This window comes from Pieris brassicae, chromosome 3, assembly GCF_905147105.1.
Source record: "Pieris brassicae chromosome 3, ilPieBrab1.1, whole genome shotgun sequence".
Lineage (NCBI taxonomy): Eukaryota > Metazoa > Arthropoda > Insecta > Lepidoptera > Pieridae > Pieris > Pieris brassicae.
Window position 1 is genome coordinate 14272341 of NC_059667.1, and position 105018 is coordinate 14377358.

Sequence of the window (105018 nt, forward strand, 5' to 3'; positions counted from 1 at the left end):
TGAACCTAAATAAAAATGTATGTAAATTTTTTATTAACAACCAGTTCTCAATTCAAAGATGTAAAACAGACGTACGTATACACTTATTTCATTTTCATCTTTGATCAGAGTTATCAATATCGTTTTGGAATCAAACCTAATGATATGAAAAACCAAACGCTTGGATATAGTGAGTAATGCGGTTACAATTGTTAATAGAATTTGATAAATAATGACATGCTATATAGTTTATGATATATAATTACTATTCTGCTTCTTTTTCTTCTGATACTATTGTAAGTTTCAAAAATTATTATGTTTAATGTAAATTAAAATGCAACAACAGTGTTTGTACGAATGTTCTAATAGCCTACATTTACTAATGAAGTAATAAAATGTGCACTTGGCACGTGTTTAGCTCGTCGGAGCATCTTAGACAACAGTAGTGCTCTTAGCCAGCCATAGAACGGAATGAAATTTGTGTAGAAATAGCCTCTAGTACAAGCTATTGGATTTAATTAATAGCCAGACTAAGATAGTATTAAAGTTTGCATCGGCTTTCTAAAATTTAGTTCATTGAAAGAATTTTTCGCTTTCAAGTGAAAGTGTGCTGCGGAATCCTTTAGGAATTGCAATGAATGTAGACTCGGTCCTGATTTTGACAAAAAGTTCTCTCTGATTTTAATAAAACCTTGTTGATTCCATGACAATTATTAGATTAGATTATGAGATGATTAGATGATGATTAGCTGATTAGATGAAGTAACATAGTGAAACAGCTTTTGAGAGTTATAAGATTTTTTTTATTATTACACCAACCTAAGTTAAAGGTTAAGATTTGTTTTTTTAATAAGACTCATTAACAAAGTGTTTTAATACGCATATAATCTATAAAACCTTTGTATGAAGCCTTCCAAATGCATCATAGGACGGGCGTAGGCTACGTTTTACAAAGATGGTATTCAAATCTATGTCTAATACTCATAGGCGATTATTTAAGTATAAGATATGTTTTTATGCGATATTTTGCTTCCCCGTACAAATGTTAATTTCGCATGATTTTAAAGTCAAAATTCATTTACTAGCTCGCTTTTAAACGAATTAATCCTAAAAATTCTCACTTTCTGCAATAATAACGATATGTCAGTATAAACAAGCCTCACCCTCATCAAACGGTATACAAATAGTACAATTATGCATCCCTTTACCGCAAAGGGCTATTTATTATTGACGTAAAAAGGTAAGCATAGGTTCGCACTCAACTGGAAGCTGTCTCAACTGTATTTTAGCCCAAACTGTCTGTGAAGTATACAGTTTCATTTTGGATTCTAGCCGATCGGGCTTTCATGAATATAGTATGAGTGCTCTCAAAAAAGTAAATATATTTGACTTAACGCAGTAGGCCGGCCTACATTTATTTTTAAATAAAAAATTGAGTTTGAGATGAAATGGAAGTTTTTAAATGTATGGAATGAAATATTTTTAACTTTATCTAACAATAGAAAGCTGAGCTTCGTCAGTGTAACATTCAAATGTAATGTTTGTAAAAATTGTCAAAAAATTAAACTTATATATGCGTTGATCTGAAACGGTTACAGGACAATGATATATTTGAAATTTAATATAACAATAAATTTAATAAAGATATCATAAAAAGGAGTGAAAAGTTACAGTTGCGGGAGTTAAAATATTTTCTAACGACTTTTGTACTTTATTAAATAATATTCGAACAATGTCAAACGTAAAATCTATTACAAACTTTTAAATACATATTTACAAAAAAATCTCCCGTGCTTGCGGGACATTGGCAAGTAGCCTAGTTAGCCATCTGTGCCTGAATAATATTTGAATGTATGACATGCTAGTTTACTAAAGATGCATTTCACAACAGTACGAGCAAGTTCTTTTTAATATAAAATGAGCCATTGGTGGCCGGGGTTTGAATGCACTACCTGACGCTTGAGAATTATACGATTAGGTAAGTTACACTGAGGCCAGTCATGTCATTCTGAAGCAAAGAAATGGATATAATAGGAAAAATGTATGTAAATGCGTAAGATGTATGTACATAATAAATATATCTGGTATTGGTAAGTATGCACAGACTGCATGTGCCTGCTTTCGGAATGGCTTAAACTGTATATGCCTGAAAAGTATTTCAGATCCGGGAAGCATGTCTACCACTCGCAGTCACCAAATGCGCTCATGATCTCGCTGGTTCACCGCTTCCTAAGTTCTACACCACATCCGGATATATTTGGAAGACTGAGAAAAAAGTGTAAGTCGTTTTTTTAAGTAGTTTTTTTTTGAGTAGTTAGCTATAATTGTTGTTTGGCTGTATATAAATAAATAAAAAATAACCACTACCGGCTATCTGTATTTAGGCCAACAGGAAGGCTTCCTTTGCTTAATAGTTGCACTATTATTGACAAGGTAATTGCAAAATAGTCTAGAGGAGTCCGAAAACACAATCGCAAGAGTGTAAGTCCGTCTCTTGGCGCCAGCGCCAGAAGTCCCACATTCGGTGGGCCGGGGCTGTCTTTTAAAAAATTGACTGATGCTAGTCAACAAGATTCAGGGTGATAATATTGATATAGCTCAAATGTTTAAAAATCATATTAACGTTTGACCTATGTGAAAATACAATAAAAACAAGATTTTTGTAATACACACATCTACGTGATGAAGGGCATATTTTCGTAATTTAGCGTTTACTCAAATGAAATGATAAAATTGCGTATTCAAATCAGGATTTGAGTACATTTATACATGTCTCAAATAACGTATCAGCTGTGACGGGTACAAAGTGGAGATTTTATCGTGGTGGTAACACGGAATGGGAATAGGAATAATCTACAGTCATATTGTATGAATTTTACGTCATAAGCTATTCTACAATACGTTATTTTTAAGTTACGAAAATAAAGAAAGTGCTGCACTTATTTATTTATATTTTTTAACTTTGTCTATTAGGAAGTAATACATTCACCAAGAAATACTTACATCTCATCTTATAGTACAAACATATATTATCAAATGTAATGAGTAAAAATATTTGAATTAACAAAAAAAATATTAATGTATCTATAGTTAACAGACATTCATCCTTAATCCCCCTATGATACATTTTCATACTTTTTATCATACGTAGATTATAATGTTAATAGTGTATTTGTTCCATGGTTACAATTTTTTTCAATAAAAATAATGGTAAGTGGAATTTATATAAGGCCACCTTTGTTACCTTTCTGCATAACGTACCTTTATCTGTTGCGTATTATGAAAGTCAGGTACAAGATTATTTAATAAAAGTCATATAAAATCTAAGCTATAAACCAATTAGATCACTTCAACATTCATCCGGCCGTTGTCAGTTTAACAATGAAACGGCTAAATCTTTTAATAAAAATTCCTTTGAAAATTCAAGTTCTTTGCTGGGTACATTGTGTTGAGAGACAGATATTTTTGTAGCTTCCCACAATATTATGTTAGTAGATAAAATTCAGTGTGCATTTATTTGCCTCAGGGTACAGTAGAGTGCAGTATTACTTTGTAGACTGGGTGTACTCTGTTTGTGTGGCGCGACAGGAATTTAATAAATACAAATTCTAGAGCAAATTTCAAGGCTGAAAATAATGTTTCTACGATATTCTTTTATTTTTTTAATAAATATGTACGAATATCTAAGAAATATAAATACGGTATTATGAATGGCCTATCTGTATAAAATACAAAAAATTGTCAAAGCGCTCCACGACAAGCACAAACTTTTCGATACTTTTGTCAAGTGTTTGTAAACTATTTTGTGTTACAACCAGTAAACTTCATTGAAAAAAATATCATTTAAAAACATGGAATCTCGATGTTCTCCTAAAGGAACTTGACAGATTATCCCGGGCTGTTTGGTGCTCTGTCTGAAGATAAAATCTACTAATCATCTCGTAAATAAATAGATTTAATAGATAAGTTTCATTGATTTGCGTAATTTGCGAATAATTCGTTTTACAAATAAAAATTAGTTTTTAAAGATTGCATGTTTAATGTTTGTTAGATTATCCATTTACATGGTCAGATAAATAGGAAAACGGCCGATTTGGGGCATGGTAAATAAATTAACATTTAAATTGTTTTCGTCCGCGTATTTGCATCACAAAGAGTGTCATCGGCATGAGCTGAACAATAAATAAGGTCTAAGGGTCACTTTCTTTAAACCCATGTCTCAAATTTACATTTATATAAGTTGTTGACATTGAATGAGTTTAGTTGCTATTAAATTATGTTAGAAATTATTTAGATGACAACGACGGCGATTTGCATAATAGAATAAAGTTGGGAGTTGAACAATAGCTTCTATTTTCATATTACTGAAATCGTTTCCGAGGAAATCTACGTTGTTTCCGTTTATATCACGCAACTTGGTAATGATAACACACTTATCGTGTTACTTGTGTAATTGAAACTAAGAATGTCTGATGAAATGATTAAGACATTTTGTCATTGCATTTTTAATTGCTGATTTTTGATATATTTGTCTGTCTATATCTAGGCTTTACATGAAACTCCTCTTTGTAAATTAAAAAAATCGCCCCTATGTGACCTTTACGTCATTTTCCTAATGATACCGATGTGTTAGCCTTATATATTAAATCCTCCCCCTGTTGTTAGAAAGAAGGGGACCCTTTCTTACCAGTTAAGTACCAATGCGATAGAGATAAAATGACGAAAAAATGTCCTTCTATACGTAGAAACACACACATCAGCACAAGCGTGTTGTTGCGTGGTACGCTGTGGTTTTCGCAGTAAGCATTTTGCAGCAAGGTACACAAGGCACCAAACGATTTATAATTAATATGAATGTCTTATATATTTCTTCTGACTTATTCATTTTAATTATTGTATTGTTTTACAACAATTGATATCATTATAATAAATTATCCTAATTCTACGCAAACAAATGTGCGTCTCCATGCATTCTATATTTTATTTGGCATCGCAATTTTAGATTACAATAGTGAAGCTGACAGCGGTTCATACAAAACATATAATACAATAATATACGGTTAGTTTGATAAGCTTTGACATGATGTTTGATATAGGCTCTGCGGCATTACAGCAAATATTAACAGTACATTAGCTTCGAAAATAATTACATTGCATACGGCCTCTTGTTTCATTGAATTAGGACAATTACAATTTATTTACTTTGTATCTATGAAATTGAATTTGGAATTCAGGCTTTATAGTAGAAAAGTTGAGTTAATTTTGGTAGAACTGTGCCTACGAATGAATCGAATGTTTTTATTGTTATTGTTATATCTGCAGTATAAAGAGTTTGTAAGTATATTATGTTAGAGAGTTATTTATGATTTTATTAACAGAAAAGATGTGTTTTAGATAGTTTGTGATATTATTTTAGTCTTTAGGTTAGCTAATTGTTATCGAAGCAATAACTTATACGTTTCTATACGATATCTTCAATTCGATATAAAAATGACCAATAAATGAACATTCTTCAGTTGTGACCCGTTCATTTGCCTGCATTTCAAATTTCTATTTAATCTTGTTTGAGTCGAACCAGAATAACTAAGCAGTTCATAACAAAATACACAATGGAAACATTAGTCTTATTATAATGAATTTAATAATACGATAAGTTAGACGATTGTGGTGGTGGTATACGCCAGGGTCTATTTTTAATAAATAAGTCAAGACTTTGGAAGTGAGAAGAGTGACGGCAGTTGGTTCATCGTGCGACTCACTGCCGAGGCAGTGCTTTTGAGATCCGGTTGTGAACGAATTGGTAATTCATTCTGTGCTCATTTAACACGTGCTAAATGTTAACAGCGTGATAAGGTTTCGACGCAAAAATGAAATGTCAGGCACAGAAGGTAAGGTTTTCTCAAATATATGATTAAAGTAACATGCAATCTAGATCCATATAGGCCATTTCCTCTTAATTATTGTCACTATTTTGTGTAATCTGTTATATTGTTCCTAGTAAACAATTTAAGTAAATTTGGATAATATCGAAATTTGATATAATCAGAAAATACAGTTGCGTGCACAACAAAAACATCGTTAATGGGATTTGTTTTTACTGTTTATTTCGGGCTCGTTAGTATAATAACGTGATTCGGATACTTTGTGTTTTGCTGGATACATCGAAATTATTATAACAATATGTTTTTATTACAGATGTTTTTTAATGTCATTTTTTTCAGTTCACAAAGATGCGTTCTATGCTTACTGTATATTTGTTAAGCATGTTTTAATATTAACACAAAGAATACAAATAATACTGTATTTTTGCTTGTACTGGGGAAATTGATATTTATAATACCGGTTTTACTTTTCGATTCTAGATTCATACTTAGAAGGTCTTTCTCTACGCGCAAGACTTGCTCTTGCTGATGTCTTAGACGGGAAATTATATGACGTGTCAGGCTCAGAAGGCCTTATGGGCAATAACAACGTTTAATGAAACATGTGTCTTCTATGCTCAGGGAATTGATGGACTTAAATAAAATAAATGTTATTAATAAACAATTTATTGATTTATGTACATTTTACGAGCTACCTATATAAGCTACCTTATAAACTAATTCTACAGAGAACAGGGTAATAAAATGGCTTAATTATATGTCATTATTTACATAACATCTTCTAAAACTAAATAACGCTTATTTTAAATAAATTTAGGCTATTTTTAAGAAGCAGTAAAAAAAATGTATGAAGTTTACTTTTCGTAGTAAGTAAAGAAAGGTTTTAAGTGAATCAATAGTTCTCGTGTTCTATTCTTGATTAGTCGTGTAAGCGCTTTTAGCTGTTAAACCAACTGTCTTATAGAACTTATTGATCTAGAATGGCTAGTATATGACCAGATTAAATTGGGTTTTTAATAAAATGATACTAGGAATGGTTGGCCGCATCATGAAAATCAACAAAAAAATTACCAATTCCGTGAAAAAATACAGATTGTAATTAATTTATATAGAAAACAATGGCAAACCACAGGCTACTTTTTTCCCTAATTCACTGAGATTATCTAGATTTAGGTACCGAAACAAGTTGAATATTAGACCTTAATTACCTTGTCAAACAGGTGATTATTGCCTGTGCGTAAGGTAAGGTAATAAAACAAACGCTGGATCAATCTTTAATATGGACAATTTTTGAAAAAATAAAATATTTTGCAAACAAAAAGATATTTCCAATACAATGTCCGTTAATGGTGATAGATATATCACCTAGTTATTGGTGACAATCTCGTTAGTTTGGCGTACCGTTAGTTCGGAACAATGAGTCTACATAATGGATATTGTTTTTCACGAAATTTCCAAAACGTATTAATTACATCTGGATTATATATTCAAAATAGTAATTGCCAAATATAGTAGTAGTAGTATCGCCTGTTTCTGTCTAACTGAGTTTACAATGTGGCGAAAAAAGATTTATAGTTATTCACTCATATATTAATTATTAGCAGTGTCGTAAACTAGACCTCTAGACCATGACTTGAGAGATTCGCCTCTCAGCCCTCAGAATTATTATATATTTCCGCAATTAATAGGAAAGCGTTCCTGTCATTAGAAAGAATAACCTACTTGCCTATTAAGTGAACATGAAACATACAGAAATCCATGACCTAGAGGTTGTGTCACTGTTTTTTTTTAATATTTAAAGTAGTCTTGTTTCACATAGACTAAACTGAGAAATATAATATTAATATCTCTGCTTTAGTCTGTAAAAATCTGTCTGTACGACTCATAGAAATTACTGGAGTAAGAAGATAGCAACCTAAAAGTATTATTAAGACTTCACTGTTCAATCAAAAAATTTAAAGAGTTATTCTTAAATTTATTACTGGTGTATAGCTAGTATCTATGTACAAGGTATTGATATGCTTCTTTAAGGTTAAACATCTTTGTACATATTACAGTTTCGTAGTGTTGGGGTATAATATTGGGTAAATATAATATTTAAAAAAAAACATATGTATTTTAAAATTACTGCCGCCAAAATAAAACATCCATTTCAACTTACAGCTGTACTGAGCCCTTCTTTAAGAGTTAACTGTTACGCCATAAACACAATTGAAGGTTAAATTTGACTTGTTCTTTTGTCCTTCAAAAGGGAATTTATTCCTTTGTTTCTTAATTAAATTAAGTTTACGTAAATTATGTACAAAAATATAGTAAGCTTAAACTTAATTTGAACTAACACAACAAAATTATAAAATTTACATATAAAACACTATATTACTTAACTTATCACCTTGAATATTGGATATCGTATTTATTTTCTAAAATTAAATATGTTTGTAGTCTATGTAGAAAGTGAAATAATGTTGGTAGTATCAAAATAGTTGTTGATGTTCGAAGTGAGTGCACGCTTGACTCCACAGTCGGCAACCAGTTGTTGTCGAGGACGGACTGCTCTATGACATTTTGCATTGTATCTGCGGATTATTTATAGTTATAGTTAATTTACTTCTTGATATCTGAAGAAAGCAGGATTTTTGATTTAGCAAATAATCAGTAGGTTTCAGGTTCGATTGACGTGGAAATAGTAATGTTTTGCATTAAGAAACTCAGAAGTTGATCCTACTTGGCTTAAATCGGCACTTAGTTTCACTTCGTGTCTGTATCAAAGAAATACTATTTTTTATTAAATGAATACTACTTCAATGTTATTAATTTGCACAATGATATATTTAAAGTATAGATTTTTTTAAATTTTAGAATAATTATTTATTATTATTATTTACTCACCAAAAGTGGTTACGTCTGGTGTATAGAATTTTTGCTCAGCGGGCTGCAACGCTACTATGTAATCTATAAAAAAGTTTTTTAGTTAAGCTTACATTTTACACATATTGCTATACACACACAAATAATTTAAATTTTTAAAAACGTATATGCATATTTTAAGTAAATGTGGATTTTTTCTCCTCATATATAAGAAATATTAAATATTAGCACTGCAAGCTAAATTTAACAAGGGTACGCATATACTATGTTAACTCTATTACTTGCGATTAATGGCATTTGCCGTTAGTAGTAAACTCACGTCAAATACACCGAATTGCTACATTACGTTCCATGTTCGTAACACATATAAGATCAACTTCTGCATAGAGGAAGCAAGACTGAACCTATTAACTTTAAAGAGCTTTTAAACCACTAGGTGTCACTTTAAAATATTATATTTAACTAATCTTAACTTAGATTAAGGTACACTATTATACTACACCCTACCCAAATTCCTAATTACTATACTTTTTTACTAAACTACTTTTATCCGTTTTCTCAAACTGTTTTTATTCGAGGATGAAGAAACACATGAGTACAATTAGATTTTTTACTAAAAGACAAAGGTAGGTAATACTCATACCAAATAACGTACTGATACCTATTATAAGTAATAACTTACGTGGCTGTGTAGTGAGTTCTGTCGTGGTGGGGGGCAGCGTTGTTGTCGTCGTCGTCGTTGTTGTTGTTGTTGTAGTAGTTGTCGTTGTGGTAGTGATTTTTATTTCTAGAATAAAGTAATAAAATTACTCAGTGTATGTTTTTCGTTATTTTATTTGCGAATATAACATTGTTTTTGATAAAAAATATATTACGTATCGTATTATCCTTAGTAAGCAAACTCTTCTACTTACAAACTTCTTTTATTTATTTATTTCTAGAATTTAGCGTCACTTCGTGTAACGACATGACTAGATTTTACCGTTTACACTTACCATACAACCTCAAAGTTCCTTCTGCTTTGCCAAAATTATTACTTGACACGCACGTATAGGTCCCAGTATCTTCCATAGAAAACTCCGATAATGTTAAAGTGACCTTAACTTGATATGCGGACGTCCTCATTTCTTTGATTTCATGTTTGTTACTGTTAACGAAAGAAGTATAAATAATGAATATTAGTTCAATACAGAAAAAAACAGCAACCAGTTCCAACTTTAAGACTTGGCCTTCAATAAATGTTTTTTGTGTGTATTAATAAAAAGTGGGCGATCAGCCTTTCTGGCAATAAGAGATTCGATGTTTCCCAACAACGTACGAGGTGTTGCGCACATAGTATGGTATATAGTATCCAATGTTACAGGCATGATTTGAATTTACGACCTAATAATTTGTAGTCATGAACCTAGCCAAAAGTGCAATACTACTTTAGAAACATTGAAAAAGCATTTCCAAACGAAAATGCTCAGTAACCGATAGGAAAAGAGATTTTCTGTGACTTATCGTTAGCTCTGATTGTAGATTTAGTACGTTCGGCAAATAGCGCACAGAACGGCTGTCAATCTCCACTTGTATTTCACAGTAAAGTGCCGGAAAATTCAGCTTCGACAAGTTTCCAAAGTGTAAAATAAAATCCAGCATGTAACGCTATCGCATTCTTAATGGTTGGTCGGTTAAATGGAACCGGATTTGATTTTAGAGCTTTCGGCAGAGCTTTGTAAATATTTCATTGTCTGCATGTTGGTCAATTAATGAGCAATTGTAACGTTTCAATTTTTATGACATATTTTTAACCTAAAAAATAACGTTTGTATTGCAATAAACTTGCACGGCGTATATCACGAGTGCCCCCGAGAGACCCTTAAAAAAGAAGGCACTCTCACGTTCCCTTTTATCATTATAACTTTTAATTGTTTTACAATTATTTTTAATTTGTATTAAGTTGTAAATGTATTTAATCTAACTTAACCTTACCTGGCCAGAATCATTGTTTTATCCCCACTCCTCAGCCAAAAGGTTATAGGGTGTGGATATGCTTCTACGATACATTCTAAAGTGGCTTGTGAACCCGTAGGAACTCCCATCACCTTCGTCGACGTCAAAATTGATGGACTAACTATAAAAAATAAAAATAGTATAAACCCGACGTAACGTCCCTCTATTTAACGACAAACGCCCTAAAGCGTCGAAATTACTCGGCTTTGGTGGGTTTAGCTTGATTTCCATACAATGATATTCTCTACATAGCATTACACCCATCCTCAATAACGACAATTAAATAATAAAAACTACTTAATAAGTTGCCGAAATTAGTTAAAACTGCGGAACGCTTTACGTTCTTTTGTCACTTAAATGTCCAAGCCCGTAATAAACTCGATTGTCAGAATCATACGTACCGAACTTTTGAAGAAATCAGTTCTTATGTTTACAAATTGGCATGGCGTGCACGTGCTGTAACACGTAGATGCCTCAATATCGCAAGATATTAATAAATTAAGAAACAAACACAACATAACTACTGGTTCAGCAAAAGACGTCAGGCGAAAATAACAGGCTATACGCTTTAGCGTTCAAATAAGTATTGTTTTTTATGTAAAACACTGGTATTAAATAAACTTTTTCTTTTTCTATTACAGATTTTTCTTATTTCCATTTAACGACAACTCTTTGTAACGTTAAAATATGCACAGTCCCTTGAGCGTCGTTATATAGAGTTTATACTGTAATAAATGTATAGTCAAAATTTAAAGTCTGCATTAATATGCACAAATATTAAGCAATTAGGTGTTATTTAGTAGAACATGGCATTTTCTTACTCTTGAGAACAAGATTTTTCAGTAACCATTTAAAAAGATAAATGGCGTGGCCCGAGCATTATTATATGTGGCCTATATATAGAATAGATAAGTAAATAATCAGTCATCATCTATACTAATATTAAAACATTATAGAAATATTACTATGCTTTTACTGATAACTCAAAAATTTCTGAACTGACTTCCAAGGCCATATTTACAGGGCCGAATTTAGGGGAGGCCAGTCAGGGCATCCACAAACACTTCTAAAAAACAAAGATTTAAATTTCGACTAGTAAACGACTTTCCTTATGATATACTTTTATATATTTGTTAAATACTAAAATATTCCTAAATCTAAATTTTAAAATAATTTGCGACCAGGGGGCGTCCCCTCATTTGTTGCTCCGAGGCCTCAAGACATATTAAACAGTGAAAAATTAATTTTCCTCTCGCGCCAATACGGGATACTTTCATAGCAGTCCAATGAATACTATAGTTTGTAGAGAGACATACTTTAAACACCATTGCAAATAGAACTCCAAAGGCAGTAACAATATTTATAAACTTTAACAAATAAACTTAGTTCGTATTTATTAGCTTAGCTGGCTAAATTGCCTATTTCAGATGCTATTTATGTAAGTATTTTAATAATTGATGTCTATACCTGACCATTATGTTTAATAGCCATTGCGGTAAGCCATAACGTGTACATTATGATTAAATTGCGACAATATGTTGACACTAATATCTTCTAAGGAACAGGAGGAAGGGATTTAGTCATGACTATTAATTGGACGAGATAGAGACGGTAGCTTGTAAAGAAGTATGTGTTGCTAATGCGTTCCTTTATATTTTTTAATTTAAATTACCTAGTAAAATAGCATATGCCAGCTATCAGGGAGACAGCTTGAGAGATTGTATCATGCGTTTTAAATACAAACCCTAATATCTAAATCATTCAACATTGGTGGTGGTATAATAATATCGTAGATATAGTAAAAAAATGCGCAATCGCATGTCGTCCAATTACACTGTTACTTACAATTAACACTTAGCATGATCCTCTTGCTAACGGAGGGTGGAACGTCATTGGAGGCTATGCAGAGATAGGCGCCCATTTGTCTTCGATCAACCTTCGTGAGATTCAGTGATGGCCCAGTGTACATGTCAACTATAACAAAGAATGCAAATAAATCTCTCAGTACATAGAATAGGAACAGGAAAAATGCACGTCGTATTGGAAAATACTTCCTTAGGGTGGAGAACTCGGTTTATAAGACCCTTATGCTCAGTTAATTTAGCATTTGCTTCTTTTCATCGTTAATTTTTTTTATAGAACAGGGGGCAATCGGGCAGGTGGCTCACCTGATGTTAAGTGATACCGCCCCCCATAGACACTCTCAATGACAGAGGGCTCGCGAGTGCGTTGCCGGCTTTTTAAGAATTGGTACGCTCTTTTCTTAAAATACCCTAAGTCGAATTGGTTCGGAAATTCAGCGGGCACCTGGTTCCACATAGGGGTTTTATTATTATTTATTATCTTCACTAACAACGCTATATTGTGGATGTGCGATAAATAAATAAGTACATAATATAAGGATAAGAATTTAACAAAGACTTTATGTATTAGTTTATATATAAAGTATATTTTGTATATTAGTGTACAGACAAAACAAAATCTGTAATGGTATAAATTAGCTAATATGTCCCAATATCTCATTAAGCGATCGGTTATGCAACGTTTCCGAATACTACAAAACAAAAGATGAAAATGCAATTTAAATAATAGCAATTTAATATTTTAATTATTCAATAAATTTAATTGTATATTGTAAAAAATTATGATAAATAATTATTCATCTTACTACAGTGAACACGATGCCCTATTAGCATTCTAGGCAAGTTCACACAGTTGTAAATCCGAATTAGTGCGTTATTATCATAGCTTATGAATTAATCTACATTTTATTATATACGAGAGGTCGTAACTATAACATTTCTAATTGCAAGACAATTTATATATTTGATGTTTAGTTATATCACTTTCACTAGGGGTTGGGTTTGGATCTATGCTTTTACGGTTTCCAGCACGACATGCTCGCTTTAGCATGGTAGCATAGGTGCAAACCCACCCTACCACATCCTTCTGATGGGTAGGGAGGCGTGGTCTTGGGGGTAGCGCAGGTCGCTGTGATCCCCAAGGCAAGTTTGGTGGACTAACCTTCCCGAGGTTGCCAACCCTGTTTTTGGTCTAATACCCTATGTATTAGACGTAACTAAAACCACCAAGCGAACTTTTGCAGGGATGTAGAGGTCATGTCCTTGCGAGTTCATCGTCCAAAATAAAAGGACGGTGGACAGTAAATGACCTCCCGCGTGTTTGTGCCGTGCGCGGGGACCCGTACGGGGGGATGAAGGAGTCCTGGAGGTTGAGTGGAGTAGTGCGCCGGTACAGTTGTGCGCTGCACACAACACACCTCTTTGGTCTGGATTTCCCCTCACACGGGAGGCCGTGGATTAGCTGACCACGGTCAACCGGCTGTGGTATCCCGTAAGAGGGCTACCAAGCGAGAGTCGGGGTGTGGGTGGGGGGGGCGTCGGCGTGGCACGGGACTCGGGGTGAGTTTGCGTCATCGTCTCGGGATGCGAACAGCTCCGTACTCTCTTGCGGCGTGCGGGCGCGCCTGCCCCTCTACACGCTGACTCTATACCGAAGGAGTAGCTCTGACGTCGCTTGCTGAGCAAGGGACGTCCCCGACTTGAGGGCTCCGTGGCGGGTGGAGAGCTCCGACGGTGAATCTTTTTCATACCACCACATGGATAGAGAGACAAAACACACAAACCAACAAAAGGCTGCATCCACAGATGCGCCTAAAACTAACATAAACAGGGTTGCGTCGCAGGACGTGTTGAGGTGCAAGTCACCAGTGACACGATACTCTGATGCCCCTATCTCGCAAACGGATGCACCCAATAGGGCAGCGTCCGAGGCACCAAAGGAGAGGGCAGCGGCTGAGGAAGCGCCAAACCGGGATGCACCCTTAACCGTGCCCACTCCAATGGTATCTCATACACCACCACACAAGGATGCGTCCACTGTTGCGGCCAGGCTGACTGCGTCGGTCGAGCAGAAGATAGCAACTCCGAAGGATGATACAGCAATGTCTGCGTCCATAGGGGGGGCATCCGAAGCAAGATCGATGCGGAAGACCGAGGCTGCGACGATGAGCACGTCCAGTGCACAAACCTCGACCATGGACATGTCGGCCCTGAAATCAGCGATTCAGGAATCGACTCCCAGGATGGTCCTAAGCTCCTCAAAAAGGCGACGGCTCAGGAAGGCCAAAAGAGCGACGGAACAGCAACAGCTGATTACCGGCTCTCAGAGGATACCTGAGAACCCTGGAACTGCCCCCGCGGTTACCACAACTGCAGGACGCGGGAAAAGGGCACCGAAGCCGACTGGGTCCTCTGCCGCGCTCAAGCCTATTGGCTCTAGGTGCGGTAAAGGACCTAGAGGGGGGTACCAAACCAAAAACCCAAACCAAACCAAACAACAAACAAAGGGCCAGAAACGCGATCGGCCAGAGGAAACCGTGACACCGACTGGGGAGAGTAAAAGGGTTAAACCTAACAAACTCCGGCTGGAGTCAGGGACCTCGGCCAGTTACGCGGAAGCGGCAGCATCCTACAAAGCCAACGAGCTTTGTGTTGCCGTGATGACTGAGCCCTTTATAGACATGACACAAGAACAGGCAGATAACATCCGCCTACAAATCGAGGGTAAAATCCAAGATGAGCTCATGGCGGATCTTGAAGCTACCCTAGCAACTGAACCCAACGACATCAGATTCCGGGGAAGAGCCCACTTCTCAGATGGTGTCCTCAAAACTTGGTGCGAGGATACCTACACGCTGGGATGGCTTACCGGAGCATGCGATGTCATCAATAATCCGATACCGGACACCAAACTGGTGGTACGGCCTCAGTCAGACATTCCGAAGAAGGTGCCGTGCTTACTGCATGTTCCAGGGTTCACTGGTAGCACGGAAACTTTACGGAAACTGATCACCAGGCAAAACCGCCACCTAAACATCAGATCTTGGACCCTGACTCACGAACGTAGAACACAGGACCCGACAGGCGTATCTTTGTTCCTTCGTGTTCCGGAATATGAGATCTCAAAGATCAAGGCTCACGAACGTCGCATCTACTATCTGATGGGGAACATCTATATCCGAATTCTGGAAAAGGATGAACCCTCAGTGGTAGCTGCCGCCACAGTAACTACTGCCAGTACATCGGGGACGGGATCCTCGGGGCCAAAGCCGCCCTCGTCAACGACGGAGATAGCCGCGGTTGCCGAGGTAAACGTCCCCATGGAGACAGCTCAACAACCACCCTCACCGGTGCAACTAACCTCGGATGACGAGTTCTTTCAGGAGACAGGGGGGAGTGAATTCAGCGACAGCTGTTTGCGCTCCTCCCCCTAACCGGACTGACCTTATCCAGACCAACCTCCAGCACAGCCAAACAGCGTCGGCTTCACTACGCAGACTGCTGGAGACCAACCCGAAGACCATTGCCGCGATCCAGGAGCCGTGGATCAGGAATGGCAAGGTATGCGGCCTGGGTAACACCGGTGGTAAACTTTTGCTGGATACCTCAGTAAGTAACCCAAGAACCTGCATTATCATACCTAAACATGTACCAGCATACCTAATTAACGAACTGTGTTCAAGGGACCTTACAACCATTAGGTTACCTAGGGACGCACATCCAGACATCGTCCTGGCGTCCGCCTACCTACCGGGTGACGAGGACGTGCCCACTCCAGAACTCGGCCTTCTGGCTGACTACTGTGAGAGGGAGAAACTGGAGCTTATAATCGCAGCAGACTCCAACGCGCACCACACGCTATGGGGTAATGCAAATACCAACGCTCGAGGTGAGAATATGCTTAACTTCATTCTTAGCAATAATCTTATCTTAGCAAACAGCGGCTCTGAACCAACCTTTATCAACGCACGCTCGCAAACCATAATCGATCTAACAATGGTGACCTCTGGTCTGTCAGATCACATACAGGATTGGCATGTCTCCAGAGAGCTATCATGCTCAGATCACAGGTGGATCCGCTTTACAATCAAAGGGGAGCTACCTAAACCACAACCACGACGCATACCTCGGAGAACTGATTCAGTAAAATTTTACAATATAATCGACTCAGAGGTAAGCAAACTAACAATACCAACCACCATTGATGTACAAGACATAGACAAACATGTAAATAACCTAACGTCCCTACTCCAGACCAGCTTTGAACGGTCGTGTCCCCTTACCATGCCTAGGTGGGGGAGTAGACATAACTGGTGGTGCCCCGAACTGGAGAGACACCGAAAGAAGGTCAGGAAGCTGTTCAATAGAGCAGGAAATACCCGTTTACCTGCCGACTGGGACAAGTACACAATCGCGAGAAGACGATTCAAAAAACTTTTACGCTCTAGGAAGCAAGAGTGCTGGAGACACTTCTGCACCAGCATTGAAAGCAACAACCAGGCAACCAGAGTGAAATCATGCCTCTCTAGTGAGCCTTATCACTCAATTGGTTGTCTTAAAAAACCTGATAAATCATTTACAAAAACCGATGCAGAAACATGTGAACTACTGATGGAAACACACTTTCCAGGCTGCATAATTGCCAACGACCAAGCATGGCAACCCTACTCAGAAAGTGCCACCACCGACTCAGACTGGAATGTAGCTCACAAAATAATCACAAATGAAAAAGTAACATGGGCAATCAACTCCTTCCTACCATTCAAAGCGGCTGGCCTGGATGGCATCTTCCCAGGCCTACTAAGATGGAGTAGAAACCTTTTGGTGGACTATCTTGTCTCAATCTTCCGAGCATGTATAGCCCACCGCTACATACCCTTGAAATGGAGGGAAGTGAAAATAATATTCATCCCAAAACCAGGCAGAGAGGACTATACCCAGGCAAAATCCTTCAGACCCATAAGCCTCACATCTTTCCTGTTAAAAACAATGGAGAGGCTTGGAGATCTGGAAATACGTAGCCAGGTATCGCTATCCAAATTCCTGCACCCAAATCAGCATGCCTACAGCCCAGGCAAGTCAACGGATTCATCACTCCACAACGTTGTGTCTCGCATTGGCGACTCCCTGAAGTTAAAACAGTCAACCCTTGGTGCATTTATTGACATCGAAGGCGCTTTTGACAAAACAAACTTCACGAGCATTACCAGAGCACTCGTTACATGTGGAGTATCATCAACCCTGATAGGGTGGATAAACAACATGCTAAAACAACGAGCTATACAGTTCACTGTTAATTCCACGACACGGGGCATTGTCAGCAGAGGCTGCCCGCAAGGTGGTGTCTTATCGCCGCTACTGTGGAACCTTGTAGTTAACGAGCTCATCACAGAACTCAACGCTGGCAACCTCTACACAGTGGGTTATGCGGACGACATAGCTATCTTGATATCGGGAAGCTTTGAAAGTACCCTATGCGATCTCATGGGAAGGGCTTTCAAAGTAATTGAGAGATGGTGCATCAAGCACGAGCTATCTGTCAACCCATCAAAAACAGAGCTAATACTCTTTACAAACCGGAGGGTTCTGGGACCACACAGGCTTCCAAAACTCTTCAACACACAACTCAAACTCAAAAATGAAATAAAGTACCTGGGTGTGATTCTGGACAGTAAACTGCTCTGGAACAAACACCTAGAACACAAACTGAGCAAAGCAACGATCGCCTTCTATCAATGCAAAAAGATGCTAGGCGTGAAATGGGGCTTATCGCCTAAAATAACATTATGGCTATACACTGCCATAATCAGGCCAATGCTGGCCTATGGAGCCCTGGTTTGGTGGCCAAGATCTGAACTTCAAATGGCGATCACGAAACTGGGACGCTTCCAAAGGCTTGCCTTGTCCGCTGCTAGCGGTTGTATGAGAACAACTCCGACCGCAGCAATGGAGATAGCCCTGCAAATCTTACCTCTAGACCTACACATACAGCAGGAGGCGGCACTTGCGGCCATCAGGCTTATGGTATTGGACCTATGGGGAAAAAACCACTATAGTTCACACACAGTGATTCTCAACAGGGCAATAGAGTACCAACCTCTTATAGCTGCGCCATGTGACAGAATCACAAATCAATTAATATTCAACAAGAAATATCTTATACAACTGAGAGAAGAGGAGCAAGATCAGTCGCCCCTGAATGAGCTACGTATATACACTGATGGCTCAAAAACAGGGTGTGGCTCAGGCGCTGGTATTTTCTCCTTTGATCTCAACATCAACATACACCTACCTCTGGGCACACAAAGCACTATCTTCCAATGTGAATGTGTCGCTCTAACCGAAGCAGCCAGAGCCGTACAGCGGATGGGAGTCAACGACTTTCACATTAAGCTCATATCGGACAGTGCATCCGTGCTGATGGCGCTCGGTAACGAAAACACAAACAGCAAACTAATACTGGAGTGTCACGAAGCACTGGAGGCAATAGCTCTAACAAATAGAGTTACCTTACAGTGGATTAAGGGACACAGTGGCTCTCTCGGCAACGACGCAGCCGACGAGCTTGCGAGAAGAGGCTCTGGTATGATACCTGCTGGCCCGCATCCGCTTCTCCCCTTGCCCTTCTCGCTAGTTCGAACCTGGATTCGCCAGAGATCCACTGTACTCCAGAATCAACGATGGTCGCGAAGTGTAGATTGCAAACAGTCCAAAATAGCTCTGCCGGCTGTGAACCCGCAACTTACTAAGCGACTTCTAAACCTGAACAGAACCAATCTCAAAACAATCATAGGGACAATCACGGGCCATTGTCTCCTTAACAAACATCTTTTCGTCCTAGGCGCAACAGACAGCCCCTTGTGCAGAGGCTGTTTCAGCGCAGAGGAATCAGTCACCCACGTAGTCCTGGAATGCGAGGCTGTGGCTAATCAACGTACAAAAATCCTCGGAACAGTGAGGTCGCTCCGCGAAGCCTGTGAAGTGCCCGGGAGACTTCTGTGCTTCTGGAAGGAGTTGGGCTGGCTAAATTAGCCAGGGCTTCTACGCACAACGGACCGACTACGTGTCTAAGTGCGGAAACTGAGTCCACCTACCTAAACCTAAACCTATATCACTTTCGTGTCCCTAAGGAAATTCATAATAGTTACAGAATACATAACAGTAGAAATTACATTACACAGTGTTTGTAAGCAGTAGATAATTAAACTACTTCTAGAAATTCGTATTGTACATACAATATTATAATAGCGGATTTATAAAGTGTTCTGTATAATTATATAGTATCTGTATAATATGAAGAATATCGTAATCGAAATAATAACAATCAATAACGACATCGATCCTAATTTCATAATGCGTAGATGAAGTTTGTATCACCAAGGAGTTTCCAAAAAATATTATTTGCGTCTTAACAATGACATTTTCTTCAATTTCATACAAATTTGTGGGTAAGCTTTGGTGCCATTCATACGTTTTATACGTGTTCGAAAAATGCCGAGCTTAATTGTGAGGTACTCGTCCCCTTAAAATAATATTCTTTTACATATACCAAGACCATAGATTTTAAAATCATCGGTTCTCGTAGTAAATAATTTTAAAATCAATTTGTTAAGTTTCAGCATGCATATTAATATTTAATTTTTGTTCTTGTACGAGTTCTTCTAAGTTTAACTTTTTTTCAATTCCCTATAGAATTGTGATAAAAATGCAAACCTCTTATTTACGATATTTAGGTTATTTATTTAAGATTTAGAACCAATTACTTTTTTAAGATTATATGGTCTGGTCTTCATTTTATATCAGTAGCATAGATTGAAAAGGTAGTGTATAAGAAGAAAGACTAGACTAAGAAAGCGATATTTTTGTTTGTTTATATTTATTAGCTATTACCGAACCGAATTACTACTTGAAAGACAACAACAGTTATTACACATAACTGTATATCACTGTACTGTATATAACACAAATCTATATACAATATACACCAATGGCAGTACAGGTAATAATTATGTGAGAATGTGTGTAGTGCATATGATCCCCAAATAGACGTGGCTCTAAGCTTTGTACTAGATAAACAGTACTCCATTTTTAAAGCAAAGGTATATGCAGTTTTAGAAGCTTTAAAATTGATTACTTTTATAAATAATTGTAAATATTTTAAGGTCTTATTAATAGTCTGTAGCATGTTAGTGTAATTTTTAAAACTAATCATATTATTAATTTTAGAAAAGATTTTATTTTATTACGATGTAAATAGCATCTTAAAAAATGCAAGAATAACCTTTTTAAAAAGGATCAAACATATAAAAGAAAATGGTAGGGAATCCAGGAGAATTTACCGAGAAGACGCTATTATGAGTTAGACATAGCTAGCCGTGACTTCACCATCACAATCAATAGATTGCGATTTCGCCACAACAGTACACTCGCACTCCTTACAAAAGAAACTTTTTCAATGACAAGATCACAGACATGATCCAATGATTCTTCTCTTCTGTTGTACGCCCTTCATTTGAGAACTGGCAGTAAATGTAAAATTAGAAGCATTTAAAGTATATTTCTTTTTTTTGACGTTCATAAGTGTACATTGTGTTACCTATATGAATATATCATTTTTGATTTTATTTGATTTACTTCAGCTTCAAATATGAAAATGAGTGCCCGAAAAAATAATTAGTAAGGACTCGTTGCGAATCTAGTCTATTGATTAGTTATTGTGCGTTTGCACTATATAAGGGATTCTCTCAACAATACGTGCGTATTATTTGGTAACTATATATCCTACAACTTTTATTTGCAAGTCTACCATCACTTTTCTGTATAGAAGTAATAATACAAATATAGGAATATGTGTTGATCCGTCACCAATAATAACAATTGCAAAGTAGAAATGTATTAAATTGCATGTTTGTATTTATTAATCTAGTTTATTGTCTTTTATTTTATTGTATAATTTCTTTTCTCTTTTTTCATTGTAGTGTTTCCCTTTAAATGTTGGGTATTGTGTTTTTGTATGTAAGGGTACAAATATATTTCGTTAGTCTGCCATTTTAACATTATTAAAAAATATGTTATTATAAATGCAGTAGATTTTATTAATATTAGCTGATCATACGTTTGCTTCATTCGATACCTAAACGTCAGAGTTCTCGGATTCGACATACGAAAATTTATAATTAAAAAAGTCTGGACACAAAATGTGTGTCTCATACCTTAATTGGAAGTTATGGAATCTACACAAATGTAATAAATATTTATGTTCGCTTTAAAATAATAATAGCATATGTTCAGGTTTCAGGTACACGTTTGTATTAAGTTCTTTGCCAAAGGAAAATCAATTACCGTAGTAAATCAAACTCAGAAAGGCAATTATACGAGAAACATCCGATAATTGTTTCGCTTCGCTTATCAGTATATCTTTCAGGCTAAGTGCTTTTATTATTTAAATTTATTAGATTTTTTTTGATATTGGTTGCCTCGATCGGTTTGATAAATATGATTGTAGCTTATTTTGATTTGAGTTTTCGCAGGAATAAAAACTTTTTGAGCAGTGATGGAATTGAAATTAAGCAGGAGACTCTCAACGTTGAGGTCGATGGTTCGAGCTCTAGTTATTTTTTCTTTCTATGAACAGAAGAAAACATCGTAAGGAAACGGCTGGTCCTAGCAGATATCTATGTAATGTATAGTATGTATGTCAAAGAAAGTACTTTATTTGAAAGGAACGACCACATAACGGTTGTCGAGCCGAAGTAATATTATTATGTACCTTTGTGCAACTGCCCATCTTCGTTTCTCAACATAATATTTGTACCGTCTTCTCTCCTCCATAGTATCCGTGGAAGTGGTCTACCCTCAGCCTTACAAGAGATGCTCACATCCATGCCTTCTCGGGCCACCAGGTCACCGCTTGTGCCTTCATCTATGATGTTTGGTGGTACTGTACAAAAGATTTTATTGAATACAGTAACCATAGAAGAGAAACCTGTTGAATATACTTTTAGTTAGAGTTATTAAATTTATATAATTATGATAATATTTGTATGTTCCATGTGTAATGGATTATATGGTACAACAATTGTCTGTGTCGTATTCATTAGTGTCTACCTACGTATATGATTCCCTTCCCAACATTTTGTGTATATTCTAGTTCATCAAAAAATATTTGGCAAAATATAAATAACATTAACGATATCCTATTTATTCTAAATTGCTAATTAAGTGATACCAAGAAGGAAGCCAGTCAATGGTTTATTTGATTAAAACCTCTTCAGTTTTATCTTTATATATAAATATTAGGAGATAGTAGAAACAGAAAATATACACAGAAAAAGCAAAATATGTAATTTAATATCGAGAGCTATAAAAATATTTGATTCAAAGCAAAAACTTTTACTACAAGAGTTTTATATACGAAAAAGGTAGAAATATTGAATTGGATCGTTAGTTACGAGTTGTGATCGTTGAGCTTAGAAATTACTTTGAACTTTTATTAAAATCAATTTTCGGCAAAGGCTCTATAACAACCTTAACGCTTTACGCCGACATTTTTTCTAGGCGAATAGACTTTCGTGGTTTATGGAGCGAACTTTCAGTCTATATCTTTTCAATAAACTTACACACGAGGCGAAACTTTTTCTTTCTGTATAATCAGCTTTTTACAGAAATGGCTGTTACAGACGTAAATCTTATAAATGTATAGTTTATTGTTTTGTAACTTTCTTAAAGTCTTAGAGTCTCCGAAAATATTCCTAGAGGTTATATACAATTTTATTAGGTATTGAATAAATAAAACATGATATAAAATAAAGTGAGATCCATGTTTTCTTACTTTATGAAACAAATAAAATCATAATAACCATTCTACGATTTCATATAACTTACTCTTATGTTCAATATAGACGAAACTATATTTATATACATAACTTTTGGAGGATTTGATTAAGGATGCTTATTCTATATAAATACACGCATTGTTGTATTGTAGTATGCATAGTGAATGTCCTGAAAGTGCATGAAGCGAGAGAGTGAGAGAGCATGTGAAAAACCATACTTTCTGCTTACACCTTCGGGGGAAAGGTGTGAGGGTATAGATGTATAGAATATTTATATTTTTTTATAGATTTATATAATTTTAATAAAGTTTAAAATTATAATTTCCTGTTGAGTAAGCCTACAACGAAAGTCATAATAAATAATTGAACGAAAATTTTGTCGCGTTAGGTTCATTTTCACGTCTAACAAGAGTTTGAGATTTGCCGCCAATTCATAAAAACAAATGACAAAGAATGCAATATACTACATAAGGTTACCAAAGAGTTCACCAAGAAATTTAAAAAGTTTTCTTTAGCAATGTTTCTAACTGGCCAGTTTTAAACATTTTCCGTGTACCACGTAGTAGTACTTGAATGGATCAGGTTTCCTTTCAGGCACAGTTCTACTTCTGGCTTGTTAGTAAATTTTTGATTACATATTATAATAAGACTTACAGGCCTAGTGAGATTAATTTAGTATTTTGATTAAAAAAGGATCTGAGAATACTTATACATTGATTATATGACCGATCAAATTATTTTCCAATTCAAAACCTAACTTAGTAAGCTCAAAAGTATTAAGCAGTATTTGTAATAAGTCAGTACGATATATTTACGCAAGCCTACTTAGACACCTGCTCGTAAATCTCTAAATATCGACAAATTCAATGCGATATTACCCGATAATAAATCTTTAGAAGAAATTCCCTCGTATTTTACAGCTGAATACTTTGGTAGCTTTCGGTTATTTTCATTCCAACTGTGGGCATTATAAAAAACAATGGAACTCGACGTGAATGAAGTAATTTATATATCATGGGATTGTTATGCCGGGGAGGTTTTTACGATTTTATTCGTTATGTTTACAGGAGGGAAATTGTTAGCGTACCTACGCCTTTATACACAAGTTATATAAACATTTGTATGATATCTATGTGCTATGTTATATTGTGTTTTATAAACAATGCGTGGATTTATTAGCATTAATAACTTAGACTTAAATTAAGACATGCACAAATGAAAAATTAACAAATGTACTTTAGAATGATAGTAATTATAATTAAGGAAAATAACTGACGCATTTAATCTATGCGCGGTGTAACTGCAATTCTAAAAACTGTACTTTCTCGTGTACAATAATATTTATTTATCACCGCAATTACCTAAATTCAATTAACGACTTTGCGAGAAACAGAAGTCAACCAATAAAATTTTGCCTATAATTAAGGAAATTATATATAAAAAATGCAGAAATCTGAGACCAAATCGCAAAAGTCGTATGTCGTCGTCACCTTATATGTAGGTACACAGAGGTGTTACATAATTAATCCCATCGATACTTTCGTCGACTACGCACTTAACTTAGAGTTCGATGGGTGGGCAGTCATAGGTTCCGATTTAGTACGTTCAATAGCGTAATACATTCTATGAAATTCAAAAAAGGGTATTTTTAAGTCAGCAAAATAAATTGTTAAGCAATATCGAAGTTAACACCTACCGACTATCGACTATTATAGAAGAAGTTTTCTATGTAAATCACTAGCTGAACCAGCAAAACTAATAAATTATAAAAGTTAGAGATGTACTATCGGTGACTTTTTTGTAGGCATTATCAAGCTCTACAAGTTTTCTCTGCAACTTAATCATATATCACTCATCGATAAGGCAGTATTCGTAAGAAACGTTGTCGTTCGACGGTTTTGGCTTACTTCTTTCTCACCGATTCCCTCAGCCGAATATCACGAATTAATTTTTCGGATTAATATATAGACACTCGCAAATAACACGTAAACTTAACTCTTTACAATTTTAGCATAGATATCGCATAGATATCGAAGAGTTCGCATTCATCGAGGAAGATAAATTGTACTTACATAAACTTTATCTTTGATCGAACAAAGCTAACGAAGTTTTCCACAGAAATATGAAATTGCTGTAACGTCGAGACAGCTGTTGTTCTTATTTTACATTTATTTTATTAAGAGATAAGGTTTATTTAAGTCACTGAGAATAAGTTCACCTTTGATTAATTTTCTTTTACTTGTTGCGAAGTCAGTAAAATTTTAATAGATAAATAATAAAGGAATATGCGGACTTATCGCTTTTGTGCGATATCTTCCAGGTAATCACCATGAATGTATGGTTGCCCTGAGGTATATAATTTGACCGGTCAAGCTTCAAGACTTGGGGCAAAATTAAAAAGTGTAAGTTTTTGAAGATAAGTACATGGAACATCTATTAAGAAATAAAAATGAAACAGTTTTGCAGCCTGCGACACCAGGTTGTCCGGTATCCTATGGAGTATAGTCCCAGCAAAATAGTGTACATACATGTCTACAATAAAGTCTATTCCATATTACGAAAGAGTTATAGGTAACAAGATAATAATTAAACACCCTTTCCATCATATGTAGTAAAAAGGATCCAATGCTCATTGAATATTTGTCCTTGACATTCTCGAAAATTTTCCCATCACACACATAATAAAATTATTTGAAATCTATGTAAAATAATTTAAATAGGTAAAAAGTAATTGTAAAAAAAAATAACTATACTAAAGTATCGTATATATATATTATATAACTGAAAATATATTAAAGTAGCACAGTTTCCTTATTTTAGTATATACCATTTGATCAAATCATATGTGTATAACTTCTAGTTCTAGTCACTTCTTGTTTTAGTTAAAAATGTAAGCCGCGTGCTTGTGAAGTAGATTGTCATACTCAAACATCTAATTACAGCATATTATGTTCATAAAGTTCCATATATCCTGATCATCTCCTTTTATGAAGTAAAAAATGATATATAATGAATAAAATCTGCATATAATTTTTTTTGTTATTAATGTGTTTGCAAATGAATGCATTATTATTTATAAAAATACCGATTTATATTATTGCAAAAGGAATTTGTCGTTGCCTATGTAGACCATACATTATCCAACAAAGTAGAGACTAACGGCAAATTCCTAATTTATACGACCCGATTAACGAAGTGATCGAACGGGAACAGTCATTTGTTTCAGAGGTTATTTGAGTAAAATTCCCCCGTTCTTGCTGCAAATATATTCAATGGCAATATTCGGGTAAAATCGATTTATGGTCTGATATAGGTTAAACCCCCCTTTGATCTCGCGTAAAGGCAGCGTTAGAACACTATTGGAAAATTAATATTGCGCTCGTGCTAATAGTTTTTAGTTAGGGTTTTACGCAGAAACCAATTTATGTATTAAACATTTTACATGCGTTTATTTTTCTACTAGCACTTCTGTGGGCCATGGTTTTAGTTCTAATGCTATGCACAAACCTCACTTATTAGCAGATTAATAAATCATACTATACATTTTAATAATGTAACAAATATATCGTTCTATTGCAGCCAATTATTGTAAATATCAATTTATAAATAACCATATTATTACCAAATATGAACTTCATATTTAGGCGAGATTTCCTAAATTTTTACAAGAACTCTTAAGTTATATACATATTTGCAAAGATTAGTTACGATTTACAGTTTAAGCGGTAATCACACAATTGTATTTATAGAGTATAAAATTAATAGATGTTTAGTAATTTAGTATAGATAAATTGTAATTTATAGAGCTTTACACAGAAAATAATTATTAGATCATGTTACTGCACGCAAGTAAACAATAATATTATAGGGTAAAGACCGCGGTATCATTTAGCATCAGGTAAATTCTATAAAAATATATTTTTCTAAGAGCTGTGGAATTTTATAATCGGGATAGGTTTTCTATATTCTAACGCTATGGCCTTGGTGCCTTTCATTTGTTATTATTTAACTCGGTTCGATGACAATTTTAAGCACAGATATATCATTATCAAGGGCTAATTCAAATTAAAAGAATCTAATCTAATTAAAAATATATTTCACTTACAGTCTACAGTAACTAGAGTAGTAGTAGTCACTTAGAGTCTACACGAAGTGTTTGACTCAGTATTATTGGTGGAAGACACCGTTCTTCATAACGTTCATAAGACGTGCAAGTCATTGTAATGCTATAATGGATATGGATCTAGAAACCAACTCCTAATTTTTGCACCAAGAATCTATTTTAGACAGGGAACATTTTGATTCTAATCAGGGCCGTACTGGCATTTCCTTTCTATTCAAATTTACGTTTTTTGTATTTATTTTTATAACAATAATTATAGTCCTAAGTGGACTCAGAATGGTACGTGGTAAAATGATATATAATGTTTTTAGGCACTTACTGACCTGGTAGTGATACTAAATAATTGTAAGATAGTATTATTAAACGTGGATTTTGATAAAGTAAATTAAGACATCTTTGGTCCATAAATTTTGTTTATTATTATCTTCTGTCGATTTCTTTGTTTGGTCAGTGGTATTAAGAAAATATAATTTCAATAAACACAAATAATATTATAAGTGCTTATATAACCCTGACATTACCCCAAAAAACATTCAGAATTTCGAAGTTTTTGGAGCTTGCAGAGTTATTGTCTGCTTGTTATCTGAATAAATGATTACCAGTATACAATTCACTTAGATAAGACCGTTTTGTGCGGTATTTTAGGCAGTTGACAATACCCTGAATAATTTTATAGGTTGTTGTTATTTCATCGAATCTGTGTCTGGGTAATTTTAATATGGGTCTAGCCCCAAATATTAGGTCCTTACATATGAAATTAGCATTTTGTATGGGAGGAACAAAAAGTCGAATATTTTTAAATATAATACATATATACAATACATTTAATTAATCAAAGTATGAACCATTGTTTTCTATGCACTTTTGCCATCTCATAGGTAGTTCATTGATCCCTTTACTAAAAAAAACAGTCGGACGGGAACCAATAAAATCTGTGAAGGCGATTTGGACTGCCCCATCAGAGTTAATTTTTTTCCCTTGCAAGAAGTTGTCCAAATTTCGAAAAAAATGGTAATCTGTTGGAGCAAGGTCCGGGGGGTACGGAGGATGTCTTAGACATTCCAATTGAAGCTCTTCTGATTTGGTAGCCCTCTGTTGTGCAGTGTGTGGTCTAGCGTTGTCGTGAAATAGCAGTGGCGTGGAGCGATTGACCAGCCTAGGTTGTTTAGCCGCTAGCTTTTCCATCATGGTTTGCAATTGCTGACAATAGACATCAGCCGTAATAGTCTGGCCAGATTTGAGAAAACTGCAATGAACAATACCGGCACTAGTCCACCAAACGCTTACAAGTAACTTTTTTGGGGTTACTTTTCGCTTGGGGCAGGATTTGGCTGGCTGGCCATTGCGCTGAGCGCTTCCGATTATCGTAAAGAATCCAGTTTTCATCACAGGTAATGATTCGGTTTAAAATACCTTCATTATTGTGCCGGTTCAGTAATGTAACGCAGCAGTCGACGCGCGTTTGCCGGTTTGCTTCAGTCAATTCGTGAGCTACCCACCTTTCAAGCTTTTTAATCTTCCCAATTTGCTTCAAGTGAATTAAAACAGTTTTATCACTAACACCGCAGCCTGCAGCTAACTCGGACGTGGTTTGCGATGGATCCGCTTCCACAATAGCCTTCAATACTTCATTATCAACTTGGGTCTCAGGCCGTCCACGGGGCTTGTTCTGCAGGTCGAAATTTCCAGAACGAAAACGTTGGAACCAAAAACGAACTGTGTTTTCTTTTGCAACATGACCGCCATACACATCTTTCACCCTTCGGGTCGTTTCCGCAGCACTAGTGCCACGGCGGAACTCGTACTCGTAAATAATGCGATACTTTAAGTTTACCATTTTGTAAAATGAGTGACGCAAATAAATAGCTGTACAAATTTTAATTTGGAATTCCTTACCAAAGAGGAGAACATCGTGATTAAAGTGGCCAGTACGAAATACGCCAATTTCATATGTAAGGACCTAATACATTGTATCTGTGTAGTGCACTTAACTTAACTTTTACTTCTTAACTTTTATATTGAAAAAAGTTTGAATTAAAAAAAGGCCTGATACTAATATTTTCTTATTGTAATGTAATTAAATTATATAATGGAATAACTGTATCATTCATGTTTGAAGTCCCGTTATCCGTTATTGTGCATGGAGCAGCCAAATTTCAGGTTTACGATTTGTAACGAAGGAGATGATAATTCTGTTCGAGTTTTTTAAATACACTCACCTAGGACATCGACACACCCAATCTGCTTCTTCATAGTGCTTGTATTAATTTGGCACATGTAGCAGCCACGGTCTTCAATTTTCAAAGGTCGTATGTGCAGCTGCCAGGACGAGGGAGAGTCGTTGGTGACGGCATACCGCGAACTGTGCGTTACTAACCGTGTATGAAGGGTCAGTATTGTCTGATCGTCGGCTCGTATCCACGCTACCTATAAATTAATTAGAATATAGAACAGGTGTTGAGAAAACTTTTGACAAAATTAGAACATCGAATGAAGACATAACCATTTTATGCTCGTATTTTTTTTCAGTCAGTTCGTTACAATACATTTACAATAACGAATGTTAGAAATACTAAGCATACGGTTCGTGGGTCAACAGAATGCTTTGTAAATAATGATAGAAGATACTATATTTAATATATGACTCTTATACAACAAAATAATGCTTATTAATTAAATGCTATGCAAAAATGCTGACGAGATTGCCTGCGACTCTCGCGATTTAGGTAATCGCCACGCTCATGCGAGTATAACTATACCTTTAAAATAAATAATTATAGAAATTATATAATTAACGCATTCATTACGTTTGAAAAATCGAGTATTTTAATCAGAATTATTTCCAGTCTTATTACACTAAACTACTTCTCTCTTTTATAAATTGTGTTTATGATATTAGTACTATCTCTATTATGAGTGTGCCAAGCATGTTAAATTTAACGAAAGACGAATTTATAAACCACTTTCGTTTTCTTAGTTAAAAATACGACGGTGCAAAGTCGAAAATGCTTTTCGTGAAATAACGTTCTATTCACAAAAGTTTTTGTTTTTCTAATTAAGGATACAGTGATATAGTTAAAGCGGTGCAATAAGGTTTAGTTTGTTCATAGTTAGATATAATCTAATTTGTTGCTAAATAAACCTTTAAGGTCTCTGCAGTCAGGCTATGGAATTTAATTCCCGTCCCTATAAGCTTAGCTCCTTCTCTATCTTCCTTTAAACTTCTTTCGTACCAACATTCCCAGCCCACATCGTATCGCTAGCTTTCGTACTAACTACTAAATGACGTGAGCCTGATCTTAAAATATCGTGATAAATGTGCACTTTTTACTTTTTATTTTTCATGTATCCTTTTTTAGTTTAGTTTGCCTTTTTTGTTCTTTTTTAGTTTTGTCTTAATAACTATATGTAATATGTATTTTTGCATCGCATGCCTACCTTATCTAATTGAATACATTTTTTCTCACAGTGGTTGCCTGGAGATCGCTCGAAAGCGATAACGCCGCCAGTTGCCCACCTCACATTTAATTATGTTACATCTCTATACTGTAATGCAACGAATACATAAAGAACAAATCCCGCCCACGTACCATTTAAAAAAAAATATTTTTATCCATAATTGTCCAAAAATGTGTGTTACTTTTTACGCCTATAGAGATCCAAATAGATTCGGAAAGGCTTCCGGCATTTTATAACGAACCAAACGAGGTTTTTACGATTTATTCGAAAATACTAACCTTTAGAAAGCAATGACTTAAACATTATGAAGTGTTTTATTTTATGAAATTTAAATGGATCTCAACGACGTCTAACAAAATTATTTAAAAAAAAAATATTTCAAATTTATAAGGATAACAATTTATGTAATTACACAATTTAATTGTATTTTAATTTTTAGTGTTCTAATGAACTTGTCATAAAATCTCTTTGGCTATTTGTATTTAACTGGTTTTGGTATCATTAAAAGTTTTAATGTTAAAGAAGATTCCAAATTCAAATTAGGAAAATGTGTGATTTTTATTTATTTTTTGTACTGTCAAGATATGAGTGAATCTCATAAAGAAATTTGATACATTTTAAAATTTTACTACAAAAAAGGTAAAAATGCAACGCAAGTCGTGAAAAAAAGTTGCGATGTTTATGGACCTAATGCACTGTCTGTGAGAGTAGCACAGATTTGGTTTAAGCGTTTTCAATCCTAAATTTTGATGTCAAAGATGCAGGTCGCTCTGGTCACCTTACCATTTTTGAAGAAGTTTATAACTGGTGATGAAAAGTAGATCACGTACGACAAGAACGTGCGAAAAAGGTCGTGGTCAAAGGCCGGTCAGGCTTCACAGAGTGTAGCGGAACCCGGGTTAACTCGCAACAAGGTGATGCTGTGTGTGTTGTGGGATTGGAAGGGCATTATTCATTATAAAATGTTACCACCAGGCAGGAAAGTCGATTCTGAACTCAACTGCAAACAACTGAGATTAAAGCAAGAAGTTGAGAGAAAACGGCCAGAATAAATCAACAGAAGGGGTGTGGTTTTTCATCATGATAACGCTCACACATATTTAGCCACTGAGCAAAAATTAAGAGCTTGAGCTTGGCTGGGAGGCTTTAATGCTTCCGTCGTATAGTCCTAAACTTCAGATATCCATCTGTTTTGGTCTCTTCAGAATTCTTTAGGCAGTGTCAGGTTAACATCACGAGAGGACTGCCAAAACCAATTGTCGCGGTATTTTGATCAGAAGACCCAAAATTTCTATAGCAATGGAATCATGTCCGATATTACCTATAAGATGGCAAAAAGTTATCGAACAAAATGGTACCTACATACTTCAGTTAAATGTAAATAAACTATAATAAAAAATGTTGTGAATTTTGTAAAAAAATGCGATGTTAAACTTCTCGATTTTAAGTAAATATATTATATAGAATTTTAACTCTAAAAAATGATATGATATTTATCTTCGGAAATAATAAAATAGAGTTAAGGTTTAATTTGTATTCGTAAATTATTTATTACATATATATTTGCCCAAGTCCTAATATATGTAAATAAATAGAGTACATTTTCAAGCTTGAGCTTTTCTCATGCAATGTATTGGCATCGAGGTATATAGTGGAAATGCCAGCATTAAGTGGAATCAAATTTTTTAAAATTTGTTATATATTTCTGTTTAACGATAAATGTATCTATAACGTATACGAAGCATAAATGTACATTGTGTTATCTAAATGAATAAAATTGGAGCAATCCTACATACAGCTAACATAAATAAATGTTGCAAAAAACAATAACTTACCTTAAAATATAATAACTAAAATATATTATTAAATGGAGTCCCTTTAGGCAAGGTTCCGAAGATAATGGCAAAGTTCCCGTTTTGAATAGCTAGACTAATTCTTTGTCCGAGGTAGCTGCCAACTCTTTGGTCTCCTGTGATGTCGACTAACCTAACGTATAATATCTTTGATAAGATATACGAATTCTGTCATTAACTGCGTACTGTTTATCAATGTCGAATTTGCTATTTTCAGCTACATTAGTTCAGGATTAGTGGTTTAAACCTATTTCTAAATTCGAAATGATCTAGGCTTAGTGGTTTTGTTGCTTAGCGGTCTGAAATGGTCAAATATAGTTAAATGTTTCGGGATAGTTATCGCTAAGTTTTATAATATATATCTGTTAATATCCTACCCTAAAAAGGTTTTTTATAGTAGTAAATAACTTCAATGATACAACTCGCGTTTGTTAGTGAGAACTTATACACTAAATGACTTTATGTTTATTATTAATCCTAACTATCAAACATACAATATTTAAAATTTTCTTAACCTTCTTACATATTAATCATAAAATAATTAAAAATTTGATAAAAATAAAATGGAAACGAATTTAAAAAGTTTGGTTCCTGTGGCGTACCTTTAAAGCTGGCAGCATTTCCTCGCTGTATTGCGATATTTATTCGTTGCACGAGGAAAGCACCAGGTCTGGGGTCTCCGGTAATATCTACCAGGTATCAACTTAAATCTTTAATTAGTGCCTGTGCACTTGAACCCCGTGGCCCAAGAGTCTCTACCCCAAAGGGGACAAAATCGAAGTTGGAGGAAAGACTCTTATTTTTAAGACCTTTATTACTTTCCGCATGAGCCTCCGCCCCAGCTTTTTTGCTTGTCCACTACATTAGTTGACAGAGAATACATATAAGTATAAAGATGACAAAAAAAATAGGTTTAGGTGAGCCATCCCACTAGAAATAGTATTTATATATTAATGCTCATATTGTCACATAGAAAATATGTAATTAAAAACAATGAAAAATATTTTTTCATTGTTTATGGACATAAGAATTACTATTTGTAGAAAGAATAAAAAGTTTACATTATTAGCGTATATTCCAATAACATAAGGCTTGTTGTGTTCTCTTGAAATTATTATAGCTTGTATGATTACATTAATAAATATTGAAATGGAGGGTAAATTTAATTCAGATGAACTAGAAATGATTATTTAATATTCAAGATTACTTTGTTTGTTAACTCAGTTCAGAAATACTGCAGAAAGCAAATGAGGGAAAAATAAAATGACGTAACAAGCCGACGATATTATGCAAATGGATTTAATGGTTGAACGACTGATGTTTCAAATTGAAAGAACATTCGAGTGATTCGAAGAAAAAGATTTTTAATTTCAATAATTGTTGAATGGAACAATGTAATAGTTATAACGAGGAATAATTTTACTTCTTTGTAAAACTTTAATTTTTAACTAAATTATGTTGATTTTTAAATAAAGAGGCATAGTGTACCTTAGTACTTAGTACCTAGTACCTTCTAATATACAATCAATGACCAAATTTTAAACTGAGAGGTTTTTATGACGTCAACTTGAAAGCACGATGTGACTCATATCGTTTATAACCTAGTTAGGAAATCTCGTTATTCATATTTAAAACAAAAGATAAAAACAACACAAAACACTTTTTCAGAAATATACAGTATGACCATAAAATTTCTGAAGGCAGGTTTCTGAACATGACTTTAATATCCTCGTTTGAAAGATAGTGCTACCACTTATTTAACAACGTGCAATCTAGACCAGAATATTGCACATAACATGCAAATAGGCGAATGTAAACTGTATTCAATAAACAATAATTAAATTTTGTATGAAACGACAGATACCTCAGAGAAACCGTTCAAATAAATCAAAACAGGGCTTACTAATTGTTATCGGTTACCTAGTTAATTGAAAAATAACGATCAGTCGTTGTATGAGTTTTAATTATAATTTGTATTACTTACGCCAAATGCTTTCAAAAGGCAAATAAAAATTAAATGATGTGACATAAGTTTGTTAAAAGACTTTCCTGTTTGTATCGCAATGAATTAATCAAACCTTTGATGTCAAAGGAATTTTCTTTTGTTCTATTTGTAAGGCAATTTGTAGCTGTTAAACAGAAGACAGAAACATAAGAAATTACATATTTCCCCACTTCCATTATTATACTGTTTTTCTTGAAGTTTTTTTTTTATAATTTATTTCATAGTAAAAATGCTGATGTTTCTTGTGTTAATTGATTGCTCGTCTTGAAATGAATACCTTTAAACTACGAACTTTAGTTACATAAGAGTATATAAATTTTTATATTGAATTCTGAAAAGCTTTGCGACTTAAATACATGAACTATTGCTATGACAAAGGTAAGAATATGTCTAATGGAAGAAAAAGTTTGGAAGGCTCACATAATTCATGTTACCCAGAAAAGTTAATAAAGTAATAAATCCTCTGAAATATTGGATCAGAGCTAAAAGGTCCAATAAGTTCGCATTATATTTGAGAAGGTCGCGCTAAAGTAAAGTTATAATATACTATACCTATCTAAGATTTAAAAAACTTGCCTCATTTTCACGCAAAGAAATAGTTTATAATTTAAATTAGGACAGCAATTGTAAATTTTTAAAACTTTTTTATAATTAGTTTTTACTCCATCTAACTACCAACCAATGAATAAACCATGGACTAAATTTTATTTTGTATCTATCGATATTGTCAATAGTCTCGGAAATTTGTAGTTATATATCTAGCTAGTTTAGCAAAGGATGATGAAAAACGGAAATATTCATAGCTCAAATATAGTTTTGATTGTATTTGCTCTACCGAAGTGAAAGATATAACATACTTAGATGCACCGTGGGAAAACGTGACCTAATTAATTTTTACATTTAATTAAGAAGTTATAACGCTGTAAATCAAATAAAATGTCAGCGTACAGTGTTTTAAAAGTCAAATAAGGTAAAACTATACACATTTCAAAAAAATATTATTTAAACGGTATATTAAGGACATATATGTTTAGCTATCCATCAGCGAAACTACTGAATACACAGGCTTAAACATATTAACTACTATTATGAGTATTATGGATTAATTACTGCAAATTTTCGTATTTTTTGCAATGACTTGCAAAGTTTGTATCCGCGCAACTTGTACATCATTTTAGTTCTGTAGTAACTGACCAACCCATCCATTAGTAGCCATTGTTCGTATCCATATCGTATTATTAAATTAGCGCTTGCTATGCAACCAAAATATTTTTTACGTCGCTTTACCTTATTATAACTGCATTAAAATTTAATGCGTTATTCAAAACAAGTAAACGTAATTAAGTCTTTATTATTCTTGTCAGTGGTGTGTTTATACATGTTATATATGTGGTCAGTTTATTCATTAATAAACTGACGACATGAGGGGAGTATCTACATAACATGAAATTTACTTTAATTCCTAAGTGAAATCATACAACAATTTAAATTTTAAAGCTTCCACAATTAAAGCTCTCAAATAATAATCATCCCCATTTCATCTCGTTACAAATAACTCGTGAATAAAAGACGAATTGTGAAAAATGGACGTACTAATGCTCACCTTCTATGAATTTTTTATCTATCCGGCATAATAAAAGCGGAATTTTGAATGGGAAATAGAACGAGATATATTAGGGCGAGGTGTCAGCTTAAATTATTGAGATTAAAAAGCAGGATCCAAGGAAATGTAACGAACGCAAAAACATTCCTTACCATTTATCATAGGAAAAATACAATATCCTAAAAGAAATCGCAACTGCTTGTCATCTTCCGTAATCCTACTTTGACAGATCACATCTACCCTGTTCTTTTTGCTTTGTATTAAGAGTACGTAAGCTTAGTTACAAATACGGCGCCAATATCTTTTGTAATGAAGATACATACGACCTTTTCAATATCGATGAGTGGCGATACTTGCAAGTCATCGGGATCATCGCTAAAACAGAGCTTAAATATCATTAGCGTGATAAATCGACTCTTAAAAGACGTAGCCTCGTTTGTCACGAGGGCACTAAATGGCGGCTATTTATGTACCGCTTCAAGTAAAAACAAACGAGTGAACATAAAGTGTTTGGAATTTTGTATTGAAAGATCATTAATTTACCCTCCGCCAATCCTGTCTGCGTCAGCTTTTGGTTCAGACAGGTTCACTTTATCTGTCATTGCGAGTTATTATTAATATTCAGTTTTGATAGCAGCTTTAAATTCAATTTATTAGCAAAATCATCACAATATAAAGCTATACAAGCACAATATAAATATCACCTCTATTGGTAATAAAGTTGCTTAAACTCTTTCGAACTGTGTAAGTAATCATGGAACCGAAGATTATTAAATGAACACAATAAAAAGACGTTTGTAACAGAAATAATTTGCATCGCTTCTTTGATTCGAAAACGTAAGTTAAGCATGTTTAATGTACTTAAATCAGAGCTATGTCACGTCACACATCTAAAAGCGTGTAAATTAAATTTTCATTGCGGAATAACGACTACTCACATATTTTAAAAAGTTTTAAGCAAAAGTTATTAAGCATAAACCTCTTAAGTTACAACTATAGTGACCTTAAAGTTGAACGTTTTCAGGGTTATTCAGCTTGAGAAAGTCTCCACAAGTAATAAAGACAAACTGCATTGTAGAAATAAAAACTCAAGGATGTGGAGGAGATATAGTCTATACTGTCATTAGTTTCATTTGACATATACAGTATTCATTTTACTTTTGACAGTTGACACGCCTGTGAAGTTCTATAATTAAAACCAGATGACTGTCATCCAACTAAACCAAATGCTATCTGCTTTTACAATAGTGGAACGTGCCGTTCCGTCCGATGCATGTCCATTCGGAAATCGAATTGGTTACGCATATAACCTTACCAAAGGAATCGAGCTGTCAAAAGTAAAATGGTATAGACAGGCTCAAGTTTAACGAGTTTTCTCCATCAGAGGTGTATAAACTTGGTAATGGAAGCTTTTCTAATCCAGTTTGTTTCGAGTTAGATTTGAAATGGCTCTGTTCGATTCAATTTTTCAGAGGAAGCAATGTAAGTTGAATGTTTCCGAGAGCTGTTGTATTGGAGTTTTTCGGAATTTAAAAGTTTAATTCGGTAACATATTTATTGGAACGAATCGCTCTGACCTACATAAAGCACGCGCTCATGTCTTGTGTAGCCTATTCGTAAATATTTTTTTAGCATGCTAGTTTTTTCCAAAATTTATTTAGTATATCAGCTTTCTTTGTTGAATTCCAAGTAGATAAAATCACCACAAGAAATGTGGGTTCTCTTAAATAACTGATAAAGTTTTTTTACAACTATTGTAATCTCCGGTAGAGGAAGCTCGATTATTTTAACTTAGTTATTTCTCTAATTTGTGTTTCTTACCTTATAGTCGCCAATATCAGAGACGGAACAAGTGAGCACTGCCTCTCTTCCCAAGGCAACTGTGACGTTATTAATGGGTCGAACGAAGTTAGGCTCCACATCCCTCTGGGAAGCTGTGGGACCGACTCGGCTTAGGGGCGACGTGGTCTGATATCTCATGTTGCTTTTCACCACTGAAAATAGATCTTTTGTAAGTATATATTCATCGGTTTTCTTACTATCACATGATATTATTACTTCCACAGGATTCAATTGTTGTTATCATAGCGTAAATAAATATTAGTTTTAATCAAACATAAGCGGGGTTATATACATATATATAATAAATATAAATAATAAATACCCCCCCCCCCCCCTATATATAAAACTGGTAATTTTTTCACTATTTGAGTTACATTACCGAAGTTTCCACGAATTCCTATTTTTTTTAATAATCTATAGCCACTGACTGATAATCAGGTAAAAGAGTTTCTCGAATCGCTCCAGTAATTTTGAAGCCTACTCAACACAACAATCAAATCTTTCCTCTATATATATGGCTACTTGCAAACCTCTTACAAGGTCTACCTAGTTACAATGTTGTTGTTTTGTTCAAATTCTTAAAAGGCCGGCAACGCACTCGCGAGCCCTCTGGCATTGAGAGTGTCCATGGGCGGCGGTATCACTTAACATCAGGTGAGCCTCCTGCCCGTTTGCCCCCTATTTTATAAAAAAAAAAAAAATATACATATTTAGTGTACAGATTAAAATTTATTGATATTTAAAATTTGATTTTGTTTCTTTTATTTCCATGACTATTATGCGTGAAATATGTTGAATTTATAAGAACGAAAGAAACTTATGTAACTATTGAGATATGTATTTATCGAAAACCCGCCTTCAATATTAACTAATTTCTGTTACCGACAAGTCCTATCAAATTTCTAATGAAACTCCTTTGTTACACGATGAAAGAAAGTTAATTACAACTACTGTACTTGTAAAAGTAGTAAAAGATCTTTAGACGCTATCTATTTTGCCATCATCGAAATCCGTTTAACTTTTTACAGCTGATTTTCTTTCCTTTACTATTGTGTTTTTGATTTCATAGTGGATCAAGACTACATATGTTTATTTTCAAAATAAGAACTGTTAAAGCAGCTGCCAATTTACCACTTATTCGTAAATGTACTATTTGTCCAAATAAAGTCTAGTAAAATACAATTTATAAAATGTAGTATTTAGTAAAAAAACAAAAACTGTAAAGAGCGAGTGATGGGTGTTATACTCAAATAAAACATGTAAAAGTTTTCTTTGATCTTTAAATTGCTTTGAAAGCTAAAACATTCATGTCTTGTTCTAAAACTCAAAGGCTAAGGCATACGACATACAACATTAAACATAGTCAAAAAAATTAATAATCCAGTAACGCTACAACTCTATATGTATCTTGGTCTCAGATTGCATCCAATTCTTTGATCGTTTTTATTTCATAAGCAAGCCAGTTCATTTTTGGATTGGGTGAGACATGACGATTCCCTCATTGAAACAAGTATAATACTTTCTTATAACTATCATTAGTTGGCCATCGTGCTATATAAATGCAACTATAAGAACTACTTTTAATTTACCCTTAAAAATATAATAAAAATAAAATAAAAATATAAATATAAAATATTTTATATTTTCTGCGTAAAACTTTATGAAACTTCACTTTTTAGAATCCCGGATAATTTCTATCAAAATGCTATATAACTTATGTATAATTAAGTGTAGCGCATGTCCAAAGTCTAAAGTATCAGATCTTAAGAATAATAAATTCCAATTTTTCAGTAATTAGTTCGTAATTTTAATGTTAAATGGAGAATATTAACTCTATATAGGTAAGTTCTTAGCTAAGGATAGTAATATATATTACGCTAAGGTATAACATGGACATAGTACGGACATAAATTGGTTTTAGTGCAAGCTTCACCTACATTAGTTTCCGCTTAATATAAACGGACGTAAAGTAATCTACGCTCTGGTAATGCTGGGAATTTAATGAAATTACAAATTAATATTTATTGAGACACGGGTTTTATATTATATTAAATATCTTTTACTGAAACCAATAAACCGATTTCTATAATTATACAGCTTAAACGAAATAATGTGTAATTGTATATAATAAGATGTGTTAGCCCACAAGGGGGCATCGATACATGTGCTGTAATATTGCCACTGTAATAAGTTTGTGATCGATTTTTGCAGACGGTAAACAGCCTTCTGTTCCCGACCGGAAACAATTACTGTTTAACTGCGCTTTCTGGAAATCTCTGGATAGTCATAGTAAACAGTGTCAAGTACAGTGTTAGGTAGACCTATATTGTATATGACTGAACACTAAAGAAGTTGGAAAGGAGTTTCAATCTATGTGAGAGGTTCTAAAGTGATTTTAATCAAAATACACAGAGGCTCAATTTTGAAAGAACGAATTGTATGTAAAAATAACTACGAAGTTGTAGAATGCGGTTTTCCCTAAACGGAAATTCGCTTCGAGACTAAACGCGGACTATGATCCCGTATGTCAAAATCGAATGCATTTTTCTCGACTCTGAATTTTACTTTTACTTTTTTTAACATGCCCGTTACAGACCCAGTAGGAAATTGTCATTTCTATAGCGGTAAATTTGTACTTAATGGTACCAACTACTATTTCGTTGTAATGGTCAAACCAGTTGTTCTACAATCTTTTTTTAAATCTGTGTTTCATGATCAGTTGTTTATCTAATAGGCAAATACCATACCATAGGTGACCAGCTTCCTGTGCCTGATACACGCCGCGGACTTTTTGCGTCTAATGCAAGCCGGTTTCCTCACAATGTTTTCTGTCACCGTGCAAGCGGACGTAAAATGCGCGCACAGACAGAAAGTCTAGTGGTTCTCAGGGGTTCGATTCGCATTCTAAAGCCACTAACTAGGCTAACACTGCTCTTATCATTTATAATATTACTAAAATATAAATAAAAGATTGATAGACCGATGTTGAGGTTGAAAATAAAATTATAAATAGCTGTTTAAGTAATGAAACCCCAAGAATATAATTTAATTTCACAGTTCTGCGAATACATTTTCACAATTTTCACGACCCGAAGATGTGAATCATATTTATTACATTCCTATTATAAAGTTAATTAAGGCTTAGGTGACGTCAAATTATAATTACAGCTGTAATATTTGCTGGAAATTAAACGAATCATTCAGAGTTTTCTCCTAAACATATAAATTAATCGTTAAATTATGAATGATTTGTCACATTTTGTTAAAGTCAGAGTGAGTCAAAAACACATAAAGAGTAAAATTTATTATTGTCTGTGAGTATTATCTACATTTCTAGACTCGTCTATAAATAATAAAACCTATACCTATATATATACAGAAAATTACAACAATCGTTTACATAATAATATACATTGTAGAATGTAAATCTCTGATAAAATAAAATAACCTCATGGCAATATACAAAAGCAAATTCTACATTGAATGGCGATATATCCAAAAACATATTTTAAAAAATCAAGAAGGCAACAATAAACCATTCAGACTGAATTGTATTTTATCAAGAATGGTAAAATACACTTTAATGCTATTAAATAGTGACGAAAATCGAGAATTCGAGACTAAAAATTACACAAATTTGCTCTATGCTCATGAATTTCGTAATTAAATAAATCAACTGAATAACTGCATAGGAAAACACAACTGAGTTGGTGCGTCAACACCCAATTGGTCGCCTCTATAATCAAGATCGGCCACAGACTCACGCAGCCATACAAGAGGAATTCGTAAAATACAATACGTGTGTTGTTAGGACTTCAGTGTATTTGAAGTCGGTTAATAAGTCGGAAATTAAGTTGTATTTCTTTGTCTTGTTTTATGTTATGGTAAGCGGCGTGTTGGTGGAAAGAAAGAAAACATGGTTGAGTAACGTTAGGGCATGGACGGTTACTGCGACTATTAAGGAGTTGCTGCATCTGGCACTGGGCAAGAAACGCTCCACCAGACTGACGCCCAGCTTTTAGTAACGCGAGGCACCAAAAGATGTTTTATATCCATACATAAATTTTTTTTAATAGTTTCATTATTATTTTTGGTTAGTGTGTTGCGTAATAGGTGAATGTGTCACTCCAAGATTGTATGGGCCGCCTTTAAAATCAGTGTTGTTGATGACAGTAGCTTTAAGCCCTTTTCTTTGTTATAGGAATTCAGTATTTATTTTGTAAGTATGTTGAATGAAATAAAGATATCTTTAAAAGAGGGTTAATTCTTCGAACTTTTGGGGTTTTTATAAAGAACATTTGCCTTATAATGATTGTTATTCTTTGAGGCCGATTTCCTAGTATTTTATGAGTGGGCGTTCAATCGAGAAAGTTGTTTAGTCTTACATCAAAAGAAAGTTTCAGGAAAAATTATCCATTATAATTATACCAAAGCAATTTAATTAAATAACGCTAACACTTCAAGAACGTTTTAATATTTGGGAATTATAATCTTTGATAAACTTTTTGATACTGTACACGATGTTACCTAGGTAACACTGAAAATGTTTAGAAAATGGAAAACGGCTAAATGTAGGAAGTTGCCAATGCTAATACTTTTATTGTTCCTCTCTACACATCGACGCATTCGATGGACACTGAGAAAAGCTGTGAGCCCATTCTTCCTTAGTAGTCTCTTCTATGGCATTTTCGTACGCTTTCACCGCATCTTCAGGGCTCGTAAAGCGAATACCTCGAATTTTATCTTTGGTTCTCGGGAATAAATGAAAGTCGTAGGGTGCCAGGTCACGACTGTATGGCGGATGACTCTTTGTCTCGATACCTGCCATAGTGAAATATCCATCTTCAATTTAATTTCAAAGATTCTTTATTTTGTTACACAAAAATTTATAGTGATCCATATCCAGTGTACATTATTTCCTGGAATGTAACAAACTTATAACTACAAAAGTTTTTAAAGCCGTTTTGCTTTTTAAAAAATTTATTAATCAGATAATACTAAAGTTATAATGTTTGGAAAGGTTTAACAATAACAAGCTAAATTTAACAATATAAACTACCTAAGAACTATGCAATCTTTAGATGAGATTTGCATTTTTGACATGTCTAGATTGAATAACTAAAAAAAATACGGTAGCACTGAAAACAAAAGAGTGGACGGTAAGCAATCACAATAGGAACAGTCACCCGCTAAGGCTAGCGCGAGCATAGGTCACGTAACGCACGCGCATTCCAGCTCTACATCTTTAAATATTAGGTCCTTACATATGAAATTGGCGTTTTGTATGGGAGGAACAAAAAGTCGAATATTTTTAAATATAATACATTTAATTAATTAAAGTATGAGCCATTGTTTTCTATGCACTTTTGCCATCTCATAGGTCTCATTGATCCCTTTACTAAAAAAACCAGTCGGACGGGAATCAATCTACTATCACTAGTCTACCAAACGCTTACAAGTAACTTTTTTGGGGTTAATTTTCGCTTGGGGCAGGATTTGGCTGGATGGCCAGGATCCAACCATTGCGCTGAGCGCTTCCGATTATCGTTAAGAATCCATTTTTCATCACAGATAATGATTCGGTTTAAAATACATTCATTATTGTGCCGGTTCAGTAATGTAACGCAGCAGTCGACGCGCGTTTGCCGGTTTGCTTCAGTCAATTCGTGAGGTTGCTTCAAGTGAATTAAAACAGTTTTATCACTAACACCGCAGCCTGCAGCTAACTCGGACGTAGTTTGCGATAGATCCGCTTCCACAATAGCCTTCAATACTTCATTATCAACTCAGGCCGTCCACGGGGCTTGTTCTGCAGGTCGAAATTTCCAGAACGAAAACGTTGGAACCAAAAACGAACTGTGTTTTCTTTTGCAACATGACCGCCGCAACAAACAGAAGAAAAAAACAAATGAATGATGGTCATCGAAGCACAAATACATGAGTAAATAGCTGTACAAATTTGAATTTGGAATTTCTTACCAAAGAGGAGAACATCGTGATTAAAGTGGCCAGTACTAAATACGCCAATTTCATATGTAAGGACATAATAATAAGACCGTCGCGCGCGACGCGATGACCAACACTCGCGCACCTGCGCGGGCCATTGTCAACCTGTTACTCATCGCCCTCAAGAAACAAGTGATGGGGTTGTATTTATCCTTATATGACATAATTATATATATTTATATGACATAATTTTTTCTTCGCATCGGTTGTTATGTAAATGGAATTTCTTAGATAATTAGTACATAAACTCGTATATAGTGGGAAACTTAATTTTAAAATGTATTTTTAGGAGGTTTGTTCGTAACGGAGTATAAAATGCATATTTTAATGATTTGTTTTGGAGAACTTATAGGCTGTTTAAGTTGGCAGGGCACGGGGAATCCACCTGGTACAAAGTTTCCTAACGCCGAAATGTTCGTGTAATATTTTTTGAACTTGACTCATACCAATGCCTAGGCTTGCGCGTATTTGGTGATAAGTGAGTTACTTATCTTCTCTATCATGAGACGCAGATCACTGATGCTATCTTCAGTAGTCGCTGGTAAAGGACGTCTCTCACGTGGATCATCAATGACATTGCTACGGCCACGCTTAAACTCGTTATACCAATTGTAAATAGTGGCACGAGATGGGCTTCATTAAGAAATGCTAATCGCAGCCTGTCATAGCTTTGTTGTTGAGTATGCCCTCAACGAAAGTCATAATAATAAAAAGACAAATTAATGCAATATACTACATTAGGCCACCAAAGCGTTCTAAAATTGAAATTCAAAAACAGTTTTTATTAGCACTAACAGGCCGGTTCTAAACATTTTCAGTGTTACCCACGTATTATAAAACTAAAATAACAGAATAAACGAATAAATAAAACTATGTCTGAGGCAGAAATACCCTTAATAGTAAAATTCAAAATAAGGCAAGAATATTTTTCGCGAATACACGTCTTACACTTATGCTACTACCATTTACATATAAATACGATAAATAAATTTCAATATATATAATATTAATTTATAAAACGGTAATTAAATCCAATTTATTTATAAACACTTCCTTGTACACAGAAATATAACACAATTGACACAATTAAATGAAAAGACTGGCGGCTTTATCGCTTTGGAGCGATCTCTCCAGGTAACCAATGTGAGAAAAAATACATTTTTCTTTATTTGTACAAATATATTGATGCCGTTTTATATTTTTTATATACTGACATATTTTGGATTACCCTTAAAAGCGAGGAAATCATTTTGTAAACAATTTATTAACTCTTTATTCGTCTCGACACAATAGCTGTCAAAAGCATCCTACTCCACTGAAATATTGAAAATTAAACTCTTCAAATAACAATTTAAAACAAATGAAAGTCAAAGTCAAGTTCGTTTATTTAGTTAGAATCAACATGATTGCTTATGGACGTCACTTGTTTAAATTTACAGAAAGATAAACTCGCCATGAATGGTCTAATATGAGGTGGTATTCAAGGCATTCAGGATATTATAGATATGACAGCCTGGGTGAAAAAATTATACTACGGTCACCATTTTAAAATACTTATGATCATTCCATAAGGAAAGCTTATAGAAAAACTTTCTGACTATAACAATAGCAAATGTGTTAAATTATACTTGAAAAGTCAAAAATCATTTATTCATATAGATAACACAATGTACACTTATGAACGTCAAAAAAAGAAATATACATTAAATGCTTCTAATTTTACATTTACTACCAGTTCTCAAATAAAGGGCGTAGAACGGAAGAGATGAACTGGCAATAAACTCTCCGCCACTTTTTTAATCGCCGTTGCAAGCACGCACTTACATTCTCGTGGGAACAACACGCAAATACATAGTCGAAATAACTAACATCACCGAATACACGAATTCATGTACGACTAGTCACCACAAGTAGCGCCCGTTCATGAGTATCACGCATGGATAGCCATCGGCCCATTTTTTATTAGCATAGCTTACCTAGAGCACTTGTGAACCCTCTAGCAATGTGTCTACGGGCTGCAGTATCCTTAACATCAGGTAAGACTACTGCCCGTTTGCCCCAGTTAAATAAAAATAAAAGAATGCGAACAAACGAGCGATTTATACTCGCGCTTCCGTTTCGTTCGACTATAAAGCGTGTATACTCTGTATAGTTGTCATATTTTGGTCTCAACCAATAAAGTATTAAGTAAATAAAATATTATGTAGCTCACTTACATTTAAGTACATAATTGTTATATATAGCAAAGGACTACGCTGAGCTGTAATAGAATATCATTGAATCTCTGAATGCCGAGATTAATGTCAATTAAAGTTATTTGAGTTTCAGACTGCAATTATTGAGTTGGCTCGAAAGTGATTTTAGCTGAATGCTTCTATTCCGAGTCTCTGGTCTCTTTTATACACCTTATTACTATAATACCTACGTACTCGTAGGATGGATAATTCTAGAGACAAATCTGCAAGATTTTGATCAAATGAATTTTAGAGACTTACATTATTGTTTTACTGTCTAATATTGGTTCTAAATCTTGTGATATCGCGCTAAATGTTTGTGTTAATTGTATTTGAATTCGGTGCTCGCTCCTTTACCAACACAGTAAGAAGGATCCCTAGCAAGTTTATGTTTATGGCATTTTTGCGCGTCATGCAAAAAATTAAATTAATTAGGTCGGTAATTTGTTTAATATTTTTTTTAAATTTTATTAACTTAACTAACATAAACGCGAATGTAAATTATCTCTATGTAAAAATGGTAACAACCATGGTCATAATACGGTACAATTTAGTCCGCATTGCCGCTATACAAGTTTGAAGGCGTAGTTGTTTTACTCTTTTGATAAAATTTAGTGTAGGGCATGATTACCATTATATATGACGTGATTTATAAACAGTTGCCTTAAACGATTTATATCATTCAAAAAAGATTTTAAACTCATAAAATATATATTTTTTTTAAATAAAGGACCCCTACATACTAGCCTATCGGGCACGCAGTCAGTCAGATATGTGACCGAGTAGCTAGGTAGCAGGGGAGTGTCGAAGTCATAAAATATTAAAGAAATGGTATTAAAAATAAATAAATGCAATTCATATCGTGTGTTATTCCACGTCGACGTAATAAAACCCGTCGTCCTCACTCGTATTGCGTTTCACCTCCAAACAATTGTTCACAAAATGTTCATGTAGGGTTTAAAATTTTGCAACTCCGAGTTTACAAAATGGAAGTTTGGGTGATTTGCTTAATTTTAGTCTCTTATAACAGGGTAAGGGACATGTATCTCATTGACTTGAATACTTTTGAGTTTGTAAGTATAGCTTTTCGTTAATATTTAAAAGTTATTCCTAGAAATAGTCATAGCTCAGTTGAGTGTCCCTGGGTTCAATACTAATCCTTTGGTTGGTTACAATATCTTTTTACAGATAGAAATCAATTAGTATTTTTAATTAACAGAACACGTTTATTATCACCTACTAGAAAGCTGAGCACTAATTTATTTTAATTCAAATTGCATATGGTACCTTCTTAGTAACGAAATAATGTTTTTAAATCAAGTTAAATCACAGTTCTCTATTATAATTTACATATTATTATTAACGCTTTATTAATTAATCCATACAACAAGTGGTTAGTTTACATTCCTTAATATTAGTATTAGTTGTGTTAGTATAAGTTTTATAAATTTTAAGTTACAATTCTTTTTTAGTGGTCTAGTTTTTGTAAGGCCCCTTTTAGGGTAAAAGCCTCCTCCATATTTACGTTTAGTGATGTTCATTGGCACTCTCAACGCGAGAGCGCTTGTGAGTGCGTTGCCGGCATTTTAAAAATTGGTTCGCTCTTTTCTTGAAGGACCCTAATTCGATTTGGTTCGGAAATACTTCTGGTATATATAATCATTGGTTTTTTTATCTGGTGAATGTTATGCTTCATTTAAGGTATTTTCATTAGAGTTACCTTCAGCTAAAAAAGCAAAAAAATATGGTTTTATTTAGTGCGTCTCAACAACCTTATCAAATTTAATTTAGTATTACAAAAAAAAACTTCACAATTTTTTCCGTAACGTGTACGCTTGCATGATAAAAATAGGATCGCTTCCACAATGTTGTCAAGCAATATCAATGTGAACTTTTGACAAACTTTACATCTAAGTACTCAACATGCTGGCTTATGTCCAAACTCCTTTGTAATCCTTGAAACGCGAAAATGTCCAGAAACGTACTTATAAGTTACGAACTTGACTCAAAGCATACAAAGTTTGTCTTCCGGGTATATTTTTGGAGGAAATGTCCAAACGTTAAGTGACAAATGATCATGTGAACAATGATGAATTTCATTACAGTCAACAATGTTTCAAACTAGAACAATAATGAGTATTCAGTTAAATCTTATAATGTGTTAGAATCATAGAAGGAACTCTGTGACATGTTTCGGGCGTAAGCACTTAAACTTTATACCTGCTCGTTCGCCCCCCCCCCTAAACAAAGCAATATACCTATATATTGAAATCGATGCTTTATAGTGTTTATAATCGTGGTCAGCGAGAAACAGTTTTAAGGCTTTTACTGCAGCGGAAAATTGAACACATTAAAATAATTCTAATGGGAAAGTCTAAAAGTAAAAAAAATATATTATAAGTTATTTATGAGAAAAACAGAATAAAGTAGAGGACTTCTCACATTACAATTTTCTTAATAATATTATATTATATTAAATTATATTTATTAATATTATATTAAAGCCCCAATAGATGACCATGTACTAGTATAAACCACTCCAAGTTTTTGTATATCTATATTCACACAGTTTACACACTGTATACGTGCTAATGATATGTAAATAAATAAAAAATCTGCATTATTTTTATTTACTGCACAAGTCGTTATGCAACAGAATTGCCATCTAAAGTTCTAATATGTAACTTCTAAACGAATACATCAACCAACAACGTGATTTTTTTCGATCTCCCTTTCTCAATCTTTCTCTATCAGTGCACACCTACGTGACGTTTCCGTCAAAATTTTATCCTCATGCGCCTAAAGAAGTTTCACTTCAAAAATTTGGTCTACAATAAAAACTAATACTACATATGTAAAATGAGACACGGTCTCGATTGGCCGACCACGATTACTAAATAGCAGCCGCAACGATAAGTTATGTAAATAATCAATGAGACATTTTAACAACAGTACTGTGAAGTTTTCCGACCACCATGGCTTAGACGTTAACGTACATGGCCTATCCAACCTGGAATTAATACAATTTAAAAATTTGTAGCTTGTATGGTAAAAAAGTGGATAAAAACACAGAAGTTGCCGGAAATTCAAAACTAAATAATGTTGCGAGGCAGTATAAACGTCTTGTGATGGGCTCCTTTGTTCTCTATAAGCGCGGTAGGATAACGTCACTATTTCCGGATGTATGGGGTCACTAAATCGGCCTGTGCCGGAATGGACTGGCGACAATGGACAATGTGATATATCTTGGTACGTGAAATTCTAATGGCTTTATTAACGTTCGTTGCATACGACCTCGGATGATTCAGGGAAAGGGAAAATCATTGATTTTAATTGAACTACTACTTTTTTTACTACATTTTAAATAGGAAAGATTTGTATTTTTGTAAGTAAACGAATACTGTATCGATTTCAGAAATTCCCTAATTAATTAAATGCTTTATTAGATCATATCTTATCAACGTACAACAATAAAGTACCTTATTAGCGGTTAATTTATATAAAACTTTAAATTCTCTATAAATCTACACGACAGTTGCCACTGGGTGCTTCAGCGTGCGAGCGTGACATTGTAGGTTCGATCCCTGGCCGTGCACCAATGGACTTTCTTTTAATAAATAAAATAATGCGAACAGCATTTAACTTTCGCTCGAACAGTGAAGGAAAATATCGTGAGGAAACCTGCTTGCGACCCAAAAAGTCGACGAACGAACGTGTGTCAGGCACAGGATGCATATGTTGCTTTTTAGATTGATAGATGATCATAAAACTGGTACAGAAATCTGAGGACCAGACCTAAGGTTGTAGCGCTACTGATGTATTTTATATAAATCTAGAGAAAATAACATTAGATATAAATAACCTTATAACATCCCCTATTGCGAGGGAGTGTATGCAACTAATCAATAAATACTGATAAATAGACACGACCTATTAGCACGCAAAGTTGTTAGGGCATAGTAACGATGACGTCACATTCGTACCCTGTCAGTCCAGCGATTCCCCTGCACATCTGTGTCAGTACAATACATATACAAGGGGAGCTTAGGTGATTTATTGCACCTTAAACTGATTCAGTTAATTTACTACCGCTTCCCAAATTATTCGACGCATGTTTAGTACGTGGGCGTTCTTCACTATTCAATTCTATAAGATATAAAAATATTGTTTATGGCCGAAAGAAAATTGTAATGTACTTTTTATACAATTTATATAAAGTCAAGTCTTTGGGCATAGGACAGATACGATTCTCTGCCTGTGTCATTAATCATATAATCATGTAGTGGATTCTGTGCCATCTAATTTAAAACAATTATTGTTTTTCCGGCAATCGAACCTTTTACCATTTACGACTAAGCCACTTAGGATGTGAAAACCAGACTTAATTGCAATATATACTAAAAAAATTGTTGTATATTCGATCAAAAACAACCCTTTAGTAGTCTAGATTACAGATGTTACAAAAAAATAACAAATGAATGAAGCCTTGTAACACATTGTCTATTTTAAAAAATTCGTCAGCAAAAACCAAAAGGTCACAAAGAAATAATCCAGCCCAGAACAAAAAGCTTGGCAAACACTGTTTTATTTCTCCCCTGGAATTGTTATTTTTGTAACGTTATCCACTAGAGACTCCTACACTTCGGACTATATTCGATGGTTCAGTTTCTAACAACGCTGACAATGTTAGCCAGTTTTTTTCATGACCCTTATATACAGATGTTACTGTATACATTTAATGTATAAAGTGTTCAAGCCATAGTGTAAATTGTATAATGAAGTAAACAGTATATTTGTATATATAATTAGCATTTTCAAATGATTTAAAATATCCTCGATAGATTATTTTCACAGGTTTCAGTTTCATATCTACAAACTGCTGATGTGACCAAGTCACGATCACTTTTACCATTACATCTGTAGGTGGAAAGCTACCGATCAAAGAAAGCGGCGAGAAATCATCTTGCAGTTTTGTGAATAACATAAAAATAGGCTAATTAGAAACCACATCGAAGAACCTTGTCCTGTCATAAATAATTATACTATAAGATATTTTATCCTAGTCCCTCACCTCATTGGCATTTTTAAAATCGTAATCTACAATATCGCGACAGTTAATTTAAAAAAGCGCATTGTAACCGAAGTGTAGTAAAATGGACAGTCATTTATAATTAAAGGAGTAGGGTAGAGAAAGCCTCTTAAAAAGTAATTTCCTCGCTGCCAACGTAATCCTCAAAGGGAGTGACTGAGGGTGAAAAAATGGTTCAGAAACAGCTATTTAGGACTACAATACAAGGTGAAAACACAATAGTTTGTCCCTTCAATAGGTACACGCTTTTAGCAATATTCCATTTTTTGAACTTCACTTTGCACACATTAAATCGTATCGACCTTTCTTAATATGGGCACAAAGAAAATGCCACATGAATATTATATCAAGTTTCAATAAAGAAAATCCTTTTATAAAGGTATTTGTAAGTGCTTTCTGCCATCACATTTATAGATTTCCTTTTGATTCACTTCATTTTATACACTATTTATTTGAATAAAAATATAATGAAATGTCTCATATTGATGAAAAGTATTATTAAATTATTTTTAATATTTAACTGAAATTTATATTGCCAATTCAAACAGGGGAGACATAAGGTGGATGTAATCTTAAAATAAATTCAAAATGTCCAGTAAATTTTAAAATAAAATTGTAATCGCGGTGCTATATGCAGTGTCTTAGTGGCTAATGCAAATATCTCCATTGGTTTGCTTCCCAACAAAACAACTATGTATTAAAAAAAATCAATGGTGCTACAACCTGTTTAGGTCTGGGCCTCAGATTTCTGTATCTAATTCATAATCATTTGTCAATCTAATAGGCAAGTAGGTGATCAGCCTTCTGTGCTTGACACATGCCGTCGACTTTTTGGGTCTAAGGCAAGGTTTCCTCACGATGTTTTCCTTTACCGTTCGAGTGAATATTAAAAGCGCACATAGAAAGAAAGTCCATTGGTGCACAGCTGGGGATCGAACCTACGACCTCAGAGATGAGAGTCGCACGCTGAAGCCAACACTGCTCGTTTTAGAAATGCGTTTTTGTGCCTGCAACGGCATTTCAAACTAAATAATAAATCCCAACTTCAAAACGAAACAATTTACAACGCACATTACACGAAAAATCAATATAGTTAATGCATAGGTAATGAGAGACATCGATCAACATTTGTTCGGAAAGTTCATTTTCATCACACCATTCCCAGGGGTCGGACCCCAGCGCCCAAGAGAGCTGTAAAATGTGCAAACAATTAGACGAAACACTTTTTTGCCCCATGGGGTTGTCCACAATGGCACTTTATGGTAACGACAGCTTCTCTATTCAAACCTATACGCGCGTGCTTTGGACATCTGTTGTGTTCTGATACGCCATAAATCACGCATAATCGATGTTGACATTTGATATTATCATTACGTAATTTATAATATGTCATTTGTCATCCTTAATACATTTTTAATTTAGTTTTCGATAACAATAAAAGCAAAAAGATTAAGTACTTTTATGAACTGTATTTTAAGATTGTTTCTTAAGGTTTCCGATTCGTGGATACCAACTTATAGTTATTTAAATTATACTGACTTACACTGTTTTATATTTTATACATGATTTGAAAGCATCAGTGCCTGATACTTTCTAAGGCAACAATCGTTATCCTTAAAAAAAGTATTGATCTTCCTGGGATTGTCACTGGAATCTCCGATCTAAAGGACTACATTATGAGAAAGTTGCTTATACGAGTATACTGGGTTGCTATTATAATTATCAATTATATGCTAGAAATCTTATATTTAGAAATACGACTAATGTATATGTTCTTTCATTTCCTTGTCCTTGCTTATTGAATACGAACCCAATTTTGATTGATTTCAGCAGTGTATGGAAACGCCATTCGTACCCTGATTTATTTTCTGTAACTGGAATATAAAAGGCTATTGTATTGAACTAAAATTACATTTTTTTTCGGGATATAAGTAGCAATCGGTAAACTGTAGGATCCGCTGCGTGAATTCAATCTCATGCATTTAAATTTAGAATTAGCGAGACGCCCTCCCACAGACTTTAAAGGTAAACAAATCACTACGATTTTATTAAATTCCCAAGACGCGACTGAATTTAATTTACTCACAGAAAGCTTTTAACTAATATCAAAAAGTAATTGATGTTAGTGAATGATATTGTGCGAAATATTTTACAAAATTTATTGAGAAGTCGTAGATTTTTACTTTGCGACAAAAGGTTTTGTACAAAGGGAGTGAATTGGAATAGAATGAGATGATCTATAACTATATTCATTTTCGCTTCAGACTGAAAGTTAATGTACTAAGATATAAATTTGAAAATGAATTCTTCGTTTCAAAAATGCTATTGTTACGTATAATATTTAATTTTGGATACGTGTAAAAATCAACGCTCCTTTTTTAAATTAATTTATTAATAGATTAAAAACGATGTTAAATTGAAATATGTGTAACTTATTATGTATGTGGTATAGGTTACGTATGTACATATATTTAAAAATGTTATTTATTCTATCCTTCATCGTGTCCAACTTGATTGGGTTGCAAACATACTGAGTCAATGTTTACTTTAGCTAATAACATAGGGGCGATTTAGGCGATATAAAGAGTTTACAATTTTTTATGTGCATTAATAATCGAAGCGCTATTGTACTTGGTCACTCAAATATTTTTGGAAATACATATACAATATACAAACACATACATATATTTAAAAACCAACGAAGAAGGTTAGGAACTATATATTGATAATAAAATACATGAGATGTATTCGGAATCAATTTTATACCATTTGTTTTTTTACCGTGGTTTTTTTTATATTTCAATACTTTAGTCTGATCCACGTTCTGAAATATTGCAATGTATGACTCGTCTTATTTTTAATGATTGTAAACTTAACATAATAGTAATATATCATTGCCTTATATTACCCAAGAGGTATAATACATTAAGGCCCTTAACTAGAAGTTCTTAAAAACGTAAATGTAGTTATAAAAGTCGTCAATTTTTTTTTCTTAATGAATTTGACATGTTTGATAGAACTCGAATGAACGTAAATATCTGTGACAGATTCATAGATATGAACTTCATTCCCCGTAAAAAAATAATTATTTTATACATCTAATTCTATAAAGTAAAATGTAAGGCTTACATTTTATTCCACATAGGATCTAGAGTATTTACGTGAAGGACTTCAACTTTCGGAAACCCTTTGATTTTATATTTCCGTTTCTCAGTAAAGTTCAAAGTTTGTAAGTACATAATGTAGCTTATATCCATGGCACACCCACTCAAAAGAAACGCCATAACAATAAAACTGAAAGGAGTTTTGGCCCGGAACAATAATAATTTTTTTTTTATAAAATAGGGGGCAAACGGGCAGGAGGCTCACCTGATGTTAAGTGATACCGCAGCCCATGGACACTTTCAATGCCAGAGGGCTCGCGAGTGCGTTGCCGGCCTTTTAAGAATTTGTACGCTCTTTTCTTGAAGGACCCTAAGTCGAATTGGTTCGGGAATACTTCAGTGGGCAGCTGGTTCCACATAGCGGTGGTGCGCGGCAAAAATTGCCTTGAAAAACGCTCAGTCGTGGAACGTCGGACGTCGAGGTGATACGGGTGGAATTTTGTATTTTGCCTCGACGTCCGATGCTGAAACTCAGCTGCAGGTATTAATCCGAACTACTCCTCTGAACACTCTCCATGGTAAATGCGGTAGAAGATGCAGAGTGAGCCCACATCTCTACGCAACGCCAAAGGATCGAGCCGCTCGGAGAGGGATTGGTCATCGACGATTCGAACCGCTCTTCGTTGGATACGGTCAAGTGGAAGGAGCTGGTACTGGGGAGCCCCCGCCCAGAGGTGAGAACAGTATTGCATGTGGGGCCGTATTTTCGTTTTATAGAGTTGCAAGCGGTGCCCGGAGTGAAGTACCGTCTCGCTTTGCTGAGCACACCAAGCTTTTTGGAGGCTAATTTAGCCTTTCCCTCCAAATGACCGCGAAACTGAACGTCGTCGAACTAAGTTGCAACATGTCATTGATATGCAGAAGAAACAGGGTCGGGGACAGAACACAGCCTTGTGGGACCCCAGCATTCACGGGTTTAAGGTCGGAACATGCTCCGTCGACGACGATCTTGATGCTCCGATCGGCCAGAAAGCTGGAGATCCAGTCGCATAATTTCTCAGGAAGCCCGTAGGCTGGAAGCTTCGAGAGCAGTGCTTTGTGCCACACCCGATCGAAGGCTTTCGCTATGTCCAAACTAACCGCTAGTGCCTCCCCCTTGGACTCAATTGCCTCTGCCCATCTATGAGTAAGGTATACTAGAAGGTTACCAGCCGAACGACCACGACAAAAGCCGTACTGATAATCGCTAATCAGCTGATGGCCCTCTAGATACCTCAAGAGCTGGCCATTAATAATGGATTCCATTATTTTGGAGAACAAGGAGGTTATAGCTATTGGGCGATAGTTGGACGGATCAGAGCGATCGCTTTTTTTAGGGATCGGATGTATCGAAGCGGTCTTCCAGCACTTCGGGACAGTGCCGAGCGAGTACAGATACCGGAAAAGGCGCGTCAGGACCGGAGCCAACTCAGGAGCACAAGTACGCAGCACAATTGGAGGGATACCATCCGTCTCGCTCGACTTATGAATATCCAAGGAAGATAGTGCTCTGCGAATAGCACGTTGCCGGAATGTGATTTCCGGCATTGAGTTATCACACCGCGAAATCGCCGGTGGTGATCTCCCCCGGTCATCCAAAGTCGAGTTGGGCGCGAAGAGACAGCCCAAGAGGTCGGCCTTCTCCTTCGCAGTGTGGGCGAGCGAGTCATCCTCTCTGTGCAGCGGTGGTATCGATGGCTGACAAAAATTCCCTTGTACAGCTTTGGCGAGAGACCAGAAGGCTCGGGTCCCCGAAGGGAGTTGGGCCAATCTCTTGCCAAATCTGGCGATGTGCTCTGACTTTGCCTTAGCGATTTCCCGTTTGAAGGACCTGGAGGCTGAGTTATATGCTTTTTTATGTTCGTTGGTATTGGCATCACGAGATATCGCCGCTTCCGCCCATGCATTAAAGCATTCTCGCTTTCGACGCGATGCCGCCTTGCAAGAACGCTTAAACCAGGGTTGTGACTTGCCACCGATCGGCACCGCAGAGAATGGAATAAAAAGTTCCATGCCCTGTAGAACTACTTCGGCCACAGAGGCAGCGACGGAATCTGGAGCTTCCGACGAAAAGCACATGAACCCCCAAGGATAGGACGCAAAGAAAGACCGCAGCCCATCCCAATCTGCTGACCGATAGTGCCAAATACGACGACAACCCGAAAAATGGGGCCGAGGAGGGCGCGTAGTAGGCACAGTACTCCGGACCACACAATGATCCGATGAACCCAATGGCGGGTCAACAGAGACTTGATAGGTCTCCGGATGTGAGGTCAGCAGAAGGTCCAACAAAGAGGGTTTATGACCATCCACATCTGGTATTCGCGTAATCGCAGGGACCATTTGTGACAGGTCGTAAGCTAAAGCAAAGTCGTGAAAGGATCTTCCCGCGTGATTGGTGGTTTCCGAGCCGAGCCAATCGGCATGGTGAGCGTTAAAATCGCCAAGTATCACGATTTCAGCGGTAGGAACCCCTTCGAGCAGGGAATCTGTAGCCATTTGGATGTGCTCAATGAGTCGCTCAGTTTCGGTATTTCCGCTATATGACCTATACAGGCATGCGTAGAATCGCGGATGGTCATCGCAGTCTACGCGCAGCCAGAGGCTAGATAGGTCCCTTCCTTCAAGCGACCCGAGGCGACGAGAACAGATATCCTCTCTGACGTACACGCAAACTCCCGCCCGCGGCACAAATGAATGTTCCAATTTGTACCCCGGGTAGGAGAGGTAGGAAGTATCAGCCGGGGAGGATATCTGAGTCTCAGTAAGGAAGAATAAGGCCGGCTTCGCAGTTTCGAGGTGAAAGTGAACCGCGATAAGATTAGAATTGAGCCCCCTGACATTGGTAAAATCCACTGAAAGCGTGGGATGCCTTCGGTAAATTCTTCCGTTTGCCCCGAGATCGAAACCTATAATTTTTTGCGCAGTTTTTGCCCACCCCAGAATACGAAGGGCAGCCTGTGCATCCACCACCGAATACTGATTGTCCCGATGATGGACGCTCAGAGGGGGATTCTCCACAGCGGAAACGTGTGGTACCCCCCTGGGGTAATCTCTGTTTAAACTGCATCTTCATATTCTGGGGGGGGGGGGGAATTGATGGGCTCCGCACGAAACGCGAGTACAATAAGATGAACCTATTGCATCACTTCACGCCGGTTTTCTGTGAGACAGTGGTACTGCCCCGGTCGTGCCTGCCCGATTGGCTGAAGCCCGAAAGCAACAGCATGGCACTCCCACTAGGAATATACAAAATAAATGGGTGTATCTAACCGCCTTATGTATAAAATCCGTATAATTGCACTCATTTAACAAGAGTACTATTTCGTCTCTTTACATTGTGTTGAAATAAATACTTTAGTTGCCTGTCCAACTAGGTTTTCTTTATGAATTAGGGGATAAGAGGGCAAAACCTGTGACAACCTGGTTCCTGTAGTGATTCAGTCACTTTCTGACTGTTGAACGTTCAGTTGACTAAAATTGTTCACCCTGTTATTTGTAACAAAGAGATTTTGATCACGAAATCACGATTATAATGTCACGAAATCCAATTGTGTTGTTCTTTTAGTATGATGTTCTAGTCGCAAACTTAGAGATGGTGACACACTGTATCTATATATCAAAGTTATGTTATAGGATAATAAATATCAGGCACTATTTATAATTGTACACGATATTTAAAGCTAATAAGATCAATAATGAATATATAAATAATTAAATAATACGTTATCATTTAATAAACATTGCATCGTTTGTTTTTATTTAACTGACACTACTTTTATTTGACTTGTTTCTATACAATACCCGGTAAAAATACACATAATAAAAAAGAGCAAACATAGGCCATAATAATACTCAAACAAAATAGCAGTCAGCTACTTCTCGAATAAATCTTAAGTTTATACTTGACCTAGTATCGCATTCATACCAATTATATTTCTTCATTAACAGACTGATGAGAAGACAAGTTGTTCTACTTTTAAAAAATATCATCAAGAATTTCGCTCTTATTCCCAAGATTACAATGGTAGTTTGTTTTATTGCAAGTTCTATCCGACAGGGGCCGCTAGTAATCAGCATACCTGCCACAGAGTCTGGCCATAAATAATCTATACGGAGACAAGTGGCTGTTCAGCGTTGGAAAAATGTATCAGTGACATGAAAGGATGAGGTCTCGGTTCGTTACGTTTTGTCACCCTCCAGGGAGCGGTATTCCATGAATCTCTTCTACCCGCGTCACAATTCTGATTTGGAACCACTAGTCAACAATGTTTATGGCCCTATATCTCGACAAGACACTTATTGTTTTTTTCACGCGTGAAAGCCGGTTTTACTGTGGGCTTTCCTATTCTTACGGCTAATTTGCTATCGTTTTGTGTTTAAATGATTTATTTAAAAAAAAACTAAAATCTTGTATTTGATATTGTTATAGTGAAACATTGCGAACAGGGTGTTTTATATATTGATCACTAATATAATATATACATATATGTTAAAAATTATATAACACTGGCGATCGTTGAAAAACAAAGATGTGTAATGTAAACTTTACACGGATAGAGTCGCACTTCGTTCAATATTCCAAAAAACCGGAGCGTAAACTGCACTTAAATTAAAAAATTTTTAAGGCAATAAATAATATGTTGACTCAACACATCGTTACAAAGAAAACTCCATTGATACACATGCATCAAAACCCGACTGAACATCGAACACATAAAATGGTACCGCAGCGCAATAAAAGAAACTAATTTACATAATGCTCAGAATGACAGAATATACAACTTGTAGACAAGATGGAGCTTCGGTCTCTATTTGTCTACATTTTGCAAATTACAATCTCAAAGATGTGTTTGATGTGCTATCATCTATATTTTTATTCTTCTAGCATTTTCTTGTGTTCCAAAAGCATATGACGATTTATTCAAATTAATATTAGTTCACTGTTATAAAAACGGAAAAGATAGATTTGACGTCGATTGATTTTGTACTAGACGCTTGAATAGACACCATTTCATTTCACCTATATGCAAATAATGCGGCATGCTTAGTACTTTCAGAACGTTTACTGTGGCTACGTGATAAGTCCATCTTAAATAAAGTACGCTTAATTTCACAGGTTGAGACTTGGACCTTTATCGCAGTCTATACAACTTCTTTGGTAGACATTGTACCAACATTTCTGCTCCTCTGTTTCTTGTGGGTTAATGAAGTTTTTTTTATAGAACAATTGGACACAAGGGTCACATGGCAAGTGATATAAAATGTAATAGATATAGTCTTAAACTAACCTTTAGTACTTTCGACGACACAATCGATCCGCCACAGAAGAAGTGCAACGTAGAAATTACGCAGCATTTTGTCGAGAGAATGAAACTTTGTTTTACGAAAGCGTCTCATCTCTTAAATATACGCCACCTCAGCTTTATCATTGAAATGTATTTGGCAATAACTTTACTACCATTAACACAATGCAAATCGTTTTTTGGTTGGTTTGGTTTATCTATCAGAAACTAACATTATTTATGTAAATTTTATGTTTGAATATTTAACATCCACTCTGTAACACCTGAAACAAAAAAAAACTTTATTAATTTGAGTTATATTCAATTATCTTAATATTGTTAGAACATTTAATATTTGTAATTGAAGAGCTGGGAACTCTGGTAGGTATTTTTTATTAAAAAGGGTCCTTAAATCTAAAAATTATTATGACTGTACCATTTAATAACGAATAAACACACTTTTTTTATGTTTAAAACTTATTATTTTAATTATACTATTACACTTGAAGAGCTTAATAGTAGTAGATGCTAGGAGTTTTACCACATGCGACAAAATGCGTGGTTATCATCCGACCCAGGTTTGAGTTTACCTTCTAGCATCAACTTTCGAAAGAATTAGGGTAATCCTTATTCTTCGCCAAACACTGGAACTCTATTGGACCCTGAATCACTTCGCATTGCCATCAGCCTACGCTTAGGTGTGAACATATAACATACTCCCCATAAGTGTCCATATGAAGAGAAAAGAGAATAGAGTTTTTCTTCCTACATTGATTTTGTTCCCTTTCGAGTAAAGACTCTTGAGCCGTGGGGTTCAACTGCACAGGCTCTAATTAAAGATTTAAGTTGGCACCTGGTAGATAGTACCGGTGACCCCAGAGCTCGTGCTTTCTTCGCTACACGAATAAGTATCGCAATACAGTGAGGAAATGCTGCCAGCGTTAAAGGGACTTTGCCACAGGGGTCAAACTTTTTTAATTTATTGGAATTTTCTATTTTTATGATCACAGTGAATTTCGCATATAACAACGATGAAGGGATCACTCTAATTCCGTCATTAAATCCGGAAGTCGTCACAGGCAGTGGTTCAGATAAAGTACATGTACATACGTACATGAGTTTATATTAATTTATTATTGAAAACATTCAATTGAACACAAAGTTATTGACTGGTACATTTAAAAAATAACTCAGAATATCACTTTTAAACTGCCCCATAAATTTAATTCCGAAGCGTAAACGCTTACGTACCTACTTAGCTGATATATCTATAAATAAAAGATAAAGGTCTGTTGAAGAAAATGAAGGAAAATAGTTGATGACCATCTGCATGAATGTAAACAAAAGATAAGAAATGTTTGTAAAATAAATAAATCTTTGTGTCTTTGACGGCTGACTTCGATCGCAATATCTGCATTATATTTCTAGGAATGTGTTACTAATGATTCATTTAAAACAGTTGCTACATTGTTGTAACATTCAAAATCGCTAGAGCCACATGAATTTTCTACTAAAGTATGCTTTAAATTCAAGGGACGTTAGATTTAACGTCGTTATAGTCAAATAGTCGCTACAACCAAGGCAAATAAATGGCAACCGAGTAATCTAAAAAAAAATTGGAGACATCGAAATTTATAATTACGAGATGCATTTATTATTCATTTTAATATTCTGTAGATATGTCTTGCTGTAACTAATTGTAACTGGTTAATAAAGAAAAGTACTATGGATAATACGTTTTATAACTCATTATATTTGAATATATGAAACATATTTTGGACACAACAGTTAAAAATAAAACCCGATATCTAAACATGCCCTTTCCTGACATGTGTTCACTTTTATTTGTAAACACAGCAGCTGTTGAACTTGTCGTTTGAATATTACTTTGTCTATGTACACGTTGTTAAGAGTAGATTAAATATTTTTAGACGATATTACCAATGCTTATTTACGAATGCTTTTATACTACATACTAGCTCTGGCTGGGTATTTAAAATAAATATCCAGCATTGCCGTACAAATTTTATATAGTAGGTAGCATTCTATTGTCTCTCTCTTAATAATACTATTGTTTTATGCTATTCAAACAGAATATTTACATGGCTCTGGGCTGTACTGCTTGTATATCATTCCACATTTAAGGAACAAAGGCCTACTCGTTATTTTTATTGTAATAAAAATAAAGTGTTTTAGAGAGAATGTTTATAAGCAAGTAGAAAAATTTACATTAGACTTATGTGGTAAATGTCATAGTTTGGACATAAGATATAGTTTCCTTCACCATTCGATAAACGTTCCGGGGTTTTGAATGCTTAAAGCATTTCAAGTTTTAAGAATCGCACATTTAGCCACAAAACTGTTCGTTAATGATTACACTATATTTAAATTGTAATCCTATTTTCTAACAATTCTCAAAGACACGAAAGCGTATTCAGATTTGAGCCCTCGTAACCGTAAAAACATTTTCTTAGCGTTACGAAATTTCCACCTTCCGACGTCGCTCCTACAAAATTCCATTACTGGAATAGCCAAGTGAAGCCAAGCTCTTTTATTTTATACCCTATTTATTCCTACATGTTCAAATAGGTACGTTTAGTTCGTTTAAAACTTAATTAGTGTAATAAAGTTGTTAGCGGTCCCTAATAGTTTGGGTGAATGAAACTGTTCACGGAATTATGTAAAACGTCTAGACATTGTAATCGGTTAGGTTAAATGCAGTTTTTTAATGTTGGGTTATTTTGTAACATCTATACTGATAATGAGAAATTACTTGTATATTACCTCAAAAATCCTGGAACAATTTCAAAAATGTTCAGTCGGGACTGAATAGATCGCATGAATCGAAATATAAAATATCTTTATATTCAGCGTAAAAATGTACTACATAGTTTATAACTCAAATATCGAGTTAAAAAAATTCAATGTCTCTTGAATATTTGTAGTAAATTTTATCCTAATCCTTTTTTGTATTTGAAATATAATTGCTCGACCCATTTTTACGTTGATTTTAAAGTCACCTTCAATCCTTATTACGCAAATATGATATATCTATTATATATATATATATATATATATATATATATATATATATATATATATATATATATATATATATATATATATATATGTATGTATGTAACAAAACTAAATCTAACTTCAGTAATAATCCGAAAATGACCCTTACAAACTTTCCCCACAACCATTAAAATTATCCTTATAAAATATTCGTAAACAACCGTAATGTTTACCCCGTGAAAATATCCTTTTATTTACAAGGATAATCTTTCCGTGAAATATATGGCCGTACCTGCCCATAATCTATAGCGCTTTTGTGTTAGAAAGTACACCTGTAGTTTACGAAGATAACAAATTTTACGTCGTAACATTAAATAAATATCAACTAAGGCGGCAATTTCGTATTTTATTAATCTAATCGCTTGGATTATAAGCCATTTTATCGCTCTCGATGAATTGCTAAGTTAGGAGCTTTTAAACTTTATAGTAATCGAGTTAAATTGAATTTAATCCAAAGTGCGATCTTATTGATAGCCCGGTTTTATAGTGCTTTATGTACTGAATTGAGTCATAATAATTAAAATGGTGTTCTGTAGTGGTTTTTGATCTAAATTTATGTACAAATACTGTTTCGTACTTCGCATTGGATACGGCGAGTTCAAATTAGAAGTTTAGGACTTTATGACGACCTTGGTAGGTTGACCTTTGACATGATATCGGACCTTAACAACCAATTAGAGTAGCGAACAAATAACAATTTACAAATCTGATCGGGGATCAAGTCCGATAGTAGAACGAAGAGACATTACGGTCAGTCTACTGCTTAGCCATAAGGCCTTCGGAGCTATGGACCATGCGATCCTTTCATCTAATTAATTTTCTAATAACGTAAGAATCTCCCACATAGTTAAACCGATCAAATAGTATGTTAATTGCATACATAATTATTGACAATAGTGTTTCATCATAGAATAATTCTTCAATTTTTTCTCATCGACTTTTGTAGTCTACTCATCAACAAGAACTGTAAACCAAATACATAGTTTTAAGGTAACAAAATGTTTGATAAAATTTGAATTTTTGTGTGATATGGACTTGGACTTGGAAAATAAAAATAAAAAGCGTCACAATATATATAGAATAAAAGCACGTTTGTAGAGAAAATGTTGCAACTGCAAAAGCCGATAGCATCGCTCTCGAGGGAAAATGACAGCTCTCTTCAGTTTGAATATTTTTTTACTATAATCATTTTATAAATAGTATTTTCACTTTACCGAAGCGGTGAAAAAATAACTGAATACGCATTTGAGAAACGAAAATTCCACGCTTATTTATTATTTATAAATGACATTTTTTTTACGCTTCACTGAAATATTGTTGAACATTTTATTTGTTCTCATAATCCTTTCAGTGTTACTTGAGTTTTAAAAAGCATATTATCAAAAAAAGTTTTTAATTAATAGAGTGTAACCTTAAAATAAAACCCTAATATCTATGTACAGCATGAATGACGTGTTTCGTAACAAACTTATTTCGTTCCTTTGAAATGTTAACTTCCAATTGTACAAAGCTGGGCCGAGGGTAGATAAAAATTTTGTTAGAGTGTTTGAACCCCGAAAAGCACCCCGAATCATACAATTAAATTGTTGAATCAAAGTATTTAAGAGTGCCCTTTTTTGACTACACAAATAAAGAATTTTGTGGTGTTGTACAATTCACGTATACCGAGCGGGTTAGTAAAAAATCGTTGGAAGTTGGATCGGAACATTTACTATAACAGCATAACATAAGAGATAAATTTTAGAACATAAATTTATTAGACATTTTGTTGCTGATAATATATCTTTTTTTTAAACTGACAGTTTGATCTTCAAACTTTATAATACTCGAAGTGTACATCTTTGATTTAAAAACTATTTGTAAAAGAAGGCCCCGACGAAATTCTGAAACTGAAAACTAGCATGCCAAAACACGCTTCTCGAAACAAGACGTGGGGGTTGGGGGTTGGGGGTACCACTTACGATAATATTACTGTGGTCCTCCATTATTTCCGTGGAGCGATTAATCACTTGAATAATTTAATTTATTTTTTTACTAGTGCTGGGCGCGAAAAATGAAGTTTACACACCATATTAGTTCATGATTAGTATATATAGAGGGCACGGAGAGGAAGTTAGTTGTGATTGGGTATAAGACGGATGCTTGACTCCATATGAATGATAATAAACGTTAATTTGTGTGCTTTCATTATTTTTATCAGATTAATTTATCTACTATATGAGTACATTTTTTATTTAATATATACATAATAATTTTGAGCAATGGCGTTGGTATCAGATGCTATTGTCATTCCACATTTCATAGATTTCATAAATTAACAACTTCAATCAGTTTATAACCTTTAATACTTGTGGTTTCGATTCGCCCATATCAATAGTTCTACAAATTAACGACTATTTGATAGTCCATAGTAAAAGTGATTCTACAGTCATTATTAATCAAAGTATTTTAATATCTCGGAACAATACCGTTTGTGACACCTGCCGTTGTCATTATAATTTAATAACATCAAAGTCAAATTAATTAATCGTTAATTTTGTTGTTGTTTATTTTATTGTCAGTTGTTTATATCAATTAACCACTTTTCAATGGTCCGTAAAAAGTTATGATTAATAACTTTTAAACTACTTTTGCTTTAAATATTTTAAACTTAAATAAATAATTCTTTATTTGTGTAATCAATCGTCAATAAATATTCAACTAATAATTTGACACTCGTTCCTACGACTGCCGTTTGAATCTGTAGTCGATTCTTCTCTATCACAAATTCGGGTTTCTATAAATACCAGCACTGGTTGCTGCGGTGCTCCCCAGTACTGGGAAGGCGTGGTATTTCATTACGCACTTCACTCACTCCAGTTGCTCGTCCTACTTTTTAGGCGATTGACAATCCCGCGATGTACCAAGCCGAACGAATTCCCAAGAGTCATTGCGCTAGTCGCGGGAAAACCAATTCCGGCTGAGCCGAGCTGCCCCGAGCCCAACTGTCAAGGCCCTACATGTCAACAGTAAGATTTAAAAAAATGCGGTGGTCAGTTCGTTTGAGCGGTCGAACCAAGCAAATGCCTTTAAAAAGTAGACTCTAATGTCAAAATAAACTGGCTGATACCAATACACAAATTTTTGACGTCAGCAATCATCAATTATCTAGATAGATAGTTTTAACACTGTTACTGTTAAAACTCAGGACTTTGCCTTCCTGTCGTTAGACGACAATATTCCGATCGTTCATTGTCACTTCTGACTTTCTACCTTCCTTTCTCCACGCGTAATCATAAACATTCCTGCGCCATTATATAGGTGCTGCCCTCATTAATCGTTCCTGTGACTCCTCGTTCTTAAGTCAAGTTACCTACTGAAATGATATTTATTGAAAAATAAGTTGACTGCACGCTACGATATGAAATAAACTTATATGAGGGGGTCATATTGGATTGGCGAGACTTAGTTCTGCATGTTACGCGGATAAAAAGATCGCTCACTCACTGATGTCGATACTTGTTTATTATAGTTACTTTCGTAAGTAATTATTTTTTGGGAAAAGGGATACTTTTCTTTAATAAAATCCCATGCTCTTTTATCTCTGCCTTTTAATAAATTTAAGAAATGTATTAAAGAAAAGCTGTGTAAAAAGGCTTACTATAAAGTTGACGATTATCTAGTTGATAAAAGGGTTTGGAACTAGTGCTAAGCAGGTCTAATTAATTTGCGATATTTGTTGCGACTATTATTTGATGATTTGCTATTTTAAAAGAGTGCCGAGAGTTTATTACGCCGGTTTTCTCGCCCTGCATCCTCTGTTTTCTTTGCTGATGAGAAGGGATGTCTACTGATTTAATGACGTGGAATTAGTGATACCTGTATCTTATATTCCATAATAAACATATTTTATTTTTTATGTTTAAGTTAATTAATAATTAAAATTTATAAATTCTTAACACGTAATTTTTACTTATAAATATCATTAATGAAATGTTTCATTAATAAGAGCAAGGCTTACTAGTTCTTGCCTGTGTCTTGTTCATAATATATTTTCTATTCTATAATCTTTAATAATTAATCTTTTACAATATTTTGGTACCATTTATAAGGTTTTATTTGCATACTAACAGACGATTTCTAGTAATATTATAGCTTTGGAAAGCAGCTTCCCATGGGACTAATACAATGTTATATTTATAGACATAATTAACTCGTTAATGTCTTGAGACACATGTTTGACTAAAAGTAGGGAAAGTGGATAAATTCCTTATTAGACACGCTCACCTATAACGTGATTTGTGAGCCAAGTAATTTCTTAATAATACTCCTAAAGTGTCGAGTAGTATTGGGTCATTGAACTTTGATTATACACCTATAGTTTTATTTATTAAGAAACGAATCAATAAAGTAGACTGAATGTTTCTTCATAAAACGTTTACATATAAACAAAAAAGAATGATATACATGCCTGCAAATTGGTTAGGTAAGTAAACAATATAATATTTACATGACACATAAGACGACAGAATTACTCATTATTTCTTTATTATTAAATATTATAATATTGTCCCTAGTAATTGTTTGGAGATTAGTTTCTCCCGAATTATATTTTCCCGAATTCTTTGTAAAGGTTTTTGTTCATATAGTCCCTCAAGACTTTCATACTCATTGATAAGATGTGTCATTGATGTAATCATGATAGACAATACAACCTTTATAACTCATTTTAAAACCGCGCTACCCCATGGCCTACTAGAATTAAATGGCGCTACAACACCGTATTACAATTACACATATGTGCTTCTCATTTTAAAATTTAAAAATGTTGCCCACACAAAGACTTTATAAATTGCAGTAAATACATTTTTGAGTTCCATTACCCTGTGTAAATTTTTCACTAAAAATGTTTCATACATTATACTCCGAGCGGGTTTTATTAAACGGACAAAAGAATTGCCTACAATTAAATAAGAATAATATGGTGTAATTAAAGTTTATTCAGGTTTTGTGAACCTTTTGTTTCAGTTAAGATTTGAAAAAGGATTCTACTTTTTACTTAGAGGTATAAATCTGTACGAGTATATTGTACATGTTCCTCAGTTCCCTTGGTGTTTATAGTTGAAGCAAAGACAATTTTTCGTTGTGTTTATTGCTTTTGCTATATGTATGTGTACTTATTTATAAGTTCAAATAGATGGTTGGCCTCTATTGATGATGTTCGTTAGTTTTTCGACAATAAACCGAGATTTTATAGCTGAAAAATTTTCTCAGTTGTACTATGGTAATGACAATAGAACTTCTATTCTCGAAAACAATTAAAAATCATACAAGAAGCGTATTTTATGTCTACAGATTCCACAACTTCACTCATTTATATATGGATTATTCTAACATCTAGTGTGTATTTCATAACTCTTAGTGCTTACATTATTTTATTAGCACCAAATATAAGCTAAAATAATAAATTTCAAAAAATTTAATTATTATGTGCAGGCAATATTATTCTGCTTATTTAACGCATCTTAAAGGGAAAATCTTCATTTGAATATATGAATAATATTAATTAACACAATAAAGAAAAGTTTGCATTGCGGTTGAATAGTAGAAATAAGCTTTTAAGCGTAGGTGAGGCCGCCATTACAGCCTTTTGTCTTATGAAAAGATACTTAAAGAATTCGTTCTATTTTCAAACTCGCTGACCTTTTCTGCTTTCTCATAATCTCACTGACAAACGTTTGATATAGCCTAAAAACTTTAATGGAATGTTTATACCACAAAAATATCGAGCTTAAATCCCCGTAGCTTTGATGGTGAATTAATGAATTAAAAATAAACGCGGAAATTCTCTTTGGTAGTATTTTTTTTTGTTTGATTCAGTGATTAGTTCTTAGGGCAACTTTATGTATTAACCAGTAAAATGTATTCGGAAATAAAACCTCTCTGGGTTATATGCCTTAGATATAAATTTACGTAGGTATTTTAAATATTTTTATGAGAAAAAGGGTTATTTCTTAGTGTCGTATTAGTTTATATGGCATATGATACTTTTAAAGCTCAATACTTTGTTATAAATTTATTTCATTAGTTAGTCGCTAAATCAAAGCTATTTTTCAACTAACCAAAGTATATTTAAGGTTCTCAATACAGTGGGTCCGTGTATTTTAATAGGATAAAACCCAATTTGGTTCAACATTCTTTCTTTTGAGCCATGAATAATTCATTCAGATCCTGCGGGAGACGTGTCAATAAATGAGAACAGATTTTATATAAAATTGTAGACATTATGTAACCTCCACTCAGGCTGTGAAATTTAATTTATACTTGTCCTTTGTTTCCTAATCTCCATGATGGCTCCAGAGGCGCTATTACTCTGTCTTCTCTTTATCACTAGTTGTGCCCCGCGGTTTAATTCTCTCGTAGAGTTATATGTTACGCTTTTCTCAATAAATCACGGACAGGCACAGAAGGTTGATCACCTATTATAAAATAAAATGACTGAAATCTGAGGTCCATACCTATAAAAGGGTATAGCCGCACTGGCACTTTTTCTCGATAAATAAACAATCTAAGAAAAAAAATTATTTAATAAGTTACTCCAGGGTGCGTTAAACTATACTTTTTAGCTTTATTAAATTAAAGTAAATACTTTATATCCTAGGATGCTCTTAATAGTCCGGTCAATATAGACAATTGAAATAACAAAAATTCCCGCAGAGCTATATATATATTGGTGGAGAACTGAGGATTCTATAATCCTATGATGACGAGAAAATAAAATAAAACTCAAATTTTGACCTTTGACCCCGAATAACTTTTGTAGCACACATAGCATTGATGGGAATTTTAAAAACTTTATTTGTAATAGTAAACCCCAACTCTCCGCCAATATTTGGCCCTCCTGGAACTTTTGTTTTTGACCACTATTTTCATGTCTAAATTGACCGGACTATAAGACATGTTTGTATTTAATTGTTTGTATAATAAATACCTCAATTAAGAATGTTCTAACACATTTCACAGCCACTATTTGAATTAAGAAATTATCTACCAAATAATAATGATTTAAAATAAAATAAAAAAACTCATTTAATGCTTCTCAACTTACATCCAAAACTTAAAGTAGTAATATCTATCGGCAAACGTTTATTTTTCTGATCTTGCCATTATCTAACAGCGCTTAACCACATTGGGGCCGCTATTTTTTTTATAAGGCTCTACCATCTTCTTGTCTGATATATTTAATTATGTGAAATCTTCAGCGTGCAATAACCCGAAATTATTCCCCGGAAATCGAAGCAAGGAACTGTGTACACCATTACAAAACCAGAGTACAAAAATATGCCTTATAATATCCAACATTAATTTATTAATAGTTGACATACCGCTATACCAATAACGAAACAAAAGTACAAAATTAACTCTATAATGAAACGATATTGATTATTTACAACAACGAATAATTAATTTCAGAGTATATACGAAATGAGATTTTTAATTAGTTCAATTGGCGAACGATGACGAATTGATAAATCAGACTTTTAAAATGGATTACAAAAGCCTTCAACTACGTCAGGTTGATTGCTGATTGAAAAACTGAAAATCGTATTATACCACTCATTTTATACTATCGTGATTCATAGACGTGTAGGATCCAGACAGGAAATTTTATTTCAAAGCATATCTCGTTGTGATAATTGCAATTAAAAGAAATAAAACATGTTAATAGCCTTAATTTAATTTATAAATAATGACCGTGATTGAGCGTGATTATGATAATATGGCGTATCACATAGATTTTTAAGTATTTAGATGTTGGTTTATTATATATTAAATTTAGTCACTGTCACGTTTATATTGACCTTACCAATGATATAAGAAAAGTAATAGAAGTAAAGTTTATTACATTATTTTAGTAAAGAGATTTTTGTCAAATTGTAGTCACGCCCACAATAACAAACCAGTTTTTTAAGTACATCAGATAATTAATTATACTAATATAGTTTTTTTAATAAATACATTAACAATATTAACTAGTTAAGTGGTACCGCCCATGGACATTTTAAATGCCAGAGGGCTACTCTATTTTCTTGAAGGACCCTTTGTCTATAATCTTACAATCGTGTCAAATTTACCGAAAATTTTTGTTTATATATTTATTTAAGAAAAAGTATAAATTATACAAAAACAACTCATTTATGTCTTGATCACCTTATTCATTGTCGTACTATAGGCCTACGGTATTTAATCAAACAGATCCAGAAATTTGTCTGCCCGTTTGGGGGTTACGGGACTTCAAACAAAGTACTAGCAATTCGTTCACAATTGATGCTAAACTGTTACATAAACTATGCATTTCGAAACGAACGCTTCGACAAATGTAAATGGACCACAATGTTCATTTAAACTGTACTCCATTTAGGAAATGTATTTTTTAAGTACGTTTATTAAGAGGCGTTAAAAAGATAATAGCTTTAACGCAAATGCAGAGACGTTTAAGGGTCACACTAAGCTTACTTATGTCTCCCGTATATCAAATCATATATGTTTTTGATATACGACAGTAATATTTAGCCCTTATTTGCTTAAAATCTGTGCAAGAGAGAGAGAGCAAACTCAGGCTCGAGATTTAGCGATACTTATGCATCACTCCTTCATCAGTCTAATCCACATATCACGATGAAAGGTGAAAATAAATTCAGTATTAAAAAAAAAGTCTTTTTTTTGTTTAAATCAGCATTTATTAAGAAAAAAGATAAAGTAATCATGGCAAAAATAGTATCAGAGATCAAAGCCTTAAGTTGTACGGATTACGAGTTTTTTTTTTATTATTGTCCACAGAAAAGATAAAATGTGTATTTTGGCTAAATAAAACTAAACTAAAAAGCTATGTATTTCTTAGGATCAAACAATCTGGTTGTATTATACTACTTCACATTAAAAACGACATAAAAAATAAATCCACTAGTTTAAAAAAAATATTATTTTATGTCCACAGAAGAGATTTCTTTTCGGTCGGCTCTTAATTAAATTTTACTATCAATCAAAGTGAGCTCAGCTCCTAATTAATAAATAAAATAAGAGATCATAAAAACAAAAGATGACGAAACTCTGCTCTAGCGTGTTACAAACGTCGTCGCTTATAGTATGCTTGTAGTAAGTACGCTAGAATATAGGTTCGTCATCTTCGCTGTCAAAGGAGTGATTGAAAAATGTTCTTTTAGCCTGCTATGGTTGTATAATCAAGTCGTCCTCATCGCTGCCGTCTGTGCGTTATGGCTGAATAAGTTATGGAGGAAAAGTTACATCTGAATCATCAGAGTCTAATAGGAACCTCGATCTCTTATAGGGAAGTGATAGGGGATCTGTTTCTTCTTCAGGTGGAACGCCAATAACAATCGATATAATTATATTTACGTATATAACATAAAATGTAAAACAATGACTAATAAGCGAGATTTCTATTTTTATTGAAGGAACTCTTGCATACACCGCATGGACAAGCTATACTTGAACTGACAGGGTGATTCTAAGGTTGCATTCCAATTATCGACTGTTCAGCATCAAATTTATTTCGACCACGGAAGGGGTGGCGGTACCGATGACAAATTGTTTATGTATCATAATTCGAAGAAATTTAGTTTAAATATTATGTAACAGTTGTAAACAATATTTTAATTTTGTTCATGAAGTTCGAAACCTAGGCTTGAAACGGCCCACGGAAAGGTATCAAAAGGATGTTTTATTTTAATATTTTAAAAAGTATTAATACAAATGTAAATATTGCCGTGCATGTCAATCATACGTACTAATAGTAAATAATTAAAGGTAATAATATGGCTGGTTTTCACTGGTTTGAACTGAATATCTAAATTTACTAGAAATAGCTTACGATAAAAACTGAATGTCTCTTCAGAAACGCAATAGGTATCAAGAAAACTATTGAAAAGGTTTTTGAAAACTTTTACTTTTCGTGTAATTTGTGGACAACCATGCTTCTTTAATAGTGCCATTTCTTTCGAATGGCGAGCATGGTTACTTAAATTTCTATGCCCCGTTTCTGAACAATGACTTGGAGATTTAACCTAACCACTGTCAAAGATTCTCTGACTAGGACCACGTCTGCGGTCTCTTTCTACCTGCCACTTTGCCTTGAATTATTAGTTGAAGGAGCTCGACATTATTCGTAAGACATGTCTAAAATATACAAGTTTCTTTTCTCTCATCGTCATAAGCAGCATATGTTCTCCACCGTGACGGTTGTATTTTGTCCAAGATATTAAAAGATTTAAATCAAGAGCTCGAAGGCTTCCAGTTTTTTGGAATACGGCATAGAAGGCACGGTGAAGTCCGTGCCTTCTATGCCGTAGTGTGGACAAAAATATATATAACATATGTACGCAGCAGTTTATGTTCGTGGAAGAACAAACATACAAGTCAAAGTAATAACCACATTATTTAACTTTCGAATCCGTTCATAAACATTGATCGTTTTTGATGGGCTAGGCTAGGAGAGTACCAAACTGTTTTATCATTCGCGTATATCTTAACAATGAACCACTTAACAGTCTTATAAACTTTGTTGTAATAAATATGTTTGTATTAGGCGTACGTTATCGTGTTGGCGTAATTGAAAAAGTTCTGACAAGGGTTAACTGGTCCCCGAAACATTGTGCCACTGTCGGGCGGTCGGAAGTATGTGCTATTATAGCAGTTTAATTTAGCAAGTATGTATATATACATTTGCCCTGCATTAGTGGTTATTACATGATAGGTTCTGGTTTAGATTCCTAGCAAAATAGGAATCTTCATTTAAAAATAACGAAACAGATGCAAATTGTACCCTTTTTGGGAAGGTATTGTATAAAGCCTTGTTCGGCCTCAGTATTCCGTATCTGATTCTTGATATTCTTTAATAAAGAATTGATCACAAGTAGAATCCCAAAAATCCCTAGAAGAGATACCCCCTCTTCCGTCGATTTTTGGGTCTAAGGCCTCACGAAGTATTTTGTGAATTTAATTTATTCGTCAAATTTATAAAAAGCTTCATTGATTAATTTACGTTTAACGATGGCTTTTAATTTATTTAGTGATAATTCTCTAATTTCCCTTGGGAGTTTGTTGTAACAACGAATACAATTTCCATGTGGTTTATCTTCTGGAGCCTGGTCGGTCGCACACTCAAATGAGTTCTATTTCGCGTATTATACTAGTGAAAGTCACCATTTGTTTTAAAATCGTTTATATTTTTTTGTACATACAACAAGGCTTCAAGAATATATTGACCAGATAGTGTCATAATATTCAATTCCTTAAACTTATTCCGTACCGACTCCCTCGGAGAAACACAACAAATACCCCGAACAGCCCGCTTCTGCAGCACAAATATGGATTGTACCTCTGTAGCAGTAGAATACCGTGCGACATAACGCTGTGAAAGTAGTTACTGCAAATGCTGCAGAGCTCAGACTAATCGAAAAAGTCTGTACGTGTGGGCGCCACTGGAGTTTACTATCTATTGTTATGCCTAGAAAAATAGTTTTAGTAACAAAGTTTAGTTCACTATCCTTAATTTTCAGGTTACCAATATCTCGCTTTACGCTAGTAGGTGTAAATCTAATACATTTTGTTTTATTCTCATTAGGCAGTAAGTTATTTACATTAAACCAGTTAACTATACGAGAGATAGAATTGTTTAAATCGTCCAATAATACGTTTTTCCTATTCACTTTAAATAGAAGTGAAGTGTTATCAGCAAACAATACCATCTCATGAACTTCGTTGAAAAATCAGAAATAAGAAAGGCCCCATAATCGAGCTTTGGGGGACGCTGATTGACACCTACGAACCCGGAGATGTGGTCTACTGTAAACTTTATTAGTGGAATACACACTAATTATATCATAAATATAATTGAAACATAAAATAAATGGCACTCACTGAGATGAAGATTAAAAATAACTGGTAGTTTATTTTCGTTTCTTCATTACGTGCATTTTGACTCTCTCTAGTTATAATTTATAAAACAATTACCATTACTATTGGTACACAATTTATTGTAATTTGAAATATAAGATATTTTATTTGCCCCTGTTCTTCATGGTAATTTTTAAATGTTATTTTATTGTTTATCTGCATTAGACATGGACTCATCTTCACTAAAGTATGTTAATTAGCTTCAAATAAAGATTAGCATTTCTTCAAGAATTCTTAATAGGTCGACATCGCACTCGCGAGCCCTTTGGCATTGTTGAGAGTATTTATTGGTTATAAATCACTTAATATCAGGTGAGCCTCCTGCCCGTTTGCCCCTGTTCTATAAAATAACAACAAATTTATATAAAGTTGGCAATATGAATTAAATATTACGTTAAACTAATTATCACTAAAGTAATAAAATAGATGACTAATTATTTTTCAGTATCTTTCAACTCTATCTCAATATTACATCTGAGTTAATGTAAAAGTGCAGTTAAACGCTATTTGATGAGAGTATTTCATTAAAATTCTCTTACAAAACTGTGTAAGCTTTAATAAAGTTATTTAATGTTGTGAATAATTCCCTATAAAAGGCTCTTTCCATCTTGGAACTTTAATTTCAAACTTATAAGTAGAATATTTAAGGATTTTTCTTAAATAAGGGCAGAGTGACTGAAGCACCATTAAGACACTACTTAAGGAATAAGAACCCCTCGCCTAATGAATTTTGAGATGACACTCATAATTCTAATCTTAACATCACTTTGAAGTGGGAAAACCCTGTGATAGACGCGCTTTTAAATAGAAAACCACGACGACCACCAAAGTCCATGGTTTTAAAAAATATATATTTACGCTTCTCCGAAATAGCAGCGAGACAAATCTCCAACTTGTACTACAAATCGTAAGGTTTCATATTAATAGTGCGTACGATGTTTTAAGATTTGGAGCCAGGCACGAAAGACTTTTATTAAGGCTATTCTTATTTTTATAAATCATTTATGTCAACGATTTTAAAAATGTTACAGTCTTCCTATTATGTTCACGATTTTTATTCGGTAGCATCAACACGGTTTCCGTAAATTAGAAATAGCTTACCATACCAAAACTATTCAATAGCGAATGTCATGTTCTTCCGCTTTATAGTTTCAAATCTATGGAGCGATGTTCAAGTTTTCCACATATAAATTTATTATTATTTGTATCCACCGGCAATAATATATTCAGATGGTACAGGACCGCAGAGACCGTGTTTATACTTTGTGTTGTGGAGCTTCAACCCAGACCTTGCTGGCACTACATCGATTAATCGAAATATAGGAAATTAATGAATAGGTCTACGGGGATATGATTAAGATATAACACGTAATTTACTACGGAACTAGGGCGTCTGCCCTTTTTTATTTATTATAATGGTATGAAGTAAACTAATTCTAAAGTACTAGCATTAACACGCCAGCCAAATGCGGTTTCTATACAATAATGTAAGACTGGTAAATAGCGAGTTTTTTTTTATATTGAGCACAATCCATATTCTCGACACCAAACCTAAAAATCCTAGCACCAAATTTCTTACATGATTCCTGATACAAAAAGTCTTCTCTTAGAAGTATAAAGAGTCTTACATTAAACCATATACCTATATAACAAGTATAGACCATATCAAAGATCGATTAAATTTAGTGGATCGTATTTGATTACAATATCAAAGGTTGCCTACGAGACTCTTCTTAATAGTTTGTAAGCCAATAAAGTGACATGAAAACTCCACAGAGGCACACTTGACAAGATCCCAAAATAGTTTCCTCTACTTAATAGCAATTAATCGTATACAGCTACATACATTATAATAGTATCAATAAGTATTTTACTAGTAACTTATTTTCTTTAGACACACGTGAATGAAGTGAATGAAATGAAGACGACGTGAAAAGTTAATATCTTCAACTTCGTTTCAATCTTAATTAAAAATAATGAATTAATTTATACACACTAATTCAAAATACTTTATTTTAAGCAGCGGAAAGTATATGCAGATCAAATAAAAAAACAGAGTGTCATTCCCGTGACTGTAATTATTGGACATCTTTTTTAGTGAAGAACTAGACAACTATGAACTAGTCTAAAATTGGTCTAAATTGTCCAAAGGAACCAAGAGAAAATTCATTAAACCAATTGTACTTGTCCATCCAGCTACTGAAACAGTATTATATAACTATATATAATTTGTACGATTTAAAGTTTTTGGATCTGTTATTATTGTGTATTATTTTTATTAAGTGTGTTGTATTTGTATTATATTGTATTGATGAATGTCTCTTTAATACGATGATGTTTTGTTTTATTTATAAATTTAACTTTAATTTAATATTTAAGTAATAATAATATCTAATTATCTTTGGCTATATTTTTATTGTATATAAATAAATAATAATAACAGTGGTTCTACAATCTTATAGGTCTGATTCTAATTCGTATCTCGAAATCGTATTTGTTTCGTGAACATTTGTTTTTATTATAAGCAACTGGTTTATGTTCCTGCAACACGTCGTTGATTTTATTGGGCCTAAGGCGGTCGTATCCTTCAAGATGTTCTTTTTTGCCCTGCGAACGAAAGTTAAAATACAGAGAGTCCATAGGTGGTCTATAAGGGATCGAACGTATTACTTCAAGTATAAGAGTCGCACGCTGAATCTACTAGGCCAACACGGCTCAATACAAATATACAATATAGAAAATATTGTGGCATATTATAAGGATTAATATAATTATAAGAAAATAAACTAACAACACCGTATTTATTACATGAGCCAAGAGCCCAGCCCATTTGCCTCTTGTTACATTCAAAAAGTACCCTGTTAACTATAGGTACTTTAATTCTTTGTAAAGATCAAATATATGCACGGACAAGTAAATGCACTATTGAAACAAAATCATGTGTTTAATATAATATAAATACATAAATTATATACCAATAGCATAAACGTATGCGAAGCAATAAACGTTACAAATGACATTGATAGCCTGTGCTAATATTATATGAATAAAATATATTTTTTCGATGTTAAAAGTACAGATAAGAATAAAGCCATTATATATTAATTTACGTGTAACTTCACAGGCCGCTAACTACTTTACAGTAAAGTTAAAGTTGATTTTTTTCTTTCTTTTGATAATTTCTAGGTACGACCAGTGATTATTTTTGTAGTTTTCAGATGTCATACAGACATTGCTCTTTATTTTTTTTTTCATTTTCATTACATTCTTTGTTATCACAGCCGGGGTTCAAACTCACGACTTTAGGTTTAAGAATGACAGATGGTATAATTGTAATACGATAAGTAATGAAGTAAGTATAGAATTTAGATAATAAAAGAAAGCTTACTAAAAAAAGTGAATTACACACGTACAAGTAAAGAAAAGCTTTCGTAATAGTTATATAAATATTCATTCGTTCATCACCTCCTACTGGATTAAACTGAATTTCATTGTTCTCATTAATTTTCTGTTTATTCAGAATTCCATAGATAGTTCATGGACTTCCGAATATGTATTATAACATTTATATTATATATTCCAAAAACTATTTAATATTTTATAGAGGCACTAAATATTTTTTTGGAAAATATATCGACACAGATGTTAAATTTTAGTACCAACGATTTTACATACTTTCATGTTTTTATAACTCAATTTAACAGCTACCGGTAGCAACAATATCGGTACTGTATTTCCCAAAACTCGAAATTATATTGTGGGCATAACGTACCTAATATGGTTTTTGTCTATAGGAAACATGTTTTGCGCCTCTGTATTTGCCTTGTAATTCCTCTTTTGTTTTCTAGTAATGTCTCCATTAAATTAATAAAGAAAATAAATTGCAGGAAAGTGTGTGTATTTCGCAAAATATTGTTACAATTTAATTCATCTATGATTCTTAATATCAGCTATTCTATTCGAGGCTTAAATTAAAACTTCTATGACGGATATAAACGCAAGTTATTACATTATTACATTTTTCGCTTTTAAAATGAGTAAAAGTTTAGGTGGAAACTAGTATTAAATTATTTCTACTAATTTCTATAACAAGAAACTTCACTAACAAACTTTTATAATATAATTAAAATACTTTGAAAACTCACATGAAACACTCGTAAACAGTCAACAATTCCCAGAACTTCACGTAAAGCTCAATCACAAACACACATTAATTACGATACATCCGTCAACACAATTTTCGTAATGAGAGTTTTGTATGCGCGAAAATACGTCTCGCCTGTCTCACGAGCCGCGGAGATCTAAAAAATATTAGTCCTGGAAGCGTATTGCTGTACCGCTTTAATCTTGATTTCCAGAGACGAGGGAAAGACAACTTTATTTCAATAGACATAAGTCTGGCGTTTAAATTGTGTTACGTCTTTCTGGTTTTGGGGTTGAGATAGGGGAAGCACAGATGCTGCGCGCATGCGTAGCTCACGTTGAAGTATTTGTGTGTGAATGACATAACAGTTGGACACTGTTGTTAAGTATTCTGCATCTTCCCAGGCTGCGTAAGTTTGTGGTGGTTACACAAGTGTAACTAATAAAGAGAAGGTTCTCAACTTTTTTTGTATGTTTCATGTACTCAAACATATTTTAAAACAACTTTTTTTGGTCTTGACAAGTAATCTTGAAAGAGAATCTCTTGAAATGGAGAACTAGTAGTGAAGAGTATTGATATATTTATTCGTGTTTTAATGTGTATAACTCATATAAATAAATATATAAATTAATAATGTTTTGAATCAGACTTGATAATGCAAATGACGATGCTTTCTCTGTTAACATGCCGTAAAGCAGTCTCCTCTTATATTTTCCCGCACTTTTATTTAACAAAGACTAAGTATTCAGATTTGGTTGATTCACATATTTTAATATGAATTATTTTTAAGTCTCTAGACTCGATGTCTCCTAATTTTAAACTGTAACCTGAAAGATTCGAATGGCGAAAAAATACTTTACATAAAAGGTTGTATACCGATTTGTCTACATAAATTATCTTTGAACCAAATTACTTACGGCAAATGGGATGAAGACTTATACTGCCAGAAGGCTTGCGAGTGCGTTGCTGCCCTTTAAAGGTTATTGTGATATTATGATCTTACTTCATTCATATCAATTTATCTGATGCTGCACCATGCAAAGCCAAGAATTGAAGCTAAGTGATAAAAGTAATAAAAAAATTCAATTGCCCATGTTTTGATGCTTTGACTAAGGTTTTTAGACGATTCAAACTTGAACTTGAAGACAGTCCTTTTAATCCTACTTTCCTAATTAAATATTTAATAAAATGTAAAAGCCATTCAAAATACGAATCGTAATAAGAAGATTTACCTTCGTGCTGAAAATTCTATTAAACGAGATGCAAGGATTTTCTGAATGTTCTCGAAATTTTACTTTTTGTTAATTAACGTCGAACTTTTGATCAACAAAAATGAATATATGGAAATGCTTGCTGTATTGTAAAACTTTGTTGTTATTAATTTGTAAAATGCAGCTTATATTATTGTATCTCTTGTGTGTATAATTTAGTTGTAGAATCGATTCCTGTCACTGTTTATTTCATTTTTCTCTTTGGTTATTAAAATGTATGACGAATCATTTTTTAATATCGTAGTTCTAGCAAAGCTTAGATCCGCCCCAAAGGCGAGAAATATAATTGCATCGTTGGGCATGAATTTCGAAAAAGTTTAGCTTAAGAAAGTCAATAAGTAAGAATCATTAAAAAAAATATAGCTACCGTATATGGTTACAAAATAACATGTGACAATCTTTCATCACATCATATGTCATCTTCAGGATGTAAAAATATCAACGGTTATTGCATAAAGAGCTCGTATTTACAAAGTCGTAAAATGATAATGATGTTAAACATTTTTAAACTTTTATTTATGAATACTTCGTTGTTAAATTTTATATTATATTTTTGTATTTAACGCAATTATCTACATAAATAAACATTACTCGCAATATAATTAAAAAAACTCGATCAAAACACAAAGTCCTGGACCAATTCGATATTTTTTTGTATTCCTTGGAATGTCTTCATAGAGAAAAAAATTCACGGAAAAAGCTAAAAACTAGCTTGTTTTAAACGAAAAAAAAGGTGCTAAAGTTTTTGATCCCTAAAAGCGAACAACCTTTATGAGGTAGCATAGTTAGAATTATATTAAGGCAAAGCAAAGTTTGCGTGGGCAGCTACTTAATAAAAATATTAAAGATAGTTGTAATAATAGATTCAGAGAAGTAAAAAAATTACTTTGGAAATATATTTTTACCATCCTACCTACTTTATTGTCCTATTCACGTCTAATTTGAAACAATTTAAAATAAAACGTAATAAAAAATTCTATATCACCTTATCATAAACTCTTCAATTACGACAACGCCGTTTAAATTAAAGTAAGGTCCATTAAAAATAAATACATAGGTATACAGAATAGAAATAAATTAATGTGGCATTTGTTATATAAAACTGTGGCAATACGTGTATGGTATTAACCAAATGTGGTTGGTAACAAGGCTAACAAGTATAAACATATTTTACGTATATCATACTTATACGTTTCATATTGGAAGTCAATAATTACTAATCCAACTTCCATAAAATTTATGACTGGTAACAATTGAATGATAACTTGAACGCTCCACAGACCGAGACTCTTGCATATAGAGACAACATGTCTGGATGAAAAAGGTTTTTTGAAGTTAGTCTAAAATGGTCTGTGTAGACCTAAATATTTTTCTTTCAATATTGATATTCATTACGTTGTTGAGGTATCGAGGTATCGTGATTGCGGCGAATGGCTCCACAAACACAGACACGCATACGATTTGCAAATATGAATCCGAATTGAGTACCACCCCTGTAGACAAATGTTTGTCGGCTTAACATCGGATTTTTAAATATAGAATGCGAATTCGATATACAAAAAACATTTAACCCTTTCACTGTGTTTGTTTTCTTGAGTGGATTTGTTTAATCTGTTTTATTTTGTGATGCTTTACACACAAAACCAGAAACAACAACGTAAAAGTATAGCTGTCAATGTTAGCTTTGGTTCGGTATTGCTAGTTTGTTAAAGTAAAATTGAAATGAGTCTACGAGCGGTGAAAAGAGTGAACATATCCTTCCAAGTTATATTTTCCATCCTAGTTTTCTTACTACTAGATAGAGCATACAAACATATTTGTTAATTAACTAGTTCAATTAGATATTTGATAGATACTTCATGATCTAATTACGATACTGGAAATAATTTAATACATTAAGAGGACAACCATAATAAAACTGTGAAAGAAGGGAACTGTTGTTCCTTCGACCTACAGAAACGATCCAAGACCAGTCTAACCACTGATTAGCCGGAAGGCCCCAGTGACAAAGAACGAGATGTTGTATATATACTTAGCGGAAAACTAGTGCATTTCAGCGTGCACGTCAACGGCGTAATTGTAGGTGTCTATAATAAATAAATAAACATAAGGTGTGTAATAAGTATAACACATATTTTTATAAATAAATATAAAGTTACCATATTTAATTTGTATTTCCGTTCGGATTAGTTCCTGTAACGATGTATGAGAAAATTATGATACAGGATAATTCAATGTATGAAATATTCATACAAATATGGGAGCAATTTCGACCAAACGTTAAATAGCCCTCCATGTCAGCTGCATTGGGCCATTACGTAAGCTAATCGCCTTTAATAAAATTTTATAACGTTATAATCATGTTACAATGTATAATGGTTTTTATTATACAGATTAAAATGAATAACGATGAAATTCAAATTTTATTGAATTACACATTTTTATATGAGAATAGAAGGCTTTCATTGCCATCTACGCATTCACGAGGCTTGGCAGTGCATTGCCGAAAGTTTTTGAATGTAAATTTATTTTGACTTACAGTTTACAATTATCACAGCCATAGATCAAACGAGAAGAACTGCCGAATAGTGTTCACCACTCTTAACCTTATTAACAAAAATAAATTAAATTTTACTTCAAGCATTTTGTAGAGTTTCTATCAATCGAGTTTTAAAGCCGGAAGTTTCTTAATTGCTAATCAGCAAAGTTTATCACACATCTAAAAGTTTGTATTGCCTGATGGTACACATTCGTGTTCAGTTTCTGTTTTAATCCATCCCTCTCCGAGCGGCTCGATCCTTTGGCGTTGCGTTGTGGGGTCAGTCTGCATCTTCTACCGCATTTACCATGGAGAATGTTCAGAGGAGTTGTTCGGATTAATATAGGGTTGTAGGGGAGCGTGAACAGGTGCTACTGGTGGTCACTGGTCGTACTTGAATTCGTGTATGTGGTGATGTTAGTTATTTCGACTATGTATTTGCGTGTTGTTCCCACGAGATCCTAAGTCCGTGCTCCTTTTTCACTCCTGCTGATAGAAGATCTTTGACAATCTGGGACAAATATTTGTTTTTAATTTATTTTATTATTATCTATTACTTAAGATGTCATATGAAACATGGTGTGATGGTTGCAGCTCCATACAAACGTTATGTAAAACAAAAAACTTGGCGATTAAAAAGAGTGGCGGCTCTCCGCCAGCTCTTCCTTTATTGCCAGTTCCTTACTTACGTTCTACGCCATTGATTCAAGAACTGGCAGTAAATGTAAAATTAGAAGCATTTAATGTATATTTTTTACTTATTACTTATTTTCACGTTCATAAGTTTACATTGTTTTACCTATATGAATAAATGATTTTTGATTTGACTTGACTCGACTGGATTATGAGCCTCGGATTGCTTCCGTTTCTTTGATATTTTATAAAATGAAACTTGCATTGGAAAAAAAACAACCGTCACATTTTTCGCTTACGCATCACATGTTTCCGTTACGCTTCATCTATTTCTTGTCCCTACCACGGTTGATTCGAAGAGATTCAAAGCCATTAATAACAAAAATATATAATAACGATAACAATGATAATAATAATTATATTACAATTTATGAAATTCTGTAATAATCTTAGTAGTAATAAGGTAAAATAAAATAATTGTATTATTTGTATTCATGTCTATGACTATGATAATAAAAGCATTTGTTAAACTTTATCTAATTAAACTTTATTTAACCAATTTCTGTAAAGTTGCAAATAGCAAATCATTTTTCGAAAAATAAGGTCTTAAAGAAGTTTCACTTAGTAGTACTATATATAGTACACTAGTACACGCACACATTCTTAATTAATACCATAGGAGCAAGTGTTAATTGCGCATATAGAAAGAAAATTTCATTGGTACCGTGATTCCGATGGAGAAAGAATCAGAAATATAACTGTTGTACGCCATCTCTGGTGTACGGTTCTTCTTCACGCCCGACTCTAAGAATATCATGATACATGATCTTGTAAATATATAATAATAATAAATGCGTTTCGAGTACAAGGTAAACAATAAACAAAGTGTCAGACGTATTGTCTTATTTATGGCCTTGTATGTCTAAACATTTTAAACCTTCACTCAAAACCTAACCCTTCATTCCACAATCAATTGTTTAGCTATAAATAATGTTATATAAAGCTAAGGCTAAGAGCCGACGTAGATACTAGATATTTAAATATCTTTTTAAGCTACTTAAACATTATTGAGCATTGTCTATATGAGCAGGAGCCTCACCTGATAATACCTGTGGACACTCGCAACTCCAGAGGCTCGCGAGTGTGTTGCCGCGCTTTTGAGAATTGGTCCAGGCTTTTCTTGAAGGACCGTAAGTCGAATTGGTTCGGTAATAGTTCAGCGGATAGCTGGCTCCACATTATAGAGGTGCACGGCAAAATTTCCCTAAAAACACTCAGTTCATCGACGGATGTGGAGGTGATACGGGTTTAATTTCGTATTTTAAACTAAGATTATTAAAACGCCAAAATGTGTTTAACTTAAGTGCCTGAAGCGTCACACCACAGTACAAATTTACTTAGAAACTAAAGCTTTCGAAGAAAAAAGATATACAATCAATACAAAAATGAAACGAAATCATTAAACAAAGAAAAAAAATATCTTGCGAATCGCACGCTTCACCACTTGGTTAATACCGTTGTAACTAGAGACTAAATAAATAAGGATTTATTTATATTACTCTATAACAGTTGCTCTATAACTTGCGATCTATTGAAAATAGTTAAAATATCGAAATGATTAAACTCTATTACACAATTAACGTTATAATGTTTACTAAAATATATTAAATTGTATGAAAATTGTCAAAACTTGGGAGACAGTTGAATTGCCTGCTGTTTAATAAACAAAAGTATCATGCATAAAAATATTACCCATTGGTAATATCGGGTAAATGGAGAGCCTTATTCATCAATTATTTATTTTTTTGTGATGAAATTTGATTATGTGATGTTTACACCATTTTTAACAATAATAGTTTTATTTATTTTATTTTTATTTATTAACACTTCGTTACATTACAATATAAAATAAATTGAACATAATTAAATGAAAAGGAAAACTGGCGGCCTTTTCGCTTTCAAGCGATCTCTTCCAGGCAACCACTATGAGTAAAGAATTTTTTTTTTAAAGAATGTTGCTCCTCGATAACAACGTTATTTACTAGAAATATACAGAAGCTTAATTACAGTTTTTTCATCTTAATTAATTTTAAAACTAATCCGAGGGTAGTATGTTTTATAGGTGTTGAAAATTGATTATTATTATTAATGTATCGGTATTATTAATATACACCACAACCATGGATGGTGAGGTCAAGTCGGGTCGTACATACCAGCACGTGCACGAGCATGCATGGCAAATGTCATGAAAGTGGATCAAGCGAGAGAGATCCGTGGTTTTTTATAAAAAAAATATATAATTGTGTGGTTCAAATACTTTAGAAGTAACCTTTTTTTAATATTTTTAAACATAAACAACCCGTGTGACTACAACTCCTTGGTCTTAGATTTCTGTTGTTCCGTGTCATCATTCTTCTTTATTAGGCAACAGAAATTCATAAAGTTTTTAATAAACAACCAAGGTGTAAATTTATACCGAAATACATTTTTTTCCATTACACATGCGAAACGGGTTTCCAAGTTCGCAAGTCGATCTTATTACGAAGTTTGTCACTCGAGAGAAGTTCGTAAAAATTCTATATAAACTCCAAAATTTTACCGAGAAAGAAGGCAATTGGAAACGTCACTAACACATCTGAAAGGCATTGTTGAACCGACAGATGTTAGAATTCATTCTCAGGTGGTTCCTTCGATTATCCGTTTACAAAGTCGTGCTCCATTCTCACCAAACTTGTTTAATTAAAGTTTTCTCACTCTTTTTTCCTAAGGCGGGGAATAATCCCTTGACGGGAACAGCGTCGTGAGTGGAGTGTTATCAATATGGTCGACCATGACCTAAATGGCCTTTTGCGTCACGTTCGATGCATTTCAATATTGCTTTGGGAAATTGGGATTTAAAAATAGAAAAGCAATTGAAACCGGAATTTCATATTTCTCATACGTTTACGGAAATTAATCGGCAGCTTTTCAATTGTTTCTTGGAACGTGTATATCCGTGACGTATCAAATATTTTCTTTGTTTATTTTTATACGGCTAAATGATTTCTGATCACGTCTTGAGTTACCTGAAATAAAAAGCTGCTCGACTTCGTTCTCTGTCCTCACGTTCCAAGTTTTTGTGCTCGCTGTTTGCTTTAGGATTTCGAGTTCGTGTTCCAATATGGAGGAAAGTATTCTTACATTCGCATACTCGAACACTCGGCAATAAGTTCCCACTATCAGATTCTAAACTTCACCATTGGGAATGTACTGGACGTGAGTTATTGCTTATGTAAATATAGTTAGCCATTAGCGTTCGAAAACCGCTCTAGCTGAATTATATTTCCTATTGTTACCTGTTCCATGAAATACTGCACAGTTTAATGTATTTGCGCTATACTCAGCATATGGTATGGCAAATTGTTATGTATGCAAATAAGCTTATTTTAAAGTTACTTGAAATATAAAAACTGTTCAAAAATACTATTTGTTTGTTAGAAAAATAAATATAGTTATGATCTGTGAAAGAATAAAGGAATGTGATAGTTTTCAGTTGTTTTTTCAAGGTAACGTACAAACATTTACCAAATTATAATTGGTAATTTCAGTTTTTAATATACATATTTTGTTACTGTAATTGGTTATATACGTATAGGGTTATTCCTCTTAGTTTTTTTGCAAAGTCCTGAACGGTGTCTCGTTTATTTGTCTCTTTGTCTTTGTAGTTCAATAACTTAAATGTAAACAACGGAATACACCGGATACTTTGACCAACGGGTGCCGATGTTATTAAGCAAGTAGAGTTTAATAAAGTGTTAAATGTTACATTGCAGTTTAAAGCGCTTCTTGTATTAGATTTCTTTATAATTAAAAGTGAATACACTTATACTAGAGTAGTATTTATTATGTCAGTGTTTATCAATGCCAAAAAACAAAATGCTATCTCAAGCTATTACAAAGATTAACTTAGAAGAAATTGTTCGTATTTCATTCCTTAACGTAGATGGAAAATTGAATTTCCAAATAAAAATAAAGAGAAGTTTCAGCGAGACAATAGGACTTCACCAGATTCCCGGCCGTCTTACCACAACGGCGACATTCTCCAGATAATATTGGACACAACTATTTTCGCTTCGCTGTTATCTTTCATAACGTTTTGCTACTAAGTACGTAGTATTTATTAGAAATTAGATTTAAATGTTCTTTGTTTGTAATGGATTAAATTAAATTTGGATTAAAACTCTTTTTTTATTACTTGCATACAGAAGATTCATGAATTAATTCAGAAACTGTTAACTGGTAAATAAAACTAAATATATGACTGAGTACTAGTGCTTAAGTAATATTTTAAGGAGACTAAACAGTGGCTACGTAGTATCTTTTATCTATTTAATCTGACAGAATAGACTCTAATTTCAGCAAGTGCACACAAATGAAACCAAAAAATAAAATGTGTGCGTGCACTAGTGTACACGTGTAAGAAATGAAACTACTTTATGACCTTATTTTTCGAATAAATTTTCTCCTATTTACAACTTTACAGAAATTGTTTAAATAAAGTTAAATTAGATAAAGTTTATCTTAAAAGTTTATCTTTAAAGACTTTTATTATCATAGATATGAATACAAATAATACAATTTAATTTTAGCTCATTACTACTAAGATTGTTACAAAATTTCATTAATTGTTATAGAATTATTACTTTGTTATCGTTATTGTATATCATTGTTATCGTTATTATATATTTTTGTTATTAACGACTTCGTATCTCTTAGTGGTAGGGACAAGAAAAATATGGCGCGTAACATAAAAATGTGACGCGTAACCGAAATGCTCAATGCAATAATTAGTCATATCTGTATTTTACACTTTTTATAGTTAGCGAGTTGCATTTGTGCTCATTTTTCCTCATTATGCGAATTTGTATTTTGCCGGTGTTTCCTTAAACATTTTCACGCCTCAATTATCGTAGAAGCATGAACCGAGTCAGGGTACCAGGATTAGCGGCTTACGAGTGATTATCACCCGGCTTCACGGTTGCCTAGAAATTTTAAAACAGATTTTGCAAGAGCAGCGCTGACGTGAATGTTCGTTAATTGTTTTATAAGCGGCGGAAGTCTTTAAATCTAGGTATTGTGAGGTGTTAAGAACTATGGAAATCATTGTGCCTCGATAGTCATAGCTAAGACGCCATAGACGTGATATGACGATTTTTTTAACTAAAAACATTTTCTTATGCCATTTATAATGTACAAGTGTATGGGTTCATGGTCATTTTATTCGATTGCTAAGCATAGTTTGTTGTACACATATTGGAAAAAAATATTTTTCAGTTCCAGTTATGGTTACTAAATAGAGACCAGGTTTAATTTCACCCATTCCGCCTTGATGTCTGGCGATGATTGAGCACTGTTTCCGACTTCTTGCCACGCGCTACCACATTATGAAACCAGCTGCCATTCCAGATTTCAAAACCGTTACGATTTAGAGGCTTTTAGAAGAAAATCGTTCCACTACGAAAGAGGCCGGCAATGCATTTGCAACCCTCCTGGTGTCGCAGGTGTCCATGGGAGGCGGTAAACACTTGTCTTTAGGTGAATGCAGGTTTTTCTCCTATTCCATTAAAAAGGCAGGAGCAAAAACCGGATAAAACCTATTTTACATTTAAGCTAAGAAAATCAAGACAATAACAAGCCACAAGCTCCACAGAAGCAATAACGTTAGTTTAAAATTACTTTTGGTCCCAAATTCCGATATCGTATTGTCAAGTGGCAAAACTTTCTCTATCGTTGGTCCAACTCAGATTGTCCCCTGTAATCAACGAACTTTAATAATATTAGTTTCGCTCCAAATCTAGTTATCATACAAATCGAGCCGTCAATCAAGTGTAAATAAATTTTCTCGTGGAAAACAGTATTCAAATTCTAAATATTCATCATTGACGATTTTTCCACTTCAGTATCTGGAATAATAGCAGACAAATTAAAACAGAAACAATTGTCTATTCAAGCCAAAAATCTTTGCTAGGTTATTAGCCTTAATCAATATTTCTTTTATTAACTTTCTAATATTACAAATTCGAGAGCTTGAATTAATATTCAAAATAATTAAATAATAAAAATTTCGTAAGTAGTTACACTAGAATAGCTTCGTAATGGATGAAATTCGAAACTCATTGATAAAACTCATAAAAAACGATATTGTAAAAGCCTATGTTTTTACATGCCACTGGCACTATTTGTTTTAAATAGTGTTTCTTGAGTAACTTATTACATAATATATGCAGAATTTAAAAAAAAAACTTACAAAAATATAGTTTTATTTAATTATTCTTAATTCTAAATATGTTACTTCTATCATGAGCGTTATATTATACGATATGATATTTATTATAGAGACTAGACTGGTATTTATTATTTAGACTCACAAGTGACCTCGGTTTAACTAAGTTAGCCAGACTTAGCTCTTGTATCCATTTACGAAGCTCAATTCATCACAGGAGTCACTTGAGAGTTAATTGCAATTAGTCGCAATAACCAGACGCTTACTCGCACCGTCCAAAATGTACAGTAATCCCCACAGTGGCCGGATAAAGTTCATAAAACTGAAAAAAATATGATCCTCATTTTAAATCTCATAATGGAATCGCTGTGTATAAGCTGTATAAGTTAGCTTAATGGAGCATTTGCAATGATTTATAAAAATACGAGAGAGATAACCTCTGTTGCGGATATTTCAATGTTTCGTATAGAGGTGCGGCAAAGCGTTACTTTTACATCACAGTGATTGTTGTTCCACTTTCCCAAGAATCACTGTTCCATTTCCAAACCAGGGTCATTACATATACCTCTTATTGGTGGTTCTCATAAAGGGACATACCCTTTATTACACCGTCTTGCGGCCACTCTTCTATTGAATCGATTAAGTTTATAATCAATATATATTAAGTTAAGGAAAATAAAACGTAAAGAATACAAAAATAATGTAATAAGAAAAAAGGTTATAGTCAAATAGTATGACAATATTTCGACAAAACAAACTAAAGACTGGAACTTTTACCCCCTTCTTAGGTACCAAAGGTCATCCATCCCGAGCACAATATTTGCTGTTAGCAATACACGAACACAAAAAACGAAATTACAAGTTTTTTTAATGCTATTTATCCTTTGGCTTGGTTCATCACAGTGAAATAAGATGCACACTTATAATTTTCCACTCGGTTTCGTGTTTAATGCGAATTAAATGAGCACGGAAAAGAGGCGTTTAAAATGCATTCCGTTTCGTGCTTGCAGATTAGTATTATTCGTGTAATTTGAACATCTATGTGTATGTATTGATCTGTATATTTGTTCTGATCTGTTTATTTATATAAATCACACACACACAGACCACAATCTTGGTGCCACAACATTTTTAGGTCTGTACAGATTTCTGTAACTGTTTCATAATAAATAGGTGATAAGCATCCTGTCCCTGACACACGCCGTCGACTTTGGGCCGATTTCCTCACGATGTTTTCCTTCACATTCGATCGAATGTTAAGTTCATAGAAAGAAAGTCAGTTGGTGCATAGCCGGGAATCTAACCTATAACCTCAAGGATGGGAGTTGCACGCTGAAGCTAACACCCTGTTTGATATATAACAAAATTTATCTTAATCAGTTTTATTATAATGATTAATTCTGTGACTAAATATGTGGCTTTTAATTATTATTTCTGAACAAAAAAATATTAAGGAGGTCTTACCTAATTAATGTTACTAATGTTACTAATGTTAATCACCGGCTTTAAGCTGAAATATGGCTTAAGCGTTGGTAGCACTGAAAACATTTAGAACTGGCCAATTAGAAACATTGTTATTGAAAACTTTTTTTGTATTTTAATTTTAGAACTCTACATTCATTTGTAATTTGTTTTTGTGAATTGGTGTCAAATTTAAAATTCTTGTTACTAGATGAACCTAACGCGAAAATTTTTTGGGCAATGATTAATCATGACTTTCGTTGTGGGCTTACACAACAACAAAGCTATGATAGGCTGTAATTAGCATTTTTTATTGCAACCCTATCTCGTGCCACTATTTACAATGGGTGTAACGAGTTTAAGCGTGGACGTAGCAATCTCAATGATGATCCGCGTGAGGGACCTCTTTATACAGTGACTACTGAAGATAACATCAGTGCTGTGCGACACATGATAGAGGACGAAAAGAGAGTGACCTAGGTCAAGGCTAAGGTAGGTTGGAGTCAAGTTTAAAAAATATTACGCGAACATTTCCGCTTCAGGAAGCTTTTTACCTGATGGATTCCACATACTTTGACCGACAACCAGAAACACCATCGCATGGACTGGTGTCGGCAAATGTTACATAAGTTCAACGGCGGTGACCCAAATCCTGTATTTGACATCGTCACAGGTGATGAAAGCTGGATATATTGCTACGAACCCGAAACCAAAAGACAATCAGCTCAGTGAGTGTTTCGTGTGATCGGCCATCTAAAGTAAAGAAAGGAAGGGAAAAAGATGATTGCTTCTTTCTTTGGTCAGAAAGGTCATTTCGCGACAGTTGTGCTAGAAAATGGAAGGACAGTTACTGCAGACTGGCATGTCTATCGCTGTTTGCCTTTTATCTTGGAAAAAATTCGCCAGCAGCGCCCTCGAAGCAAGATCCTCCTTCACCACGACAATGCTTCAGCGCACTGCGCAAAACGGACTGTTGAATGTTTTACTATGGCAGGTGTCAAGACAATGAGTCATCCGATATACATGACTGGCGCCTTGCGACTTTCATTTATTCCCAAGAACTAATGATAATATTCGAGGTATTCGCTTTACGAGCCCTGAAGATGCGGTGAAAGCGTACGAAAATACCACAGAAGAGACCCCTAAGGAATAATGGGTCCACTGCTTTTCTCAGTGGCTTCATCGATTGTAGAAGTGTAGAGAGGCACGGAGATTACTTCGAAAAACAATAAAAGTATTGTCTACTTTCTACATTAAGCCGTTTTTCATTTTCTAAACATTTTCAGTGTTACCTAGGTAGCTGATGTTCTAATTATAAATTAAATTAACTTCCAAATGTAATTTTAAAAGTAGATGGAAATTACAGTTTTGATATAAACACGGACAAAAGGCGATCAAAATTAAACCTTAATTGACTTTCACGATAAATTTTAATATCAACATACCTGCTTAATTTATGGCATGTTAAAATTTCACCAAACTTTTGTAAAGTTTTTAATTTGGTACTATTCTGTTTATCAAGTGGAAATTTCTTATTAAAAACATACCAACTCTATTAGTAATTATGTATAGGTGTAACCCAAGTAATACATTTAATGTCGGATTAGTTAACGAATAATTTGGAAGCGTACGTTACTTTAAGGCCTTTTTCATTTGAATATAAACATTGCTTTGTCTATGACGTCACGTATTTAGAATTAATATAGTACTAGCTTCTGCTTCTTTCTTCTCCTTCCTGTATTTGACAACATTTTCAATTTCTTTAACAATAAACGTTATATTTCAGAATTATAGACACAAACGCCCCTCAGTCACTGTGTCATATCACCATAAAATTGTACCCTACAAAAATTCGATCGATGATTTTTTGAATATGTCGTATATGAACAGAATGTTACAATATGTAAAAATAAGTGCTTATTAAGTAAAGCTTTTCTTAGAGAAAATACTTAATTTAAAATAAGAACACTTCTATACGTTTCTCAAAAGGTTTTTGTAACTATGAAATAAGATATTTTGTTTTGGTATACCGTAGATGTATACCATACCGTGTCTTTATGGACTAAGTTTGTAATTTGAATATGAGACAGGGACGAAATTCAAATAACTACCCCCGTTATAGCCGCAAATGGTATTATTACATTCGTTCGTCCAATATCGTTAGAGTCCAAAATATCATAAATATTTTGAAATAATGAAAATAAATCTTTACGATGTAGGTTAAATAGCCAAAACATGGATTTGTAAATATTTATTTGATTTAAGAAATTAGAATAATTGAAATGAGAATGACGTGTCTTATAATTTTTGTATCCCTCAAGGTGAATTTTCTGAATTTTGATTCAATCTCTAGCGAGGTTTGTGCTAACTAAAGAACATGTAAATACACTTTTCCTAGAAACCCAGCTTAGTATTTCACTGTCATCAACAACGTTCAACGGATAAATACAATTTGTTGAAGTCGTTGAAATCTATTAAGTTTCTCTTTGAGCTGTGCATTTGAATAAACGTATTTTGGTCCATGTCCTGTTTGTTAACTTGATAGTTCTCAATTAAATTTTCTTAGTTTTGACTTTGATCCTCATCATAACAGAGCCATGCTCTATAGACTATACAACTAGAAAAATTGCATTTTAAACGTTTTTCGTTATATCATTGGTCATGTCGGCGTAATGCCGTTATAGTACACGAGATCACTTTACTACGTTAATATATTATTTTCATACTTTATATAAGTATAGTATATTTTTTGTAATAAATAACTTCTTACGAATATCTGAATTATAGGATAAATACTTTTAAGATAGAAATTATAATTATAATAATAAATTACCATAAGAATTCGACGGGCTCAATAACTATATAGAAACCCTGTTTCGATCGATGAATTTTATTCATGAATACCATTTAGAGACCATCAAATATTGAAAGCTCCAGGCGTTGCAGGTCCATGGGCGGTTTGCCGATTAGTCTAAGGTGATTTGCCTTCTTTTCATAAAAAATATAGTTACGATGCGCGTAGCGTTAGACATAAAGGGTTGAAAACCAAAATGCATTTCTTGTAAAACCAATCCCCTTTTGTCAATTATAAGTTTGTTATTGCGGGCGATTTTAATCTTTATAACATAGACTAAAACTTCTAAAAACCTTTTAACCGTGTCATATCCTTTATCCTATTATCCTTTAACCTTTATCGTTTGCATAAACTTTCGTCATTTGGGTATCTATTGAGGTCACTAGAGTTGGTTTGAATCATATTTAGGAAATTACAGTCAGGCTTTCGTTGTCGGAGGTTTCTAATTCAGACTATGTCAGCAACACATCTAGTGTTCCTCAAGGCTTCCATCTGGGTCTACTGATAAATAATATATTTCTCTATGACATAGGAAATTGCCTCCAAAGTGCATCTTCACTACGTTGTCAAAATCCTTAACTCAATTCAAGATTGTGGTCGCCAAAGACAAGACCTGGATCGCGTCTCGCTTTATTAATATAGCGAGACGTAATCGCAGACAGCGAGATTGCCGTTAACAGTAATAAGTAATATCGTTAACTCGCAAGAGACACATTAACGGAGAGTTATTAACAGCAAGCCTATTTTAAGAACGGAATCTATAATTCTAAAACTTTTATCTTTTTTTATTTATTCATTTAGGAAACACAACAGATACACCTCTAAAAGTATAAAACAAAAACATAAAATTAACACATTGGATATATCCACAAAAAGTTTCACTGATAAAAAAACAGGATAGACGCACTCTTCTGGACCAATGCACACAACATAACCTCCTTCATGGACGCCTAGAATGCTCAGATCTTCAAACCCAAATTAAACTTTCTGTCTCTAGAGGGAGAGCATGATATAATACTCTTTTCTCGGTTACCACAAATAAACACATACGTACGCACAAACAACCATATTTATAAGTCTCAGGGGTCTTAGGGTAGGCTGTTGATAAAAATTCTTTGTTAATTATTATACATTTGGTTTTTTAATTTTTATAGAATCTGTTGGCTACCTAAATTAAATTAAATATTTTAGGTACCTCTATTGCATGTTATAGGAATATAAAATGCACGAATTAAGTAGATGCAGCTACAGAAACTCATTTAAGACATATTATTAGGTCCTTAATTATGAAATTGGCGTTTTGTCGTACTGGCCACTTTGACCTCAAATACCTCCTCTTTGGTTAGGAATTTCAAATTCAAATTTGTACAGCTAATTTACTCATGTATTTGTGCTTGGATGACCGTCATTCAATTGTTTTTTTTCTGTTTGCGTCACTCATTTTACAAAATGGAAAACTTAAAGTATCGCATTATTTTCGAGTACGAGTTCCGCCGTGGCACTAGTGCTGCGGAAACGACTCGAAGGGTGAATGATGTGTATGGCGGTGATGTTGCAAAAGAAAACACAGTTCGTTTTTGGTTCCAACGTTTTCGTTCTGGAAATTTCGACCTGCAGAACAAGCCCCGTGGACGGCCTGAGACCCAAGTTGATAATGAAGTATTGAAGGCTATTGTGGAAGCGGATCCATCGCAAACCACGTCCGAGTTAGCTGCAGGCTGCGGTGTTAGTGATAAAACTGTTTTAATTCACTTGAAGCAAATTGGGAAGATTAAAAAAGCTTTAAAGGTGGGTACCTCACGAATTGACTGAAGCAAACCGGCAAACGCGACGACGACTGCTGCGTTACATAACTGAACCGGCACAATAATAAAGGTATTTTAAACCGAATCATTACCTGTGATGAAAAATGGATTCTTTACGATAATCGGAAGCGCTCAGCGCAATGGTTGGATCCTGGCCAGCCAGCCAAATCCTTTTTTTGTTCGTCAGGAAATGCTTTTACGCATATCCCTACGGTATTTTACACCAGCAGGGATTGTGTGGGACAGACTTAATAAACCCTACCCACAAAAACCTGACGGATGACTTCAGCTCGCCAAAGGGCGACGGCAGGTAACAGCTGAGCCCTATCCTTACCCCCGCCAAACGCGAATGCCACAATGCCACAAGGCTCCTCTCACACACAAATCTTCCAAATCTTAACTTAGGACAGACGTGCGAAAACACGGCGTCGCTGCCCCGGTCGTCGTTTCCTTACTGGCGGAGCATCTGAATCATTTTCACGCTGACGCTCCGCATTCTCTTTCTGACTCATGACGGCCTCACAAAAAGCCTTGAAGGCATTCCAAGAACCGTCATTGTCAGCTTCCACCATTCTTTGAATAATTAGTGAAAGCGACAGATTGCCATCAATGCTATCAGCAAGCACCGAGCGAAAGTAGTCCCAAGCCGGACACTCCTCCACTGTATGCCTCACCGTATCATCTATACAGTCACAATGATGACAAGCGGGTGTCGCCTCTCTTCCAACGATTCGATGTAGATAACTTCCGAAGCATCCATGGCCAGAGAGAACCTGCACGAGCCGATAGGAAAGCGATCCCCACCGTCGGTCCACCCAGTAATTCAAAAAGGGACGAATAAGATCAACGGTATGTAAACCAAACCGACATTCACTTAACTCTTCCCTCCATTCTTGCAAAATTAAGCGGCGATACTCCTCCTTCCACACCTTGACTACCTCCAGAGGTGGGTCAAAACCACCACTCCTGGCTTCAGCTCTTCTCCAAAAAATGTCTCCCAAAGCCAGAGCTTCCAAGTGCCAAGGTGGAGTGGCGGCTATGACACATGCTGCATCACAGGATACTGTACGGTATGCCCTCGCAATTCTAATAGCAACTTTACGCTGTGACCGCCTCAGTATGCCTTTGTTGTAAAATGTCAACTTATCCGCCCGTATCGGACAACCATAAAGAGCTTTCGCACGTACTACACCAGCATAAAGAAGCCTACAGCCCTCACCTGGCCCACCGATATTTGGCATTATACGACCCAAAGCCATTGGAGTTGACTCAAGCTTGGGTGCCAGGGCTGCAAAATGAGCTTTGAAAGTCCAACGGGCATCGAGAACCAACCCGAGGTATTTCAAAGTCGACTTTACTGCCATATGAACGCCATCTACAATTATTTCAGCGCCTCTAGGTGGAGACCTCCTAGCAAAACAAATGACTTCAGATTTTTGTAAAGCCACTCGAAGACCAAGTCGCCTTATACGAGTCACTACTTGTTCTACTCCAGCAGCAGCTAACAAACTCACCTCTTAATAATTACATCCCTTGGCCGTCATAAGGGTATCCACAGGCAGGTATCGTCAGCATAACATATTAAGCCTACTCCTGGCATCAATCTACCTCGAAGGACTGCATCAAATCCAATGTTCCACAAAAGGGGCCCAAGAACTGACCCTTGGGGAACTCCACATCGAACCTGATAACATCTCCAACCTTCCCTTGGATATATGATCGATCTTTCAGAGAGATAAGCTCCTACTACATGTCGTAAGTAAACAGGCACACCATGATAAAAGAGACCGTCCATAATCGCTCTCCAGGGAATAGTATTGAATGCATTCGAAATATCTAGCGAAACCGCCAACACCATCCCACCACCAGAGACAGTTTCTTCGCACAAGTCCCTTAACCTAGCTAAGGCGTCAATTGTAGAGCGAGCACGCCGAAAACCGAATTGAGAATCAGACAGATTTGGACCAACGATCAGAAGATGCTACTCGAGGCGCGAGACAATTATTCGCTCAAACAGTTTTCCCACCTCAGGAAGTAAAACAATAGGTGGATACGCCGAAGGTGAATCTACCGATTTCCCGAACTTCCTAAGAAGAAGCAATTGACCGACTTTCCAGCTACTAGGGAATATGCCGTTCCTCAAAAGATAAGAAAGGAGATCTCGAAATCTGTTAGATAAACCATTATTAAGAGATTGCGCCAAAACCGTTCCATGCAATCCATCAGGACCAGGAGCGGTTCTTTTGTTTTGAGTCAAGTCAAGATAAGACGGGTCTCTTTGTAGTGTGGGTGAAATGCCCGGTGGAAGCTGCAAAGAAACTGTCTGAAGGTCGTCTGCTTGTAGGCTGGTCTTCAGCTAGGGTGACGGTGCTGCAACAACGAGAACTAAGGTGCTTCCGCTGTTTGCAAGCTGGTCATGTTGCAGCTCGTTGTACGGCGGAAATAGACCGTAGTAAGTCTTGTTACCGGTGTGGCCAGCCAGGTCATCGTGCGTCTGTTTGTTCATCCAAACCGCACTGTCCTCTGTGTATTGCGGCAGGTAAAACAGCGGATCATCGACTGGGGAGGAAAGCTTGTACTGCTCCCAGTCAAAAGTTGCCGAGAAGATTCAACACGAAGGTTTCAGTAGAACCATCTTTGTGCAGTGACATAATGGAGACCCAAGAAATTGTAATTAATTAGTATGGATCTACATTTTATTCAATCTAACCTGAACCACTGTGCAAGTGGTCAAGACCTTTTAATTCAGAGTTTGACACAGTGGATCGTTAATATAGGGATTGTTTCAGAACCATACATGGTTCCAGATAAAAACAACTGGGTCGGTGACCGTGATGGTCTTGTTGCGATTTTTATAAATGATGTCAACTTGCTGTCAGTTGCTTCTACAATGCAGGGTAGAGGTTGTGTAGCCAGCCAAATCCTGCCCCAAGCGAAAATTAACCCCAAAAAAGTTACTTGTACAAGTAGCTTAATTACAAGTACTTACTAGTAGACAACTTCTTGCAAGGGAAAAAATTTAACTCTGATGGGGCAGTCCAAATCGCCTTCACAGATTTTATTGATTCCCGTCCGACTGTTTTTTTTAGTAAAGGGATCAATGAACTACCTATGAGATGGCAAAAGTGCATAGAAAACTTTGATTATGGTTCATACTTTGATTAATTAAATATATTATATTTAAAAATATTCGATTTTTTGTTCCTCCCAAACAAAACGCCAATTTCATATGTAAGGATCTAATATTTATATTCGTTATATTATTAAAGTCTTTGTAATACGCGTAAATCATGATTATGGAATGAATATTAATTAACGCTACATCAAGCTGTATGCCCCATATGGGAATGATTTAGGACATGATGAATTGTTCTAATTTAGCCACTGAAGTCCGATAGATGTCAGCTGACCTTTACAGTCTGAACCTAGTTTGACCAGTATTACTCGACAGATTTTGAAGACTACGCCTTAAGCTTTTGACCTAAGTAATAAAGATTTTAATTAATTTAACAACTCAAAAAAAACTCAAAGGCAAAACCTTGTCGGTTGAACTAACAACTTCACGACTTTTAAATACCGCTAATCATATTATGAGAAATTCTTGTAATTCTTACTTACCGATCACAGTGCCAAAAAAACTATACATATTATAATAAATTAATCATTTGCAAGTCCTGACAACGGTGCTTAGAATTTTATTTTTAACTAACTATGCTTTAATCGCTTGGGGAACTGAATCTTTTAAGACTTCTACCTACACCACAAAAAATTTAAATGTACATATTGAAAATCTTGCTTCATGTCAGGATTAGGGTCGAATTTGAAATTATTTCAAATATTTAGATATAAAGCTTTATTATAATATAAATCTATAATAATATATCTTCTTGTATAAAAAAGATACACTTAAGTTTTAAAACAACTCGTAATAAAATGAAAATTATATTTAAATCTATTTACACTTCAAGTATTAAAAAGATTTAGAATTAATCCAAAGTAAAATAGGTAAAACTATAAACTGAGCTTGAAAAAATAATGATTACAACAGAAATTAGACCCTTTATCCACTTTGTAAGGACCGTCGTTAAATTACTTTAGAAAATCTCATTTTCTTTGTTAAAGCGCTTAACAAAATACATAATGTCTGTCTGGCAAAATACTACGCTCACAAAGTCTAGAATTTTCTCACCGTTTCTTCTCGTCTTTTTTATGTTTTTAATTGGTCTAAATGGTTATACGAATTTTAAAAAACATCTTCAGGTTTTTTTTTTAATAGATTAGGATAATTTTTGATATAAAATAAACAACGAATATTCCATTTGTTTCTCTGTCTCCTTGGCTTAGTCGTGAAGTGTGATACCAAAGTTCTGAGTTTATATTAATAATTCATATTTCATTTATAGGTATTTTTTATTTTATTTTCATTTATTTTATCTAGTATTTTTTCTTTGTTTCGCTGGTCTTCTCATGATTTTCCTTTACCATACGTTTATATACAAATAATTTTTTTGCTTCCGAGATTCAGAAATTTAATCTCAGGGTCGAAAACCTCACGCACTGAGCAACCATGGTTTAACTTAATATTTTGGGATAAAAAATTACTAATATTACGCAATATTAGTTACTGTTATTTTGAGAGTCGGGTTTGTTTTCTCAGCAAACAGCTCATGTGTCAATTTATGCGAAACTGTGGCGTCGGATAAGATTTTGAATCCTTTATTAAACTCTATTGAAATAAGGCTAGAAAATAACATTATTTATCTTCTGAAGTATTAGAATACGATGATTCAGTTTTAAATAAGGTGAAGTTTTCCGATAGAATATTAGTTTAGTGTATCAAAATATTTCAAGGTTTGCCTATCTATAGTACGCCGTATCTCTGCATATAAAACAGTAATTGTAAAGAACAAATTGCTCGAAAAAAACATTTTCTAAAAACATATCACTTATGATGTTTCAGAGTACTGTGTGACCATAGTTCATTAGTTTGAATTTAGAATGGGTGTAAGAATATCAAGTGCAAATAAAACCTAGAAATGTAGAAATTTAAAAGAAATTAACATAATTTTTACGAACCGTTTCAGAAATACACTTTCTTGTAAATGCTATACCCGATCGGAGGTAAAAACCCGCTTGACAATTAGCAGTTCCCGGCGTTTTTCACATGACAAAAATCTTTATTACAATTAATTAAAATTAAATCGTTATAATTAAAATTCGGGCCAAGAAATCCCTTTGTCGTGGAAGACGTAAGCTTTGAACAATATGAGGAGTTTCTTTACTTGGACACAATGGTAACTAGTTATAATAATACCAGCCGAGAGGTCAGTAGACGCATCCTGATAGCAAACCGCTGCTACTTTGGCCTTCCTAGTTATTTCCGATCGCGGCTTCTCAGAAAAAATACCAAGCTTGTTCTGTCAAAAACTCTGCTGCAAGCAAGGCTAACTTATTGTTCTGAAACCTGGCCCCTTAACAAGAAAGAAGAGATCTCGCTCTCGTTTTTTGAGTGGAAGAATCTTTGGTCCTGTTGGCGACGACGGCGATTCGCTACAATGAAGAAGTTTGTACGACTCCAATATCGTCCAATTCATAAAGTGCAACAAGCTCAAGTAGCATGTGCACCGAATGGCGAACGACAGAACCCCAAGGTCCTTACTGAACCGGTAGCAAGAGAAAGACCGAAGCTGCGTTGGTGGGATGGAGTTGCCAGGGACCTCGAAACAATAGGGATTCGCAATTGGACGCGGGAAGCACTGGACCTGAAATGTACTTGAGGAGGCTAAGGCACTAGGGGCTGAATAACCATTGATGATGATGATGAGCTTGAGTGTTCAAAGCATCTCGATACATTTCAGTTCTTAATTTTGATAGGCATATAAGTATTTCGAGGTCTTGCCTATTATTTGTTCCTTCTTAGTGGGCATCAAATCTGACAAAAGTCATCTAATATTGTGTAAAAAATACATTATCAATATTCCTGTCATTGTTAGCAGGTGAAAGCAAGATACACGATCCCCGCATGATTTGCATAAAGCCGTGCCGACAACGTTTTGGCCCCAATTCAGCTTCCTACTAATTAACATAACTGCTCAATTTTACTAATAGTTGTACAAATAAGTTGGAACTCAATTATAAATGACTTGTCTTGAAGTATAGTATCACTTTTAGGCAAGTTTGATATTTTAATGAGTAAAAGAAACACTCATACAATATATTTAATTTATATTATAAACTGGCTACCCCGAAAACTTTGTTTCACCTTAATAGTGTCTTTTTTACTTAGGCTACCTTTTTAGTAGCTACATACGAGTGTAACACTGAAAACGTTTAGAACTGGCTAGTTAGAAAAATTGCTAATGAAAACTTTTTTTTGAATTTCAATTTTAGAACTCTTTGGTAACCTAATGTAGTATATTGCAAACATTTGTCATTTGGTTAAGTGAATTGGCGGCAAATCTAAAACTCTTGTTACACGTAAAAATGAACCTAACGCGAGAAATTTTTCGGTCAATGATTTATTATGACTTTCGTTGTGGGTTTACTCAACAACAATGCTATGATAGGCTGCAATTAGCATTTCTTAATGAAGCCCCATCTCGTGGCACTAGTTACAATTGGTTTAACGAGTATAACCGTGGACGTAGGAATCTCAATGATGACCCGCGTGAGGGACGTCCTTTAACAGCGACTACTGAAGATAACATCAGTGCTGTGCGACGCATGATAGAGGAAGATAAGCCAGTGACTTATCAGCATAGGCATTGGTATGAGTCAAGTTCAGAAAATATTACACGAACATTTAGGTGCCAGGAAGCTTTGTACCAGATGGATTCCCCATACTTTAACCGACGACCAGAAACACCTTCGCATGGACTGCTGAATATTTGACTATGGCAGGTGTCGAGATAATGAGTCATCCGCTATACAGTCCTGACCTGGCGCCCTGCGACTTTCATTTGGGTATAAATTAAGAAGTAAAGATAAAATTCGAGGTATTCGCTTTACGAGCCCTGAAGATGCGGTGAAAGCGTAAGAAAATGCCATAGAAGAGACCCCTAAGGAAGAATGGCCCCACTGCATTTCTCAGTGGTTCTATCGAATGCGACGATGTGGAGAGGAACGGAGATTACTTCGAAAAACAATAAAAGTATTGTCAACTTTCTATATTTAGCCGTTTTTCATTTTCTAAACATTGTCAGTGCTTCCTAGGTACCAACATATTTACATTTTTCTATGCTACATAAACTGCTCCCTTTTTGGAATAAAACCTAGTATTTCATAAAATAAAATGTTTCATTTTTTTCTCCATAAAAACCTTCCTCAGAATTCAAGAAATGAATAAAAATTATAATACTCGAATTGGTAAAACAGTCTTAGAGTTTTGCGCTTTGCAACTTATTTTGCATTCATTTTTATTTATATAAATTCATAAAAACATTTTTATATTATTGTCCCGTCAAATTAAGAATTTATGATTGTAGGAAAGAGACGAATTTTAAAATGTATCGCTTTTAAAAATACGTAGGTATATGGTGGTTCATACCTTTAAAAAATCACACTTGAAATACGCTTTAAGTATTTATTCCCCATTCGCTACACATACATATTACACGAATTTGTACTATTAATACATGGTCATGAATTATTCTATTAAATCATGACACGTTGTTCCTTCAACGACAAAGTCAGAGCCAACTTGTGATATATGAAAAGACATTTTCCCCAATTCGATCGACATGCAAGCTCAAATGCACCTGCGATTCGTCACGGAACACTGCATAGAAAATGAAACTGTCGAAACAATACACGCAGTGCGATTTGTCTTTGCACCCAATAATGCCGTAGTAATAAATATTCTTTGAAATAGAAATAAATTATCAAAAGTTTGTATAACGATCGATCTGTTTTTTATATAGTGATTCTAATAAATATATGACTATAAGTTCGTTTCGAGGTCATTCACACTCCTATTCATACTCCTCTTACGGTCGTCACCGACCTTATTTTAGCTCTTAAACTGTCATTGATTTATGGTAACTAATATTATAAAGAGGTAACGTTAAAAGTTGTAGGCGTTAATCTCTGGATCTAATAAATCGATTTTGAGAATTATCAAAAGAAAGCAACACTATGAAAAGACTTTTTGTGATAATCGGATTTGCAAAAAGGCGGAGTAAAAACATTCGAACGAAAACGTTTCTAACGCTAACGATTAGACACATGACTGTGTGTTACACAAAAGTTACACAACTTAATGCACTACAGAAAAGTAAGCGACTAGTATATCTTACTTTTATATTATATAGAAACAAGTTCTACGCTGCGTCTATGTGTCTTGCTGTCTGCTTTTAAGTCAAAAATCTTTTTGTGGTTTTCAACAAAATCTAGAATGTTTCATAAGGAAGGTTTAAGTATATACAATTTGAGAAGATTTATGCTGCGGGCCGGGTCAGTAGTATTCAATACCGTATTTATTAATACAGAGCCTAAACCCTTATCTTCAGCGTGTAAATGTATTTTTTTTTGTTACCTATATGAATAAATGATTTTTGACTTTGACTTGACTTGACTGTATCTATTAATAAAAACGTTTATACGTTTGCAACGTTTGTATTATATTGTATGTAACTTACGAAGCATATAAGAATTATAGAGCTATAATTCTACAGAATAGTTATCGTCTACATAATAATTATTACCTTACTACGAATTTAACCTTTTTGCCCCGAAGCAAACAACTGTATACCAACTTAAGTAGCAACTGTAAATTGACCGAAAACACATGACATTCGAAATTCCATAATAATTTGGTGGCGTAGAGAGTCGTAAAATAAATAGTGTGTGAAATTTAGCGTTTCCTGTTGTCTGCGGTCTCACGCAGGCTAGTTTCAATGTGGACGTTTATTCGATTTAAGTTCCGACTAAAGTTTCCCGAAACCGCGTGAATAAA

At 34.4% G+C, this 105018-nt stretch overlaps 2 protein-coding genes across 3 annotated transcripts; one reads left to right on the forward strand and one right to left on the reverse strand.

The window, feature by feature from the left end:
* Positions 1–8249: 8249 nt before the first annotated feature.
* LOC123707795 (lachesin-like) lies at positions 8250–79375 on the reverse strand. Its single transcript, XM_045658133.1, has 11 exons — positions 79242–79375; positions 60070–60347; positions 38286–38458; positions 29764–29971; positions 22356–22526; positions 12570–12698; positions 10704–10845; positions 9725–9876; positions 9412–9516; positions 8751–8813; positions 8250–8437 (listed from the first exon to the last, which is right to left on the reverse strand). Exons 2-11 carry the CDS (start codon positions 60176–60178, stop codon positions 8250–8252), a joined length of 1440 nt encoding a protein of 479 aa, XP_045514089.1. The 5' UTR covers positions 60179–60347; positions 79242–79375.
* Positions 13585–18328, forward strand: LOC123706986. 2 transcript variants are annotated; one of them, XM_045656698.1, is made up of 3 exons: positions 13585–15894; positions 15970–16195; positions 16270–18328. In XM_045656698.1, the coding sequence occupies exons 1-2, from the start codon at positions 14344–14346 to the stop codon at positions 16018–16020; spliced, it is 1602 nt and encodes a 533-aa protein (XP_045512654.1). In that variant the 5' UTR covers positions 13585–14343; the 3' UTR covers positions 16021–16195; positions 16270–18328. The 2 variants fall into 2 exon arrangements, with proteins under 2 accessions (XP_045512654.1, XP_045512652.1); XM_045656696.1 differs by having other exon boundaries at positions 13585–16195.
* Positions 79376–105018: the final 25643 nt, after the last annotated feature.

What these genes read in the sequence shown, in the direction of transcription:
- LOC123706986 (XM_045656696.1), top strand. Translation starts at nt 14,344, where the DNA reads ATGGATAGAGAGACAAAACACACAAACCAACAAAAGGCTGCATCCACA.
- LOC123707795 (XM_045658133.1), bottom strand. Translation starts at nt 60,178, where the DNA reads ATGAGACGCTTTCGTAAAACAAAGTTTCATTCTCTCGACAAAATGCTG. An exon ending in TGGGTGTGTCGATGTCCTAG is followed by an intron (nt 22,527 to 29,763) that starts GTGAGTGTATTT and finishes TCTTTTGTACAG; the next exon opens with TACCACCAAACATCATAGAT. An exon ending in AGAACTCACTACACAGCCAC is followed by an intron (nt 8,814 to 9,411) that starts GTAAGTTATTAC and finishes ACTTTTTTATAG; the next exon opens with ATTACATAGTAGCGTTGCAG.